Raw genomic sequence first — 140,686 nt, 5'->3', positions numbered from 1 at the left:
TTATTAAACACCACAATTCACATACCAAATGCAAAAATAAATCTTTAAAGAAAAACAGTAATTAGAGATGTAAACATGTTTATACATGGGGGTATTTAAACACAGAGTATAAAATATGTCAATAATTCCAAAGCTACGAGTACAGAAGTCTCTAGGATGTATAAATATTTTACTTTGTTTGTTTTTGCTTCTGACATCATCCCTGCGCCACTCTTTGTGCTATAGCAATGTAAATGCCTTTTATGTGTTCTGATTCACCTGAATATCTCTACATTATTATTATAATCTATAAGTCACTTGTTTATTGGTATGATAATATTATTGTTCTAATCTCAGTTGTTTATTGTGTCTCACAGATGTGGATTTAACGTAAACATGTTATCACGGGTCGCGTACAGGCAGGGGGTGGGCGAGATTTATTCCAGGCATACGTGACGCCCCATATACACACTGTTCTGTAAGTAAGCCACCTCACGCTGAGCATACATACCCTTGAGTCCTGTTAACCCACCCCTGGGTAACCGCAGATCAGTCGGGACACACACGCTCATGCACGCGCGCTCCGGAGAAGCCTCCATGCATTATTGAAATACAGAGAGAGAACACTAGCATTTCCACCCACTCTGATTAATTTAATGCTCTCCCTAAGTCCAAGATTAGGCTCTGGCATAGGTCGTTATTAAATATTGAAAATACGAAAGTGCAGGAATATTCAATTCTTTTTTTTTTAATCTGAGTTTTAATTTACCTCATGTGGCAGCAGCCTCGGTCACCTGCCGAGAGAGAATCCACACCACATCACCACATGCATGAAGCCGGGTTTGGCGAGGCCGTTCCAATTTATGGAAAGGGAGTCAAATATTTGTCCAGTTGATGAGGCAAACGCAGCATGCCGCACTGACAATAATTAAAATCCGGCCCAGACAAAGGTGAACACCTGATAATTTCTAATAGTGTGTATTCGTGTGGTCAGGCCTGGCACTACTTATTTCAGTAGCTGCCTACAAGTGTGAAGGAGTCTGAAGTGTATTTACAATACGGTAAACATAGCATGTTGGGCCTGACGTTTGTCAGAGCGAATGTTTCTGTGTGGTTCGCCATTATTAAACTGTTTAAATCACATCGTACAGGCTATTTTAAATACTCAAGTCACCCACTTCAGAGCAGAGCTCTATAGCAACTCTGAGTAAGAAGAGGACAGCTCTTTCATTTTATTGCTCTTTTAATTTCCTCTCCTCCTCTACAGAATGTGAAGAACAGCTTTGACTTCAGGTGGACTGGTGCTATATGTGTGAAGAGAGAAAACCTGTAGGACATTAGGCAAGGTTTTGTAGCTTTGTAACTTCATAATCTGCCAACTGTCTCACAAAATAGAAGAGGATAATACGTAAGCTAATTTCTCTACTCATGTTTTGTTCACTACGTGCCCTTAAAAAGAAATCAATCAATCAATCAATCAATCAATCAATCAATCAATCAATCAATCAATCAATCAATCAATCAATCAATCAATCAATCAATCAATCAAGTCTCTTGAAAGACAGACAGACCGACACATATGTCTGTTCTGCATGTGTGTGGTACTTACCTAAGTCCTGCTGAGAGACCCTGCTTTCTTTGACCGAGAATCACAGTCTGACGCTTGTGTCTGCTACTCAAACCCTCTGAGAACAAAAAAATAAAAAAATCAATGAGACACCACATTGCTGTCACTCATATCATATACATCATATATGATACTGTATTGTTCTTCGAATTTCAGTGATGAGAATTAGATTTATTATGTTATTTTATTTTAATAATGGAAAATCTTAATAGGTTCTAAAATAGATATGAAATTAGAATTGACTTTGATTTCTGAAATATTCCTCAATCTGGATGGATAATTGTGAGTGTTTCCTCTTCACATAAACATTTGAAGCATCAGGCTGTGTGTCTTAAATATATTTCTGAACTTTTTGGTGTCATACAGTTAAACATGTCCTTCTAAATGTCATATCTAAGCCAGGGACTAGCCGCATCATGGCATGGAACGAGAGATGCGTGTTAAAATGAGGATACAACAAATCACAGATCAAAGTTGTCTAATTATGTAAATCATGAATTCTCCAAATGTCAGCATTAGGAAAGAGGATTAGGATTTGCAATGGTAAATGATAAATTACCTATCAAGCAGACGAATCAACAAAAAATGCAGCTATTTGGTCTCCACAGTTGAGTGAGGTTGGTAACTTATCAAATAAACACAATGAAATATATTTAATCACAGTTTAATGGTGGAAAAGCAAATACCATCAGTCAGATTAAAGGGGTTCTGTTAGCATATGAGAAATATACCAACAAAACACTGAGAAAAGCTGTGAAACCTTAACCACAAAAAGATCCCAGAAATAAATGCTGTATACCTTCAAATAGAAACTACACATGACAGTACAGCTGTTGAGATTTTATCAGATTGTGCGCGGTCATGATGATAGCGGGATGTAGGAGACACATTCACCACAGATGGGATCAGTAGCCAAGAATCTGACTCATTTTCCCAGTTTCTCTGAGAGACACGCGAGCCTGCTGCAGACACGGAGAGCTGGGCTTATGAGACCATACTCCATGTTCATTGAGTTCTTGTATTGATGTCCAGCCAACAACAAATAAAACACAATCACATAACACAATCATGACTGCTTACCATGACACTAAGGGTCTGTCAAATTTATAAGGGCATAATACCACTCTTTTAGAATGTGTGTGTGTGTGTGTGTGTGTGTGTGTGTGTGTGTGTGTGTGTGTGTGTGTGTGTGTGTGTGTGTGTGTGTGTGTGTGTGTGTGTGTGTGTGTGTGTGTGTGTTATGGTTTTAGAGTCAATTAATCATGTTTATGAAATCTATTAAGAAAAATACTGATGTCAATGATGTTGTTTCGGTTACTAATGTAACCTTGGTTACCTGAGAGTAGGGAACGAGTATTGCATAAGATAGCTTAAGCTATGGGAAAACTCCTTTTCTCGAGAATATTGAAAGCAAATTGTTAAAACACAAGGCAGATGCACAGCAGACATATAGCTGAGCGTCTAGCGCGCTCATTGGCTGTGCAGTGGTAACTGCACGAACTGATGGCGAGTTGGCTTGGATATCTTGTATAAGCCCCCATTTTAGCTATAGTATTCAGGTTAAATCGACTGAAGCGATCCTCTGATCGAAGCACAGTAGCACGCCCGAGGCTCATAGAAGAGTAAAGTTATGAGTCCTAATATAGGCCAGATCAGTAATGAGCCTCATATAGGGAAAATATAGGAATGGGCCTTATAAAGGGCCAGGCTCCTTCTTATATGGTATATAGAACTGTAGTTCATCCAGGACCAGACGGACGTCGGGCCTTATAGTTGTGGAAAATGTGCGTAAACACTTTATTCATACGGAAAGAACCCTCGCTTGTAAATCGGGAACTTCCATGTTATAAAACCTCATAAATATGGACGGTGAGGCCCAGCCGGCCGCCGCACAAATATCTTCAATTGGAATTCACTGACCATTTTAGAGCATAAAGACGCCTGGTTGAAGGCGCTCTTGCTTCAGTAATGGTATTTAGCATATCCCGGAAGGTTCCCGGATACCCATTGAGGGGCCATACATGGAGGGCCCACAAGTCGGGAAGGGGATGCCAAATCGTCTCGTTCGCCTGCCTGCATGAGGAGGTCTCTCCTCAGCTGTATCGGTCATGGCGCTGATTTCAGCAGCCAAGTCAACTCGGAGAACCATAGCTGGTTCCTCCAGAGCGGGGCTATCAAGAGCACTGCACAGTTGCTCTCCCTGATCCGTTTGATGATCTGAGGAAGCATTGTGACTGGCGGGAATGCATTCAACGGGACCAGCGCGTCCCTGTCTTTGGAGAAAAATGCTTGGCAACGAGCGTTGTCTTCTGAGGTGAAGAGATCGCCTTCTGCCTTGCCGAAGATGCTCCATATCAGCTGAACCGTTTGCAGGTGAAGAGACCATTCCCCGGGAGGACATTGTCTCTGGATAGCATATCCGCACATATCCGCAGCCAATGGTCGAGGTAGTTCAACACTCGCACTCCCTGTTGTCTCAGGGAGGTGAGAGCTGTGTCCATGCATTTCGTAAACGTAGGGGGTGCTAGGGATAGACCGAATGGTAGGACTGTGTACTGATAAGTCTGCCCCTCGAAGGCGAATCTCAAGAATGGTCTGTGATGGGGTGTTATCTGAATGTGAAAATAAGCATCTTTCAGATTCACCATCTTTCAGAAAAACCAATCCCCTGGACGAATCTGCGCGAGGATTTGTTTGGTTGTCAGCATTCTGATAGGGCGCGACATAAGTGCTTTGTTCAGGTGTCTGAGATCTAAGATGGGCCTGAGGCCGTCATCTTTCTTTGGAACGAGGAAATAGCGACTGTAACAACCTGACTTGCTTAGTGCGAAAGGGCCCCTTTCATCACTGCCTCTACAGCCCCTTTCACTAACAGTTTTGACACTTTGGTGTCTCGACCACAGCTAGAAAGTGCGGGGCTCTGCGAGCAAACTGTAGCGAGTACCTCGTTTTATTATGTTCAACACCCATTCTGATATTTCGGGGATGGCTTCCCAGGCCTTGGCCTGCATAGGGGTTGAATGAAGTCTGGGGACGGGCCGCTTTGTGATAGGGACCCGGCCGCCCAGCTGTTTTGTGTTTGTGATACTGTGTGAACAGTGCTTATGTGCAGGGGTGCGTACTTCATAGTGGGCACACAACCTACATTCATTAAACCTTCAGCGCAAGTCGGAGGAAGAACAGACAGAAAAGTGCTCTTTTCGTGCTTTATTTTGGTCACCGTAAAAACGGCATTTGTTTGCAGGTGTGCATGTTTCAAAACAGACTTGTTTACTGCAATATTACCATTCCTAGCCGCCTGACCTAAAAAGGGGACTGGGAGAAGAGTAAAAGGCTTTTTGGAGGTTGGTCCATTCTCGGTGGAACTCAAACACTCTCTTTTCCTTCCTGTCACCGTGGCTAGGAAGGCTTCCGAGGCTCTGGGTCCAACACAATATTGGGTCGGGTTCCCAGTCGCTCCAGAAACTGCTTCACTTCGTTGAGCGGTGACGGACTTCAGCTGCTGGGCGGGGCTGAGAGACCGGCAGCGCAGGCTTTGCAATAGCAGGCTAACTGAGGAAGCGGCGCCTTCTTGTGGTGGCCCAAAGCAGAGCTGGATCGTTTAGGGAGGAAGTGACGCATAGCCTGCGACGCCGCCGACGGTCAAGAGCGTTGAGCAGATGGAAGGCTTTAGACGAGCTGAATGTGGCGTACTTCGGGAAAGAAGGGAGCAGGTCTCTGCTGAGAAGCCTGCCTGCGCCCCTACAGGAACCATTTGTCTAGCCTGCTGCGCGTGGGCTCTTCAACGGCCTTAGTCAACACACGGAGAAGCTCTGCGTCAAGGCTGGTTCTCATGTCGTTCACGCTGGTTTGTGTTGAGGGTGCGGGGTCGGCCACGGAGCCCGCCCACTCCTCGCATTCGGATGCAGCGAGAGAAATGCTGTCATCCTTCTTGTCTTCCTCGTCTGATCCCCCAAAAGAGACGAGACCGGCCGCTCGCTGAGAGGTGCGCTGGTCTGCCTGTGTGAACAGGACCGGCGAGGGGGTTTCTCTGGGAGAGAGTGAGGCACGCGGGGACTGGGTCAGCGTGTGCTCGCTCGTATTCATCCGCTCTGGCATCCTCTGTGCGCGGTAATATCATATACCGCGGGGTCTTAAAACAGCAAATGTATCAGTTTCATTACCATCATTACCGGCACTTATATATAATATATAAATATAATTTATTCAATGCCTAAAAATGCTTATGTAGTTGTCATCATGTGACAGTGTGGAGGAGAAAGAGAGAGAGAGAAGGGAGAGGCGGTAAATACTGACGAGGCAATTTGTAAATGTTGCAATAAAAAAGGTGACCACGAGAGATGGAAACACCTCTAACCTAATGTTGCATCCCCGAAACAACCACCCACTCACTGCTGCGAGGATGCATTTTGCCCCGAGTTGATTAAATAAGCGCATTATTTTATATTTGTTAAAATATTATAATGTTTTTTTTTTTTACGTTGATAATGAAAACTGAACAGCACGAGTAAGATGGGATGCATCGGGAGTCAGACATTGACCACTTAATTAAGTTTCATTTTGTAAAAGGGCTTTCTTTAAAGTGAATTTCGTTTTGTATACTTTTAATAATTAATTTTTTTATAAACCAATTACCTAAACCAATAAATTAATTAATTAATTTTAATAATTTTTTTATCAACCAATTGCCTGGATTTAATAAATAAGAATCAAATATAGCAGACAACATAATCATGACATGATCGTGCGCTGGCGCGCCGCGGTCACTTGCATTGAAATCTCATCATAAATTAACCGAAACTCAGTGTATGTCTCACAGACATGACAGATAGGCCTATATCTAAATAAAGCTTGAAATTTCATTAAACGAAACAATTCAAAACGAAAAGAAATAGGCCACACGCTGATTATTTAATCCATGATGTGCATTTCTGTCTATGCGCGTTCATACGGAAATGGCGATCATCAAATTCATTAAACGAAACTATTCAAAACGAAAAGAAATAGGCTAGCCTACTCTCTGATTATGTAATCCGTGATGTGCATTTCTCTCTATCGTTCACTATGGAGATGGCGATTCGTCAATTTCTTTAAACGAAACAATTCAAAAGGAAAAGAAAAAGGCTAGCATATACCTTCTGATTATGTAATCCATGATTTGCATTTCTCTCTATATATGCGCGTTCACTAGGAGATGGCGATCGTCAACTTAATCTTTGCAGCACTGACAGAAAAGTTGTAGGCCTATTAATAAAAATCAATGGACGCGTGTCACCGGATTTACAAATGCACTTGTTGCTTGTTGCTTGTTAATTTAATTTAAATTAATTAATAAAATGAATACTTTAATTGTCATAATTAAAATAATTAAATATTATTAAGTGTCCCATTTATAAATAGTATTTATATCTACCACCCCCTCAGCACCTGGGTTAAAAAATTATTTGGCACCACCATATTATAACGGCCAACGTATTAAAAATAGCCGAGTCTAAATAGGGCTCCGGCTCATAATTACATTTAATGCCGTCACCCGGGATCAGACACAACGTGCACGGGTTGGCCTTGATTTTTTTTTGTTTTTTTTTTGCCCGATCTGGTATTCAGTTTCTGAACGGTGTAGGCACAAGCCAACAGTTTGGTGACGCTGCCTGAGCCTTATGTCATAATTTTTAATTAGTCACGGTAATACTGTATACCCCGGTAAAATAGGGAGGAGGTTTGACGGTATAAATATTTGGATACCGCCCAAGCCTAGTGCGGGGCGCTTTTTCTTTCACGCCCCGAGCAAAGGAAAAGGGGGAGCGGGAGGTGAGGGGTCGTCGTCGGCGAAGGTAGCCAGTTGAGCCCGCAGTGTGGAGAGCGCCATCTCATCACACTCCGGGCAGCCGCCATTAGAGAGTGCAGTTTCCGCGTGGTCATGGCCCAAACAGGAAGCGCAAAGGATGTGACGATCTCCACCGAAGAGAGGGCCTCTGCATGAGGCGCAGGTGACCCCAGGCATTTGAAACAATGCCTAGAATTTGCTCTCTTAGAAAGTGAGTCGCAGCGGCAAACACACTAGCTTTAAAAGGATATAATGCGCTGGATGGCACAGAAGAACAGCGGGCTGAAGGTGGCGTCCAGTTGAAAATCAGGAAGCCGGCGTTCTCAGAGCTACTTAGCAGGTGGCTTGTTCCACTGAAGGCTTTTTGACGCCGGCGAAGAAGGCTTCTCAATCCGGAGGTCGGCGAAGTGAAACTTGCTGAAGGGGCTTAAAATGGGGGTGGGGCTCTGACGGGCTCTGGCGTGAAGCGACCTGATTGGTTCGCGCATCCTAGCAAACTCGCCATACGTCGTGCATTTGCCGCAGCACAGCCAATGAGCGCGCTAGCCGCTCAGCTATATGTCTGCTGTGCAGCTGCACTGCGTTTTAAAAATTTGGCTTCAATATTCTCGAGATAAGCAGTTTTCCCATAGCGTAAGCTAACTTAAGCAATACAGGAGACCTCTCGAAAGAGAATTACTTTACTGATGTCAGCTACTGTTTTGAAAGCAAGTTACTTCAGGGGTCAATAGGCATAAATAAATGTAATTATCAAATGTTATACTGTCTGTATTTTGGCACAAACACGTGAGTTTTGGATGAATGAATAAATGAGGTTACAATATCAAACTTGAACAGGTAAATTAATACAAAACACAACAACTAATTAATGAATAAAAAACAGTGGACACCGTCTGAATGAGCTGATTTGGAATGAATTTGACTTTTCAATGCCACATAAAGGATATATTGTCCAATATCTCTACAGAAGTCTGTACTTTAGTGTTAGCAAACCCGGGCCTGTGTGATTGCACCTGGTCCGTCTGTTGTAAAATTCTTGAGATCCACTGTAGCATCATAAAAAAACATCCCTGTTGCCTGCAGGTCTGTGGTGTTACTCACCTCCATGCAAAACACACCGGAATAAACTTGAGACAGAACAAAACATTTGATATTACACCCCATTTGCATATCATTAGCAGAGCAGGGACCACCACCCCCTATGGGTTACTCGCTTATAAATATATTTAAATATATAAATATCATGAATACATTAATTGATATTGCCCCCACATCCTAGAAAATGTATTGCCATCATTGTATAGCTATTTCTCCCGGGAATAAAATGACATATTTGCAGAATCTCAGTCAGTCAGACACACACACACACACACACACACACACACACACACACACACACACACACACACACACACACACACACACACACACACACACACACACACACACACACACACACACACACACACAAAAAGCACTGAAAAAGATGTTGTTGGTGTGTTTTTCTACTTTTATCATCCTCATGTTGGAGTCGGACTTAAAGCACACTACTTTTTCTATTTTTGCGGTTCGTAGGACAGAGCGATTACATCAGCGTCTTCAAGCCTGAAGACGTGAGCATGGCTCGGGGCGAACACCTGGCTGTGGTTACAGCGGTGTTTGAAGGGCAAAGCCTGTATGTGTGTGTAGCGGAGAGATACACAGCCACTCTGATGAACTCCCTCACAACCTCAGAGAAGCCCTCAGAAACTCTTATCACATTCGATTAATATTACAACCCTTCAGTTATGAGACAAGAGGCCACCCAAGTTTCCCATAAGGCCTCTGGTTTAGCGCTGCTGGCCTGTGTCTCACTTTGTGTGTGTCTGAGAAGGAGAGTGTGATGTGTTAGTTACCCTTCCTGTTTCAGATTCAACCGCTTGCTGCACAATATTGTGGAGATTTAACAACGTCAACAGTGACCTTTATAAATAAAAATTAATAAAATACTTTTTCTTTTAAGTACAGGATTCGTCGGTGAACATTATTATTGCAAAACATTTTTAAATAATAATATTAATCAATATTGTACAATATTTTCATAAAATATGATTGCTTAAAGATTTAACGAAACACAATGGTTTTATGTTCATGTTTTCATGTCTTTTATTTTTAAGTTCTCAAAGTCATGTTTCCCGTCATGTGATTCCCTTGGCCCTCATGTGATCTAGTCATGTGCTCCCTTTTTTGCTGATTGGTTCATTGTTTGATTACTCACAGTTGCATCTTATTAATCATTATTAGTCCGTGTGTATTTAGCTCTCTTGCTTCCTTCGTCTTTTGTCCAGCTTTGTTTATTGTAAACCACTTATGCTGAGTCGTGGACTGTTTATGGTGGCTTTTTTTTTTTTTTTTTTAAAGACATTTTTGGATGTGAGCTGCCCCTGGTTGCTATATGCATTTATTGTATGAAAAATAGCATTGTTACTTGCATTTGGAAGTAAACAAGTTTCAATTTTTGGGCAAACTTCTCCTTTAAGGACAGGGGTGCCCAATCCTGCTCCTGCCGATGGACTGTCCTGCTCAGTTAATCTCCAACTTTAATCAAACACACATGAAGCAACCAATTAAGGTCTTTAGGATCACTTGAAAATGAAAGGCAGGTGTGCTTGATTAGGGTTGGAGATTCACTGTGCAGGACAGTCGATAACAACCCTTTTTCGTTGTTACTTGTTGCTAGCGCATTGCTGCCGTGCTCCACTTAGCCAATTAACAGTAAAATAAAGCCAAACAGATTTGAGCTGATAAATCTTTAATGCTACGAGAGATTTTACACAAATGCACACTTGACAGTGCTAATTTAAAATAAATACTGAGCTTGATTAAAAATTCCCCCGGCTGATGGAAGATAAATGTTTAAATAATTTATCAGATTTAATTGAGATGACTGTGATGATGTAAACAGAAATGTTTTGATGTTCTTAATGTATTTTGACACCATGGCTTCTTGGGCTGAATCCAAGAGAGAGAAACAGCTAAAAAAGTGAGAAAGCCAGGAAAATGGTGAGGGGACGTTTGTGTATGTATGCATGCAAATGTGTGTGTGTGTGTCTAGCTGTCTGTTCATAAGATGGCTATGCACTGTGTAAATTAACTTTTTCTCATCAGTATTTACATATGACAGAGTTTGAGTATAAGCTGTACCGTTGGGCATTTTATAATGAGTAATTATGAGAAAAAAGATGAAAGGATAGGGAGAAGATAAACGAGGAAAGGAGGGTAAATGAGATGAAATGAGAAGAGAAGAGAATTGCATTCCTGTAGCTCAAAGAGTAAAGCATGGTGCTTGCAATGCCAAGGTTATAGGTTCGATTTCCAGGGAACATGTAAGCTGATCAAATTTAAACCTTAAATGCACTATAAGTTTCTTTCGATAAAAGTGCCTGCTAAATGCATAAATGTAAAAAATGATGATGATGTCACTCAGATGATATCGAAACCATTCATAATAAGGTTCTCATGCTGTTCTATACAGGCCCAAGGCAGTCTGGGCCGGATCTGGGCCGACACTATGTTGCTGTCTGGGGCATGATCATTTTATTAGCAAAATATTTCACCACTCACTGGTGCATCCAAGATTCACTCAAAATAAATCTAAAACACAATTGCCCTCATGTTTTGATGCAGGACAGAAATTTTCTCTCATCTTTACATTAATGTAAAATGAAGATTGTACAAAACACAACACTAAGAACACTAATATGAAAATGAATAGTATACGCGCAAAAATGGCGGTATTGCCATTGATATCTATGGATACTATGTGTGTCATGACTAAGCATGAATCATTCATTTCGAATGCCTTCATTTTCTCAGTTCACACAACAGCGTGAAAATTGTATTTTCAAATTTACCAAATTAGGAGAACTTCAAAAAGCATAAAACCACCATCTCAGAATGGGCTGAAGGCCGAGGCATAGAGAAAAAGATGCATTTTCAAAAGTATTAATGTTGATGTAGCCTTAAACACCCAAATTAACAAAAATATGTTCTAAGAATGTTCTGCTTATGAAGTTATGAAAACGTTCTGAATGTTCTCTGAATGATCAAAACGTCCAGTGTTTTAAATGGGTTTTTTTTCTTGGTTATGCGAACGTTCTGCAAACATTATGGGAACGTAATTTTTGAATGTTCATTGAACATTTTGAAACAAGTTTTAACATTTAAAATGTTAGACGAACATACAATTAAAACATTTCAGAAAGAAAAATGTTTCACACAGTAAAAAATTATTTACATGTTTTGTTAGATAATTAATGTGGTCCAGATAACAATTTGAGTTTCTATTTATCAAACCAATCTCCATTGTATTTTAATTTCATTGAACTTAAAATTAAGGCAACTAGGTAACTTACTTTTTTAAGTTAAACCAACATTAACTTTTAACAGTGCAAGAACATGATTAAAGACCAGATAACTTTTATTAATGCAAGAACGTTTATTCGTAACTTTGAGAGAACGTTCTGAGAAGGTTCCCTGTTAGCTGGGACAACACAAACTCTGAGTGTGCTTCATGCAGGCAAACGGTCTTCAGATTGAACCCTGGACAACCGACACTAAACAAACATGTAAATACAGTGAGATGTTCATTGTCAGCATGAGCACATCTACTCACAGTCATCAGCAGGGCAGGCCACGGGGGACACGAAACTTCCTGAGACGCTGTGGCATGTCAACTAGCTTCCATCCCAGATAAGACTCATCAGAATGCCGGTGGAATGGCTGCCGATATCCGCCAAGCAAACATCTCATCTATAAACAAACACTCTCACTCACCACTATAAATGAATACATCAAAATTTGATGGAGCGGCCATGTTGCAGATCCACGACCCACAGCGAGACATGCCATGATACTATGTATACCAGCATACATGAATAGCAAACAAGAGAGTTGCGTTCGCCAGACTCTGTTGACTGAATTTTTAAAGATGTTTTTTGGGATTTAACACATGCAGGTGTGACAGGGAAGCACGAAAGCATACATACCAACCCAAGCGTTCTGACCTGGTAAACAGAGAAGATTTGAGGGGTGGAGCACAAAATCTCACTTTCAAAGCCATGCGAATCACACTGAGTTTACTGAAAACGCAGCGTTTTCGTACACAGTACCTGCGCAAAACAGGGCCTGCTTTGTGCTGACATTACAACGCGAGATAGTTTATTGTGCCCCGTCGTCCCACACATCAAAGGCAGACGATGCCTTTAAATGAAGTCGCCCAAGTGGTGGAGCGTTTTATTAACTTCCAATCAATAAACATGCAGTCGGGGCGAGAGGTAATCAGGAAACACTGCCAAATAAGATGACAATGAATCAAAGCCTCCGCTCGCAGGCAACAGCTAAATCCTAACAAGCAGTTTATTACCGGTAGCTGTTACTGACATTAGTCAAAACCAAGAAAGATAAAATAGAATAAGGAATGTGATGCTGGGAAAGTGCCCACGGGCTGCGGGCTCCTCGCATGCTTTTGATAACTGCACGCATCCTCTTTGATATGATAACAAATATAAATTGTTTAAAAACATCAAATGCGTGGGGAGTCGAGGCCCTGAAACTCAAGGTGCTGAAACTGCTATATGGGTCTATTAGCTGCTTATCTGCTAAAGTTTCCTTTTGTTTACCAATGCAACTGCAATCTCTCTCTCTCTCTTAAACCATGTTGCAGCTAAAGAGAGTTGTATGGTATTCTGGTCAATTGCTAGGGCAGGTGGTTTAATGCTTAAGTTTCAGGGGTCCAGAGTGTCTCTGTACTGGTGCGTCAGACAGTGTGAAGAGCTGGTAAAACTCACTCCAGCTTTAACCTCAGGCGAAGGGCAGCGTGAAATACAGCCTGCTCTTGTTCAGAGGTGTGTTGTTTCAATCCTGGGATCAACTCAAGCAGGAGTTATTAAAGGCTTGTATGGCGTGTGTGTGTGTGTGTGTGTGTGAGTGAGAGAGAGAGATAGAGAGAGAGAGAGAGAGAGAGAGAGATCCATATGCCTCTGGTACACTAAGAGGATGCTACTGAGAAGAAGAAAAATCTCATCCAAATAATTTTCTTGCCCCACAGGCAGTTACATGCAAATAAGAGATCAAAAGCGTGTTGGATGAAAAAAGGTACATTGGTGTGAATATCATCAGGCAGTGGACTACATGAACTGGAGAAAAATGATGCTGATGCTCACTGACCAGGTACAGACAGACAGACAGAGAGAGAGAGAGAGAGAGAGAGAGAGAGAGAGAGAGAGAGAGAGAGAGAGAGAGAGAGAGAGAGAGAGAGAGAGAGAGAGAGAGAGAGAGAGAGAGAGAGAGAGAGAGAGAGAGAGAGAGAGAGAGAGAGAGAGAGAGAGAGAGAGAGAGAGAGACACACACACTCATACGCGGGCAACACATTTCCTCTTTCCTCCATGGTTCAGCATTCCAAAGTAAGGATGTGAGACTGTAAAGGATAGATGTACAGTTCTTTGCTGTTGATGGGTTATAGCACTTACCATCTTACCTATACTTAGGATATATATATATATATATATATATATATATATATATATATATATAGGCCTATACTTGGTTTCATTACACTTTCCAAAATTTGCTTGGATATTTGAACATCATCATGCTGAAGGGAGTTAAGTTAAAAAGAATTTTCACATTATTACATACAAGACAATACATATCGTCCAGTCAGAATGGAAAAAAGGTGCAAGTATTTGTAATTTCATTCTCTAGTTATAGTGACTATTAAAATGTCAGTAATCTCTCACAGCATCCGTTTCAATCACAAAATAAAGTGAAAATGGAGTCAGCAGTGACTGAGGTCTTATAACATCTAAAGACAAACCTAAATAAATATTTTGGATCTTTTAGAATAAAAAAATATATTATGAATTATTTTTACAATTAAGATACATTCAGAGAACATAATTTATTATATGATTTTTTAAATTATCACCACTTTAAATGTTTGCAGTGATGACTGCTGACAGTCCATAATACATGACCTTGACCAGAGGTCACTATAAACTCATTACAGCATCTTTAAAGAAGACGTGGAGCTGAGTTCCTAATATTTGCATATTTAACACCCGTTAAATATTTACACATTTAAATGGCCAAATATATATGAAAACTACAAATGATAAAAAACTATTTTATTCAGCTCCAAAAGAAATGTGATTAATTGTGCTCTAAGAGTATTTTTAATTGAAAGATTTCTGCATGTATAATTTAATAAGATGTACATTTGAAATCTTATTAATGTGATGTTCCAGGGCACAGGCAAACCCTGTGTATGCATTGAGACACCCGGAAAAAAGCGAGTTAATTTCGCTGGAGAAAAGATATTTGCTTTAATCTCTAAGGAGTCATGCCATTTAAATCCTGCAGTCATGGCGCGTGAATGCCAGCTATCCTGAGCAGCGCGAGAGGGTTCATCTGGCCGGATTACACACACACACACACACACACACACACACACACAGCCTACAAACACACCGTGGCGTTTTAACACTGGTCAGCAGAAGCATTGGACAAAAAAGGAAGCTTTTCCATTCAACATAAACCTTTAATCCATCTCCTCCTGTCTAATTGACCCTCTCTTCCCGTGCCTCATTATTGCCAATCATCTGAACGCGAGTGCCCACTGTCACCTGGTCTGTAATCTGATTACTACATGCAAGAATTAGTATGTATATTTAATGCAGGATTTTCTTCTTATACCCCTCTCTTCTCAATCTTGATGAATGCAGTGACGAGGAGCGCGCGCGCCCGCCAGCGCCATGCTAATACATGACAGCTGATTTATGCATCTGTATTCTTTTATTTATAAAAAATAGCAAGCCGTCCGATATTCCGATATTAATAATACAAGTGGATCCACTTTGATTAGGCCAGCGCGGCGAGCTGTGCATATTCAGCATTACAATTAAATCTTCTGATGTGAAATAGGAATGACACGCTAATGAAGCGAGCCAGCGAGCCTGAACCAAGACTGTCCAACATCATTATGGGATATCTTAGATGAAGAGTAATTACGCGCGGAACACTGAAATGTCATTAAAAATCTTCAGTAAGTGATTTAACCCACTATTCCTCACTAATGCCAGACTGTTTTCTCTCCTATTCCCCCCTCCACTCCAGGCCGAGGCCGAAAAGAAAGTTCATCTTCAGAAGTTGATGAAAAGGAAAAAAATACAAATGCATGGGCTTAAGAGAGTGATACAATCGAGTGTCCTAATTTAATTTTAATTCGGTGCGTCAGTAGGCTACTCTATACTGGTGGCACGTAATTGAAATCATTCTTTAATAAATTCTGATGAATTGGCAATTAGGTCGTGATCTGTTTCCCGAGGTCGGCCTGAAATTGACAGAGCTGCAGGTCCGAGAGCAATATCACTCAGGCATTTTTACATAGGCTATCAAATATCATATTTTGATTTGGGCAAGTGTTTAATAAATGTTCATTTAGCATTTGATTAGACAGTTCATCTGATTTCATTTTGATTTGACAGCAGGGTCTATGAATTATACCTAATCTAGCCTATATCTGTCAAATAAAAAATATTATTTAGAATTTTTAAAACATAATAATCCAGGGGGATTATCTGTTATCATTTGAATGAAAAAAGAACATAATTTATGATCCAGGAAATTATATATATATATATATATATATATATATATATATATATATATATATTTATTGTTTATATATTTATGTATATGTGTGTGTACAGTATATATGTCTATATATATATATGCGTGTGTGTGTGTGTGTGTATATATATATATATATATATATATATATATGTGTGTGTGTGTAATCTGTAGGCCTTTATATAAAAAATATAAATTATAAAAAATATAAATTATAATTTTGATTTGATGTCAATAATACTAATATCAAACAATAATAATAGTTGTATTAATAGTAATTTACAATAACAATTTTAATTTATTTGATAATACAAAATAAAAATAAAATAATTACAAAAGTATTTTATGTAAAATAACTTAATTTAAAGGATTCACTAACAATAGTGTATAGAATATATCTGATAGAATCCCCAATATGTAAAAATATAGAAAAATGCATCCATGTCAGCAAGTATTTATGACTTTAAAAAACAATCTTTACTTGGAAGTCTAAAAAATGTACCTTACCAATTCACCTGCTTATAAATCACTTTGCATTATAAATAAACTTCTCTCTTTGATGTTATACGATTATACAGCTGAGCTCTCCTAATTTCATCAATGCTTGTTGTTAACCCCTTACATAAAAATACATTTCATCATGCATAAATTAAACACCCATCACACAAACAATTTTTTATCCGATTTATACCATAAACATCCACAATAATTCTTCCATCTTAATTCAAATGGTCGTCTGCATCTTTAAGTGGCTCAGTGATCTGTGATATAATGTGTCAGTGGTTTTTGTGGCGGTGCAGAAAAGCAAATCAGTAATGGGGACATCCAGGAGACGGGGTGTACACCAGCAACCCTGAGGAGGAGAGACAGAGGGAGACAGATAGACAGAGAGAGAGAGAGAGAGAGAGAGAGAGAGAGAGAGAGAGATAGAGAGGGAGCTGTCCAACCCAAACGTGCCTTGCAGCCATGCAATTATTTTTTGCAGTGTGTTCCAATATCAACTCGAGAGCAATGCAAATTATTTAAGACACACTTTTTTTAGGAGCTGCAATTATAATAATGATGATCTCAATTAGCGTTGCCATCGCCTCGGACTATTTAGCAGGCGATTCTGCAGCCGCAGGCGAGTCCCCAATGGAGATCAGGAACACAGTGTCAGGCCTGAGTGGAGAGGGACACTTTTGGCCTCTCAATCTCTAAACCCAATGTTTTTTTCCCTTCAAAATAGTACATCATTATTGACACCTTTTGCTGAGCGACAACAAACTTAGGCTGTTGTATGTACATACTGCCATATAAAAGATGCAGTCGACTATCATGCACAGTCATTTAAACAGGCCTCTCAGTTTGTAATGCATTTAAAATGGAAGTTAATTTGGCTTTGCACTGGGATATATGTTTAAATACACACTGTTTTGAAAGTACAGCTCTGCAAGAATCACAAATTTGTTAACATTATGATAAAATCCCTTACAGTTACATGTCGGTCTAATAGTACTAAAGGGAAGACCTGAACAGTTTAAAGCTTGTATAGGCTAATGCTTTTTTTGTACATAATAATTAGGCCAAATACAAAAAATAGGTGTAGAAGCAATTTTGCTCTCAAAAATACCTAGTAAATTTAAATCATTATAAGTAATTACAAAGAAACACTGACATTGAATTTTGAAGAAAGATAGATGCTTTTAAACCCTGCAGAATGTTTTGCCCCATAGACTTCCATTCTTAAATGCTTCACTGTAAACATGATTTTTGCTTGTTTATTTGGAATGAGGAACAATTTTTTTTATTTATTTTGTGACAATCCATATATTTTGACTTATAATAAATCCCGAAAACATTAAAGGGGCAATATTTCGCAAACCCCTTTTTTTATTAGCGACACCGGTGGCCGTTAATTGAACTGCAGGCAGGAACTGATTGCTCGTGTTCGCACTCCTGCACATGATGTAAAGAGCCTGATGTAATTATGGATTCGATATACTCACGGCTAATGTGTCACGCGCTTTCCCCTCAGTATGTAACAAAATAAACACAGCAAAAATGACAGCGGTGAGAAACCAGTCCTAGTAAAAAAATCATCAGATCATAGCGGTGTGGATATGTTTGCACCAGACTGAAATTCACCATCATCATGTCGACAGATGAGCTAATTAAAATTACACTGTTATGATAGTTTGATAAACATGTAAGACTATAGCCTATATATGGCTATGTGAGAGTGTAGTTTGAATTCCCCCCTTTTCTTTGCATGACACATTAATATTACACTTACAGTAGAATAGGCCTAGCTCTTTCGGCATTATCCTGAACAGCATTAATTCCATGTGTTATAGAACGGAAGAGAGGCTCTCGGGAGCCCGCGTAAACGTCACATCCTTTTGATTTTCCCGGCTAAAACGCCCCGAGTTCTTCACATAAAAATCAGTCTACAGGCTTTCATAGACAACCTAGGAAGAAGGGAAGATCTCGTTGTTTTAAGTTTTGGTAAGCTGTTCGCACATTAAAAAAAGCCATTAATAAGAATTCTTATATCTACACCCCCTTTAAAGAAAACATGCAATTGTCATTAGTAGACTATTGCACCAGTGGATGTTTATGACAAGACCTCTACTTAAAGAACAAAATTTATGCTGACCTATTTCAGCTCTTTCAATTCATGTGGAAAAGGCTTGCACCACTATCCCATTCTTTTATTCATTGCTCTGTAAATAACTCCGCTTTATGAAAAGCAGCGAATGTGACTCACGGATACCTCTAACCACAAGCCATTATTATTTCATGGCCTTTGAAAGAGGGGTCTGTAATGTGGCTCACACTTTAATGTCTGCGCTCGCTCTGATGTTGTGTGGTACACAGCGGCCCTTGTTGCACGTTGTGTGCTATCCCTCTCTTGAATTCACAAACACTTCCAAGTGCATAAAAAGCACAGTAGAATAGCGTCCTGAGAGGTTCTGCAACGTGGAAACAGCCGGAGTAACTGCAGTAAACTGGGCGCAGAGGGGCGTTTTGATTGGGCGAAGCCTAAACAAATCCAAATTCTTCTCAGTGACCAGTGGAGAACCTGCTAAAAGACATATTCTCTGGCTTCTGAAAGCTCAGTCTTTGTGGTAAAGTCGAATCCCTTCAGAGTAAAAAGCCAGTAACGGAAAGGCCCATCAGTCAGGTTAAAACTGTTATGCATGAGAATGAGCAGCGGGGTCACACCAGGGACTTGGGTTCAATCATGGCCCGCCTGAGCACCTGCCCCTGACTTTGACAAGTTTGCTTTTTAGAATTTTACAATTTCTTGCAAATTTGTGGTCAACGCATTTCAATTTCAAAGGCAGAAATGAGGTTAAGTCGCATCTGTCTGCGCTGACCTCAAATAAAACGTGCCGTTTCCTTGGGAAAAGGGTTCATTTGTTTGATCAGAGTAAAACCAGGAAAAGAAAAAAGATCATTTAACACCCACAAGCATGCTTTTCTTAAAGGTACAGTGGGTGATTTTTTACAATCTTCAGATTTTTTATCTTTAGCTAAATTAAAATGCAGAGACCATTGAAAGTTTGATATCTGTTGGATTAAACATCGATCTGTATGTATTAGTGTCCTGAAACAGCAAGATTGGCTCAACAAATAGCGTGAGTTTGGGGCGTGACTATCTGTTTTAAAACAATACACTTTTGTTTGCTTATAGAGTGCAGAAAAGTTAATAACAAAGAATCTCAGCGAATCGACTACATGCAGGCTACGCAGAAGGCCCGGCTCTATGCATTATTTCTTGCAAATAAACCGATCCTCTACATCGCGCTTTCAGTGTTCATGTAAACATATAACACACGCTGCAACTCAACTAGGGGCCTCAGATCGAAAGAAAGCAACAAAAATGCATGGAAGATGTGCCGTTTCCCCCACAGAGGCCCAACTGCGTCCCAAATAGCCTTTTCAAGTAAGCTGTGCCGGGCCAGGCTCTCTCTCCTCAGATCAAAGCCGGGGACGGAGAACACGGGCCGAGTCCATTACGAGCACCTTATCTAAACAACACTCGAGGTGCCGGGAGCCGGAACAAAGCCGTGTAAGTCCGCTATTAAAGTTTTATTGTTTTTCTTTTTCCCCGCCTCTCTTTTCAGAGATGTTTTTGAGTTCCTGCGACAAATTCCTCCACGTTGCATAAAAGCATAATGCAGCCCAATTTCCACAGGCTGCGTCTTTGTAGAATAAAAGATATATGTGTACAAAAAAGAAGAAAAAAGTAAGAACTCCCTGATGTTGGAGGTAGACAGTTGCTTTTCAAATCCTAGTTTTGGTCCTTTATTTTATTCAGCAGTGAAAAGCCATGAATACAGAAAATAATAACGGCCGTTACAGTTCTCAATCGTGACCTCTACTCTTGCAGAAATCCGTAACATATGGACACAGTACACGGTAATGAAAAGTATCAAAAAGAAGTCTCGATTCGAAGGAAACGAAACCAAACTGAAAGGCAAAAACAACCAAAAGGTATTCACCAATTACATAAACATGTTTTTTTTTTTTTTTTTTTTTGCTACAGTCCCAATTTACTGTATACATAGGGGATCATATTCCCGGAGAATGATAGTTATTAGAAAGGATACATGACTCAACTGCCAGACGTAATGCTTCAGAACGAATGCACAGAGGTACAAGCAATAAATACAGACATTAGGAAAAGCCTTACAGCTACGCAACGCAGATGCAGGAAAAGCAGGTTTGCTATTCTTAGCAAGCAATGAGAGAACAGTAAAAATTCATGAAATTCAGGAAAGAAAAAAAAAAACACTTAGCTTTTTAGCTTAGAAAAAAATGTCTGGCAAATTCATGGGTCCACCAACATTTTTTTTTTGTATCTTTTTACATAATATGCACAATTATCAAAATACAGACAAAATCATCCCAGAAAAAAAACCCAGACAATCCTAAAATCTATTGGAGGAGATTGCCGATCTGGAGGTTCTTCTGGTATTATGTGCAAGCAACTATTTTAGACATTTTTTTTAAATGTTTTTACAAAACCCATGCAAACTCTACAGGAAATATGCATTCTGTGGCTGAGAGTTTCTTTTGTCCGTCATCATCATCATCTTCATCATCATCATCATCATCATATCCCCCCGGAAACAGAATAGCTGAGGTATGCACACTTTATGCACTTAGTCCATCAACATCATCATCCTGACGCTTTATTATATGTGTTAATTAATTCTTATTTCCAGTCCACCAAATGAATTTAGACATGCATTTTTTAATAACACAATATCCCCTTACAGGTATTTTTACATATTCATTCTACAAATGTCTGAGGACAAACTAGTTCAATGCAAACCTTCCACATCTGCCTTTGGGAATGTAAACTGGCGCTTTTGGCGAAGTCCTGCGTGAATTAGGCGGAAAAATGTGTCGGTGGCGTTCTAACGACTCGTGCAATCTGCCATTTTTTCATGTTGTGAAGAGGTAGAAGCCTTTTTTGGATAAGTGGGAGAACCCTTTTTGTATCTTCTTATTCAAAGACGCTGCGTCCTTTTATTTGGTGCCATAAAATTATGAATGTCATCTTCAAGTCAATTTGCTGACTCCAGCAAAGGATAAGGGATATGCTTTGTTCCTGGATCCAGATCTGCTGTCTTATTATTAGTGTGTGTTTGTGTTTGTGTGTTTGTGTGTGTGTGTGTGTGCGCGCTAAACTAGCAGCCAACCCCTCGGTTTGGCACGAAACGGGAACAACTGCACAGTATGTTTCACACAGACAGATACAAACTTTGACATTATCGGTTACAACACAAAGCAGTTATCCGTTTCAAATGGGTTTTCTGCATTAGAGAACAATCAAAGAAAGTGAAAGAAGAAAAGGAAACAGGCTTTGCGTTATTTTCATCTCCATCTGCTGTATAAGAAGAGGCAGAAATCTGTATAACTTTGGTTTGACTGAAAAAGAAACTTTTAACTTTAAAGCAACAACCGCTTTTCCTCGATGACATCAGCAACGTTCGATTAAAAGCGAGCGATCACTTCTCGTTTCACCTCAAATAACTGGTTGCTACTTCCACACCACACATGGTCTAACCACAAACCTTCCCATGATCCAACACTAGGTGTGTCTGTATAGCCATGAATTATACAATGAGTCTGAATCAATGGAGCAAAGCAAACGTCCTCTTCCTGTCATGGCTCTGTTATTTGCTTTTACAATATAACCAAGCCACATCATTTCATATTGACTTGAAATCATGACTTTTTTGGCTTCACTAGATATCTTAAAGTTTGGTTATTATATTTTCGGTTTCGGCTCTGAAGAAATTGACGGATATAAGACATGACACGCTGGACAGTCACAATGAACAGTACATTTCACTAGTAAAAACGATGACAAGATGGCTTACACAAATAATAATAATAATAATAAAGGAATACAAAAGTAAATAAAAAAACAACCTTTTTTTCTGCACTTCCACATAGTTATTTTGGTCATAATCCATTTATAGCTGCTCTCTGGACCTCATGACGGTAGTTGAACGGTCTTCCCGTTTCATTGGCAAACAGGTTCGAGCGACATCACGAGGCCAGGGCGAGAGCTCCGTCTGTCGATCAAATTACATCTTTATCTTTGTACAGGGCTAAAGGAGACAATCCCAGAGGTTATTCGAAGGTAGTTAGTGGAAAAAAAACAAAAAAACTTCTCTTTGTACTAGTTAAAGTCACAGAAGACTGACCAAAGAGTCTGGCGGCTTCTGTCTAAGCTATTGGCCGTTGATAGTGTTGGCTTTGGTTTCTAGCTGTTGCCTGTGACTCTTTGCAGGTAGACAAAGCTTTAGAACAAGGAGGTAAAGAGACTAGAAGAATATGCAGAAACGCATCTTTTTCTTGCGTGTTTTTCCTCTCGAGTTGCACCTGAATCACATTTCACGTTTTCAGCAGAAACAGAGCTAGTGAGACTCGAGACCTACTTTTTTGTGTACTTGTTTTTGGACAGCTGCAACAGTCTTGAGACCACGGTTGTGTTATTGACGTGACTTTAGGAAATGCCATTTACAGTTGGTGGTGCCGCAAAAATGACTTGAAATAAACATAAGCTTAGTCGCAGGAGGAACAAAATGACAACAATGAAAAAAAAAATAACAACAACAAAAAAACTGCTTTTTTTCTTTCTTTTTTTTTCTTTTCTTTTTTTACATTTTGTCGACATACAGGCAGTGACACTAATTTTTGATACTACTCATGTGCAAAAAATAACAGAGCAACAACTTGAATTGAACCAGCAATTGCATCTAACACCGACGACTACTGTGGCTTGGATATTCACAAACTTAAAACTTATTTTTTTTGGCAGTATATGTGGCCGTTGGCTTTCTACAGAACGGACTTGCTCCAGTTTCGCTTTTATCTTTTTCGGTCCATGAGCCTCGTGTTCGTTGTGTGAGGTGGCCAAGCTGATTTGAATGAAGTCTTGTCCTTTTATTCTTCCTTTTAGGTTTGTTTTTAAAAAGCAGACGTCTCATGTCTGTCCATCTGTGGTCCCTAAAGATCTGCGGTATAGATTTTCTTCGGTCCAGTCTCCAGATGCATGCTAAATAAATACTCCCGCCTGCTGCGTCCAGTCTTTTTGCTTTTGCGGTGGTTGTGTATTAGTTGAGGGGCGGGGCCTGAAAGGGGCAGAACCACTGCAGAGGGGTGGGGCAAAATAGTCATTCCAGGTCCTCCGATAGGTTGCCCTCCTCAAGCTCCCGGTCATCATCCAGCTCAGGACTGTGATTGGCTGTGGTCACCAATGACATCGGACAGTCCTCGTCGTCCATGTTTAGTGGCTCCTCCTTGACGTGAATTGGATGCCTGCGTAAAAGACAGATGATCAAAATTTAGAGGAAGTTCTTGTCAAATATTCATTCAAAAGATTTTTTTTTAAGGAGTCTCTTACGCTAACCAAGGCTGCAGTTATTTTAACAAAACTACAGTAAAAACAGTAATACTGTAAAATATTATTACAATTTAAAATGTTTCTATTTTTATATTTTAACAAGTAATTTATTCCTGTGATGCAAAGCTGAATGTTTTTCAGCAGTCAATACTTCAGTCTTCAGTGTAACATGATTATTCACAAATCATTATAAAATATGCTGATTTAGTGCTGAAAAAACTTTTCAGTTTTTTAAAATGTTTTTGATGAATCGTCAGATCAAAAGAAAAGCATTTATTTGAAAAATATATATGTATGTATGTATGTATATATATATATATATATATATATATATATATATATATATATATATATATTGTAACATTCTGAATAAATGTTTTTAGGTGAAAAACATTCTTACAGATCCCAAATTTTTAAACAATAGTCCATATAATAATCATGATCTTATATGACCATTTAAGAGATTTATTTTGCGAAAATGATCATCTAACTGCACATAATACTACTATTTACTTACTAAATAGATAAAGAAATGTACATTACATATGATTAGAGTTTGAATGACTTTGTTATACGAGAAGGAAAGAGACAACTTGCGCAGCTACATAGAAAATTGGTCCTTCAAAATGCAGTGACTGACCAATCACACTGAAGTATTCCAGGAAGCTGTCAAAGTACTCCCTGAAATGCAACTCTAAGATCTAATTACAAAACTGTAATGAATTAAAAGTTCAAACTCATCATCAACACAAAAAAGTAGGCACGCATTCAACATGGCATTGGAGACAAACTTAACTCAAGATGTCTGTTTTCAAAGTTGCAAAAAAAGCGTTAACAGCAATTAAACCCCGATTAATGAAGCATGTGTGGAAACGCGAAAGTGTTGACAGTAAAATATGCTCGCCGCTGAAAAGTTTACTGATGGCACCTGCTATTTAAAAGGGGAAAAAGAGGTAGCTGCAGCCCCATTATAAATAATGGAGAATTTCTCATCCTCTCGCCCCTGGAGCAAGGGGGGGTTTGTTGGGTTGGTGGGATAGAGTGGAGCTTTTCTTTTTTTTTATCTTGTTAATAGAAAGTGCAGGCCTTCGTTAATATGCAGGGGCCGTGGTGGCACTTCTCGAGTGAGGAGACAACCTGCAGCTAGACTCCACCATTAATCAACTTCAGACTGCCAGTTGCCTCGGACACCATGATCCATGTTTTTAACTCCAAATGGATGAATATCTTTACCGACTGTCAATAAATGTAGGGTGGAAAGGAAAAAAAAAAAAAAACCAAGCGGTTTGGCGAGGAGCGGCGAGATGCCGAAGAGAGGGCGGAAGTTAGGTTACTAACAAGAATAATAACTCTGTCATACACAAACAAGGCTTAACATGATCGTGGGCACTTGGCAGGGAGAGAGGTTTGTGCTACCATGATAAATCTGACAAAACCTAATTATTTCTGACACGTCGGATGCATCAGGAAATCCCGCTGGACTGGAGAGAGAGAGAGAGAGAGAGAATCCTTATCAACTAGTCTCTGTATTAGGCCGTGTCTGGCTGCTCTCTCCTGGGTCGCGCTCATCAATGGCACGGGGAACTTTGAATATGAAAAGAATTTTAAAAGGTACAGATTACTTTAATATTTATAGCAAAATAGATTAATATTCAGATGTGGAAGCGGCAGGATGTTTCTGTCTCCTGTACTCGGCTACGTGAGCTGGAGAGAAATGGGGCGACTCTGTCGGACCACCACAGTGATGTATTTCACACCCTCAAGAAATACCTGCGAATTAAAAACTTCTCCCTCCTTTATTAAAGCAATTAATTCAAGCACAATAGGGTCTGGTTGTCACACAGTGTAATCTTGGGTAGATACAGAACCATCGGCCTTTAATATAGTTCTTTTTCGTTTGACTAATTTAACAGTTTTATATGATTTTAATAATTTTATGGAATTCATTATCGTAATTCCCATTATTGTTTGTAAACATCTAGTCATAGTCGTCAATGTCTTTTATAGCACTGTTTTGTTACAGTCACTGCTTATTACTGAAGTTCTTTCCCGTATTTTTTTAATGCAATTGTGTGTAATCTCCGCTGCATTTATCGTACAATAACAAACTGATATACACTTGAGAAAATAATGCAGCAACAAATGGCAAAGCTTTAGTCTTCAAACTATGGCATTTTGGGTGGGAATATCCCATCATGTCTTGCTCTCATTGGTATATTCATCTGCAATTTTGTTATTTTAATTTGTCATCAATTTCATTAGTTTTCATCATTTAACAGGCATTACAGCCATACCAATGAATCTATAATGTTAACATCTATTTTGTCAGTTTTACTGTGTGAAACTTTTTTCCCGTCATTTCTCTGTCATCATAGTCATAATAATGATGCTACAATGTTAAGAAACGTCTATTTGGGACCCCAAAAAATAGGGTAATGTTTTGTCCGCCGCGTTTATTGTTCAATAACAAACTGATACAAACTTATATTTACACAAATGGTCTTCAAAAAGTGTTGATTTAGGCAAGAAAATATCCCATCATGACATTCTCTCAGTTATCTTCACCTGCAATGACATTTTTTAATGTTGTAATTTGCCATTTAAATTTTTTTTTTTTTTTACTGCTCTTACAGCCGTAATAATGAAGCTATAACGTTAGTAAACATCAACTTTGTCATAATGTTTGATGGGGCTACAAAAAACACCGTTGATCATCAGCGCTCACCTAATGTTCCGCTGTCCAAATTTATCGTACAATAACAAACAGATATACTTAAAGATATTACGGCGAGACAAATGATCCCGGTCGGTCCGACGTTCCACTGGCCATTAAGCTCGACACAGGCCTTTACTCCTAATGTGAAGAAGCATGACTTACAGCTTTCATTTGCATTAATTATAAATCAGCAGCATGCCAGTGAGGTTGGAGGAGGAAGGAGAGAGGAAGAGAGAAATGATTAGTCCTCGCCGTCCCTTCTCCACTGTATTAAGATGTCAGGATGAGACATTTAGTGTTTAATGAGAGGCTGGCATGAGAAAATCTGGAGCCGGAGTCTGGCACAGCACTCAAGTAAGACACTTCCCTAAACCAAAATGATCAGAGATGACTATTACGGCAAACACCACTATTTTCAAGTGTGTTTGTGTGAACGTGCACGTTTTATTACATGGTTCTCTGGAATGCTTGATTTTGATTGGTCAGTCACAGCAAATAGTGATTAAATATGTATATTTATTTTTATTCTGAATTATTACGGCAAAAAAAGTTTTTGGCACAAGGCATGCTTTTTTTAAATGACTGCACATCATCCCTTAAAAACGAGGGTAAATGAGCAGTTTGCAACCCATTTTACTTCCATGAAGTGAGTGAAACTGGATAAACAATGAGCAAAAATGCAGGACCTGATTTTATCCATCGAAAATTCACTGGATAAAATGTGCATTAATAAATACATTTTTATTTTACATTGAAGAGACTGTTAGATTATCATATTGTATTTTGCTTTTATAGAAGCAAGCTTAAATTGTTCTCCTCTACAGAGATATGGCAAAAATCAAATATGTGTGCACGCGTGGTTTTCTGGTCTGATGCCATTAATGCAACGTGTTCAGAGAAAAGTTAGTCTAATTGTTCTGTTTCTCAAGAGACAAAATGTGAATGTGTTGTCCTCTATAGCCTCTTCATTATTAAATGCAGCCCTGAAAAAGCCACTCGCAAAACATACTTCTTCCATTTTGGGCATGTACAGGTCATGTAAGAGAGATTTCACCTTTATTGAGCATTTATATCTTAACGCTTCAACCAGAAAGAGAGAAAATATGGAAGACGGCGAGGCAGAAGGAGCAAAAGAGAGAGAGAGAGAGAGAGAGAGAGAGGGGTCTAAAAACATCAGACTTAACTGTCCATTATTAAAAGTTAAATAACCTGAGGGAGTGAATACACAGGGATTCTGTCTGGATCTCAGATTTGGCCCACTTCACACTACTGTCCCACTTCTGAATCAAACACACTCCCATTAACACACATTTCTGGAGCGTGCGGTGTGTTTTTTAGCTAATAGTGTCTTTGGGTTAGCATTAGCAACTGAAAACGCATGAAACTCAAATGTGTGTGTACGCGAGTCTGACACACTTCCCGCTGCCCTTGTGCTACTATCTTTGCCTCGGTAAACACAGCCATCCAGCATGAGTGACATCACTGATTAGGGCGAGCACATGTTCTATATCACCATTCCTCCGACCGGCACCGCATTAATCTTTCATCAGCCTGTACTCTCTCTCTCTCTCTCTCTCTCTCTCTGAGCCATTAAAAAAGATGGAAAGGCAAAGATTTTAAAGTAATTAATGATATAGTTAGCTTCTAAATATTAATAGGAACGGTCCTGCATAAAATATAACATCTAAACCTCTGCGATGTGGACAGTGGGGTAATTACAAGGGAATCTATAATTATGGCAGCCTTTCACTTCTTACCTATTTATAGGTAAGAGCTGTAATCCAAGAACCAAATGTACACTTAACCTCAGGTCTAGATGATTTTGTGTGTTTCTTTTTTTTAACATATGAAATTTAAATGTAATTTACTGTAGGAACCTTGCAAATATACATACCACTGCAAGTTCAGTGCTAAAACTCCTGATCTGAAAGAACAAAATATTTAAATATTTTATTATAAATAATAAATTTTATTTTTATAATAATGAATAATTTTGGGATCTTAAATACAAAACATAATTGACCCCATATACTTAAAAAAATGCACTGGCCTTTTTTTTTGCACAATTCATCTTTATAAGTTTACATCATCTTTTCAGCTGGTGTAATTGCTGATTAAAAAACAAGCAATATTAGCCAAAAAAAGATCATAGTATACTTTTCATGATCCAAGCAAATTTTGTTGGATAAAATCTAGCCCTGCCCATTACATCCCACTGAACATTTTCTAAATAACTTGATATGCGTCTAAATGCACGGGTGAACTTACAGTTGGGTCTGTGGGGAGTATCCAGGACTGCTGTGTCCGTTAGTGTCCAGGTGATCTAGTGTGCCGTTGAGATCTTCATGCGTGGTGCCCTGCAATAGGCCGGTCGGGCTGCCGCTCATCAGTCCATGAGGACTCGCCCCCATCATACCTGACGCGCTATTCATCAAGCCTGGATTACCCAGCAACGGCAAAGAGGTCTCCGCCAACGCAGCCTATGAGAGAAAGAGAGAGAGGGAATCGTTACACTCAAGCATTTTCAGCAGACGGCATGTCATAGCGTACGGCCTCCATCTCGTTCAAGATTATCTCCTCTTTTTTATTGAGTAACTTCCGAATTACTGCTGAAGAATCAGTCTATCCATATGATAAAAACAGAAGAGAACTGCCAGGAAAAAAAACAGCGGGAGAGTTTTGAAGTTGCAAAAACAATCTCTTTCCTTACAAGACAGGCCTCAAATGAACAGCGCATAAAGAAAGCACAAGCATCCACATGATAATGAAACCATCCAAAACTTTACCTCAAAACAGTTGAAGAAAAAAAAAAAAGACTCCTGACATTTTTGCCTCTTGCACATTAAAGTTAGATACAGTAATTAAATTTTAAAGTTTTTGCCACGAGCACCTCGCTGGCCGACACTGCAAAGCCAAATCATTTATGACAGTTTGGATAAATATTAATGATTATGCCCTCGCATTTGCACAGGCTGCTATCAATCTGAGGCCAGGCTGGGGGAGAAGGTACCTGCCTCTACCACACGGTGTCCTTCTAGACTCTCACTGCCTGTGCCAACCTCACTCACTCACTCACTCACTCACTCACTCACTCACACACACACACACACACACACACACACACTCACACACACACACACACACACACACACACACACACACACACACACACACACACACACACACACACACACACACACACACACACACACACACACACACACACACACACACACACACACACACACACACACACACACACACACACACACACACACACACACACACACACACACACACACACACACACACACACACACACACACACACACACACACACACACACACACAAACACACACACAGGTTACCTGTAAGCTGGCATTGAGAGCCGCCCCATAACCCAGACTGGATGGCAGGTTCTTGACCAGCGTCGGGCTCCTGAACACAACAACACAAATGCTGAACAATAACTTTTATTCTGACTGTAACAACATCTGAAAGACATTTATACTGTATTTGTGTGTGTGTCTGTGTGTGTGTGTGTGTGTGTGTGTACGTACCCTGTTATCTTCTGAGATCTGCGTTTCTGATATTCCATTTCATCCACGGTCCACACGGCACCCTTCACGTTCTCCACCCGGACAAAACACTTGTGAAGGCTGAGGTTGTGTCGCACTGCGTTCTGTTAAACATACAAATGTGGAATTAAAGTTGGGCATATTTACTCCAACAGATGTCTCAGTGTGCATAATTTATCAGTGCAAATGCATATTATTCTAAAGAATAAAACATTTTTATATATATATTTTTTAAAGCTTTCTGTTGTCATAACCAAGGCCACATAGGTGGAGAAAATCTTAACCAATAATATCACAGCCACATTTTCACTATCCTAAAATCATTTTATGCCCCATTATCATCTACAGCAGAACACTATTTTTGTTGTAACATTTTATGGCAGATTAAACTAAATATGGGATATGGGATAAATATGGCAGATTAAACTAAATATGGGATATGGGATAAATATGGCAGATAAAACTAAATTATGGGACATTATTCAGCAGTTAGTTTTTTTTTTAAGCAGAAGTAAATTATCTTACAATAATTAAGAACACAAAAATACATTTATTCAGTTTTTTCAAAATGACCCATAAACACTCTTTCATAATCATGAAGCATTGTAAAAATAATAATAAAATAAAGAAATATGGCAAGTCTTGTATGTCGCCATAATAGAATCTAATTAAAACATGCAGCAAAGAAGCCAAATAATAACCTTTGCTCATATTACATTTTTTCATGTTTTATTTGAGGGGTGGGTGTTTTTTGCTCTAAGAAAAGGGAGAGAGAGGAATATAAAAAAAACCTCATAAGCAGATCTCGCATCTGACCTGAAAATCCCAGGATTTGATTGATCTTAATGCCCATGGCTCTGAATATGATAATTTTAATATTAATGAGCAAATGAGCAGTTTTATTATGCATGCTATATAGTTATAACTAATAAGCTGGCGGGGCTGAGAGCTCGATCCCCAAGCTGAGCTGATGAGACCAAGCACAGATATTAAATCACCTTTCATTCCTTTTTAAAAATTCTCTCTGTTAATCAAATGACAAGCCCGTCACCAGCCGGCCCTGCCTGGGCCCTCACAAAAGAGCAGGGAGGATCCAAATGGAAATTCCTGCTCCGCTATTGTAGAAGGAGAGACCCGAATATGCTGAAAGCCCCTGCTTTGCCTCTTTGTTCCAGTTGGGACTAGATTAAAATATTTCGGTTGATAAGGACAGAGGCAAAGAGAGCTGGAAACAGGGATGCATTTGCGGCTACAAGGCCATATAAAGCCTAAAAACGCTCATTCAAGCGTCTTCGAACAGGCGCTCCAGCAGTAAATGAGTCGTGGCCCAGCATGCATCTGTACGGGGAGCTATTGCACACCCTTGTGGAGCTGTAATCATACACCAGCATCATTAGCAATCCAAATCCAAATTAATTCACTTTGCTAAATCTAGTGCTGGGAAATGCTTCGCATGCTGATGAGAGCCGGAGAAACCTTTGAGAGGTTAAGAGAGAGAAAAAAAGGAAGTGTACTGTATCTTATCGACACGCACTGCTACCCTGTCTAAAAATAGAGGATGGTTTTTATTGTATCCTCCTTTTCTTTTTATCCCCGTCTGACAATGTATTTGTTGGGACAGAGATACAAATGAGGCCTTTTGTCCTGGGAAATAAAGTGTGTTTCCTGGATGACAGAGGCATTAGCGCTTTAGAGCCAGGCAGGTCTTAACCTCTCTCTCCATTTGTCTTGCTCTCCTTGGCTTTTTGTCTGGCCGCATGAGTTATAGTGTGTACAAAGCCTCGGCTGACATCAACAACAACAAGAAAAGGGATGTAGTGGTGTGCGTCTACAAGGCAAACAGCCATCCTTCAACGTAATTAGCCAATAATATGCAGGGTGGGGAAGGAGAAAAAATGAAAAGGAGACACTGAGAAAGCAGTAATACGCCACGTCTAACAAAAGGTGCTGATGATTGAGTGGCTGGTTAGTAATTAGCGCGTCAGAGCACACACCTCCCCGTCAAGACTAGGCTATTAATTGCACCAAATTAGAAAATGATATCAGAGGCTGAATTATTCTTTCACTTGTCACAGAGTGAGCGTGCGAGCGAGATAAAGAGAGAATTCGCCCTTTTCAGGAGGCAGGTTAAAAAGAGGCGCAATCGCTTCTAATCGTCCCTCATAGGCCACCGTAAAACGTTACCTTCCAGGTGGCAGCGTTGCGTCTGAAGTAGGCGAAGGTGCGTGTGAACCAGCTGTAGATTTCATTGAGCGTTAGCTGCATGTCACCTGACTCCATGATAGCCTGCAATGAGATGCCGTTAAGCGGTGCGTTAGAGACTGGAGAGCGCCAAGGCTCTTTCACCCAGACTTAATTCAAGCAGCAATTAATTACAATCTAATCAGGCTAAAGCTAATTTATTTCCCACTCACCTGCCTGATGAGGGTTGCATAAGTAAATGGTGGCCTGACGTCAGCGTTCTTGTAAAACTCGTAGTTTGGGGCGATCTCTGCGGAGAAAAAGAAATAAAGAAACAGTAAGAAGCAGCAGATAAATAAAAAAATAAACCACAGTGTCGCCACCTGGGATAATTGCTAAACGCGCCTCCGCCAGGAATTCATTCAGGATTTTATCAAATTAAAACGGCAGAGGCGGAAGGAGTTGGGGGGTGGGGGGACACCTCAAATCAGCATTTTACATGTCCAACTAAATACATTTTTAATTAATCTCTCTCTGGAGAAATCTTAAACATTAACACGCTCATGAAATTAGAGCCCACGTCGATATTTTGTATGTGTTTGAATAATTCATGCCTTCCCGCTGCTCCGAACACTTGCACAAGACCAGTAAATATAAACATCAAACAAGAAGATGTTTTTACATGCATCGCCTTCTTGAATATTACATTATTTTATATTTGCCTGTAATTAAAATTCATTGAATATTGATGGTTTGATTTGAGCCCGATTTGCGTAAAAAGCTCACTGGAACAAACAAGCACAAAAAAAAACTTCTACAAACCCGAGGACAAGGGCATGGAGTATTTGTCGGTGTGGCGTCTGCGCATGGCGCCCATGCTGGGCACGTTGGCTGGACTGAGAACGTTGGGCACCTGGGGCATCTGGGAAAGGGGCGTGACTGGAGCGGTGGGCGTGGTGGGCGTCTGAGGTAAGTTGGGGGGTGAGACAGATGGGAGGTTCTTTGACATTGTGACGCTGGAAACGAGATTCAGCTGTAGAAGAGAGAGAGAGAGAGAGAGAGAGAGAGAGAGATAGAGAGAGCACATTTTAAACGAGTGCTGGCTCATTCCTACAGCTGTGTTTCCCCTAATAAGCATAGGAGGAAGCAGCCAATCTGCACTAATTACAGGATGAAATTGTATCATAAGAATTCTAATTAGAGCACGCTGTTAAAGATTATCTAATGATCAGGCTGTGAGTTATCCCGGCCCATCTCTATCCCATAAGAGCTCCCTGGATGCAAAGCACACACACAGTGAGGAGATCACCTGGCTTTCTGCCATAGCCTGGTACCTCGCTAGTGATCCGTCTCGCTTTCTTCCTGTCGTACCAACCAAACACAGTGGCAGGTTTTTAATCGATACGCACTTATACGGATTTTCCTCCTCCACTTTTTTGTGTCCCAACTTCACCCGAGTGGAAAATTCCATCCTGACCTTTAGTCTCACTGGTAATTCCTTTGAATGGTAATGACATCATTACATATTCAAACCAAATTGCCTTAATTGCGAATTGGCAGGCGGAATTCCGGTGCTTTTGGAATTGAAAACGATCGCCGGTTGAACATCAACAATCGCTTGTGGCACGAGTTGATAAATACAATGAAATGTCAAGCTGGCTATTCTCAGGCGACCGCGTGGCTGCTCTATAGACAATTACAGCTCCACTTATAATGATAATGAGATAATGCCAACACAGAGAGTGGCATGCGCCGCTATACCACTGTGAGAAAATCAATGACTCCTCTAGGGGAATGTTGTATTCTGGCTAACGACTGGAACTAAGACCTTGAAAGGAAATTAATGACAGAGACGTGATGTCTACCAGAGGGATGTCTTAGCAAAAGGGTAAACGGTTATGTTTTTGACATCAGAACATCACATGCTGTGTAAATACTTTTACTCAATATGAAATTAAAAAGGACCTTATTTACTTATAAAACGTGTTCCTGGTCTTACTGTTAAAAATGTATTGGAGCACATTATTTAAAAAAATTAAATCAACTAATGAGTGAATAAATAATAAACAAATACTGTGATTTCCCCACATTGAATATACGGTTACATTTTAAAATTCACCACAGATGTTGAAAACAAAAGCTCTTTTTTTCTCACCGTTACAAAAAAGCAACACTACAGTTAGCAATAATTGTGTGCATTATACTAATAAATTTAGCTTTCTAATATGAGACACAAATACAGTTTTTATACAAAATTTATTGCCATTTGTACTCGGCTTGCAAAAACACAGTTTAATGTGTAAAATACATTGTATAATTCGTCAGGGCCTGGGTCACGGCACCAGATTTAAGGATTGTCCTTCTGAATGTCTTTCTCATTGCAGCCAAACCACTGCATCAGCCCGTAATTACACAGTAGTCATCTAAAAAGGTTTTGATACACTGTCAAACACTGCTAAAAAGCACTTCATAATAAATCCTATCAGTAGTGAGTGAGCGAGCGAGCGAGCAGGGAAACAGATAGAGAGTGTGCTGCATGTATATTTTAAATGTTAAGACAAGATTTTCCTTCCTTCTCCTCACCTGGTTACGGCAACAAGCGTAACATGTTTGCAGGCATACAATCCGGTGTTTGCAAAATGGAATTTATTAAAGCTTAACTGAGCAGGAGTGAATGAGACATAGGGATCAGCCCTTTACTACTGCTGCTCATCTGAATATATATTCAAGGTTGGCTGAGAGGAAGGAAAGGGGTTGGGAAAAAAAAGAGCCCCTCATTATTCAGGACTAGCAGCCTTGGTAACTTTGATTTTCAGCCATCCATGGCATGGCCAAAAGGTAACATTTAATGAAGTGCCATTCAGAGTTTAAATGGGGTCGTATAACAGTGTACCCGCACCCTGTGTTGGGCTACTGATAGCTGTTGAGCGTTTGTCGGTGCTCATTTTGTCGTGCTAATAAATTCGCACTATTAATATTTATCAAATGTGTGGGATGGTTCTCTGATGGCCCTGTGCGTACGAGGGTGTGAAAGTACCGCCATATTATCTCTAACATCCCTTTTTTGCGGGGAGGATACACATGTTCTCTTTTGTACCTGTGAAACTGATAACTCTGAAGCGTTCGCGTGAGCCCAACACTTGCACTTAAAGACAAAAAGGAGCGTGCCGAAAAAAATCGCAGACCCTCGCTGATTATTTAAGAACTCGCCATTAATTGCTCATCATCAAATGCAATTAGCAGTCCTTTCATGTGCGGTTTATGTAATGTAATACTTCATTAATATTATTCATTCGTATGCGGTTGTGGATTATAGGCTGAACGTTTTTTATTAGAGTCGATTTCACCGTGCTGCTGGAGTTCTGAGAATGAAAAGGAGAAGAAAAAAAAAACCTGAATAATAAATCGACAGAGGTGAGCAGTCGATTCCTGATGGATTTACAGGATAATTATTCTGTCTTGTGATTATCTGCTTTATACGGTGGGAGGTGATGAGAAAAATTATACTGGTGAAATTAGCTACTTGCTAAGCGGCGGAAACACATTAACAATGTTTTCCCTCGCAAAATATTGAATATCTAATAAATAATTCTGATAAATAATATTTATCACAGCCTACTCTCTTTTGTAAACACTTTCATTTCTAGCACAACACTCTGTGTCTTTTGTATTTTGCTTTTGATTAATGGTTAAGAACATATTTGGGTGAAAATGTGATGTTTTCTTGAACAGGGATCAAGACAGATGGGCCGTTTTCAAATATTGCTCCATTTCTTTCTTCAAATACACCGCAATATCTCTGAATGTTTACAGATTACGGGTTATTTCTTTACAGATCATCTTATCCCAGTTTCGATCTATCATTTCAAACTGTTTGTTTTCTAAAACAAAACATCTTCCCTCTACTTTAAGTGTGCCTCCGGTCGCGGTGCTAAATAGCTTTTACCCGCCAATAGGTTGTTTGCCGTGCTAAAGCCATCAGAGTGTAATGGCTCTGTGTTTTTGGTTGAGATCGGGTGTATGATTTAATGCTCTCTCCTTCCTGATAGGGTCCCAAGAAAGCAGGCATTACAAATCCCATTCTCCTCTCATCCTCCAGCCGTGTTTAGAGAGCTCATTTACCATCCGAGTCCTGTTTACTGTACGCGTACCAATATGCACTCACCGGTTTTGGTGATGGTTTGGGCTCTGAAGGCCTCATGTGCAAGTGTGCCATCATCGCCTGAAGACGCTCACGTTCTTTAGAAAGCTGTTAGTGGAAAGAGGGAGGAAGAGAGAGAGAGAGCGAGAAAAAAAGAAAACAGACCAGTTTTAGAAATGAGTGATTTTCCCCAGACTACCACAGTAATACATCTTGTTATTGAGCTTGTCTGCTTGTAATAAATCCTGCATACGGCCGAACAGGTTTCCTTAAGCTTGCCTCAAAGAAACAGACACAAAGCAGCGGTTCTCGACCGGTGGGTTGCAACCAAAAAAAATATTTTCTGATGGGTTCATGGACAGCTGCAAAACAACAATGTTAAATGCAAATAAAAATGCAATTAACCATAAACTTGAGAATAGTTCAGATAGAATAGCTTTGAGAAGAGAAAACATCACATATCTTGTCAAAAGCATTTTCCAACTATTTTAGAGCAAATTCACTTGGAAATCGGTAATATTGGCAATACTCGACCTTTTTATGTACTTAAATTGACAATATTTCTTTAGAGCATTTTTTTTTAAAATCTCTGTGACTGTTAAAGTTGAAACCATATTAGTATGTGCAGAAATACCCAAGATGAATAAATGCGTAAAAGTATACGTTTATGTAAAAAAACAAAACGTTATTTTTATGTATTCAACTTTGTTGCAATGTGTTTTCCTTTTGTTTGATTTTAAGGACATTTTTGTTACTTTAAGATGATAAAAATAGTTTTGTACTGTGTTGGACACCTGAAGCAAAACCAGTTGAGAACCACCGAGAGAGAGAGAGAGAGAGAGAGAGAGAGAGGCAGATTAAAGCAAAGATAAGAGAACCATTCCTCGTGGTGCGGTGATGGAGAGCTGAAGGTGGTGCTCGGAGGTCACAGAAAACAAATAGCACTTCATCTTTTTGTCAATAGCAGAATTTAGGTCAGCAAAGCTCTGACAGTAACAAGATACTCAGGCCATAAATTAGAGGGTCCTGGTCGTCGACTCAAAGTCCTGTGGACACTGTTAGGGCTGGACTGGATCTAGCAGCTGCCGAGAGGTGAAGGGGTCCCGCAAACAGAGTGCCAGTCGGTCCCGCCTCCCTGCCTCCTCCCGGGTCCTCTGAGGTCCAGTTAGTGCCCCGGCGATCTGTTATCATCAATCTAACTCACGGAGAGTGACAGGGACCGGCCTGCACGGCGCACCGCCTTGAACTCCACCAGCGAGCCGGGAGCCGAGCTCTGAACCGGGCCTCATTACCACTGACGGAAGACAAAAAAGGAAAAAAGCCCGGAAAAAAGCCCAGAAGGACAGAAAACAGGAGCGCTGCTGTAATTGGTCACAGTGTAAGCACGCCGGCTTTGTAGTATCAGCGAACAAGAGAACAAGTCAAGGGAGAAATCGTGATGTCCGTCTGTTATTTTACATATAAACAAGAATTATTCATCGTTCTGTTTCAAGAGCCCAACAAATAAATAGGGAGGGTTTCGCCGAGCGTAAAAACCTTTAAAGGTTGAGGGGAACGCTTGGCTTGCATTCAGATGGGCATCACGGAGGCTTAGAGGGGCCACGATCAGAGAGCAATCCACACTACAAAGGCAAGGCGGCTTTTTGCGCAAGTAAACGTCAGGGAACGGCGAGATCTACATAAAAACAACTAAGCACGGGCCGCAAATACACAGCAAGAGAAACCGGTTATTTATTTGAAATTAACAGAAGAAGGATGGATTTTAACCCCAGCGCAACCCTTACGGCGTATCCCATGGTGCACCGGAAGGTGTGAGGCAAAGGACAGAGCGTTAACTGGCGGGAGAGATGGCCGCAGCGCTGAGTAATAGCATCCCTCAATCACTGCTCTCATTATCTCGCCAGCGTGACACCTTAATAAGGTCACGCTCCAGCTACTGAAAATAGTGGCTCTCTTTAGAGGTTCCTTCAGGTGCAAAGTGTATTTAATTAACACAGTCCAGCCCAGATGCGCGAATATTAATTGGACGGGATAGAAAATAAGCACAAACCGTGAATCAATTATAAAGGCCTGTGATGGTTTTCACCTTTGTTGGGATGGATTTGCTCAAGGTGTCCCTTGTGCATTTTTACCGTTTATTTGCGGCAAGTTTTTTATGGCAACAAGATAATTAATGAAATGCACTGGAAATGTTTGGTGTTATGCTGCAAAAAAGCGGTTAAAGTTTAACAAGTGTGTGTTAAAGACAACATGAAATTAAAAATTGACATGATTTACTTTTATTAAGCCCAACATGTTTGCACTGAGCGCCCACTTTTCACAATTCATTCAAGTCCTGATGACAAAATGAAGTCGCTTTAAATATTTCCTGCTTTTAATACATAGCAAATGCAAAAACAGGCTTTCTGAACACTCTGACTGTCTGTCATTGGTCAGATAAACAGATCAACAGCTCAGTGTTTACAGACGTTGTTTTCCAAATGACAAATACACATATAACATTTGCAATACACAATGCTAAGTTTCAAGCATAAGCTAGGGTCACACTTCATTTTAAAGTGACGTAGTTACATTGTACTTACTCAAATAAGTACTGAGTAATAATAATGAACTACATGTACTTATTATAGAGTTACGGTTAGGATTAATTATGCATAAAGTACATGTATTAACGTTTAACTATGTCACCCTAAAATAAAGTGTTACATAAGCTAGTATGCGAACTAGGTAAAGCTAAGCTGTCGGCAATTTTAGTTAAACGTTTGTGAAGAAATTAGCCAACAAATCAAACATGAATTGTAAATCCCGTATCATTCCATGTTGTCTTTAAAGTGAAAATTACAATTCTGTCATTTACTCTCCTTTGTGTTTAAAACCTGTTTGACTTGCTTTCTTCTGCTGAGAAACAATGGAAGTCAATGGGGTCCAAACCAATGCTAAACCAAATGGACTTGTATGGATTCACAACATTTTCTTTTGTGTTTCGCAGAAGGTTTGTATAACATAAGGGTGAGTATGTCAGAACTGTAATTTTTTGTCTGAACTGTTCTTTTCAGTGTGTATGTGTTTATATTCATGAGTCTACTGTACCTGAATCTCTAGCTGTTGTACCACCTGCATCTGTACTCGGCACTGGGCGGTACTCCTGTCGTCCAGAGCGTGCTCATTGTTAAGGTGCCTGTAGGCAAACAGGAGAAACTAATGAAAAACCAACCCCACACACACACACGGAAATAATAATAAGCGGTTGCTGTTGATCAACTACCATCGTTGTTGATGAATATGATTTCTGGATAACAGGACGTCCAGCCCATTAGCTTTTAACAAACCGCCGCTGTCTAACAAGTGTGTCTCTCGCTTGCTGAAAGCCGTTGTTTAACATTACAATAGAGCGACTGTCATGCGAATGAGAGGCACGCTCAGAACACAACAGCTTATGGAGGATGTTGACGTACAAAAGGCCTCGCGCAGAGGTTTTGTCTTCTACATTTATCAAGAAATAAATATAATAAATGCAATTTAACTCGAGTAACGTTTAAAAAGCGCCTCCTACGAAGAGTGCATTATTCCGTCGACATATTAAATGTATCTACTCATCCTTTCATTAGAATATTACGCAGGGAAAAAAAACCCACTTCAGACTGCAAGAGCAGTCAATGGCGGTTTTCCTTGATTGGATTTTGTCTGCAGGACACAAAAGAAGCCCACCATTAAAATAGACCTTTATTCCCGGCAAACGCACAGAGGCAAAAAGGTTTTTAAAAGTGTTGTGATGTTCGGTAATGAGCCTCTATCTAAATTATCATTGGTGACAAACCCACAAAGCGCTCTTTTAGAAGACATGCTTGTGAAATGCCAATGCTGCCAGTCTCTTTCCTGTAATTATAGGTTAGCTTGCAGACCCTTCAATGATCATTTACAGTACAACCTCCAGTGCATTAGTGTGAGCTTAAATTGCGCACACACACACGCGCGCACGCAAACACACACCCACCCACACTGAGCTAGTTTTAACACTACTAAGCATTTTCTCTATTCATTCTCTATTCATAGCATGAGCTATTGTTTATGTGCAAAACGCAAAATAACAACGTATTCATAATCCTCCTCAAACACGCCAATCAAAGCAGAGGACATTTGAGAACACAATGGCTACCTTTCAATTACGCCTGTGCCCGTTTAAAATTATTTCATTCCATCACGCCCGCTTTTGCTATTGTAACCGTTTCAGGTCTAATGCTCAGATATTCTCCATTATAAATCAAGAGTGAGATAGCATTGAAAAAAAAAAAATGGTGAGGATGACTGGAGAGCTGGTGCCTTTCTCCGGCCCCGTGCCTAATTGCTGTTTCAGAATGCGCATGCAAAGGGGCATTTCATTAATCATGTAATCAGGTCCCTCGCAGGGAACTAATGCTGCAAATACCCTTTTCATTTCAATGCTCATAATGCTATCTTGGGCACTTGATGTATGGTGGATGTCATAAATTACAGCTGCTTCAAAAGCCACGACTGGCTAGTTCCTCTGTCCCGACAGGTAGCTTGCTAAATAACACATCTTATCTTGCACGCCCCGTTTCTCATTAGCGACCATCTAGATCTTAATCTCGTTTCTTTTAGGAACGTGAGGTTTTCTTTTCTAATGGAAGCCCATTTCCACTTCCAAGAGTAAAAAAAATAAATAAAGCATTGGAAAGTTTAAAATATTAGGTAACTTAAGCATTTTTTGGAGATAGAAAGTGACAGTTGTTAAAATAGTCACAACTGTGAGATATAAAAGCACAGTTATGACAAAGTCGTTAGTGTGAGACATGAAGTCACAGCTGTGCAATATAAGGTTAAAATTGTAAAATATAATGTAAGTTGTATGAAAAAATACATTTTGAAAATAGATATAAAATTGCAATTGTAAGATATATAGCCACAATTAATTGACAAAAAATAAATAAATTGGGATAAAGTGACAATTACAAAGAAAGAATTGCAAGAAAAAATTGTGATACGTCTATAAGCAATTAAGTCGCAATTGTGAGAAATTAAATTGCAATTATGTGAAACATAAATAAATTGGGAAAATATAAAGTCACAGTTGTAGAATAGTCACAAATAAAATGTAACATATATAGTCATAATTGTCACACATAAACTACCAATTGTGAGATATAAAGTTAAATTAAATGGCAATGTAGTAGCCAGCAGAAAAACAGTCTTTTGCGAGTGCTGACGTTAGCGAGCGCCAGTTAACGTTGGTGATTACATCCAGATTACTGCATGGCTATGAAATATTCAGACTGTAGGTGTTTGACTATGCATTGATAAAAGCAGGGGGCTGGAGGGGGGTTAGGCGCAGTCACCAATATCTCTTAATGAGCCTGTGGCGCTGGGTTTAGTTCAAACAGAGAGGTGAGAGGAGAATGAGACGGGCCGCCCGCTCGCTCTGAGCAAACATCTCTGGAGCCGCCTGTAATTTATGGGTCACTTTATAGGCATATTGATTTTTGTTTTGAGATGGGGAATGAGGGCTCTGATGGTCTAAGAAACAGATGGACAGGTACGCAACGGACTGAAAAGTGCATTTGAAAACCACAGATGGAATAAAATCAGTTGAGTTAAAGCTAGCTGCAAAATATATGCTTTAAATCTCACGTTTGCCATTTCCAGTCAATGCGGACCAATCAAATCATTATGCTAATCTCAAAGGACACATCCCCCTCAACCGGACATGGACTTGAGTAATCAAACCAGGGACTTCCCTGTTGGCTTTCATGAGCTCCCAGTTTAAGTGGTGGAAGCTCGACAGGTTGCTTCACCAGTGTTAAATGTTAGGTAGGTGAAAAAGAAAGATATATTTCCCAGCAAAAGCCAGATTAAGACAGGCAAAGATTTGTTAACTGAGATGAAATAAGCCCTTATTACAAAATAAGCCCTTATTACAAGCCCTTATTGCATCAACATTGGAAAGACGCTACTGCAAAGGCTAGCATGCGATGACAGCGTGTCAATCTTTATTACAGGCCAGCAGGTATGTCTGTATTTTTCTCTCCACACTCGTCCTGACTCTTCTCAAGCATGTGAGAGGAAATCAATAAGAGAACTAGGGCAGCAATCTGGAGCTTAAACAATAACAAAATCGCCTGCGCGGCAGAACAACATTAGAACGCTATGAATTCATTAGCCCCCTCTTTTAGCTGCACATAACCCCCAAATAAGTTGCCCTGAATCAGACCCGCAAGACGTGTGCTTTGTTGCATTAATACACACGTCTCAAGGTGTACCCGCTTGCATGCACGCACACGTGCGTCTATTTGAACTTCAGAGCTAATATAATGTGCCAGGCACCTCTTGGCTACCCCTCTCCAGGTGCGCGGCGCATGAAAGAGTGCAGAGCTGCGCTTAAATGCTGATCTTGACAACTTTCTCAGCAACACAACAAAGATTACAAAACCGTGGCTGGTTTCTTCTCTGCGAGCTACAAGCTCACACAGCCTGGGTGAATCCCTCCGCCCTCTGCTTCCCCATCAAAGGTGCCATTTGAATCTGACACCTATTTTATGTAAACCATTTTAAGCGTGTGTACCTGGATGATACGCAGCAGTGACTGGCATCTCCGAACGACATTAAAAGCTTCTTTTTGACACCGACAATCGCTCCTCCAAGGCACGGCGCCACCCGGCATCTCGCCGGCTCAGATCACACTGTCTTTTGTGGGAGTGTTTTCATGTACGAGTTACAGTACGGGCGTCTCCGGCTCTGGGAGCGAACGAGGGTTTCTTGCCCCCATTTCGACAAAGATTTGGAGGCTGATTGCTGTAACGGCGTCCTACGGCACAGCTTGTCAGACACAGAGCAGTTTTATTAAGTTCTCTTCAACCATTGATTTGCACACAGCGGTGAGCTGAATTTGCCGGGAAAAGATCATATGATCTCTGATGCAGGCTATGCTGCAATGAACGTAATAAACGAGTGTCAATGGAGTAGATGGGGAGAGTTAACCCTGTACTTTGAGGTAAATATGGTATTTTAGTTCTAACTAGTTAAATGGTTAATTTTAAAACGCACTCAAAGACGTTACATTGTTTGATGTGGACTCTTTAGATTGGATCTGGGGCGTTTATAAAAGAAGAGAACGATGTCGCCACTCTCAAAAGCCATTTACAAGAATTGACGTGGACATTTACACCCTCCAAACGCACCAGATTATTATTTCACAGTTAATTACGGATCTAATTAGAATATTCAAATTAACCTTTTTCTCCATTCTTTTATGGCGAGGCTCTTTCCTCGGAGTGGCAACGTGATAACCTGCAATCTCCAGCACTGCAAACACCTTCTCCTTTGATGTTCCCCCACTCACATCCCGGCAACAAAGCCGACCAATTACAAATGAGCTAATTAACTAAATTGTTGATGGAGCATGAAGAGTTCATTTCACTCCGTTAGCCACGCCATGACAACACTGCACGGCTATGCGGGTTGCCATTAACTTCTGCCACTCGTCTCCAACCCATCATCCACTCACAAATCCTTGGAGACGCACGGTCATTCTGAGCACCGCCTCTGAGGGGCCGACAGGTGTACTGAGGAAAACTGTTGGGAGATTCGCTATCCGTTTTGTGGATTGACAGCTAAGTGTGAGCTAAACTCTGAAAACATCTGAGATTGAATAATTCGATTTTGTTAATGGAGAGATCAAATAAGCATCAAAATGTTTCTATATAGAGACATACAGAGCAAACAGACAAACTACTGCTTTAGTCCAACTGAGTGTGCATATAATTGAACTTATTCTCTCTTGATGGTCACTTACTTCAAAAACTGTCCAAAGTCATCACAAATACTTTCACATCCTGGCCACTTGCACACTCCATGACCATAGAGGGAGTGCGACGCTCCAGTCTCTTCATGCAGTGAACTGAAAGAGAAATAATGAGCATTAAAAATTAAGAAAAAAAACCATGGTGGCTGCAACTTGCCACTTTTTAGGACAATATGACCTAAAGTGGGGTTAGAACGGGTCAATTTAGTGCGCTTCTCTAGCATGAAAGCTTGTGAAGAGAAGGTGAATGTGGACTTGATGCTCAGAAAAGCTGGAAAAACACACTCTCTCTCTCGTCATCAGGCCACCTTTTGATTATTGATCCAGAGTATTACTGAGGAGACACATGTGTGTTAAAAAAAACATGGCCTGGCCAAGTAAAATCACCCATCAACATTTTTTTCCAGATACTTTCACCTTGTAAAGCTATTACGGACAACCTGTGAAAATATCGAAAAAACAGCAGCTGTGCATTCATTTTCACCAGGAGATTCATTTGTGGCGGAACTGGCGTTTTTAAGGACACAACCTGTTGTGAAAAGACATTGCGGTAAGTTACGACCGCCAGTTCTAATGGTGCTGAGGGGCTAATGTGCGAAAGTGAGGCTAAGCAGACCAGTATGCTGTGTTTGTGTGCGGCACACGCTCTCACATACAAACCTCACCGGCTGTTTTACCTTGCCGTTATCGATCCAGCACATCTTGGAAAGCAGCTGGCTCTGACAACAAAACACACTCTGTGATTACGAACGTCCGTGGACCCGAGAGACTCCGCCAACACACAAGAACAGAGGGTAACCTATTTCTTAAATTATTTCCCTGTCTCTCTATTGCTCTGTTTTTTCCTTTTTCTTCTCTGCCTCTAAAGATATCTCTCTCAAGAAAGGGCTTTCCTTTGAAGACGCTACATACTTGAAACCAATTACACAACACATCCACCCCCCAGTGAAGTCAACGGCTGTTGCTATGTACTAACATATGGCCGCTACAGACTGAATAATACATAGAGAAATATGCGAATCTATGTTTTACAGCAGGCACGGAGCATATAAAAGGGTCGTCGTGCGTATAAACGCTCAGGAAATGCCAACCCGGCATAGTGTATTCTGTTTACATGACAAGCCGTGCCGGCAAAGCAATTTCAAAAGAAAAGCGAGGTATTAAATACTTAATGTACAGTGAGGTGAGCTGTGTGTTCCTGCCACTGAAAGTTGCACCTCCATGCGTTTGATATACCGGAAGGCACTGCGTTCAATAGCGCGCTGTCTCAAGGGAGGTTTCGTCTCATTTCAACTGTTATCCAGACATTAATAAACTATTGATGAGCAAACAAACAAAAACCCACAGCCCTCTCCCTGCAGGAATGAGCATTTTCCTTTTGCAAATGGTGACAAACACATCAACTGTTCTTCTGTTTTTTTTTGTGTCGCACATGAAAAGTAGATTAAATGGCTGTTTGGTTTGTGTTTGTTAATGCATCTTTGTGTTCATGTGTAAACGAGACCCTTTATCGGGGGGTTTTGTGATCACGTATGTCTAAAAAGCGATTTAGAGTTTGCGTCAAGTGAAACGGAGAAGACGCTTTTATCCATGCTAATTTTACATGGCCAATGCAGCTGGATCTCAGGGGCCCAATGGTGATCTGGTAAGTGGAAGAATAAACCAGCACCTTTCGAATTAGCTTTAGCATGTGTGCGTGTTCAGGTACCTCTCTCTCCGGTTGTTGATGGCCGGGGACTGGCCGTTGGAAATGCTGTGATGGGTGATGGGCGGTGATGCTTTGGGGTTGCTGGTGGAGGTAGTGGACGAGTTGTTGGTGGTGCTCAAGTCCAAGCCGCTGTGTTTATGCCCATTGTCCTCCATGGCGTGGCTATTGGTGACGTCTTTCCATAGTTGCTGGAGTTCGGCGGGGCTCAGACCAGCTGCAAGAGAACCACAAACAGCTTTAGATAAACAATAATTCACAAAACTCTCATTATGAGCTACCGTCTGCCCTTTTCTAACAAGGTAGATAAACCTGTTCTGCTCTGCTGCGAAACCTGAGCATCGCACTTAAGCATCTGGAGGTAAACCGGTGCAAGATCAACCTGGACGCTCATCCCTCGCTTCGTTTCCGTGGTATCCGAAAGTACAAAGCAACCAGGAACTCATCTGCACATGATTATGCATTCATAAACGAGCCTCTGTGTGCAGAATCAAATCATCATATAATCCCTCAGATGATAAAATGACTATTCCGCTCTTTGTCGCCCCGAATATATTCCAATTAAGAGCCATTTTCAAGTTATTGTCATCCAGCGCCATTTCGATAAACACAGTATAGCACCAGGTGTTTGTTCCAGGAAAAAAGCAAATGGCAACAGCTCGTCTTCCTCACAGCTCTGAGCTTGCACTGCGAGTCCGTAAACAACAACAACAGGCAAGGAGGGGAGGGTGAGAGAGAGTGAGAGAGAGAGAGTGAGAGAGGGGGAGATAGGAAAACAACAAGAACACAGACACAGGCAAGAGAGAAAGAGAACTAGAAAAAAACTGAAATGGCAAGGAAACTGCAGCAGAAAAAAAAGGAGTTTAAAAGAGGACGCAGCCACACACGCAAACTCTCATATGGTCACGTGAGGACATTACCTGGCGGCAGAGTCTGTCCGGGGAGGGTGGGCTGTCCTGGGCCAGGGGGCATAGAGAGGAGGCCCTGCCTCTGCATGTTGAGCAGGTGCTGCTGCTGCTGCAGTTGCTGCATTTGCAAGAGCTGCTGCTGAAAGACCAGCTGCTGTGCTGCCAACTGCTGCTGTTGCTGCTGTTGCTATAGTGAAACAGAGAGAGAGAGAGAGAGAGAGAGAGAGAGTGAGCATACAAGACACTAGTCACACACATGGACGAGAAAGTGTGTTCGGTAATGCATGTGGCCCAAGTGAAACCTTGCCGTCTCGTTCTCTTCGCCTCGCCTGTATGCGTGTACAAAGAACTGTGTGTGAGATGTGGGTGGGGGGTGGAGCCCCCTCCTTCCGCCATTGATAGTTAATTGTCTTGCATTTCTAATGGTCCATTACAGCTTATGGGGCCACAAGGAGGGGGGGTGACGGAGGGAGGGAGGCTCAGAGAGATTTACAGCACCCACCCCCCTCCATCCCCTCCAAACCCTGTTTACCGCCAGTCGAGCCTCTTGCATAAGCTGGCGAAGACAACAACAAAAACAACAACAACAACAGCAGCAGCGGTGGAGGCAAACCTCAGAAAAACAATGCAGCGCTTCAGAGATCAAAGCACAGCTACTACACTTGAAATCTTTCCACGGACAAAAATAAACCTGTTAAATCACATGAACAGGATTAGCAAAACTAAATTCACATCATTCACAGCGAACAAAACATCTATGTAATGAAACACTTTTTGTGTAAAGTAACAAAATATGTATTAAACAGTGAAACTAAATAAAATAATTCGCAAAAAACAATTGCTAATAGCAAACACCATTTTGGCCTCGTTCATTAAAATATAGCAGAATGAATGTGTGTTAAATTGTTCGTAAAATCATTCTTACATAAATTGTAGCAGATATAGTTTACACTTTTATACAGAACTTCTTTCAGCACATTTCATGAAACAGGCCCAGCATAAAATTTCGTTGTACTAGTTCGTAACACCATTTTTACGTAAATTCTCATCTATGCAAATTCATTCTGTTAGTGAATCAAGAATGAGGCTCAAAGCTTTTTTGTATAATTTTGTATACAATGATACAATGTCTGTGATACAATGTCTTGATACAATGTCAAGTTCAAATGTTTATTTCAAACCTGCATTCAAGTTTTCTCACAAATCAACATAACAGGCTACATAACAGACAAATTATACAAGTGCATGGTTTGAAAAGGAGGTGGATGAAGCAAATGCTTATATGATTCCAAACCCCCTCACATTCAACACAAAATGCCATACAAAAACAATATACAAACAAAATAATTCAAGAGCAAAAGTATTCCTGTACAGTACATACAGAATAATAATTGTTACTATACAATTGGTATAAGACAAACAAAACAAAACAACGCAGACACACCACACACCCTTACAAAAGACACTGGCCCAAAGACTCTCTGCCTCTACACCCTCTCACCACTAGCTTCATGCTGAAGGCATCATTCTCTGTCCTCTACATATTTCCTTATAACATTGTTTTTAAACAAATATTTAAAATGAATTATATTAGGACAGGTTTTTAATTCATCCACCAAATCATTCCAGAGCTTCACTCCTCGCACTGAAATACACATAGATTTTAGAGTGGTTCTAAACTTGGGCAAATGTTTATTTTTATTGCCTCTTAATGTGTAACTATGATGAGCATCTCTATCACAAAATAAATTTTGAACATTGGGAGGCAAAGAATTTTGAGATGCCCTAAACATAATTTGAACAGTTTTAAGATTCACCACGTCCTGCAAGTTAAGCTCTTCCAGCTCTACAAACAATGGATTGGAATGATGTCTATAATGAACACCAGAGACAATCCTAATGGCCTTTTTCTGCAGAGTGATCAAGGGCTGTAAGTGAGTTTTGTAACAGTTCCCCCAAATTTCAACACAATAATATAAATAAGGCATAATAAATGAATGGTACAGTAGAAGTCGAGCTTTAGTGTTCAGTAAATGACATGATCTTTTCATCATTCCAACACATTTAGCCACTTTTGTCCTCAGGTAGCTGATATGGGGTTTCCAAGAGATCTTCTCATCTATTATAACGCCCAAAAATGTATTTTGTTGTACCTTTTCTATTAGTATATCGTCAATAACAATTTTAACAGGTATATTACATTTACGATTACTAAACAGCATAATTTTTGTCTTTTTCAAATTCAAAGACAGCTTATTAATATTAAACCAGGTTTTTAACTTTACCAATTCCACAGTTACCGAGGCCAAAAGTTGCTCCAAATTGTCATCAGCACAAATAATATTGGTATCATCAGCAAAAAGGATAAATTTCATTTTCGTTGTTATTTTACATAATTCATTAATATACATTAGAAATAGTGTAGGTCCCAGTATTGACCCCTGCGGCACTCCACACGTTATATCCAGAAACCCTGATTTATATTGATCAATCTCAACAATCTGTCTCCTCTCGCCTAGATAGCTCTCTAACCATTTTTTTGCTATTCCCCTTATGCCATAGTCCTCCATCTTTTTTATTAAAATCTGGTGATCAATGGTATCAAATGCCTTTTGGAGATCTATAAAGATCCCCAAAACAAATTTATTTCTTTCAATACCATCTGTAATTTCTTCCAATAAGTCAATTAATGCATGTGAAGTACTTCTATTTTCCCTAAACCCATATTGACAATCGGATAGTAATTGGTGTTTATCAATGAAGCTTCGAAGTCTTTTGTCAAATAATTTTTCTAAAATTTTGGAAAACTGTGGCAGGAGGGAAACAGGCCGATAGTTATTAAAGTAATGTTTATCCCCCAACTTTAAAATTGGTATGACTTTAGCAGTTTTCATTTGCGATGGAAAATGACCAAATTGAAAGGATAAGTTACAGATATATGTGAATGGATTTATAATTTCTTCTGCAACATTACGAACAATTCTCATATCGATATTATATATGTCTTGGGATATTTTATTCTTGCAGTCCCTGATTACTTTCATAACCTCCCTCTCATCGGTTGGAGTGAGGAACATGGTATTAGAATTTATATCAATTAGTCCCTTAATCTGTTCATTAGTGAATGGAATTTTATGCGCCAGATCAGGTCCAACATTGACAAAAAAATAATTAAATCTATCCGCGATCATTGTTTTGTCTCGTATGATTGTGTCATTTTCCACAAAATACTCCGGATAACATGAGCTGCTGGAACCACGGCCAATAACGGTGTTCAACACTTTCCAAATTGCTTTAATATCATATTTCTTATTGATCAATAAATTAGTATAATATTCTCTCCTACTTGCTCTCAATATGCTAGTTAATTTATTTTTATATGTTTTATACTTCTGTTCAGTTTCACTAGTTCTATACCTAAAAAATTGCCTATATAGAAAATTTTTCTTTTTACACGAGTTCGCAAGCCCTTTTGTTATCCAGGGTGTTTTTATATGTTTTCTTATTGTACATTTTTTGATGGGACAGTGTTTATTATAAAGTGTAATAAAAATATCAAGAAAAGTATTGAATGCTGCATTTACATCGGACAATTGATAAATGGATTCCCAGTTTTGGCTTGCCAACTCGTTTTTCAGTGCTGTAATTAATTGGTCAGTTATGACTCTACGGTAATATTCACTTTGTACAGTTTTAGATAATGTACAGTTAAGATCATATACCATGAACACTGGTAAGTGATCACTAACATCATTCACTAACAAACCACCTGTTATATTATTGTCCAAAATATTACAAAATATGTTATCTATCAGTGTGGCACTATGTGATGTTATTCTGGTGGGTCTGGTGATCAGTGGGTACAAGCCCAACGAAAACATGGTATCAAGAAACTCATCTGTACTTTTGTGTATATGGGTGTTTAACAAATTAATATTAAAATCCCCACATATAATATGTTTTTTATTATTAGTAGTAAATATTTTTTCAATCCATTCCCTGAATATTGTCAAATCTGATCCCGGCCTCCTATAAATGCAGCTTACAATAATATTTCTATTCTTTGGAAGTACCAATTCTACAGTCACACATTCAAATAGATCATCCACCACTAAACACATATTGTCCACAATACTACAATGTATATTTTTATCTATATAGAGAGCCACGCCACGGTGTCTGTGACAAGACACCGTTCTTTAGTCTTGGCTTTTCGGAAATGTAAAGTGGTGTAGTAGTTGCATTTCCATGTCGTACAGACTCAATTTATTAGCTGTTTTTAAGGAGGTCTGGCTTAAAAATGACTGAAGTTTGCTTCTGTGGACAAAGTCTCCAGAGGTTCATTAGTAAACTGAGAGCTAGTTTTTGCTGAGACCCTGTTAGCTGGAGCTCTCTCTCTCTTTCTCTTTCTCTCTCCCGTCCCCTTTCCCTTTCCTCTTCTCCTGTCAGAATACATTACGACCTACTCAGTGACAAGAAAGCAAAGACCCCCATTACAGAAGGAAAGTTAAACTTCCAATTTTTGCTTGGAATTACACTAGCGGTAGGACTGAGCAGACTCCAGAGGAAGACCTTCAGTCAAGAACGGTGAGAAAGACCTCACTCTCTTAGTTTAGGGATGAGAGAGCGAGAGAAAGAGAGGCAAACTTGTGATGCGCTCACTGGAAAACAGACTGCATAATGGAGTGAGCCATGCGGATTGGCCCCGCTGTCTCGTGAGAAATAAGGGAGCAATTTCTATTCCATATTTGATGGCTGGGTCTGAAAAAAATCTATTCGCAAATCCAAACAGAAACAAAGCCTCCGGGAGGTCAGTCCTGCTTTCTGTAGGCCCTGCATAATGACTTGCTTGAAGACAGACAATGGTATAAGGTGCTAGTTGAAGAGACTGCTGGGGGCGGGGGACGTTTCCCGTCCACGATACCTAGCTGATCAATTTAACTGCTTCCACACGTTTTGTTTGGATTGCCGGCCCCCTCTCAGATGCGCCTCGCTTTTTGATGCCTGCGTGTCAGCAACCCTCTCTCTCAGTCTCCTTCTGTCTGTCTGTCAGACGGATCCGCAGTCTGACTGTCAGTTTGATTTATGAGCTCGCTGCGGTCGAACTTTTCTGCTCACCGGCCCAAACTCGCCGCGGTGGTTCATTAACGAACAAACCCTGTGTGGTACGCTAAAACAGGCATTTTTGTGTCAGCGTAACTCTGAATTGCCGTCAAGGACAGAGTTGAGATCACCTGACAACGCTGTCTACCTAATTTGAGCGCTTAATTCGGCAGCATGCAGAAGATGTTTCCTCTGTGGTAAAAGAGTATTCTCTCTTGTAAAGGCGGCCGTGACTGATTGACTTGTGGTTGATGAACGTGGAGGAAACCTTTACTTTGCATCATGCATATGTATATTGATGTGTGATTTGTACCTCTTTCGCTTGTTTGCCAGGGTGCTGTTGCTGCAAAAGCTGTAGATGGAGTTGTTCCTGTTGTTTCTTATAAAACTCCTGCAGGTGTTGCTGTGGAAAGACATAGACCATCATAATGTGTGGAAAGAAACAAACTGTACAAAAGAACATATGCTCACAGCAAATGTGCTAACCGCTAAGCTACATTTATGACCAAAAACATTTGCAGTATATGGATTAAAAATATTTCATGCTACTTTTTCTGTTTATTTCCTTTTGCCCAAGGAGGTCGTCATAAAATAAGAATGAAACAAATGCGGTTAGTGTAAAAGTTTATATAGCAAATGCGCCAAACCCTAGGCTAAAGTTGTGGTAAAAGAACCAGTTGTTGTACATGGCTTGAAAATGTATCTATTTATCAATTTATTTCCCTTTTCCATAAAGTTTATCACAAGAGTGCTTGCACTAACTGCTATACACAGAGCTAACCACAAGGCTACATCTGTGACAAAACAAAGCAGCTGTTGTTTATGGCTTGAAAATGTATCTATTACTTATTTCCCTTTTCCCACATAAGTGTGGCCATACCTCAAAGCAGAGCTAGAACAGGACAAACAGATTCGTAGCCAACTCCAGACTCCTGAGGCTGCACAACATGCCTGGATGTGCTTCTGCACGTCACATCATAAATAATGTCTCTGTCTGATCGAGACAAAGAGACCAGCACTTCCCCTCATCATGCATCTCCATACGGACTTTTATGCGGCTGCACATTACCGCTAGAGGAACAATTAATCTTACTGCCTATATATTTTTTTCCTCTCAGATGCCTTGACAGGCAGTGAAATTCTAAAATGAATGTGAAGCACTCAAAGGAGAGGATTCATCATTGTGAATTAATGCATTTAGCACACTTCTCCTCTTCTTCTCAGAGTGCTGTCCTCATCGCCAGAACACAGGAGCCGAGCTCTCCCATCTCGTTCAGCGGGAGACGTCTTCAGTACACTTGTCACCGTTTATACAGACCTAATTACAATCAAGGCTAACTGAGCTAATGGAGATGTTTTTAATGAAGAGCTCACTCTAAGACATTTTAAAATCACTTCTGAAGATATAATCTACTCTTGTAAGAGATGTGGCGTAGTTGTTAGCTTGCACGCTACGAGACAAAATGGCGCTCATGCGGACAATAAAATGTTCAGTCGGTTTTTGTTCTAAACTCCCCTTTTTCCTCATTATTGCATGTCTTCACTGTACTTCCACTGCTTAAAAGTTGTTTGCTGGTCTTAGCTGGTTAAAGATAGTCTCTCAGCCAGACCAAGCTGGTTTTTAGCTAGTTTGGCTGAGCTTGTCTATAACCAGCCTGGTAAGGCAGGGGAAACAGCTAAGACTAGCAAAGGCTGGCTTAAGTTGTTTTTCAGTAGGGATCTCTGCTGATTTAAATCACAAAAAGACTTTTGGTAAATACTTAAGAGGCATACAAAGCAGAGATAGAGTTCACATGTCTACTGTAACTACTTTACCTAACATGTTGACAATTGAACTAACTATGCTCAGCAAGACTGTCTTCAAACTGCTGCTTCATAATGATAAAGTAAAATCCTGTAGAAGAAGACTGTAGAAGAGCATGCTAGTTTACTCTAATGCTCATTATAGTAGCCGATGCCACTACACTAAAAATGCAATGCGTCTTGCAATGCTAATTATGCTCTGACACATTAAGAAACCAAACAACACGTGAAATCATGCTTGTGTTGTTCAAAGCATTCAAGTTCACATACAGCTAACTCTATTTTACTAGCTTGTTTCTGTGCTCCATTTGTCCCCAAAAGATGTCCCAGCTGAAAACAACTAATTACACGCTGGTCCATATTTGTTTCTCTGATCTAACTATGTCAAGGACAGATGAGAGCAAGAGAGGATCTGTATGTTAACACTTCAAAACGTGAGTGCATATGGGACAGTGAGTGTTTATGTGTGTTCACCTGCTGAAGCATGACTGCCTGTTGTTGTTGTAGGAGGGCTTGGAGCTGCTGGGGGGACAGGACCTGCTGTTGAAGGATTTGCTGCATCTGTTGGGGTGTGATCACCTGTGGACTCATCATTGCCACAGATACTGGCACCTGAGAGACAGAGACAGAGACGTAGAGAATGTCACATTAACCATGTCACATAAAAACTCTTCAACTGTAAAGTCAAGAGCTTCTTCTCGAACTCTCTGGAAATGGTGTGAGTGCAGTATATGTAATCATTTGGCAGATGCATGTGTACTTTCTTACTCTGTCAGCTATTCCCAGTGGGAAAAGCACTGTGCTTTAAATAGAGGAGGACCTTAATTAGCTGAACCCTTCAACTCCCTCAGGCGAGTTCTAGTGCTACAACACACAAGGCAAGCAGAAAGACACACATCCAGAGCCGACTGTGGGTCGTAAGCGGACACATGGCCTGTTGAGGAGTAGCCTAACTAAGCTAAGTAGCATGAATTCAGCCTGCCGTGGGTTTTAAGCTTTGAAAATTCTGCAAGAAACTCCTGATTGAAGCTGAGCTGCTGTGAAGTATTCTGTTTAACAGAGGTGAGGGGAATTACCAGTTGCCTCTCGCTGCGCATTGAAGTTTCCAAGTTGCATGCTTGGAAGAAAGCAGCCAGAGGCACAAGTCTTCCACGAGATGTCATTTTTAAAAATTCATGTCATTTTTTAAATAAGAATCATTAAAATGCCAGCTGTCAAACTGTGTGAGAGAACTTTTTGGGCTAAAAAACAAAACAAAGAAAATATTTTTGCAACCCGGCATTGAACTAAAGCGAGCAGGTTTTCTGGTAACATTTACATTATTTTGTGACTAATTTCTGCACTTGTATCTAAAACTGAACAATGAACAGAATAAAAAAATAATTGCCAGACAAATGTTATTTTTTAAGAACAATTTTCCCCTCCTTTTTTTCTTCCCTGGACATTGCACCTGTCTACAACTGACTCTACAGGGCATTCTTTGTATATTATGAAGCATGCTGCGTGTGCATCGTCCAACAGAGCAGCTTCGACAGATGCTGTCTATCATCAAGACAGCCGAGCCTTCGGGCGTCATGACAGGTAAACATCTCTATTGTTGTGGTTTTTGAGCTTGAGAAAAAGATGTGAGGCTCCATTAGACGTTGTGAGGAGTCCAAGCTGCTCCTCGCGCCTGCTAATCAAGGCCGCTTGATTGCTTTCCGTACGTCTGAGCTCTCAGGGCCTTGACACGTCCTTGTTTTAGTCTCCTGGCTCGGCCCAGCTCAGGTTCCCCTCTTTGATTAGCAGAGACATTTGCATGGTCACTACACATTTTTCATTTTAGAAGTCATTATGCATTAGCGCTCCTGAGCGCCAAGCTTGACTAATCCTGATGAACTGAGTAGCGGAGCTGAAGGTCACACTCCATCCCCACTCATATTCATATTCAAACAAATCCAAGCACCATTCTTCATTAGACTGGCCCCAAAACTCAATGAGCACCACCACGGAGGGAAGCGCACACACAAATACACTTTCTTTCTTTCTTTCTTTCTTTCTTTCTGTCTGTCTCTCTTTGGGGAGAAAAGGTGTGACGAGGGAGAAGGTGGCGGAAGAAAAAAAACAAAGGAACAGAGCAACAAAGTCGCAAATTAAACAGCTGCATGTAATTATGCAAATGTATGCTTACACCTTCAATGTTATTAAACCTTAAGACACATTTGTGATGTGTAATTACCCCCAGGTTCAGCCAGGGTTCTGCGCCGACCTAAATGACAATATAAAGACCAAAGCGTGAAAATACAAGAAGAGATGTTCTCATTACACCCATTATTTGTATATTTAAATGAGCTTTGGACTGAATAACCAACGATCACCTCATTTGCACCGCAGCGCTGCGAATACAATAAACATGTAAATTTCAGAACAATTCACTATGTTTATTTATCGACTACAGCTGACTGTGTGTAATCCGAAGTTGCATTTTAGCCTTGAACATGCCGAAGAGCGGCTCGAAATGACAAATGCGGCGAGAAAAAAAATGGAATTAGGATATGGCCCTCAGCCTCTCATTAGCTTTTTAGCAGATCGACAGATGATACACATCTTCATTTCATTGCTTTTCCAAACAAAAAAGACGAGACAAAGTTGAAGTTTCGGCCCACTCACTTCCGAGTCGCGCACAATGCTAATTCCAGCATTTAATGCCGGCGTTTTCTGCATGATATATCAGAGCTTGAAAGATGAAAGCAGATAAGTAATTGCTCTCCTGGTTCTTATTCTTCACTGACAACCCATAAATTTAATTTTACACACACGTTCATTTACATTTTCGAGTATATGACATGATAATTGGCGGAATATAACACCTCCATTCCGTGGGATACTGCGGGGGGCGATGATTGACAAGTCGGGTGAATTGAAAGGAACAGAGGCTGAATTGCTTCTCCCAGAAATGATTTCACCAAGACGGGGCATAATTAATGAGCGTTTGCCAAAGGGTCGAGCCGTAAACAGTCACAGACAATGGGTCTTTTCCCTTGCAGGATGCCAGATGAAGAATATGACTGCCAGAGGCAATGATGCAACCCAACGAGTGCTAGAAAACTTCACAGATAAATGGCATTCTTTACAAATCACAGCATCAACTTTAATCATCTGCACTTGAAGCACTCGTGCTGTGAGAAAATTTACTTAAAGACCAACAACTGATCTCTTTTTCTCATTCTCGTTCTAACAACAAGCACGTCCAAAAATGACGATCCATGAAGCTTTGATTACTATTGAAAAACTACAAATAAAAGCTGATCTCCATTGACCTGCACTTTAGATCCACGAAGCTCAGCACCTGAGAGAGAGTAGAACAAATAGCTTTAAATTGGTCAGTGATGAGAAAACATCAGTGGCCCTCCTGAAGAACGAGCAGATCATTACAGGACTCTCGCTATGCTGAAACAGGTCTCGACATGAGAAAGGTCAATTCCACATCATAAGAACGAAGAAACGCAAGACTTACGCCTTCCTGCATTACCTAAAAAGACATCAAATGTCGCATTGGTGTATTCTAAAACAACATATGAGATAACAGTGTTTAATAACCATAATCAATATAAGAGCAAACTAACTAAAACACCTAGTGAAAAGTGATTGGATTCTCTATATATGCAGCATTCATTGGCTCGATGAGGGAAGTTTCCAGATCAGATGTGTGCAGACACTGAGATACAACAGAGATACTGTTCAGATAAATAAAATGAGAATTGGGGGCGTGTGATGGCAATTACTTTAGCAGAAAGCGAAAACATAAAGTAAAAACTTGTTTAAGTTGGAAAAAGTGAGAGTTTGAATAGGGCTTTTCTTGAACTTTGTAAACGATCCTAACCTTTCCACTTTGGTAAAGATAGCATTTTTAATTCAGTCAATAAGTTATAGCTCCACAGTCAAGGGCTTTTTTGATAAGTTGTTTTACTAGGGGACCAAATGCACACACTCATGGATTCAAGAGCCATTGACAACATAAACAAACACAGTTTCACTAATCTAAACCTGAAACAAGCTAACATGTATACACACTTACACAGTGACCGTTTGGATTAGAAGATCAATGCGAACGCTCCTTGAGATCGGAGTTAAGTAGATTATAGGAACGTTTTCCTAAATCAATTTATTTTACAGTTCAGCAAAACAGTATGGGAAGTTTAATGCACTTCAAATGAAGATAGAGTGGATGTGGCCTCAATTCGAAGGGATACAATGAACAATTCGCACAATTATCACCATGTAGATAACCACACTTTCTGTCAATGAAGGAAGGCATCCAATGCTTCCCAAAGGGAATTATGAGAGGAATTAAAGAGACTTGCTGACTTTAGTACCCTTCTGCCTCGTAGCAAAAAAAAGTATACCAACCAAATGTGATCTTCAGGAGTGTGTGAGATAAGAATTAAGTCTACATGACTTTGTTTTCCTCTAATTTGTTTCTCACCATATCTGAAACAGAGCATCGTCTGGCATTTACAGGGAAATCTGTCTCTCTAGCTCCCTCTGTATCAAGCCCCCCCCCCTCTTCTCTCTCTTGAAAGCTTTGTGATGTCGCAGGTAATAGGGAGTCTGTTGGATCGCTCTCCTCGTCAAGTGACACACAGTAAATTACACAAGCTTCAAGCAGCTCTGTGAATTATAGTTCATCACTTGGAAAGACTTCCCACCACCGGGCTACACGTATCAGATCTGCCAGTTAGGATCCAATTAACACCCTGGCCAGAGTAATCAGACTGCATGTGCAAGGGCTGCTGGAACTGGTTTATTACTCCCATGCATCTTCTGTCAGAAGGTACAGTTGTTGCTTCTACATCAAAGCTGTGCCATGGCGCTATTTGTTACCCCTCACTCCCACCGTTCCACTGGTTCTTGCCTAAGGGTTAAGCTTCAACTTCCTTTGCATCACAATGCGAGTCCCTGCAAACCAAATCCCTTGCAATTTGCACATGTTGTCCACTATAAATGTAGGATTTTTTCCTGGTTACCAAAAAAATCAGAAAACTGCAAATGTTTTTTTCCCTCCCTCTTTTGTTTTGGAGCAGCCAAAGTTATTTTGTTTATGTTGTTTATGTTCCTTCAGTTTATGAATTGAAATTTGAACAGAATTGGCCACACCTCAAAGGAAGTTGATTTGGAATGCACAGGATGTGTGTTGTAAATGACAGGAAATGCAAATTTCTAAACTTTCAATCAAGACTTTGTCAAGTCAACATTCAAAGTTTTTCTTGCCAAACTTTGCAAAGTCAGGAAAACTTCTTTGAATTTCAATGTATTTGAATTCTACTTTTACATTCAAATTCAAACTGCAGTTCTGCATTAATTGCAATTCCAATTCAGCAACTGAACTGGAATTTAAAAGGCATTCCAAATTCTCTGTACTGTTGGGTGAACACTGTTAATAATCAATGTTGATATATATGAGTCCCCTTTCATAAATTCCGCTGGCTTTGTGCACGGTTCCAGTTGGCGGTGTGAGTAGATGAATTTTAAGGAACATGGCGCAGGAGTCGGACGCTCAGATGAGCTGTGCGTCGCTGACCTTTAAATCGGCGAGACTCAGAGGATGGCTCACTGCTCAGGAAGTGATTGGGTTGAGCTATCTCGCGCTTCTCTCTAGTCTTGGAATGCGGACGAGCAACGAGCCGCTCAGCCTTCCTTCCCAAACGCAGGATTGAGGAAGCCTCCGGAAGATTGTATGGTTGCGAATAAGTTACATTAACAGAGTGTGCTGGGTTTAAAACGAACAAAAAAGGTCAACATATTGGCCGGCTGTTTCTGTCGTGGAGGCAAACGTGACAGAAACAGAGAGTTTTTGTGCCATAGTCGCATGCTAGTGAGCTGAAATTGGTTTGTTTGGTTGTTTCACCTTGTTAATGCTGGTGCATCACTCTCTGAGCCCACACCGCTAACAGGTCAGAGGTCAACTCTACCTCTTTAAACACCTTTCTGACACCTTGATGGCTGTAATATGTCATCACAACAGCCCGATGTCACGCCTACATGCCTCTGTTTGTTCAGCATCCTCCTGTTTGCTTCTTACCGCTGTTTCGTCAGTATTCAGTATCGCTAACATGTGTTTTCACACTGTTAAATGCCCATTCTGCCATCAGGACTGGACGCCTGGGCGGCAATTGGAGCCAAACAAACAAACCGGTATGTAGCTTATAGTTGGAGAATGGCAGCTAGGCTGATTGGTAGGGCAGGAAACACAATTGCCAGTCGCGTAAGCTTTCTGTAATCCCCCTTCCCTTTCGTCCTCTCGCTTTTTATTTGTGTTTTAAATGTCAGTGTATAAAACGCACAGGAGATATTGCCACTCGGAGGGAGAGGCTCTACGACGCGAGAGGACTGTTGTGTGCCTTGGGAAATCCTTGTAAGCAGCATGAAGAAGGCACAAGGATTTACGGGGAAGAAATAGGTGTTTATTGACTTCTCCTCTGGGCTTACGGGGTAATAATAGACCTGTCACATTACGCAAATGTGGAAAAGCGGCTTCTGAGCGCGTCAAAATCGCGAGATGAGACGGTGGATCGAATTAGTCAGCCGACAGGCTTTAGACACTAATACAAGTAATTAAAACCATGAGCTCCAGCACTTAGATGCTTGTGCGGTAAATAATTTATACGCCTTGATCTATGGATCACTTTCCCTGCCTTTCCTGGACAGGGAAAGGGGTGGATTCATCAGTGTCAGGAAACGAGCAGGCGTTTACTCTTTAATGTAAATAAGTCATTCTTCAAAACGCTTGTTACTTGACATGTCTAAGTACATGCAACACAATCTGAATCGAGTTACCGTAAGCATAAAGAGGTCAAATAGAAAAGATATCTGAAGGTATATTCCATGTTTAGTACAAGGTAAGATCAATCAACAGCATTTGTGGCATAATGTAGATTGCCATAAAACCTAATTAAGACTCGTCACTCTTTTTCTTAAGAAAAAAAGCTAGACTCTGGGTTACAGAGTCTAACTACAGGTGCATGTGGCCAATCTGTAAACGTTTAAATAGTACAGTTCCGGACGTGAAAAGGATGTGTGTTAACATTATTTTAATGTGAAAAATAGCTTTCTAAACTGTGTAAACGCCCATCAATTTTGCAACTTTGTTGCTATGACAGTGTAAATCCACCCTAAAATGACTGTAAAAATGATGATTTAAACAACTTTACAGCTCAAATAATACACAAGTTTTAACTTAATGTAAATGCTTCATATTTCTGCTTTTAAATGCTTAAAAAAATTGGCCCCGTTGACTTCTATTGTACATACCTCACCTTAACCTTGATTTTTTTCTTTCAAAGAAAAGGAGTCTTAATAATTTTTTGTGGTAATCAACATGCTGTTGATTAAAACAGCTCTGAATAAGTTAATAAAGTAAAGGATCAACAGCATTGATTAACTACACCCGGAAGACAGCACTCAACAAGCCCTGATTCATATTGATTCATATGGCTAACATGAGGCAAGGATGGCATAAGCAAATGTAAATATTCAATATTTACCATCCTCTGGTGTTATTAGAGTCAGGGGCTCGGTCATGGGCCACCAGTTATCACAGACCTTCCTCATCCAATATCACTCGGCTTCCTCTGGAAGTATCGCACCGCAATTTGCAGTCACGCTGTGTGCCGGGAATCCATTCTCTGAGTATACAGACGGCAGCGAAACTACAATAGATACACGAAAGCGCATCCACCTAGGCTTTGTTTTACAACTAATATCTTTGCACAGAAGGGGAAAAATAATAAAACACAAAGAAAAACGTTGATTTCCCAAATACAAAGCTCATATTTGCATGGAATGGCCGGAATATATTAAAAGCAAAAGGCAACAAAACTTTTACTTTCGCATAACTAGATAAACAAGAGTGTGACTCTTGGAGAAGGTGTCGCCATTGTTATACTCTGTGAAAATATTAACGATGAGGGTTAGCGCCCATTTTCCCTTGCTTTAATTAAATGCCCGGGGTACTAATGAGGTAAACCACCACTGATAGAGCTTATTAGCAGTGAGGAGGGCAAGCTCTCTCTCGCACTTAATTTAAACCTAAAAATACGGAGCCTGGCAGATGTCAAGCGCTTACATAATTCGAGGTGGCGGATTTGTATTGTGGGGATGTGAGAGAAATAACACATCGGCAGTCAGCGGGTAAGTAAACAGGTCTGGTAATAGGGAATGCGACGTAAGCGATGTTGCTGTGACCTTTACCAAATCACTGACAATAGCGATGCGGCACAGCTGGAATCAATAATGGCAAATTATCTTGGAGGGGTACAAATGACAGCTAGTTAGGATATGCAATGCTACAGGAAGCTACAGAGTTGTACAAAAATTAACTTGCACTTAATGTACAATGCAAGTGAATGGGGTCAATCCATGAACGTTAAAATACTCACTGTTTAAATAATAGTATCGCCTCAAGAGGAGAACAATAAAAAGATTTAAACATGATACAATTGATAACAAATTTCTGTGTAGTTACATTCAATTTCACTTGTCTAAAATGATTTAAATAGCTCAAATAAAATGTAAGTTAAGCACTTTTACTAAATTAAATGCTACACAACTCTACCTTTAATTACTTCTATAGTAATGCCTCATCGTAACTTTAATATTTGCATTTTTAAAAGACAAGGCAAAAATTTTTTTTGTGGCAATCAACATTATGCCACAAAAGCTGTCAAATGTGCCTGCATTGAACCTGAATATTCTCTTAATTTGTCAAAATCTTTTGTCACAGCGTGATTTCAAGGTTGCCCAACAGAGGTGGTGAGGTAAAGTAGCTGTAGACAACAGAAAGGTTTCAGGTGTGAGATATTTTATGTGGTTTCTTTTGGAGAAGGGCAGGCCTGACAGGTTGAAATTTTACTGACAGCTCCAGAATTACATTGCCAAATCAAACAGAGTAGCTGGAACAGAGGAAATCTTTTCCAGAGCGCCATGTATTATGGATGGACTTAAGAGATTAGCGAGGAACTGCTCACCTGCAACGGACGCTGTTTGTCGTTGTTCTTTGGAGATTTCAGGCCACTGCCTGGTTGCTGTAGGAGTAATTGCCTTGCTGCTTGTAGGGCCTGCAAAGAAAAGAGAAGAGAAAGTGAGACGAAAAATTAGTTTTGTTCCCCCCCAACCTTTTTCCTCCACTTCAATTCCAGCACACTCAAATATCAAACACTATGAAAGGTGAAATCAACCCCGCACATCCCATCCACTACACTATTCATTGTTGTTGATGAGCCACGAAGCATCTCTAAGATATACATTTCTCATGATAATCCACAAAGCTGTGATGAAAGATAAATACAGTTTGTCTAGCACCTTTGAAGAGCATGAGGGGAAAAAACACACACAGAGAGTGTCAGTGGTATTGACCTGTCTAGTGTGTGCTCAGCTGAAATACCCACTTCTCTGCAAATTACCGTCCCATTTGCATATTCATAATATCAATTTGAAGTAGAGGCAGGCGATGTGAAGTGTTCCTAGAAGCTGTAATTAAAGTTGACAAAATCAACATCAGATTACCTCAGGAGTGAATTAACAAGGAGCTGAGCATTAGCAGGGCCCCTGAACACAGGGGTGACGCCGGCCCCTCTCTGCCAAATCACTCCAAATACCTACTTATCCAATGTCATATAACAATACAAGAATACTGGGTTGCTAAGGCAAGCATCCCTATTGTTCATTCTTCGTGTTAAGGGTTTGTTCAAATATTTTAACCATTAAGTATTCAACTCTGGGACGTAACGCGTTCCTCACAGTTTGTGCTACGGACATGAATGATAGCTCAAATTGTGCTATTACTTTTCTTTCCAAGAGACCAAACTAATGATTTACGCACTGATCTATATAGATGACTGGATTGCTCATTGCGTTCTAAACTGCCAGCAAGGAAGTGTTCGATCGGCCATATTGGTATTCCCTACCGACAAAGGGTATCAATGATTTACAGCCAAAATATTGACCTAAAATCACCCGATTTGCAGGGTATCATTCGCACATGAATAGTTTTTAAGATATACACATATGTATGCACATTAATAGATACTTTGAAAGTTATCTGTAATGTTTATGGTCTTTTCAGGCAGGATAAGCAATATCTGGAAATCGTTAAGATCGATGTGTCTAGGCTACTACACACTGCCGAAACAGGTAACTGAACTAACACAAAATAGATTTTTTTAGGTACGCATATATGCAGGAAATATTAAGCAAGAACATATATCTGGGATTATTAGCAGAAATTGATTTAAATATACAATAAATATTACAATACATACAATCCCCTATTTCTATTGCACTAGACTATATTAAAAATGTTTACCATGCATCTTGCTTGCTTGGATAAATACTTCAGCCAGCGTCATTTCTCTGACTAAGTTGTGAAGCATGTAGGATATTATTTACTGATGTCTTTTTGTTGACCAACATCCACTTCAGACTCTTGGAGATCTTGGAAACTATTAAAAAGCCACAAGTCAGCTCAAATGCCTTACAAAGCATTATTCTGTATTCATAAATCATTGTATCATTTGTAATATAAATGCTGAGGTGTCTCATTCGTTGGCTGATCTAATATCAGAACACCCTAGCAACCACTTAGAAATGTCCTAGCCATCCACATCATCATATTTCACTTTAGAAATGAACCGCCACTAAGAGAACAACCACCACATCCCCAAAGCACATAGTAAAACCCCAGCAATCACCCTCAACACCCTAGCAACTTTTACACGGGCAACCATTTCTCTTCAGAAAATGTAAAAATCTTTTGAAAAACATGTTACAGTAGTATGTGATTTCAGATAGGTTGAAATGATGTACCTTACAGTGTTCCTCATGTATCTACAGGAATACTGATACACACGTTCAAGGGTAAGCAACTCTTTCCAGACTTCCTGGAGTTGAACAACGGCTATGTGAACACAGTTGCAGACAGCCTCAGTGCCCCGACACGAGGAGAAAGCAACAAAATAAATAAAGCAATACAAACAACCCAATAACTTCACAGGTGTTTCCTCTGTCTGGGAAGAGGAGAGCGAAGGTCGAGGGGTGCGATGAAGAAAAAAAAATCCTTCAGATAAAGAGTGACACTTCTTCCAGCAGAATCAAGGGCTTGCTTTATTTCCTGGTGCTTGCCAGTATCCATGACAACAGCTGCCTTGACAGGATGTGCATATGGCACTTCTCTGCCAGCTGGTGAGAACAATGTTTGAACTAGTACATTGAGATGCTGAGCAAACAGGGGGAGAGAAGGAGAGAGAGAGAGAGAGAGAGAGAGAGATAGAGATGAGGGAGAAAGGAAGAGAGGGAGAGAGAGATAGGGGGGAAAGTTGCCACGTCTTAACCCGCTGGGAAGACAGCCATCCCCCTGATCAATTATGAAGAGACAGGGCGAGGAGCTGCCACTGTCTGTCTGGCTGTGCGGTGAGGAGCCAGGCTCTCCGAGCTCCAGGTAAACAAACACAACACAGTGGCGCTGGGTCCTAACAGCATCGATCTGTCTCCTCTGATGCACACACACTCACAGCCGTTGTCTGATACTTCAGGGGACACCAGGATGTGGAGAAGAGCTGGACTACTTCAGATCAGATCCCTGTCCTGTTCTGTCTTTGAAGGAACCAAACAGACAACAACAAATGCAACCAGATGACAACCAGAGTCTTGAGCTTTGAATGTGGGACAGGCTACTTGTTTAACTGGATACATTTTGGGAAAAACTCAATGTTTAGGTTCTCTGAACTAATCAAGTAACATCCGAAGTTGGGAAGTTTGCAACAAGCAAGTTTCCGTAATTCATTGTGCCTTATTTTTCCATTCTAAACGATGCATTTATCGATTAGTCATGGTGCTTTCAGATGCACGAGTGAGTTATAAGTACCCTCGCCAAGTCATTATCAGTTGGGCCGCGTGGATGAGATTGTAAATTGCGGGAGATTTCACGCCCATCCAAGCGGTGACTGTGATTGTGTGGCTTTAGTGGTCGGCTAATGGCTTTAGCACAACAATTAACAGGAGGAAATGTTTATCCGTGCTCCGATCGATACAGACTCACTGTCCTCTGATGAATAAAAGGACAAAGTCAAAGAAGTCATTCAATACAAGGTAGAGGTCAGGAGAGTGGCGCTTCCCACAGCACACGGATGGAGACGTTTAATGGCTTTTCCAATATGAACATGAACGCTGGGAAGGTGGGGGAATGTAATCAAGTCCACTTTGCATATTAGAGGGACACTTGTTTAGAACTGTTAAAGGGATAGCTCACTCAAAAATTTAAATCATGACATTATGTACTCACTCTCATGTCAGTCCAAATCCATTTGACATTCTTTTTTCAGTGAAACACAAAATCCTGGGCCTCTTTCCCCCCCCCAATATAATAAAGGTGAATGAGAACGGGTAATGTCAAGCTGCAAAAATGAATTCCAGAACCAGATAAATCTGACTTTAGACTGATTTCATCAATGAAATGGATTGTTAATCTTTTGTGTAAAGAACAGACAGACTTTGTGTAAAGAAAGGACTGAACAGACAGCCAATTCATGAACAACCAAATCAGATCCATTGAATCTATTCACAAAACCAGTCTAAAAAATGAATTTGAATCAGACTGATCTGGTTCTTGAATACAATGATCCGAACACAATGGCGAACAGTCTGCAAGTTGAATAACAACTTAGATTTTGCATCTGACTGCAGAAGACTAAAAAAGACATCTGGACTACTATAATGGTACTTTTTTTCATTCTGGAGCCTCAGTCCTCATTCACGTTCATTACATGGAAGACGGACCAGGAAAATTATCCTTTTGTGTTCTACGAATACGAAGAAAGTTATAAAGGATTGAAATAATGGGTGAGGGTGAGTAAATGATGACAGAACTTTCACTTTTTGTCTGAACTATTCCTTTTATGTTTCCTGCAGAAATTTTCATCTGCCCTGTAATAGTGCAAAAACATTCCTTATTATTGACAACACCGGACTATATTACTTATATTCGCTCTTGTGCGGAAAAAAACACACACACAAGAATGCAACACAAAGGCATATTAGGTGCTTTCCAGATTCAACAAAGCAAAGCAACCACTGAAGTTTTGCTGGAGGTCTGGAAGCTGCTTGCTTTGCTTTGCTTTTCTTCATCCTATAAGTTTTGTTGCTGTGCAGAAGAAATGCAGGCTGCCATCCATTAATGCACACATTGTATAAACAGCACAATACATCACATTCCACAGAGCTAGGAGCTCAAGGAGAACCTGGGCTGGAGCGTAAATAACAAGGCACTCAGGAACATATTTGATGTTGATATCTATCTCTAAGGACTGGGGGAGAACAGAAAGAAACAAACTTGCACATTCAGTACAATGAAGAGCACATGGAAGACACACACATAAACACATGATTGCGAGGGCTTCGCAATCCTTATGAAAATACGATTCGGCCCAAATGGATCAGCTGTAATTGGTTTCAGATAGCGTGGTCGAGGGGGAAAGGCGATACCAGTCACTATTATACGAAGCGGAGGGGAGAAACACGAATGTTTACACAGGCGTTCCTCAGCTAAGTTAATAGCCAAGCAGAGATCACCGGAGAGAAAAAGAGACAGGCGAAAGAAACATATGTCCGCTCTCTCACCCCTTTCACCAGGCAGTCTGTGTTGAGACTTAACACAGGGGTAATGAGGAATACATTGCAATGTTCCCAGCGCTAAAACAAGCATGAAAAGCATTAGCAGCCAGTCGCAGCTTGGCACATCATCACAAACGCATCCTCGTTTCCAAGGATCAGCCTTTAAACCAAGCTTTTAGAGTCGATGCGGCTTCAGCAACTGTGACCAAACGTATTACAAGACTACACAACAGTGTTACAGTGAGAAAACTAGCTTTTTGAGAACGGAAACAGTGGATTAATCTGGATTTCTGAGAATGCTAGGTACACAATACTTACGGATAAACAGGGTCGGGGTGTTTTTTTGTGCACTTCAAATGCCTGTGATTCAATTGAAATGTGTTTTTTTTTAGATACGTAAGACTTCTCTAGATTACAATGCCACACGCGTTCTGCAGGAAGTTTTATTCACCAGAAGATCTCCGGGCTTGTGGTCGCAGAGGGCACGTCAACCCTCGGCTTATGGAAAACACGCACAACAAGACAGAGATAGAACGAGAGCACAACCCTTATCAAGCCGACAGGATTCGGCTGCCACGAAAAACAAAGGACAAACAGTTTAAGCTGAACAAACAAACAGAGCTGATTGGCCGGTGGTCTGCGCAGCCTGTGCAAAGATAGGGCCCCACTCTTGACAGCAAAATATTGACACCATATCTGTTATGTAAGTGTGTTTAGGACATAGGGGTCTGATGAGGGGCCAGGCCACTCATGAATAGAAAACGTCGCTCCAGGCACGGATTTCATAAACAAGACGTGCGCTGAGGACATAACAGCCCCGCAGCGGCCCTGCGTTGGGTATGAATGACAGCTGAACACGTTAAAGGTCCATTTGGACACAAAACAGCAGTAGGTCAGTCTGTGGACAGTGTACCAACCTCTGTTGTGAGGAGGTTGACTGATACAATGGCGGAACAGACTGCCTTTTATCAAAGGTCATCCATAGCTGTGATCTGTGTTAGCGCACCAGTGAACCAGGGCTTATCGAGGTGGCTGGGCTGTCTTTTTGAGATCCAAATACTGAGGCTGCATTTGGCTCTATGGAGACAAATTGTCTTTAAATTAGTAACCGTGAAATTACACTCTGAATTTTGTTTTTATGTGAAAACTACAAAAAAAACTTTAAAGTGAACCAAACTCAGACTATATCAGATGGCACGTATTAGGGATTATTAGTATAGTGATGAATATATGATGTTATATATACAAAAAAAATACAACAAATGAATAAATTAATATAATTGAAGTGATTTACAAGCTATTTTTTTAGAACAATTATCATTAACAACAACAACAACAATAATAATAATGAACATGATCATCTAATTATTGATATAATTTTATTATTAATAAAATAATGTCCAGTTTACAAAAAAAGAGTATAAATGAAATTAAAAAAATGAAATGTGGAGACCCAGTAACAACTTAATGGACCAAAGTATGATCTAAATCAACTTTTTAGACTAGAGACTGTGAACGCAAAGAGAATTTATCTATTTTTCCACCTACTTTATTTTTTAGCCCACTAATTTGTAGAACTTTGACACTTTCACTTGGACTTATTTAGATTTAATTATAAATAAGATACACCTTCCTTTGTTCTGTTGCTTGTTTATTATTTAACTTTCTTCTTCCATTTCTGGTTTTAACTAAAAGGAAAAGTCTGCCTATCCACCATGTATGTAACAAATAAATAACTTTAACTTGTGAGGTCTGAGTTTAGTTCTTTAAAAAGGAATCAAGTGGGAAAACACCCCAAGACACAACATGTCCAGTAAGGATGAGCCGTGAACGCACAGCGTCCATTCCAGCAGCCGACACAAATAAAAAATGAGGAGAGGAGAGCGAGTGAGAGAGAGAGAGAGAGATCTCAGTTATTGTGGATACAGACACAGAGTGTTTTTCCTCAGCCAAACGCCATACTTCTCAGACAAGAGAAAAGGATGTGGGAATAATGAGTGTTTTTATGTATGACTCAATAAATCAGCGGTGTGTGCAGCTCGCGGGCCGGTCCGTGGAGACACTCCTCAGCTGCAGGGCCAAGCGCGAGCTAACCGGCAGAACAATGGGCTTCTGTGAGCTGCACTCTCTCTTTTTCTCCTTTCATTCCTTCTCCAGCTTTTTCCCCTCAATCTCTCATACGCTCTTTCCTCTTTCCTCGCTCCGCGCCTCACATCTCCGTCTCCCTCGCTCGCTTCTTGTTTATTGATTTTCTAGATTAAGGATCCCAGGGAGAGGGATTGTAACACACAACCATAAAATTATTGTGGGGTGTGCTTATTTGCCTTCCCCTTGCATCTATTTGGCCTGTGTCTGTAGACAATTATGCTTCCCCAGCCCAGTCTCAGGTGCTAATAATGAAGGACAAATAGAATCATATGTGTAAACTTCGCCTTCTGATGAAAATTTATATTAACTTTCTGCCACTGTAAACACAGAGGCATAGCCCAGCCCTCCCTGGTGAATTTGAGATGAATTCGCTCATTTCTACCCCAGAAAGCCGGGCATTTACGGGAGGGAGAGAGAGAAAACAGAGATCTGCTTCATTGTGTAACCTCACACTTATTTTTTCAAGTGCGAGGAGACAAAACACAAGTCTGTCCGGCCCATCAGGGTTAGTGTGTATGCGCAGACAACAGTGATGTGTGTGTTTGCCCGTGTTGTGTGTGTGTGAACGCACGGTCCTCGTTGGGGAAATGGAGCCAGCAATAACAGGCCAAACAGAGTCGGCTTCCACCGTTCACTGCAACCACAAACATGCATACGCTTCCCGCCTCCTGCAGACATCGTTATGGATGGTTCTCGCAAATCCACGCTGCACTTTAGCACTGGACCACGTATAATAGCTTACAGTATCGCCAGCAACCTGTGGAGGGAATTAGACGTCAGGGGCCCCGTATTGAAAACAACATCTGTATCCCATAGAAATCCAGCAACACGTACTGAGAAGAACGAGAGAATATTCCACTCAAATTAGTTGCTTTTGCTAAGTTGAACATCACTATTACTATTGATCAGAGTGATTTGAACAAATCATTAACCTTAGTTTTAAACTGTGGCATTTAACCCTTTGTGATTGATTATCCCAAATTATAATTATACAGGAAAATCCACAACAGCAATAAATTCATAAACACTTTTGTTTGGAAATAATGGCATAAATGGCAAAAAGGATTGATAACCAAGCTGACAAGTTGAAGCTGGCAAGCATAATTCATATCCAAACATCAGAGAAAACCAAATGTTTAAGTTTACAAATCCATATATACATGTTTACGTACATTATACATTGGCCAAGGGCCATTGAGGCACCCTTATTATAGAGCCATGCAATTTCTTGTAGTTCAGATTCAAATGTTTTACTGGTAGACAACACATTTTGTGGAAAACTAGTCATATCTAAGGATGAGAATATCCTCGAATAGGATCTTTCAATCTGAGCCACAAAGAAATCATCTAGCAACCACCTAGAACACCCTAGTATCATGGCAGTATGATTTGAGTAAAATTAGCTATCATGTAATCTCATGCAATTCATTTTAAAGATGCTTAAAACGTCATAAAGAGGTATCACAGATCAGTTTGAGAACCAAGTGCCTCTCCTCTATATCTCTCTGGGAGCTCAGACATTGTTTCTGCACATCTATGTGTGGTTTCTTTGCTTTATGAAATTCGATCTCTCCCTGCTTCTCAACGGCTGGCTTTGGTAAAACCCTTGCTTTCAACTGCTGTATATCATCTGGGTTTAGATAAGGTGACTCTACTGGGCCTTTTATCTGCCTTCTTTACAAAGCCTCGACCAAGAAAGAAGACTGCTTTTCACTTATACCATCAACACGTGCCAACTAGTGCAGGTTGGCAAATTAAATAAAGGAAGAGAGAGGCGGTGAACGAGTCCCCACTTCCTAGTATGTGCTTGATGCACTTGGCTTCTTTTTCAAGTGATTATGATCCATCTCTTTTTAGCAGTTCCACACCACTGAGCGTCACATGGTTGGAGGAATACCTCTTAATAAATGTTGCATTCAGGGCTGAGAGAGAGCACACTCCACACTTTATTTAGAGTGAGGCCGCAGGAAATAAGAAGGAAAAGAGTAGCACAGAGCTTTTGTCAGAGCGAACGAATGGACTTGTACTCCGTTTGGGCATAGCGTTTGTTGACAAGAACTTATTAAGAGGCTCAGACAGCAGAGTACACAGCTAGAGGCGAAGTGTAGACTCTCTGCAGAAGGGGAGAGAGACACCAATCTCTCAGTCCCATTGACAAAAGAAGTGTTTGTGCAGGGTGTCGATAGCAATACACAGATGCAATGAAAAACAAACTACAGGTCTCATGCAGACCTAGGTAGGAAATTATTGCAGTTGACTGAGCAGGTGGTAAACTTCAACACTACGAGTGAATGAGATCATGGTGTGCTTTTGTTTCTATTTAAAATAAACTAATGAATGAATGAATAAATAAAAAGACAAACTCAAAATGACTCAACTGGGGGAAAAAAAAGAAGTAAATGGCTAAATTAAGTAAATAATGTTGTCTCTTTTATTCTAAAAACGGGTTAAGTCTGTAATAATCATAACTAGTTTCACATAATATCCGAGCATGTGTGTGTGGTCCACGGTGAGCTCTTATATAAACTGTTACCCACAAGGTTGACTGACCACTTTGTGACCTTCAACGTAAAGCACAAACCTTTGATTTCCGTGCAATTAACCAGTAACCACAGATGAATATATATTGTAGAATATGCGGTTTCTACTCCAACTGAAAAATACATGCTAAAGGAAGCTCAAAAATGGTGTTCCGGCTAGTGCAGAAAAAATGATCACCGAAAAATGAAATCGGGTTACAAGAGCACGAGTCACTCCAGGTGAAGACAAACTATTGTTTTCAGTCCATTTACCTGAGCGCTCAACTGTCATTAGTTTGCGGTGGGCCGGTAGTCCATTCAGCCTGGGTGATGGATCTTCCCAGCCCATCTCAATGAGCGTTGAGCTGTGCCGGAGATCAGTGGAGTTAATAGCGTTACATCTAGCCGGTGGTGGGCCAATGCATCTCCGTCAATCCTTCCCGCTGATGGAGCACTGGGGCCCCGGGCCCTCCTGGCTATGTGTGCCAGCGATCTGCGGCGTTTGTCTTGTGAATATTCCAATTACAGTGCGTGCCTGACCTTTTGAGTGAGCTGAGCTGGGGTAGAGTTATCTTCCCTCCTGACACACAGCGCCTATCACTCAATGTTTCAGCGAGAGAGACAGAGAGAGAGAGAGACAGATCTGTTCTAAGGGTTTCAGGCTGATTACAAAGAGCTTTGGATTGTTACACATAGCCCTAGATGTGCGGTGATTAAGATGCATTCAATGCGCAGATAAACATTCGTGTTCACTCAAACACGCCCGCTCTGTGTATCCACATGCCATGTATCTGCTATAATCATCTGGCTAACTGCCTGACTACACTCGCTCCCGTAAACAAACCCTGTGACGGGCCTATACGCCTTTTTACGAGGTTTATTTCACAGACTTAGCGTGAACAAAGTCATACTTTTGTAGTTCCCTCACCCTCCCTACAGCTAATCTACATCTTTCATTGAATCAAGAATGGAAATGGCCAAGAAATGCTTCTTTTTCAATTTCATGCTGAGGTAGCTCAACTTAGTAGATGTAATTTCTCCTAACAAGAAAATTTATCACAATGTCGTTCACTTAGTTCGACCATGAGATAAATTCCCCTCCTTCTTTCGCTTTTTCCCCCTTATTCTACGCTTTGATGAACATCTCTAAAGCATCCCCACTTCCTCCATAACACTGCTGACCATAACTAGACAATTAAGTCAGCTGTTAAAAAGAAACAAGAGACTGTGATCTACATCGAAAAGAAATTAAATGGAAGAACATGCGTGCCTGGCAATGTAAACCACAAATTATATATAACTTGTGAACACAAGATGAATTATAAACCAAAAAAGTTTGATGTGGGATTTATGTTGAAACGATTTTCACTGAAATTGCTAGTAAAGTTCACCAGTATTAATTTAAACAAAAATTCTAAAGTAGAAAGACTGAAATAGTATATTCTTGTAAAAGGTTTATTTACAACTTTGATTTTTTTAAATTTTTTTTACAGTGTATCACATATAATTATATAAAATAGTTATGTTATGGCTATAAAATATGACTGGATGAAACAGACAACCACACTCAAACTGTGGTAAGCGCTCAATGTCACCACACAACTAAGGAAAAACCTAGCGGGCAAATTCATGCATCAAATAACTTCTGGTAAATACCTCTAGCAATAACAATCACATTTCATTTGAAATGAAGTAGCATTGGAAGATTTGAGCGTGAAAGCAATATCAGCTTAGCGCCAGATCAAGCATAAAGCCTCACACACAACCTTAATTCATGTTTTGCATACGACAACAGCATTTTCTTATCACGGCGTTCACTCAATCCCTCTCATGCACAATGTTGCGTACGCCGCTAGTTCCCACTCTTTGCACGTGCTAACATTCTCGACTGTTCTCTGGCTCGTGATGGAGATGTTCAGGCCAAAATGACAGCGATGGAGAGGGGATATAGCATCTATCCTACACTTTAAAGATAAAAAATTTACCCGTACGAGCCCCCAGAAATAGCACCCACTGAGAAAGCCTGCAAGCCCAGGCTAAGTGACAGATGCGTGCATTTGAAAAGCCTCTTGTGTATTTGCGAGCTGAGGCCGGGCTTATTTACAGCATTTGTTGAAAAGCCCTGAAGAGCTGCAAGCTGAGAGGGTCTCTTACATATGTATTCAGTCTGGGGGCAGTGAGCTATGAGCCAGGCCAGACGCCACTCATATGATCTCCCTCTCACTCGCTCTCTTCCAGCATTATGGAATTCAAATATTCAAGTGGAAGAGTGGCAACATCTGACTACCTTGTGCATAGTAAATAGAAAAAGGGAGAGAGAACAGCTCTGGCAATCGCAGCCCTCAACTCCTTAAACAGATTTACATCATTTTAATATTTGTTCCGGAAAACCATCACATACAAACATCCCCAGGCAGGCGTTTCACAGGCTGATTTGTTACTATTCATGGATAAACCGGAGAGAAACTGTAATACTAGACATGCTTGTTAAATTCACAAGGCTCCAAAGCTGCCTTCTAGAAAATCCTGCCTCTTGGTTGTCAGCTTAAGATGCCGGGCATCTGCATATGTGAGCTTTTTAAGCTCTGTTAAATGGTTTGTGGTGTCATAGGCTGTCAGAGATACTGGGAGGATGAGGTTCAGGATGCTCCAGTTTCCTCACCATGTTTTTATTGAGTTTGAGTTCAAGATGCCTCTAAAAGATTTCTCGCTCAGGGAACCTTTCTCTGAATTACCTGCCTCAAAAAATATAATTTTCAGTTCACTGCTCTGTTCGCCACACAAGGTTTGGGCAATGAACTACACTACCCATAAGCACCTGCTCCACATTCTTAAAACCGTTTTCTGATGGCATAACCCACAGTGAAAGTACGTCACTTTTGACTCTGGTGGAGGCTTCTGCCCCGAGGGCTGTTATAGATTTCAGTGCTATTAAATTCCACAGCCAGGGCTGTTAGGAAACATCAAAACAGTAGGAAATGAGATGTGAAGTGGTCATTGATCTTGACCGACCAACTGCTGGAGTTTTATTTACACACAGAGGTTAAACGTAATTGCTAAGCACAAGCGGCTGGTCAGAGTTGTGGCCTAATGGTTAGGCCCTGTGCTAACACATTGAGCAGTGGTGCCCGGTTGGGGTCAAGGGAGTTTGAATCCGGGAAATGTCATTTCTTAATAACCCACTAGCCTGCACCATTCTCCACTCTTGAATCAATAAAGAGGTATCAAATTAAATAAAAAATATAAATAGTATACCATAAAAGTATATGAGTATTTATAAATGTTAAAGTGGCCCTCCAGGGCCAGATTTGAGGAACCCTGATATAAAGTATAAAATAAAAAAATATATAAAAAGTATAAATACACAAAAGTATAAAATATAGTTTAAGGTTAATAATGTATAAAATAACATAAAACAATTTAAAGAATAAAATTAGCATATAAAAATAAGTATATTACAATTAAATAAAATATGGTTGCACTATATAAGCACTAGTAAGGTAAAGGGGCACCTTTGCAATATATAAACAATTGTTACATAAAACAATTCTCATTTGTTGCCTAAATGTGCAGACATGGCTTATTTAATTTATAACTCTAAGGCTGAAGAAGGTGTATGCGTTTCACCTGTGTTTCGCCCCCATGACGCTACAAGCTTGAGCAATGTTCACGAGTGTTTGTTTCCAGCAGATTTCACTCTGTTCCTTTCTCTCTCCATCCCTCCTCCTCATCCTGTCCCTCGCTCGATCTCTCTTTCAAAGCCACGGATTGACATTTCGCCCGGTCTCTAGAGATGCCGATGGGAAATGGAGTTACTACTGCAGGCGCACTGTAATTTCCATACAGCCACATGTTATGTGGCCTAAACACAAGTGACCACTCCAGGATCTGAGCTCTGTGGCGATAATAGAATAATGCCTGCTGTTGTCTGGGGAGGAACGGAGCAGGCACATCAGTCACGGCGAGGCTTATATCTTGCGGTGTCATCGCGAGAGGCAGCACGCCTCTATATGTCAAAGCTCGATGTCTACAATGTCCGCTGATAGTGAAACGGTAACCGTAAAATACAACAGCAAGCCATCGAGACTAGTGCATAAAACAAATGTTATTTTGTTTCTAGCGCTGATCTTTATGAGAGCTTTATGAAAGGTGGCTTTGGTGAAACAGTATGTGTGTGTGTGTGTGTGTTATTTACACACTGTAGTGGAGGAGTCTCAGGCCGGTGTGATAAAGCTAATGAGCTTCTTTGTGCTGGAGTGTAAATGAGACAGTCACCTCGCTTGCGCTATCTGCACGGTAGAGACTCCAGGGGTGATTACTGCTTTAAATTATGCTCAAGGGCAAAGCGCTATTTGCATCAGAGGGGCTTTTATTTGGCTGATGAGCGGCGAAAGCCGTCATCACCCTGCCTGAAGATGTTGCACTCGCAGCTCCCGGTGGACGGCGGGGGAGACAGGCTGTTTGTGTGGCGTCTCTGTGTTACTTTGTTACTTTCCCCTCCTGAATGACAGTCAATGGACCCCTAGAGACGCCTCCTCCCACCTCTTCTGAACGCATGCATGTGTGTTAATGTGTTTGTGGGGTGATGATGGAGTCAGACTCATTGAATATCAATTAGCACACTAGTTTTGCTTCCGTTCATGGTCTATTGTGGGATATTTTCCAAGTGTTTTCTAGCATTTGCGCAAAATCTTTGTGAAAATAAGTGCAAAATAAGTCCTATTTAGATCATTTGTTTTCCGTGGACACCACCCCCCCTCCTCCCCAAGTGGTTCCCTCAACTGCGATACTACCTCCAATTTCATTTGCTCTTACACCTGAAGACGGGAAAAATATGGCTGACACTGGCTGTCAGGCGTCTCATCTTAAATTCTCCTCAAGCTAAAATGTCGGGTTAATTGCTGTCATTTTTACACCAGGCCAGCGACTTACACACCGCTTCCTGTTACAATTGCTGTTAGCAGTGGAAAAATATATAAAATGAACAGTGTCCTGTGCATCTGGACACGACATTCATAAATGGAAGTGTGGCTAATAAAAAGCACAGAACTGATCTAAAAAAAATATTGAGAGTTACCACAACAGCAATATAGCAAGAGCCAATGAAAATATGACGTTTTATAAACTACTGTAGAATTTATAATTGAATTCTAATGGATGAAGGTGAAATAGATGGCGGGTGGATTTTAAAATGACACTTTTGTTTTACTTATCCTCTCCAGACAGGAAGTTAATTTTTTAGAGTATGGCTAACCACACTATAAATCCATACAATCACAGATTATTAAACCAGAACCATCATCTAGAGGCTCCATTATATCACATCACATTATCTACAGATCAATGCAAACCTTCTTGTATACATGTACTACTATTAATATAACAACATTAAAAGCTCATTTAACAACAGCCTTCAATCAATTAAGTCCATGTCCTTGGCAACCATTCTTGTCACAAACTAAAAAGCAAACACACACGCTGCTACACTAATTCCATAAAAAAGGTTCTTATAACAAAAAATAGCCAAAACACACCATAAAAGTTCATGCTTAAATGTGCAAATCCTGGATTCAGTGCCTTAATCAATGATGAAAATTGAAAGGAAAATTAAAATTAATAATATTAATAATTAAAATAATTCACCAGAAATTTCTAGGTGTTTTTTCGTTAGTAAGAAAGTTTGGCAATGCACAAAAACACTTATTTTTAATTGGACTCATTCATCTTTCTCTATCTAATAGACACACACACACACACTCACATTATTAGGCAGATGTGTAGGAATTCTCTGACTGTGCGGTGTGTGAGAGGAAAGTGTGTGAAGTTAACAGCACCTGGCCTCCCTTTAAAAAGCCTCCCGAGGCCTGTTAGCTGGCCCACTCATTTCAATGTGTCTGTCTGCGCTCTCTCGCTCGCTCTCTGTAAGTGAAACATTGTCACTCTTTCCACTGTCTCTATGGTACTTATCTCTCCTCTCTTCACTCTTTCTGCTTACACTGCCCTTTTCTTCCACTCTTAGTGCGGATTATCTACAGACAGATAACACTAAATTTATTCAAGTAATATCCAGCTATACAGGAATAATACTACTAACTTATATTACAAATTATTAACAATAACTTTCGTACAAATGAAATTTTACTATTCAATAATTTTTTAATAATGTTATTTGTTATTGTTATACTTTTTAAGACTATTAGCTATTGTTAAACTAACAATAAGTAGTAGAGCCCGACCGATATATCGGCGGGCCGATATTATCGGCCGATTTTAGGCATTTTCCTAACTATCGGTATCGGCATTTATAATGGCCGATAAATGAATATTTTTAAAAATGCGGGTACGGTGATTCATGTAAGGGTGGCGCTGCCAATAAAGCACCTAAAAGCTGTCACAAGAACTGGCAAAAATAATGATTATGAATACAACAAATATAGCAAGGAGACATTTTAATTGTTTATTAATAAACAAGTGTTTTCAGTCAGTGTCAGCCAAAGATGAAGTTGACCATGCTGACTCGCGATCTTCAGTGAGCGCGCGCCAGAGAGAAATGCACATTTCATACGATTACATGAGTCTGTCTGTCTTTCGTTTTGAATTGTTCTGTTTAAAAGTAGACATTTCAATATAGATATATTTCAATTCTCAGGTCTATACGCTGAGTTTCGGTTCATGAGACGAGCTCCAGTTCACCCGCAGGCGCTTCCGTGTCGAGATTATCTATCGTCTGCTAAATTTATTTCTTATAAATTAAATCCAGGCAAATGGCTGATGAAACATTGATTAAAATTAAGATACAATTAATACAAAACGAAATTCACTTTGAAACGAAAGGTTTTGTGCTTTCTGTTTGATGTCTATGTGAAAGTTTCAAAGCATTAGTGCCGCTTTCAGAGCGCTCACGTCCGTAGTGCTGAACTGTCGCGTCTGTAACATTGTTTTTTCCTCATAAATGCAAACACGAAAAATAAAATAAAATAAAATAAAGTGAATATTTTATGTAGCCTGTGGAGACTGAGAGCCAACCCTTCTTCATCCGGTGGGTAGTAGCCTACTTGTGATTTGCGCAGTGTAATTCACAGAATTGATTTCTCTGCTACAAGCCTCTGTCACGTATTGTGTGAGCTTGTGACTATTGCAAGCGCGCAGCTGAGAAGTCCTGATTATATTGTCTGCTATATTTAGGCCTTCTTATTATTTATTAAGGCAATTGGTTGATGAAACATTGATTAAAATGCGTGGCGCGAGCGATCTCCGACAGTAAACGTATTCTGCTTTGTCTCGGGTAAACAGCTGTTGCGACGCGAGCAGTAACGGACGCGTCCGGTGTAGACACAGTGTTAAAGCTCATTCTGCCTGATAACGCTACGTTACAACATCAAGCAATATTCCAAAAATGTATATAATTATAACACTTTATATAGGGCCATTTTGCATTAAGAGTAGCCTAGTTTCACGTTTAGTACATTTTGCTTACTAATTATTTAAAATAGTATAAAAGTACTGTACATATGTAATTAAAAACGTTTTCATTATGATATTATTCATTTTACTTTAGTAAAAAGATCTGAGTTCTTCCTCCACTGGTAGAGATTAGAGGAATTAAGAGTAAAAATAGAAGATAATAAGGTTTTGTCAGTGACACTTTTTATATATTTATTGATACAAGTTATGACTAAATTAAAAGACAAAGTCGTCGTTAGTGAAGATTATGCAACAGTATTTAGAATATAATATAATATAATATAACATCCAATGCAAACTAGTTTGGTTACAGCTCAGCTGTATAATTCTCATTCTATCATTCCCCCTGCCTCCATTACATATCTGTGTCACACAAGTGTTTGATTACCACATTTGAGTGATCATTGCAAAACGTGTTTATAAAATATATTTATTCTGTTTATAGCTACTGTGTAAAGTACCCATCAAAAGTTACACACCAATAGGAAAGTGTCCAAACTTTTGACTGGTATACTGTACTATAATACACATAAATAATATTGCTACTGTATTATAATATACACATAAATAATATCGGCCGATATATCGGTATCGGGCTTTTTTTACTCCCTAATATCGGTATCGGCATCGGCCCCCAAAAATCCATATCGGTCGGGCTCTAATAAGTAGTAATATTAATAATAAACAACTTTAATACTTATGGTTAGATGCTTTCGTATTGTAATGCTGAATCTAATCTAATGTTGCGATATAGAAGTTATTTAAAAATACGATTTTTTTGTTTTAGTTATACATATATTTAGATTAATATTATATACATTTAGATTTGTTATAATAATAATAATACTTTATTTTTAACAATTTCTAATTCTGTTTGTTTACTTAATACAATAAAACCTAACAATAGTAAATACTGTTAAAAAGTAATAATAATAATAATAACAATGATGATGATGATTGATAAACTACTACTACTACTACTACTAATAATAATACTTCTGATTAGATGCTTCTGTATTTTATTGGCTTTGTACAGTAGCCAGCACAAGACAAATTTAAATCTACAAATTAATTTATATTAAATAATTTATATTTATTTACATTTTTGCAATTTATTTTGTAATAAATAATTTATTGTTATATAACTGTTATTTAACTGTTATATAAATATATATTAACATTACTATTTTTTACATTTCTAATTGTTTATGTTTACAGTATTATAAAAATGTTATATAAAACATCTATTTTACATTCATTTTAAATTACAATAAGTAATTCAAAATTACTTTATTTTTTAATATTTCAGTCTGTTTATAATATATTTATTATAACAAATAAATGAATATGTATTTATTTGTAATATATGTATTATAATATACACAATTAAATTAATATAAAACTACAGCCAAAACTACCTATATTTCAATAGGTGTATAATAATAATAAAAATAAACAATCATCATCATCATCATCAACTACTAACAATTCACAAATATGAACTATAATCAATAATGTCTTTATAATACAAGTTTGCAAAAACACGTTTGAAGAGCACACTGTTAACCACAAAACACGGATCATCTCTATCTCGCACACAGTGAAGTGTTCAGGTTAAAACAGAAGTCAGTAATGAGAAAGCGGGGGGATTGACCCCAATCAGACACGTGTGTGAGACACACCGAGAGAGAGAGAGACGGCCAGTGTGATGATGAATGGGAGATGGGGGTGCTGTTGTAATCACCAGCTGGAGAGGGTGGCTAGGAGGGGTGGGGGGTGGGGGGTGGGGGGGGGGGTTGTAGGGGTGTTCCAGGGGCCCACAAAGAGCCGCGGGACACACTTCACTCTGCTACACTGATCCTGTCTTACCCACAGGCTCATGGGCTGCTTTCAGCTGCTGTCAACAGGACTGAGACACACACACACACACACACACACACACACACACACACACACACACACACACACACACACACACACACACACACACACACACACACACACACAATAAATAGAGCTGTAATTTAATAGCTATAAACGTCAAGATGAAACAAATACAAGCTTATTTAGAACAATTAAATCTAAATATTTTTTTTCAAAAATATGTATAATAAACTAAAATTCTAAATATAAATAAGAAATCTAAAAAAACTTTTTATTTGTGTCCTTCTAAGCATTTTATGAATATAAACATTCACATGATGACAAGTGTTCAAAAGTATTTAAATCCTTGAAAATGATACAAATAATGACTGAGGAATCACAAATTCTGTTTTCACAGACACATACTCACATCCAGTGACACACTCGTCAGTGAATAAGTGAACACACACACACACACACACACACACACACACACACACACACACACACACACACACACACACACACACACACACACACACACTCCACACCGCCCGCAGACTCTCCCTGAGCTCAGCCTGACCTCACGCTGCTCTTTTGGTGAGCTGTCAAACCCATCATTCACTGCACCGAGACGCACGCATATACATCAACACACAACACTTCTGCTTTTACAAGTCAAAATAATCAAGCACACAGCCCCTATGCATATATATGCTGACATAAATACAACATTGAGGTTTCTGGAGTGAACAAGATGCCTGGCAGCCCATAAAGTGTGCTGATGTCAAAGGAGGAGGCCCTCTAGTGGCCACAAAACAAAGACACACAAGCAAAGCTTCGTACTTCACACCAGTCACACACTCGAACACACTCACCAGAAAACCTCAAAAACTGCACAGATTTCTGCACAAAACCCTTAAAAGTCTACAAATTATATCCGAAAACTAACCTCAAATAAACACCACAATAAATAATAAATAAAAGTCCAGTTCCTGTCTAAATGCACACAACTGAAGGGTGTCAGTCAAATAGATGCCTGCTGAGTCTTGTGTGAAGCCAGCGAGAGAGAGAGAGAGAGAGAGAGAGAGAGAGAGAGAGAGAGAGAGAGAGAGAGAGAGAGAGAGAGCGCGGCGGATGACAACGGACGGGGGTGGGGGGGGAGAGACGTAACTTACCTGCTGTTGTTGCAGATGCAGCAGCTCGACTGCGCTTACTTCACTGCTCGTCTCCCCACTTGATCTTCCATCTCTACTGCCAGCATCTAATTGGCTGCTTAGGCTGCTCATTCCATTTTGACTCATTGAACTGTTGCTTATTGTCTCATTGGCCGACTCCTGCATCATGACTTAATACCTAGAAGTGATTAAGAGGCACCGGTTTAGGCTCTTGTTACAATCCCCTTTAGTTGCCTCCTAAAAAAAAGGGGGGGGGGGGGAGGGGGGGTAAAAAAGAAAAAGGAAAAATGGGGGCGAGAAAAAAAAAAACCTTTCCATTATCAACCCCTGCTCCCTTTGCAAATTAAAGCATTTAACGGGGGGAGGGGGTTGAATTATGCATTCACTGTGTAAATGAAGCAATACAAAGAGATGCACGATTGCACGTTTCTTTCTGCCTTTTATTGTTTTTATTTTATTTGTTATATTTCACTTAATGTATGCTCTTTTTAATTGTATTTATTTTTTGCATGTCGACCATCCCACACAGATAAACATCGCAAATGGTATTTCAAAATAAATTCAAGTGACTTCAATGCTGTGTGAACAATTTCAAAAGGAACATGTTTGAAATATACCATGTAAGAAACGTCCTTTTTTTCCCCCGTTCGAATGTCTTAAAATATCCCCGTTGCGTCTCGACTGAGCGGAGTTGCTTAATGACGCACAGCTAATCATGCAAAATTAAAATTTGGTACAGGAGGTGAGGGGAGAAGAGGGGGAATTACAAATCACATGCTTCTGTACTGTGATGAACGATATAATGGTCTTTTCTTTTAGCTTAAACAAAATAAAATTTGCCTGCTAGTCAAATGAGGAGAGAAAAAAAAATCTTATGTCACATATAGGGTAGTTCTTTCCCTCCCTTTTATTTTAATCACATACTCAAATATTCATTACTTCCGTATATTTAGTGGCGTCCGCCGAGTACAATTAAAATTCATACAGAACAAAAATCGCACAAGTAAATTTTTACCCTGGCAAATAAATGAAAAGATATTAAATTAATTTTCACTGGCATCTATTGGAAATCAAAACAGAGGAGAGTGGTGGATGCAAAAAAAATAAATAAAAATCTTTCACGAATATCACTAATGATTGTGCTAAAAACAGCATAAATTATGCATATTACCTCTTCTCTGGTAATAAATGTTTTATCATTTTCCCTGCATAAATGTTGTGTACGTTCACAGGAACCCCGTTGCAAGATCTGTGGAGATCCCTGCAATAAATAAAAGAATCGTCCGACCCAACAAACCCAATTCAAGGTGTGTTCTGCATAGCTAATATACCCACAAGAGCCTTAATACACACACAGAGACACACGATCTCCTCTGTCATTCACATATTCATCGAACACCCTCCTCTCTTCCCCTTACGCATTTTGTTTCTCTCAGAAAATGATGACAGGCCGTCTCATATTTCAGCGCATTCAAACATAAACAATATTAATTACGCTAATGGCAAGCATGCACAATAAAATATCCCTAATCTCGTGTAATGTTTAGAGGGTATTCGTTTTTCCTGCAACACTTTCATTTATTTCCCTGACAGCTCCGCCATCCTTCTTTCCACAGATTAAACACATCAATTTTGTCACCTGCTACGTACGGACAATTAGCAGCGATCTTTGAACGAGAGCGTACAGTAACTCGACAGCCGAGCCACGGGGAAAAAAAAGAAAGAAAGAAGAACGCCGCTAATCAAACGCACGACACAACAAAGACACAGTCTTCTAATCCACAGCTGCTTTTCAGATCAGCAAATTACATTTTAACGGCTCAGCTTGTGTTTTATGAGAAACACAAGAAGCAAAAAGAATTTTTTTTGTACAAAAAATTACATTTACTTAGAAAGTACACCACTGGTCAAAAAACAACTACAAAAGTGCAGAAGATTAACAGACAAGGAGAAAGAGAGAGAAAGAAGCAGAGAGACACACACACACACACACACACACACACACAGTGTGAGGGCTGACGAATCTCTCCTGAAGAAACACAAAGCTACCGTAGAGATTAGGCGACTAATAAGTATTCAAATTAGGCATAAATTTTACATGCCCAATGTTTAAAATATTCAGAGAAGGGCCTCTTGATTGCCTTTACGCGAATTTTATGAACAACGTAATGGAGTGTTTTTTAATGCCACAATGAAGGAGACTAAAAAGTAAGGTATGAATTTAGGACACTGTTCCTACTCCAAAGTGGGGGGAAAAAAATGCTAATTAAAATTACATCTCGGATCACTGTAATCCCAGTTTGCACTCTAGAAATTCAAATATGACAAACTGATTATTCCCAGAATTAAACACACATGTTTTTAAATAACTAAAGAACAGATTACATTTTGATGTAATATAAAAAAGAAAAGATTTTTTTTCACTTCAAATTTGGTTTTGGGTTTAATGATGCAGAATACTGATCCTGTCATTATAGAAACACACATTATTAACACTGTATCCTCTAAATCCACATGATCCACAACTGGTGTGTAGGTGTCTAACTGAACGTAATGCTCATGCAGATGTATGCAAAGTGTATTCAGAGAGATCAGGTGCTGCTTTAACCTTAATGACAGCGGTGAGATAAATTAATTAGCCATCTGAAGGCAGCATCCAAATCTGCCAATTACAATGTCAATTAGAAACACATCCTCGCTCACGATCGTTTCCACGCGATGGAGCGGACGCGAGGAGGGTGGGTGGTTTACGCGTCTGAATGACACTGAGTGAAGGAGAGAGTCTAGTACGGGACTGTACCGCCTGAGAGAGATGGACAGAGCGAGAGAGAAAGAGAGAGAGAGGGAAGAAAGCCAGCACCCAAAGTCTGTCTTCATTCTATTGCATGACCCTCGTTTCTCCGTCTCTGACCCTTGAGACCGACCGCCTGTCACTCTAACACACTGATTTTCCCTAAAAACCCACTGGGGTCGAGGGTTCGTGCTATTGGAACAATATTTACAGCCCGCGCTGTACTCCTAGTGTGGAAAAGCTCCGGTCCATTTGAAACCGGAAAAATTGGACGAGTGTTAAAACACATTTCAGTGAGTCGCTGTGATAAACACAGAGCTTATCTTGATAACAGTCATAATCTAAAGGAAAATCTGTGCTCGTGTGTATTCAGGAAGGTTGATAAAAACCAAAATCGCTCCATTTCTGGAATAAAAGATGTTATTTGGATCTGTTTCTTTTCTCGCTGTGTGTTTTTTTGTGTGCTTTATACGCTGTAACAGTACCAGGCGTGCGATTCCTTTCTGGCTGTGCAAATGTTTGCTCTCGAATCGTAGGCTGTGCAAATCTGTCCTTTCCATCAGGTGAAAAATCCCAGACAGGATTCTGACAACGCATTCAAGGGCTACGCCTGTGATTTCGAGTGGGTGGGTTAGCAAAGAAAGGTGTGGGTAGGGAAAGCCACAAATATAGCCCAGATGTTTCTCATATACACACACACACACTCCTCGTCATGAAGGAGTAAAGTTACTCATGCTTGTTTGAGCTGATCTGATTTTACAACTGCAAATGTTGCCTCATTATCAAACGCAGCACCCTTCTTATCGGTGCTCGGATATCAATTCTAAGTTCTCCATCATCTAAGGTGCTCGGAAACCGCGGGACGTTTTATACAAGTCGCTGAAAAGGGGCACCAGAGGCTGCAACTGTGACATTAACACAGTCACACACACACAGAAATCATCCACTTCATTTTTCCCCTCCCGTGGAAACCAGCAGCCCTCTCCACTGATAGGACGAGCAGAACAGACCTGAAAAAGAGCTTGATGATTATTTCAGGGAGGCATAGGAAAGGCAGACTCTGTGATCCAAGAAGACTAGTCATTATCAGTGCATTGCTCAGGTGCCCGGAATCCTAACACTGCGAGGAAGGGTGAAAAAAGACGAGGGAAAAAAATACAAAAAATTACATTTCACAGTCTGCTAGCTTCCCTCGCTCTGATTCAGTTAAGATATGGATACCATTTAAAATAATCACAAATTCTGTGCTCCACTGAAATTAATTCATCATTGCCATAAGTTATAATGCATATAAAATAAAGCAGCGCGGCGCTCCACTATTCTCCAATATTAAACAGTCGGGAATGCTTAATAAATCAAAATGCCAGATTTCAAAAACGATGATGCAAAGTTGGAATTTCATCCCGTGCATCTGTACTACACGTGAAATGGAGAATATGATAATTAAAAATGCCACTGAACACCTAAAAAATGCAGTCTTAAAGTTAAACAACGCATGCCAGGAGTCCTTTTTGGCTCTTAGGGGTCACCGTACACCGTTAATGACTCTCCTCTAAACCTGAATGTAATATTACAGACCCCCTCTTCTCAGACAGAGGGATTTCACAGTGATTCACAATGGACGAGATTACAGAGTAAAAAGAGCATGAGGGAAATCATATTTATACCACGAGTTCAAAAATGAAAAGGGAGGATGAATACATCGCTTTTGAGGATTAATAGTATGCAAAGTAACCGAATCAAGTGTTGTTATCAGTGGTAAAATGAGAACACATTCAAGAAAAAATTTCAATTCATCGTTTCACTCATGATAAATAGACCGTCTGTGATTCGATTCATTCAGCGCTGAATGTTCAGAACTTAATTCTGGGCTATTTACATTAAAAGAAGGAGAAAAGCAAGAGGGGGAAAAAAGCACCGAGACTGAGGGGACAAAAGAACACTGCAATAAATCCTGGAGAAGCTCTGAAACAAAACCAAATCCTTGAGAAATAATAATAAAAAAAGAAAAACATACACAATTCATAAATGCTAAACAAGGTGTGACCTACAAAGCCAGAGATTCGGTTCAGATTTTCCAGAGAAAAGTGAGTGAGTGTTTCAAGTCTTTCCATTTGATTCAAATTTTACCCAGCAAGCACCTCCCTCTCGGACGAAAGCAGCTCCAACCGTGGGTGACAAGACAGTGACGCTGGTATCTCATCAAGCAGTCCCTGTGCCTGCATTTTGGGTAATTTCTTTAATTAACTCAACCCACCTAATCACCAGTAATTGACCTATAAAAGTAGGAGGCCCCATTGTCTGCTCCAATCATCTTTGGCAGGAGGAGACAAGTCTCTCCCTCGCTCTCTTTCTCACTATTTATCCATCTTCCTTGACTATTTACCTGCCTCAAAACGCATATTTCATTTCATTTCGTTTGTGACACCGGCTGCGTGTGGGGCGAGATTAAAAGGCTTTGGGTGGAGGGGGCAAGCGTGCCCGGGACATGCGACCGCGCTAACGACCGGGACGGCCCTGCTGCCGCCACACAGACATGAAGCTCAGAGAGACATAGCTCATGGTGACGTTTCCACTTATTTGAGGCTGATTAGGGTCATTATGTCCCACCGCTCTGATTTATGTTGTCATTCTTTCGGCCCGGTCCTGCATCGATAGATCTTAATGAATTGGTAAATAAGGGTGAAGATTACACTTGACAACACCGCAACATTTCTCATTCATACCCGACAAGATTTATGTAACCAATTAGGGCGGTAACAGGCAAGATTGGTCGAGAGAAAAATAATCTTTCCCGAGGAAAATTACCCAGAGTCTAAAACCTTGACAAAATAGATAATGGGCAGTCTTTAAGGGAGACTTAGTCACAGAGCGAGAGCCTGGGCTGAAGGGTTCTCAGAAGTGCATTTAAAGAGGGAAGCGGCTCTTGTAGGACTTTCAAATTGATTTTTTTTTTCCTTAAAAATTCAACCACACGACTGCAGGAACACGAGCACACTGCACACACGCACACACACACACTAACTAATCAGCAACCATCTGCAAGTCCAAACCAGAGGCCATGAAATCAATGGATTAAAAATTAACCTCTCACCAACAAAGAAGCACTTTGATGTGCAAATGTGAACTCAAGGAGGTAGATTGCAAACTAGTACGATGCACATAAGAGAAAAAAATATACAAGTCAATCGTTTCTCCATGACTTCACTGTGTGATGATGGCTCGACTGAAGAAATAATTTGCATTTTTTAATAGTCTGGTATTTCAATTATTTAATTTACATCTGTGCGGTGTGAGTAACCAGTCGACTCATTTCGCATTAAAATATCAGATAAAAAAGGCTGATCATCAATGAGCGCAGACAGGCCGAGGAGGACCCGGAGGGACGTGGGAGAACAGAGGGAGGAAAACGAGAGTGATGCTGGCATCGTCTCATCCAGCTTCTCCCTTCAAGCACATGCAAATAAGGCTGTGATGCTTAACTGCATCATTTATGGGGATAATAGCGGCATCATCATTACGGGACTCAAATTAAATTACATCACAATTAGCATAACAAAGTGATTGGTTAAACTTTCAAAACAAATAACCGCCTCGGCTAATGAGAGATGTTAATTGGCATGGGCTCTTTCTAAAAAAAACAAACCTAGGTAAACATGTTTTGATTAAACAATTTTTGAAATTCATATTTTTCTTGTTTATGGTTTTCTTTTTATTTATTTTTTGGAGGCATGAAAAAAAAGTTCAGCGAGGGGATTTGCATAATAATAATAAAACACCAAATATGCAGCATTTAATTTGATCACACTAAACAAGCTATTACAATTAGACTCAGGAGAACAATGTAAATTATCCATATGATTCTCCATATGTATTAATCACCCAGCTCATTATGCATCAGAGTATTCAATCATAAAGAAGACAACGTCCACATTCCAGCACAAAGCCATATAAAAACTTAATAATATGCTCACAATAGCCCAATAGTGAGCGTCGCTCACCCTTATGAATATTTAAGTAAACAAATTGTCTGCCCGCCTTTGCTAGGGATAATTAGTACTCGAGGGCTAATCATTTGGCTGACCCCACCTCCAAAATGGGACAGGCTTGTTGAAGTTTTAGGTGACTGAAATCTTAACTCTTTCAAATTAAAAAAGAAAAAAGGAAAAAAGAAATACACATGTAAAACAAATTACTATTTTACAATTATAAGCCTGCTAAAAATTCCAATAGCTGCTCACAAAAATATTTAATTGCTAATATACAGAAAATAAAACCATAAAAAGCACTCAAATGATTTAATTTCCCATCAGCACACTATAAACTCCACCAACACTTCACTTCAAATAAAATCACCCACTAGGCAAAGTCAAATCACACAAGAAACACACACACTCACACACACTTAACGGCACGCGCACACACACCCGCACAAAACCACATTCATTATCGTCATTGCCATTATCACCAGCAATTAACCCACAGATGAAAGCAGCCCACAAACCAAGCCGGAGAATGCCTTAAGCCTTGAGGAATGACAGCGGGACTGAAAAGTCCCGATGGAAGGGTGAAAGTAGGTAAGCAAGGACGGATGGATGGATGGATGGATAGAGTAAAAGGTGGTTTTATTACCTGCAGGTGAGCAGTGTGGTACGGCAAGCTGGACAGGGTGTTTCGCGGAGAGTCGTGCATCACGCGGAAGAGCGTGCGATTATCAGTGTCATCACTCCAACTGTGTTTATACAGACTCGCATCATAAACAAGCGCCTCTTTGGCCCCGTCCCTCACGCGTCGCTCATGCATACTTAAATCGGCAGTGCACCCATTAAAAAAAACGACCCCTATCTCCTGACAATTATTCCTTCATCTCCACTTGTCACCAAGCAATTACGACAGCGTGCAGACAGGGCCCAATAGGAGACGCGGGGCTTTGGGAAGCCGAGCGACCGGCCGGGAACGAAGGGAGGTGATGAAAAAAGTGCCTAAAATGGAAATGTGTCGCCCTGACCCGGAGCTTTTCTGCCTTTTGTGACGCACTGGAAATACTGGCATCATTAGCATTAAATCTCTCAAAATTCTCCAAAAATGCAACTAATCATTGCAAATTTTCCTGCATCTGTGCTTCCTCTTAAAATGCTCTTCAAAAATGTGTTACTCTCCCTCTTTTTCTTTCTTTCTTTCTTTAAAAAAAAAGGAAGTCTTTCGTCTTGCTGACTGAGTTGCTGAGTGAATGAAGCGAGTGTGTGTGCGAGAGAGTGTGTGTGTGTGTGTGTGTGTGTGTGTGACCATGCGCACCAGCATCTGAGCGCTCCCTCACAGCCTGCGCGCGGAGCCGGGGACTCGGATCGCTCTCCGCCAGACGCCTCTCGCTGCTCTCATTTGAGCGCGCGGCTCACCACACACACACACACGCTTTCTTTCTCTCCTTCTCCTCTTTTTCTCCTGCATTCGGACTCCAACCGAGAGGGGATTTAACACACGCGGCCAGCTGTGGAGGACGTCCAGAGCCCCTAAAATCGGGAGGTACGTGTGCCTGCCTTTTTAAAAAATTAATTCTAGCTTGAATGAGATTAGCAAGCATGTGACCTTCTCAAAGACGGGGAGCGACACAAGTCTGCAAACAAACTAGTGAGCTTAGCGTTTTCTAAAGTAAAAACCACAACACTCTCAGCCAGAAAAAAAGTGAACCTACCTTTTGAGAAACGACACACAATCCCACTCCCCGAAGGTAGAGGCATTTGAAGATATTCTTAGAAGCCTTGAAGCATTAACTTGTATCAAATATGAGGAATAGGATGCCACTGGTAGGCAACAGCATCAGAGCAAGAAAAAAAACAGGAGGGGGGGGGGGAGTGGGGGGTACGAAGAACGAAAGAAAGAAAAAACTAGCTGACGTTTACTGTCAAAGCCATCATTAGAGAACTATTTACAGCGGTATTTACGTGAGCATTGCAAAGCGCCTCTTGCCCGATCACGTCCGAGAAACCCGTGGCATTCTTACGCCTGTAATTAAAACAAATCAAGCAGACCTCTGATTGTTTTGGCACCCGAGGACTAATCGTATACAAAAATCAGCGGTTTGATTGTCAGGGTGGGGAGGTGTGGGGGGTGGCACTTCTTTTCACTGCGTTTCCCTTTTTTTCCTTTCGAGATGGATGATAGGGATACTTTAGCAAGTTGAGTGATAGTGTGGTGGAAATAATAAATAAATACGCCTGAGGCGTACTTTCCTTATTAGGTCAAACTAACCCCAAAAAAGTCCTTACGAGGGAAATATTTGAGCGAGGAGGGAGAAAAAAAAGAAGCTTGGAAACCACTTTAGGAGGTTTGCAAATTTGCCTTTACAGATGTTAATCGTGATTATTTGCACTATTTACTGACTGTTGTCAAACGCACAAAATGTTTCGCTCTCGTATCTGTGGTAGTGTCAACGACTGAACTAATGGTGTTTGTCAACCCCTTTTCTCGTTCTCTCACCCCGCATGCCACAGATGTTTCTCCTAGCAGTTCCCGCAGACAGGAATCCGCTCACAGAGACGAGAGCCACGCTCTCTCCCAGGAGAGGAGCACAAAGGCCAGTCTGCACGCGGCAGATGCAAAATCGAGTCCATCTGCTGCAGGCTTCCCATCGCCACATGGAGATTGAAAAGTGAGAGTCGTTGGGAAGCGTTCGCGTTGACGTCGCCGGAACGCGAACGAGGAACCAGCTGTTGGTAAGTGGGGGAGACATGAACGAGCAGATTTTAAATACCAAAGACTGACGTTGATGCTTTTTGCACGTGGTTTATATGAAAACGGACGACTAAACAATTCCATATTTCAAGCTGCTAGTAAAATCAATTACCTCATATACAAGTGTAGAAGGTCTAAAAAACCGAAAAAAACACCCATCATTTTTATGTTGTGAACAATCCACCCAAGCCAAGCATGACAAATTTATTTAGTTTAAAAAAAAAAACTAGCTGTAAGACGACCTGAAATCCCCGCTCTGAGCATGATATAACAAGCTCCAAGTAGCACATTATCTAGCAGCTCTACTGGAACATATTTTAACTATATGATATCATTAGAAACTATTGAGCTCGAGCCAAAAGGTTTCTAGGCCTGCGCCACTCCAGACCAGGGCAAACGCTCAATGAGGAAGTGTAAAAGGTTTCTCTGGTAGGCATGGAAGGCCTCCAGATCTTGGCGTCACCACATGAATCACGTCTAATGCATCATATTTATATTTCGTCTCAATCCCTAAGGGCTACATCGAGCCCTAACCTTCACTTCGAGAGACAAACAGGCCGATTTAGCTTTTAGCGCTTGATAGCCGTTCTCAGTTCTCGCTCCTATCAGGTTTTATTCTGTCTGTCTCTCACTTGACTCTCTCTCTCTCTTTACTCCCCTCCTCATTTCACAGGGCTTTGGACTGCAAGGTCAATGAGGACAAACAATTCCAGCAGCGTCTCTCGAGCGCATGCAGAAGAAAGTGTCGGTTGAGGGGGGATGGACTCGTGTGACGGCAGCGCTGGCAGAGTTGGTGTCTCTGAGTGCTGGCATCATTTCCATAGCAACCCCTCTAACTATTAATTTTCAATTAAAGCAGACACAAAACGTCCTGCCCCGAGACTAGGGAAAGTGTCAAGAGCACACCAGGGCTTTTTGGAGCAAATGACACTACTGGGCCTGTTCATAGTGACAAAAATCACACCACTGAGCATCTAAGCACTGTTTTTTATTTCACAATCACACCAGTTACAACACCAAAATCACAACTGAAACTCATGCATGCAAAATATTAGCAATTGATAAGATAATAATTGAATATGTTAGCATTATCATCTCTATTATGTCCCTTGGTTGTTTAACAGAGGTGTTACCTCCCCCTTGTGTCAGTTTTAAAATCTGACAGGATTGTCAATTGCATTAAAATCTTACAATTTTGGTGAATTTAAAGTAAATATTGTGTAAAATAAGGTACACAAATCTAATTTGTGGCCATTCAATTGTACTATATATAAAGTTGGGATCACTAGAAATATATTTTTTTGTACAAATTATATAAATCGAGATAACATGCATGAACTCCACTATAATACTTGATTATGTTTGTCCACGTATGGAGATGATCCAAATTAATCCTGAAATATGACCGTCTGTACAATCACATGATCACGGTCACAAATTTGCATATTTAATTAGTGACCTATATATATATATATATATATATATATATTTTTTTTTTTTTTTTTTTTTCAAAATGCAAAACTTAGATTCGATTTTCAATTCAATTCATTTTCAAAGTGAACTTATAAACCTCACAGTATATGGGTATTATATCAGCCACCCTGCTCTCTAGATATCAGCATCAGCCCATGAAAGACTCCTACCGGTTGACCACCACTAAAGACTGAGCTAACAGCAGATTACGCTGAGCTAGTGTGCACTCACTGAGAGTCTGATGTGTGTTTCAGGCCTCACAGAAAGGCCGGCAGCATTAAAGCTGTTCTCTGGCTGGAGAGTTATCCACTTGAGCTCATCTCCGCCTCTGATCCATTGGGCTGATGACTGAGCCTGTGGAACGCACTTGACGCTTGTAAACAGCCCTAATAAACTCTCAGCTGTGGGTCTGCATGTATACAGAAAATATACATGCACCGGATTTAAACAAAAAGAACAAATTCAAATTCAACAATACCAGTCCCTAATGAGTCAATAACCACCTGCTTGGTCAACTAACAGAAGTTTTAGTTTCCCCTTGTGTCAAAATCTACAAACAGCATGACCAACAATAATAATAATAAATATATAGCATTCATGTAATTACAATCTTTTTTATCATTTAATTATGACATATGGCATATTATATACCCCTATTTGACAATACACCTATATGACACCTAGCATGTACAAAACAGAAATAAATCATCCACTAATATTTATTGGTTACACTTTATTTTAAGGTGACGTACTTACATTGTACTTTCTCAAATAATTACTTGTAATTATGCATAATTTACTGTTATTACTATAGTAAGTACATGTAGTAACGTGTAACTGCGTCACCTTAATGTGTGGTCAAAAAAAGCTTATTCTAGTTTTTAGCTCAAGATTGTTGCATCTGTGGTTTTTCTTTTAATTTCTCAAGACAAGAAAATCACGGTTCGATTACCATGACTTGATCTATCCATACCCCTAAAAAAAGAGAGTTTAATGGCAAACTCATAAGACGGGCCTCTCTTCATCTTAATGATGCTCTTCATCGCTGATCGATATGACCAGAAATGGACCATTAGAGCACAATGATTATATAACAGGCAGCTAAACATTATAATATACTGTACTTAAGCGCCGCTGTATCCATGGCAACCTCCTTTTGCCTTGCATCGCGGAACCTTAATGAAGTCCTATTAAGTAGCCTATAATGATAGTGTCCAAATGTATTTGCATATATACTTCAGTAGGCAAGGGAGGGGGATGCAGCAAAGCTCAACAATCACAAGAGCGCAAGATAAGATGTGCGTTTAATCCACAGCATTACTCTGAAAATAACAACCCCGAGTCTCAAAGAGCTCAGAGTCGTAACGCACATCAAAATAAGCCGCTATCTGCGCCGGTAAATAAGCTACGTTTGGTGGCACCTCCATTAAAAAGCTAATTAAGCTCAGGGGCCAGGAGCGAGGCGGGGGCCGGCTTCAGCTCAGAGGATCCCTGTGCAGGATTCCTCACATGTGACTTTCATTTGCGACCCTGGCCGGACGCCCGACAGGACATCCCAGAGAGAGTGTTTGCTCGATTCAATATCAACATGCACAGCGAGCGGCCCCAGGAAAAGGGCCCTGCCTTCAGTTCCTATTGAAAACAAACCAGTCCGCACTCATCAACGCACAGCACCAGCAGCCGAGGCGAACACTCGCCGATGTTCTCGCTTTCTCCGTTTAATGATACCTGCTCCACTCTCGCATCTGTAGGGAGGATTGAAGTATACATTTCAGTGGAGAAATAAAAGAGATCGAAATGACAGAAGTCAGACAGTTCAAGCTGACCGGCCACTTCAAACAGAAAGCCCCGCAGAACGAGACAGACACTCCAGGTTAAATTGGCTCTTCTGTGTCTACCCTTAAAATGTGGGCTCCTTCAAAAGCGCATTTGAATTAGATGAGTTGATGAAATCAAAGACTTGACTGTGTGGGTAAATTTATACAAGCAAGTGCAGCTCACAGCAGTTTACCTGTTATGCGGCAGGTTGGCGGCAGATGAAAGCAAACTGAATGGCAGCCGACTTCCTCTCTCGCTCAAGAGATATTATCATACTGTAAAGGCTGTAATTTGTATTAGCGAGGCATTGTTGGAGATACGCAGGTAATGGGTATTTGATGTGCTCGGAGCTGCCAAACTTGTAATAAGATGAAAGGCAACATGACAAGCACTCAACGATGACCACGTTTGTCAACATGACAAAAAAAAAAAATCTAAAAACAATCATACATTTGGTTTTTTAGACTCTTAAACAACTCAAAAGATTAAAGACGGGAGAAAAAATGACATTGATTATTGACACGCAAAATAAAGAAAACTGGGTCTTTTGTACATTTCGTGTTTATCATCATGACAGAAAACCCCCTCTAAAAACAGTCATATTTTTGAATCTTAGACTTCTAAACAACTCGAAAGATAAAAAGAAAGAGGGTTAAAAACATAGATTATTGTGACGAAAAATGAAGAAAACAGTTTTGGTAATAAATTAAACATGTTTGTCAACAAGACAAAGATAAACAAACAATCCCTCTAAAACCGGTTATGACTTTGATTTTTGCTTTTGTTTAAGACTCTTAAACAACCTGAAAGATAAAATACATCTTTGTCTCAAACAAAAAAATAACGAAAACAATATGTTTAATAAATGGTTTTACACAAATACATTTAACACAACACGATAATCAAAATGACCACAAAAAACATCTATTTTTATAACACTCAACAACTTTGCTCTGTCTGCGTAAATCATTATTCTTCAAATTAAAATACATCAAGTTAGCTAAGAATTTACTACTAAAATACAAAGTATCACGCCTAGCTTTCTTCATTTTCCATTTCCGTTGTTGCCAGGGTGTTGCTATGTGGTTTTTAAGATGTTGCTTAGCAGCACAAATCAATAGGCCAAAAACCATCCCAAGTGCATTTACTTAGAAACACAACACTTTGCGTACTTCTGCTTAAGAAGACTGAAGTTTAATACTTAGGGTTAAAGGTTTGTTCAAATCACTAACCCTAATTTTAATATAAATGGTCTTAGTCTGTTAAATTTGCTACTTGAAGGCAGGGTAGTTTTTTTGTTTTGTTATGCTGGTTGAAAGCCTTTTCGCATCCTGATAGTAATCACTAAGTTTAGTGGTCTAAATGTATTTATATGTATATACTGTATTTCGTCTGTGGAAAGATAGTGTAGGACCATAAAATGTTCGTCCAATCATTGAATTGAGTCCAAATGTGTGGCTTTGGAGGCGCTCTGAAGGGAGGGTGTGGGATCTTATGCTTTCAAAGCTAGCTTGCTATTGCTAGCCTCTTGGAAAACACAACCTTTGAAATGTACAATTTCAAACAATCACACATACACCAAACATTTAAATTTGATGAAATCACAAAAGATGGGTAAAAAAGAAAAACATTGATAAAAAGCAGCAGGAAAGTTGAACATATCTTAGCTATTCTCACATTACACCAGAACCCAAAAAGTAGCATGAGCTACATCCAATCCAGAGGTTTGATTCTATTCAATCAGACAGAAAATTACTTAAAAAATAAAAAGAGAGAGAGAGAGAGAATTAATTCAGGAAAATGGAATCCCACCAAAGAATAATAAACTCATTATAAGGACATTTTAAACTTAACCGTTCTCCATGCCACAGCTAATTTAAACCTAATTTTTACTAGCCACTAATTCAGTGGGGGCGGGGATAGGAATTACATCTGGAGGTAATTCCCTGAATGGAGGCTAGCCAAATAAAAAAAATAAAAAATATGAGAGAAAGAGGGGCAGGTTTGGCTGAGGAGGGTTTTTTGTCTCTGAAATTGCTGAATGTCTTCATAGTGCTGTCATCAGACAGGTCAGAGAGGTGTTTCTTCCGGGAGAATCAGACAGAGCCACAAAAGTCCTGATAAAGGCACCCGGTCCCAGATGATCTGACTCTAGAGAGGTGGCAGCCCTGTTTGGACTAGACGGTCTCACCCCACCACTGATATTTAAAACATCTCATGCTGGATCACACGCCTGAACATCTGTGTCAACACATGACAAAATCTGAAGCAGTGAAAAGTTGTTTGGGTGCATCAGACAGCCTGAGAACGCAACTCCCAACCCCAAATCTGAGACAAATGGCTGTTTCTTCAACTATAAGCAGTTTTATGGCCAAAAGTTTGATCTTTATTAAAACAGATTTCTTTGTTTCATGAAGGTCACATTAAAACTGTCATAAGCAGGCAACATTTTATTGTTTTATCAATGTCATAGACCCAAACTTAAAAAAAACACATCAAATTGTAAAATAAAAAGTAAAAATTAACCATTCAATTCAATCCATTGAGTACAAATATTTATATTATTTTTCAGTCAAATTACGACTGCATCACTAGCATCATTTCCATCACAATTAATAATTTTGCCACTAATAAAGTAAAAAAAAAAAAAAACGTATACTTATGTACTTGGTGTCATTTTCAATCAATCAATCTGCAACTGTCAAATTATGCAAAAAGTGTGAAAATTTTATTTACACTGTAAACCCGAAATTAACCAGTCAAAATTAACCAAATGAAAGAGTTTATTTCACTCAAATACTACTGAAAGTCATTGTAATTAATAGAAAAAAGTTAAGTGAACTCAATAACTGATTATGTGAAGCTGAACTTAAACTAAATGAGTGCCACAGAGTTCTAGTTCCCAGCATGCTTTGCATTAGACTGCATACTGTTAAACTTAAGTGTGTTTTTATACAAGATTAATAGGTTAACCTAAAAATATTGATTAATTGGTTAGGTCGACGATGGACAACAACATTTTAAGATTATTGCTGAACCGCATACTCTCAAACTACTCTTACTATTCCTGCCATAGAAAGATATAGTAAAAATAGTATGGGGTTCCGTATTTAGAATATGTTTATGGCATGCTGCGTGCATGCAAATGTATAGTGATATAGTTTCTTTGCAATATTAAGACATGCAAGTATGATATTGTTAGCTAGCAGTTAAATGTAAAATATTTGACTCAATTTGATGTTTATGCAATCAAACTGTATGAGTTGGCTAAGTCAACATTTAATTAGCAATTAACATGTCTGTGTAGTACAAAATCAAAATTTTAAGTTCTACTAACTTAATCATGGAGTTTGTTAACTTAAATGAGGCAACTGAATACCCATTTTTTTTTTAGTTCTGCCAACTTTCTAGGGTTTAGGGTGTAATTGTGTGCATTTGGGATACATAAAATGCTGGATGAATTAAATTAAACTAAACGAGATGGATTTAAAAAAAATAAAAAAAATATATATATACATTCACCACAAAAAGCTAAGTTAATTGCCATTTGTTGCTCAAGAAAAAAAAAACTATATTGAGAGTCTGCAAAGTTGAAGAAATACCCACATATTGAACATTAGCCACCTGTGAACAAGCAGACAGGCTCCTTGAATAGTTCAGAAACCCTACAACGACTCAGTGTGAAAGACTAAGATTCAATGGTCTCGTTTGTAGGCACGGCAGATACACGTCGGATCTGCTAGAGGTGGGAGAAAATGAAAAGATGGACTCCAATAATCTATAGTGAAAAGTGACTAAAAGAAGACATTTACATTCGTCACAGACCCTGACAGCCCCCCACCCCAATCCCAACTACCCCCGTGTCCTCTTGAACAGAAAATGTGTTTTCCAAATGAAAATAAACTGAGGCCGGCCAGTTTGAAGCAGTTAAATTCAGGAATATGAGATCAAATAAAGACTCCTGTGGCGGCTGAAAAGAGAAATGAAATCGCTTCTGAGGAGAGATGTACCGGGTAATAAAATCACTCCTTTATATCTTCCTAAACGGCACATGTTCCTGTGGAGTGGTGAAGCTTTGGCGCGGTCGGTCAAAGACAGTATGCAAGTGGCAATTTTTACTTCCTGAAGATCTCCGTACCGATATCCTTCTTCAGTCTTGCGCTCTGCAATTTGGTAGAAATGGCAAACTCTTTTAACGTCGAGTTTGAGGAAAACTTTTGGCCAGAATTGCTTTAACAACATACGGTGAGCGAGAACTCCATATTCCATTAGCCGAGCATAACTGGAGGTCGTAATCAGGTGCCTCCGACGACCTGTTTCCATTATGGTGGGAATGGAGGATGAATACTTGCTCTTGATTGGATGCAGTCAATAGTGCAGAGTGCAAACAAAAAACATCACAGGAACAACCACTTCTCTCTGAATCGCTTCAATTCATTCGCCAGTCCATTGACGGCAGAATTACGGTGCATTACCAAAAACATGTAATTGATTTGCCTTTGAAAAGGTAGCCACAGTAACTTCAGACCACGTTTTAGGCGGCTATATTGAAGGGCATTAGCAAACGGAGGAATACATTATAATTTATAATACAGTGGTTATTAAAGTCCCAATAAAAAGGGTTTAGAGAGTGGAATGATTCACTTATCAGTTTGCTTGTGCGGTACTTAAAAGCAGCCGTCTTCTGTCATTTTAGCCACAAAAAAGTAGCCTGTGATGACATTGAAAACAGCACTGCATGTACAAATTTTCGCACGAATGCAAATGGTTTCCATTAATTCCTGGAATAGAACAAAATTATAATTGTTTATGCATAAGGAAAGAAAAAATAAATGAAATGTAATAAGAGTTCAAAATGGAAGCATTTGCTATGAAACACGCACCAGTCCCAATTTGATTTTGAAATACAGGCCAATCAAAAAAAGTGCAACAAACGTATTAAATGGCAACTTCTATTCAAAGTACAAATTGCTCTGTACGGTAAAAAGCTTAGACAAATTTTACCAGTAGTCAAAGCTCAGGAAAAGGGCTTTTCAAGCCTCAATAAGTGTTTTCAAATAAACCAAATAAAATGAGATGCGAAGTCACAAATTAAAACAAAAGTACAGTTGTACAGACATACATATATATATATATATTTTAAAAATCAGTCAAAATATAACGTACAACTTCCTGCTACCAGTTTTTCAGTTGGAGTGGTGTTTATTCTCTTTAGCACCCAGTAGGAAGTAATTCAGTTCCCTGATCATTCAGATTCAACTTCAGCGAGTATTTCCTAGCCGGCAAGTATTCAGTGAAGTGATTGATTCCCATCATGTGTTATGTTGATGTTTTTAGTTCTAATACTCCAACGTATTTAATGGACGTGATAACGTGCGTGAGAGGTGAGCCATGTTTGATTTTTGGGTAACTATAAAAAGTGCTTGAGACGTGCTTTTTGCTCAGTTTATTATACTTTTTTACGTAATAAAGTAATTTTTTTGGCTTTAATTCTCAGAGACTAAAATGTTTGGCTTGTCAAAAATGCTATATTCAGCTGTTGCAAATGACTCTTATAACAAAAATATTTTATTTAAACCCATGAGAATAACGATCCTGTTGTAAACAATAATGAAAAATCACTTTTTTAAACTGTATTCCATTATTATCCCTTAGCAGATTTCAACTAAATATTTTTTCCCTCTTCTCCTTTTCATTGTAGAATATCATTGTAGAAGAGTTGATCAATCAAATTGCATTTCACACGCAATTACAATGTTTACACATGTTGATGTCATTCTGCTGTGCTTTAATTAATTTCTCAGCAGATAGTGAACATTTATTTATGAATTAATTGATTAACTGCTGTGCTACTCTTAAAATGAGTGTTTTAAGCCACGCATTACAGACACAAACACACACGGTCAACACATTCTGTATAATCTTAGAGGAAACTGTGTGTGCACGTTACAACCATGACCTATTTGAATTCACACATCGAGCCGCAAATTTGGAGTACAGCATACATTTAACACTTACAAGACTCTCTACCTTTTATTGGATGAAAGGCAGGAAGGGAGTAAATAAATGGAAGGATTTTCTGACAGTTTAAAAGTGCCCAACAGCTGCCGTCGGGTCATCTAAACGCACATTCACCTCCCCAAACAAACTCAGACACGACTTCAAATACTGCACATAGCTGGACTGTTAGCTAATCCTACTATTGTTCAGGCTCACAAGTTTCGGCCCCTACTGCTCAGACTACACCCTTGGACTAACAACCCATCCCTCCATGCAAGCAAGCTGCAACAGTAATAAATATCTACAAAAACATGCATGATGCAAATTTTCCCCAGAGGACATTTAATACTGTGCAGAAGTAGCGAACGGTGGCTCCAGTAGTCTAATGTGCAGACATACACAGACGTTCGGGATTGTGTTATGAAGTGGTTCGTATTGAATGCCACACAGTCAATTAAAAAATGATTTCCTCCAGAAAAATAAATATATTGGGGTGGATGGTTGCCACTGATGTATGTGCCAGAGAGAACCTGAACCTCTCAAGTGTATTTTAATTACTTAATGCAGCGTCAATGCATTAAGGCTGATTTACACTCAACGCTTCCTAGGTTCGCTTGGGTGCGCATGGCAAAAATTACGCCATAACGCCGTTGCTGGAAGTGAACATTATGAGCATGCGACCCCATTTCAGCATTTTTTTGTAAACGCATCTTCCGCGCGTTTCCGCTTCCGAAGATGCACGACTTCGAAGTGAATCTGGCCGAGCATGCATGTACGTCTGTACCGGCACGCAGTTTGCGTGTCTAAATTAACTGCTTACATTTACAAAATGAGCCAACAATAGCAGAAATAAGCTCTTTTAATGAAAATAAAGGTGCATGTTTAATAAAAAATGTTCACAAAATTAAATGAAAATGTTTATTGAAATTCGTTTAGTGAAGATCGTCGGTTAATTTCAATGTATAATATATGTTCTCGTATCCATATATTTTGTTCTAATGTCACAAGTAATAATCTCAAGGTTTACTGGGTTTTACTAGCCTGGCAAGCCAGACCTATCCAGATGTTAGGTCTGGGAACTCACAATTGGCATACCTGAATCCGAGGGGCGGGATAAACAGTTGTCTTTCAAATATCCTCTGCACGCAATAGGACAGCGCTACAACCAACCAGAGCAACGGACGACTGTGGCTGAGTGAGTCCCATGCGTTTTCCCACCAGCGGAGCTAGTTGATAGGCCTATATTAAACTTTTGCCGTATCCGGTCGCCAAAACTCCGAACACATCTTCCATTTTTTAAAAGTGACTTAAGTGACGTTCTCTTAACTCCAAGTCATCCAGAGTCGCGGCCAAAGCCGATTCGAAAGACCGCTGTTCGCCAGCAGCATCTTCTTTGTTTTCAAGTAGCAGATCACCTATGGAAATCACTGGGAACCGTCACAACTCTGCCGTCATTATGTTAAGCCCGCCCACCAACTCTATACACAATGTGATTGGCCTGACCAGAGTTTGGTTTTTCCAGCTCGAATGCCAGAGAGTTGCTAGACCACACTTTGCTGCAAAATATTTTTTGCTGCCGCTAGCACTCGTTTTACAAGATTCTTTTGTGGTATTGGTGAAGTGTACTAAAACACACATCGTCTGATTCCTGTTGGTTTAGAGGACAATTACTCCTGAGCCGCCCCCTGTAGTTTCAAAGAGTTGTACAACGATAAGCGCGTCAAGTATAAACGCCTCGTCCGTTTGGGAAGATGCGCGCGCAGTCAGCGGAAGATCCATGCAAAAGTATAAATCAGGCTTTATGTTGGCAAACTAGAAGGAGCTGACGTCCAAAGTCACCTGACTAGCTGCGTACACGTCTTCGGCAGTTCCGATCACACACACAAACATCCATGAACGAAGAGAAATTTACACATGCAAATTATAAATGCAAGGCTCTTGCAATGGGGACTTGAACTTTTCACACCTTTCAAAGCCACAGAATTGGCTGTGTTCAGCCTCTCTGCAGCTGCTGCTCTGCACTAATGCAAGACGGTGTCATATGAAAACTATTCCTCGACCCAAACCACAGAGCTGGTCATTAATGAAACACAGCCTGCAGTGAGGTCATGAAAAGTCTACGTTTCAGCAGCCACATATACAGGAAAAAAAAAAAGAATAATTCCCAAAGAATAGAGTAACAGGAATAAAAAATAAAATCTGATTCCAGTCCCAAGGACAGGGAAAAATAAATAAATGGCAGGGAACGGTGGCCTCTCACATTTTCCCCCCGCGCTTTACAAACAACCGTCAACTGCTGCTCAGAAACAGCGCTGCTTCACAAAGAGAGCAGACTAAACAATCCCATCCCAGCCAAGGCAAACGCTCTGCAACTCTCTGCACACAGTCGCATTTCAGGATGTCTCAGCTTAATTGCTAACTATCAAATCTCACAATGGAATCTGTCCATTTGGCAGGGACCCCAGCGGCGGACCTGATAAAATGTTGTTTAAAAAGTGTCAGCTTCGTCCCGTGATAAGAAAAAAATCATTCTGATTCGAGTTTCGGTTGGCGCTTTTCTTTATTTATTTTTTGTCCAAAAGGGGTGGACCAACTCTACATAGTTACATTCGCAAAATCATAATGCAGTGAGGGAGATAAAGACACCTTGAAAAGCACCAGCCGACATAAGTTGTTCTATGTCTAATTATGAAGTAATCAATTTAAATTTGAAAGTAATATTTTATTAAAACAAAGTGCACACATTCACTCTTATTTGTAAGTCTTATATGTCAAAACGCAAATCTTTCATTTATGAATTACATGAATCATGATAGCATATTTTCAATTCAAAACCATGAAACTTTAGAAATTGTTGAATAGTTTGCATCACTAAATAGTCTATTACTGTCGGTCGCTGAACATTTCTATCATAAAACAGTTGTCTAATTCTTTCATCTACACTTACATCTTTCCACGAACTCTCGTTGTGTTGTGACAGTGACAGTAAGCCCCGCCTTCTTTGATTTAATTGGCCATCTCGATCCTTTTGACATTGACAAGCGCTGTTGTAGACCGCTGATGTAGAGCAGCCTATACAAACTTTTTGTCATCCTAACAACAAACAGCTTTACACTGAAATAAGATAAGACAAATAAGATGAGAAAATGTGAGTTCTATCATTTATTTTTATTCATAGCTGAGACAACTTTAATGGCTCTAGTCTATTTTCTTTTCCAGGAAAACAGAGAAAAAAATATTGATGACTCATTCTGCACAGTTGTTTTTTGTCCAATCAAATTCTCTCTAGAATAATGATGTCCCTCTCCCCGTGAATTAAATGAATTCCATAGCCTTTTTTTATGTATGCATGTATGTATATATATATGTTTTTTTATAGTATTTATATATACATTCTAGAGAGCTTTTGATTGGATAAAAACCACTGCAGTGCTGCATGATTTCCCTGGAAGAGACTGCAAATATGAATGAATAATAAATATATGATAATTTCATAGGGGACTTTAAAAAAACACCACACCTCAATCAATGTCTGCACAGCAAAAATGCTACTGGTACATGAAGAGCTTGTGATGCTGAGGCTAACCCAAACCGGGGCGGGCGAGCCACTAACCGCTTAAACAGGCAGAGGGGACGAGCGCTATCAGGACTACGAGGGCAGGATAATCGGTTTGTCACTCATTGCGTCTTGTGGCATTCTGTTTTTCTGAGTCTGACTTTCAAACTCCCGGATCCCAAAAACTTCAAACAACCAAAATACCAGCACATTCATAAAACAGAACAGAACCACTGGGAATATAAGACGGGGAGAGAGAGAGAGTGAGCGCGCGCACTCACACACACACACACTGACACACACACTGACACACACACACACACTGACACACACACACACACACACACACACACACACACACACACACACACACACACACACACACACACACACACACACACACACACACACACACACACAAGCTCGCTCGCACAAAGGTAGCAGGCCTCGACAGCAGATGGTAAAATTAACATTTCAACAGTTCTCTTCTTTCATGTAGGTCTCGGCAGAACCGCCTTTTTTTTCTGGAAAAAGTGTAAAGGCTAGGGTTTGGAAAGATGCAAGGCAGGAGAAAGATTCTGGAAAAGGGAAGGAGAATATTGGCTTATTGCTCCTGATGGTCCTCCTCAATGAAAAATTAAATAGGTCTGTTTTGCAGGTTTGGCTCTCCGGAGTGCCCTCCGCCCTGTTATGGAAACATCATCTCAGTAATTTATATGTGCTAGAACACCTGGTGATGAAGGAAAATAAAAATTTTTGGGCTTCTTTAAAATCTAAACCTTTGACTTTTTCACCCTCGTTTAATCTTATCCGTCTTCTCCCGTTAACGTCCATGCGATTCAGGAGAAATAACCTGGAAATAATGGTGCTTTTCATAAATTAACACGCACTCCGAAAAAGACACGCACAGCTTCGCTGAGATATATTCAGAAGCTGTCTAATGCATTTCAAATAAATAAAAATCTAAGTGGGTTGGGGGGGGGGGGATCAAAATACAAAAGGTGACAGACTCATTTGAGTCCACTGAATGGAACGCCTGAGTAGAGGCCATTAATTTGGACACAGTTATGGCTAAATTACATGTGTTTCACCTCTGTGACATTTTAAATGCAATTAAAAGCTGGTTATGAAAGAGCGCGGACTTCTTCATGATGCGGGAAATCGCTGCGGTGATTAACATGCAAACGAGCTCACGCTGGCGGAGTAGATTGAGGTTTGAAAACCCCATTTACTTTTGTGTGATTATCTATTTACCAGTACACAGCCTTCAATCTCTCGCCGTTCCCCCACCGCACATCACTCAATTACACTCCCACCTTTATTTACGAAGGTGCGACTGCATGGCAGACTCAAAACGTCCATTCCGCAGAGCTATCTTTTGTCTAGAAATCGTGAGGCTGATCTGCAGCGGCCCTCCTCGGAGGGAATTCACAGCTGGAGCATGTCAAATATCAGCCCTACCATTTGGCTACGAGGATTCTGTAAACGGTTCATTAACAAAACGTCTCCGACCGCAGTTTTACAAGTTGGCCCCTGATAAATTGTTAAGTTGGAGGAGATGTTCCAAATGAAGATGAGGGGGTCTTCTGACGGTCTTGCCAGAGGAGCTCTAGATTTAGATTGAAATGAACTGCACTGGAAACACTCAGAGTGCTATTATGTTTCGGCGTGTTGATGCAATTATCATCTGAACGCCTGGCAGCATCAGAGGAATCTAATTTAATTAATTTAAACGGATGAATAACCACGAAATTCCTGTTGTAAAAATGTGCGAAGGGATGAATGCTGGAAATACAAAAATAATTCAAATCTTGCTTTAAAATAAAACGAAAACAAATCATGATGCATAAGATGTTTTTTCCAGCAAAATTAAGATTTTATTTTAAGTCATTTTAAAAGTCATATGAATACATAAGGGAACGTGTACCATAACTAGTCACTAGCTCATTGATAAATGATTTTTAAATGCACAGATATTTAAAGCAGTCTATTAATTAATATGAGCTCATAAAAGCTGCATGCATAATGATAAAAATGTCACACTGCAGGACAAATCAAATTTTCCTCTCTTTTCAAACTACTTCAACTTAAATATAGTGAAAATTAGTTTTTATACCAAAATGTATTTAAACATTTATTTCATATTAAGTATACTACAAATCAATTAACATATTTACTGGCATACCGCTTAAGACTTACCTTTATGAATATGATAATTCAACTTTATTTGGAGTACTTCTTTATTGCACAATGCACATTTCTTAATATTAGCCCTAAAATGTGTTTAAATATCACTATTAGTAAGGATAGTATGATCTCTGTATAATATCAGTCTTTAAATGCAAGATATTTAAATTGTACCTTAAGTATACTAGCAATAGTTCCACTTTATCATAATCACATCTACTTAAGTATATCTTTAGTTGGACCTCAGTACTATTTCCAGATAACTAAAGTGCATTAAGTACATAATTAGTTCTTACAATTAGTAGACTTAACTTATATCAATTTTATTAGGCCTATACCAGCAGTACAATTGCAGGGTATTTATAAAAAGTACATAATGTATTTGTTGTATACTTAGCATAAAATAAATGTATTTCAAATACATTTTAGTACATTTATTTTTCACTAGGGTATGATCCTACTAAAAAAATGATATCCTCTTAAATATGCACATTTAAATAAAATAATCAGACCAACTAGACAGCATTATCCTGTTAAATTAAAAATTTAGCCCTGGATTCTTTGAGGGAAGCATCACTATAGTTTCCTATCTCTCACTTTGGGCCTCAGTTTTTACCACCCACTCCAGGCAGAGGAGACTAGGATCTAGGATCTTTGCTTGCCACGATGGGACAGAGTTTTGAGAAGCCCTCGGCTCTCTTAAAACTCCTGCTTTTTCAAGTGCTCTCAGCCTGCTTAAAACAAACCCTGTTGATCCAGCTGAGGGGGTTCAGGAGAGCAAAAAATGGAAACAGTGCCATCCAGTGATGTGTCTGGGCATTCCTCAAGTGCTGGGATTGCACTATCCTGACCCAAGGAAGCCCACAGACTGATATGTACTCTGGCAAAAGCCTGTAATCCGTCATTTCTTCTTTGTGGTGACTAAAGACAGAGAAACGTCTCGGCGGAGCAGTGGGCAAAACACATCAGAGTGAATAACGGTAAGACCCTTCCAAGCAGCGGTTCAGAAAGTCTGTGGAGACTTACATCAGAAAAACCTGAACAAAACTCACCTGTCGTAACCTAATCTGTAGCTCTGCTGTGCAAAATAAGCGGATAGTTTTAGTCTTGAACACGTTTGACAAGCACGCCACACTGCTATTTACTACTGATCATATCCAAAAAGCACGACATGGAAACATCTAATGAAAAGCATTTGGATTGCATTTATTGTATGAAAAAAAAGCTTTGTAATGCAGACAACAGGGATTTGCCATCATTTAAACCTCGTAACATACACTACAGAGTTGCTTTGTGTGTGTGAACTAGCATGAAACCACCAAAGATAGGGTTAGTATGCAATACAATTGACCATTTTTACTTTCTTAATGGACATTCTTGGTCTCATTGTGCATACATTGTTATTATTATTATTTATGAAGAAGATATTCAATTTGTATAATCTTTGGTCAAAATGTTAAACCTGCTCCACCTCTGAAACAACTTTTCTTTGAGGATGACATGAAGCTCTCAATTAAACTACATAAAAACAATTCATAATCCAATTAATTCCCCCTTTTTTTTTAAAGAAAAAAGTATTATCTCATAAATACACTAGATCACCAAAGTAAAATAAACTTTGAACACTTTCAATGGTGTTTTTCAGATTTAACAGCATTAAATAGTTGACTGTGTGGTTCACACTGAAAAATTTGCTTTGAAATGCTGTATTAAATATTTATTTATTGCATACTCTGTCCTTAAACACTATATTAAATATTGCATGCAATATAAAGTGTGTAGCGTAGTCTGCAGTATGCTGTACGATTAAATGTGCATTTAATTAAGGGTATATGAAAGCTAATTATATAAATAAATGAGAGATTGGTCTGCTAAAAAAACATCAGAGGGATATTTTGTTCAATTATTCCAGCTCTAAATCTATTGATCTAATGAAACACAGAACTCAAGGCAGGAGATTCACTTAATATTATACCACTAATCATGAGATGAATAATGATTATACCATCCGGTAATTAAACGTCTTACAAAACATTTAACTCACTGTATGTTGGAAAGGGCCACCGGAGGTTGAATCGATTGTTTTGTTTTTCATTTTTAGTTGCAGTGTGAATCAAGGGAGGGAAAGGGAAGGGGAAAAAACATGCTATGTGACACAACGGTGAAAACACGTTGATGGTTGTTAGCAGTTATGCTGCTAATCCTCTATGCTGTCAAGGCAATGAAAGGAAACAATTTGAGGAGGGAAAAAAGCCACACAAACACCTCGTTCTCATGGTGAAGTGGGTAAATTATATATTTTGGAAGCTCATTAGTTGACATGCGTGGTTTCATAAAGAGAGAGAAACAGCAAATATATGCACAAACTCGTAAGTGTGTGTGTATATGTTGTGAGAGTGTTCCTGGCACAAAGACCTCTGTGTATCACGGTCTCTGATCAACACGCAGGTGCACAAGACGCATGCTAAAAGCCAATTTGCTGTCAACAAATCCTTTCTTATCCCTACTTAAAGGTAATAATTACCCTGCATTAGAGCTGTCAGTTTGTTGTCGAGCATGATGGGCGGTCCTGCGTACGTACAGTGTGTTTGTACATGCAGGGTCCAAAATTAACACTTCCTAAGTGCCAAACACAACTGAAGTTGGATTTGCATGCCATTTGGCTGACAACTTCAAAGAAAATGCAACATTATATGGTTTTAATCAAACTGTAAGAATGAAAGTCTTGATTTAATGATGTGTTCAATGTCAGAAAGATTGTTCACTGTTATTTAAAAAAAAAAAAAAAACATTTAAGTTTTTTCATTAACTCATCAAAATAATTACATTTTCAAAGTCGCTTAACGGCTGACACTTGCCTACAATGGATGTGAGCGTCGTATTGTGTCCATTATTTTTAATGGTGTCCCAGATCGCTTGGGAGGATTATATGTTTGTTCAGAGCATTTGACTGCAGACTGTTTTGTAAACGAGAGATTGCAAAGAAAAGTTGAAGCGGCAAACTGTATTGAATCCGGCAGCAGCTGTATCGCAAACCGTAAGTAAACGATTTCATAATGCTTTGTCTGTAAATGAAGGTTTCACATGAATGATAATTTCAAAACATTTACACACATGCAATAGTAGTGAGCGTTGATACAGTTTCCTATGCAACTGTTAGCCAATCGTTACAGTTGCCGTTTACCTACACGTCTTAAAGGAGACACCACTTAAAAACAGATCATTTAAGACAGAGGGTCAAGAATTTTTCTGCATATATATTTGTTTTTTGTGTGCAAAAAAACATTATTGACATTATAAGTTAACCTCAAGGAACAATAATATAATAACAAACAAAAAAATCCATGTCATGACTTGTTGATGTTGAGGTTTTAAGTTGAATTAGGGTGATTTTTTTACAGTGTATTTGTGTGTTGAACAAACATGAACACCAAAAAACCACAAAAACACACCTGATACAAAATCTTCATCATTTTGTAGAAGTAGAGCTAAAAAAATTAGACTGTTAGATTTTTTTTTTTTGAAAATGTTCATCGCCATCTTGCCCCGACCAAAGTTACTTGAACACGCCTGCCATTATAACTGCACGATTAATCGTTAAAAGATTGCGATCTCAAATCAAACACCCACGCAATCTCATTCCTAAATGACAACGATTCTCCTGTGTGATTGATTCACAAAATCAATCAAATTACACTTCAAATACTTTTTTTTCAAAGATGTTTTTGAGAGAGCAGTTGTCATGTATAGGTATGAAACAGCTTTACAAACAGTCCTTTCATCCACACTGTATTAATATTATTTCTGTGTAACAAATATCCATATCACAGAAGTACTGGGATAAAAGCTTATAGCTTTGATATAAACACTGATTTAGTCCACGGAAGCGATCAAAATAGAGTAAATTAAAAACCTATTGAAAATAACATGATGCTTCAAATAACGATTGTATCAATTACATCATTAAGCCATCAGGTGGCGAAAAGTGACTGGTAAAATGTATTTGTTATTGAATCATTCATTCAATTGATTTGTTCAAAAAAATGCTGATTCACCCAGTAAATAAAACAAATAAAGTGTTTTTAAGTGAGTCATTGAATCAATTATCATTAAACTGATTTTTTTAAAATAATTCATTCAGATTATTAAACATTTTAAATAGAATGCAGCAATTAAAATTTTATTAGAAACTCTATTAAATTACATGTTATTTTGTTTAGTTGTCTATACAGAATCATGATTCCTATTTATCCCATAGACTGTAACATAAAATATGTAAAATACGCCCCTTCACTCTCTTCCATTTGCTGAAAACTGAAGCCGCCAAAGTCCCTAATATGGCGCTGACATCTAGCGCAGATTTGGGACCTGCTTCTGCGCAGTAGTGAGCAGGAAGTAAAGCTGCGATATCAAGGTCCCGCCCTCACTCCCGCAGAAATGGTGTGAAATAAACAGTTATGGACATGTAGAAATTAAAGTTGAAGCTCCAATCTCCTCCCGAAAATCCCCAAAAAAGTCTGTTGGTGTCTCAGTGACTACTTCATTTCGAGAAGCTGTCAATCACAGCTGTCAATCCTGATGTCGCATTCCCGTTTTATAGCATCAAATAACTAAATAAGACCAAACTTATTTAAATAAAACCAAACACTTAAACTTAAATCAGCGTGATAAGAACTACATAAAACGACAAAAAACATCTGTGAAAAAAAAGTATTTGAAGTGTAATTTGATTTTTTAGTTTCCATCGCGTCCATTAGACTTTATGGGGAGGTGGTGCTTTACAACCTATACCGGGACCAGCCACCGGGGGGGCGATCGAGACACTTTTCAGCACTTGTGCGGGACACTTGATGTATCCAGAATCGGGCAGCTCTACCTGACATTTTGATTACGACTTCCCAACTCATAAATACAAACTTCCCAGGAGGACGTATAATCAGTGATGTGATTGTATTGAATAAAAGACAAAGCATGCATTAAAAACAAAATCTGTACTTGTCACGAATTAAGTTTATCTAAGACGCCTGATGGTTTTTGTTTCGCCAATACTTAACGTAGTGACATATTTCTCGCATTGAGCCACCATAAATGAAGACATGAGAAATAAAATCGTGATGCCTCTTCATGTTTATTTGACAGGCAGCATATGATGATGAAAGAAAATGCCAAGTTTCTTATTTTATATAAACATTAATGCAAAATACAGTTTCACAGCCAGTGGATAACGGGTGGTAAACTTTCTGAATTCATCCACTACCCAGTAAAACGTGAATTTTGGAGTGCATTAGTGCATTATACAATGCAAGCACACACAGACACACTCATTACCGCTCTCATGTTCTTGTATCATTTATAATACTTCATGCTTTTTCCTGAGACCAGTCAAAGGAAACATTGAGGTACTTGAGGTTTTATTGAATGGTGGCTTGTAAACGCTGTTGCGAGGAAAGGCGCGTGTATTAAAATCCTCTAAAAGGCATTGAGCCGGGCAGGAAAGGGGCTAGAAATCCCAACAATGGTTTCCAGGAGGGCAGTATCACGAAATGCAAACGTCTGCCGTGATGAGCGTGCGAGAGATTAGAGACAAACTCCCCCCTCCACCATTTACATAATGTAAAAACTCTATTCTTTCATTCTCTTCTTCTTTCTTCCTCTCCAACTATTCACTAAATAAATGAGGAAACTATCAAAGCTTTGGGATGTTTGATAAAAGACAGAGAGTGGATTCAGAACGGCCCGGCGCTCTCCACAATGCACGCGGCGAGTGGCAGCATTCAGAGGCAGCCGACTGAGGAAGGCCTGGCAGAATATTTATAACGGAGGACAATGCTAATGTATTAGGGTGACACCTATACCTCCTCTAAGCCAAAGGGAATCACATTCTGACGCTGGCTTTATCTTCTGAGAAAGAATGCTGTGCTCAGAGGGGTTTTTATAGAAATTTGGACAAATGTAAATGTATAGAGAACGTGGATGATTCTTCACTTGGTTCAATAGGAACAAGGATCTTATTGAATGTGACCTGTTTTGTTCGGCTTCAGTGTTTAAACCTGCTGTTCATTCAGATCAAGATGCAGCCAATAGACTGACAAACCTCTTTGGATTGGGTCCAAGACAAAACCTGTGATTTCTGTTAAATACAAACCGCTGTTAGGATGTCTTCTCGTTTTCTAATCCAATTCAGAATTAAACTCTGTACAGTTAAAGATTTAAAAGAATCGAAACGGCATTTGCAACAGACATATCTTCTGCATTGTGATGTATTGTCGAGTAACAATTCTGAACAGGACTTTTTTTTTTTAACTCATCTGGATTTGATTGGACCGTAAAGAATGTAGGCTAAGATGGTAGATTTTATTTTTTTTAAAGAAAGATATTTAATTTTGAGACTGATTAACAGACTTTTCAAATATTATCATATTTATTATAATTAACATTTATTAAAGTAAAGAGTACATTTTTAAAGTCATGTCTTTGAAGTCAACATGTAACAGCTTTCACGATATTTTTTCTTACGCAATGTGATGTATTTCTTTACTTTATGTTATGCAGTATATCGGCAAGTGATTGGATTATGAAAAGTGGGAGTGTCATACCAAATTCAATACCTTAAAAAGGTAAACAGGGTCATTTTTATACGCTATAGTACAGTATAAAACAGCAGTATGTGGTGAAGATCCTTCTGTGGACAGCCAAAAATATCAAATGTCTCTGTGCCTTTCATGCAATGACTTGTGTAGCACTAAAACAACTTAAAACTAAGTAAACAAAAAAAACTAGATTACATCACCTGACAGCAATGACTAAGCTCTGTGCTATACCTGAAGAACTTATGAAAGTCATTCCTTAAAAACGGATTTAAATTGAGCCGTTTGCTTTCTCTCAGCCCTCTCAAAAAACATTGAACTTGTGAAATTCCTAGCTCTCCCATACATCTAGAAAACAGCTCATCCCAGCCATTCGCCTGGAATCTATGAACCAATCAGAGAAGCGTGTGTGCAAGTGTGTTTTCTAGATCATTCTGGTCTATTTCAGTGAATTCTCATAAAGAAACCTATTTTATTTACTTTATCTTCAATAAAATGGTTCAGTGAGCATTAGCAACTTTGAGACATGAGTTTCAATCAGTGCTCTGCCAGCACTGTCAGTCTGCATCCAGATCTGTGTGTGTGTGTGTGTGTGTGTGTGTGGTGCAACATGCCGCAGACAGGTGAGACAGAGGGAGAAAGTAGTCTAATAACAGAGAGCGAAGCTATGAATGAAAGAAAGAAGGAATTAAATGATGAAAATAGGTCTGGAGAAAGCAGCAGATAGAAATATTATGGATTAAACAAATGGAAAAGCTGCGTCGAATGGGTCGAGAAATGGGACGAGAAAAAAGTAAAAATAAAGTCTAAACAAAACTAATTTCACTTATATAAAACTTAAAAGCTTGATTAACAACAGCCCCTTTCACACATACAGTCTTTACTGCTAAATTACCGTTATAAGATCATGTGTGATGAGGGCCTTTTCAAAAATACTGTGAAATAAATTTCCAGGTAAGAGATGTTGCAACATTAACAGTAAGTTACCGGCATGATGCACAAAGAATGAAAATTACCAGTACGAACACGTACGAGTTCACAATGCGCTGACATAAAAAGTTTGCTTTGGGCCAATCATAAAGCTCTGTCGGATAGGATTACAGTAAGTTCCACTGCTTTTAACTGTTTCTATGTAAACATGCGCTAGACGAACATCTGATCGATGCGCCGCGTCTTGCGCTCGAGACCCTGCGTTCTTTTCCATTCATCAGCACTACGCCACTGCAGTTTCGATTGTAACTGCAGTACTATATGCGTTCTGTGTTTTTAAGAGCAAAACCACGTTCTGTGTGATCATCCCCTTACGTCTGTCACTCAGAAGTAAAAAAAAGAAAACAAAAAAAAAAAAGGTACCTAAAATGAAACTAAAGCACCTCCATGTGGATGAAGCAAGCGGCTCAGCATTTAAAGGTCATTTCTGATGAGTGACAGATCACAGAGTTTTCCGGTATTTTGGTAATGATGTGTGAATGGTATCTTACCGGTAAAAAGATGGAACGCCATCACTTGTGTGAACAGCACATTTACCGGAAAAAATGTTCTGGTAATTTTACGGTAATTTACCAGAATTTCTCTGTGAATGGTGCTAATGTCTGTGGTACAAATGTTAATTACACAACTCAACTCAAATTGTCCCCAGTTCATAAAATCAAAATCACAATTACAGTAATGCTCTATCTATCTCTCTATCTATCTCTCTATCTATCTCTCTATCTTTCTGTCTATCTATCTATCTATCTATCTATCTATCTATCTATCTATCTATCTATCTATCTATCTATCTATCTATCTATCTATCCCTCCATCCATCCATCCATCCATCCATCCATCCACAAAACTTTCAAACAAGCCAAGGCTGTCAAACCAACATTCCAAGTTTCATCTTGGCTTTTCAAGTAAAAAAAAAAAAAAAAAAAAATCACAGTTATGTCGATTTATGTTTTTTTCAGTCAAAAAAATCATTTGAATTGCAATTATGGATCTTGTTTGCTACCTCAATAAAAATAAAAATGTCCTGCAACAAATACAGAAACTGAGCTACTGGATTTATTCTCGAATTTTTCAAAAAAAAATTAAGCCTATTGCTTTGCACCACGCTCGAAAAAAATGTTTTTAGAATGATGCAAAACGTAGGTATGTAAGTATTTAACAGGACTTGAAGGAAACAGCTTGAGAAGTACGAGAGAAAAGGAAAAGGGAGACAGACAGGAAAGGATTTGAAAAGGTTTCACAGTTGAGGTGGGCTGGGGGACACCCTGTCTGTTTGGTCTCTCGTAGAAGAAGAAGGGCATGTTTATGCAGACGGAATCTCTCTCACATGACTCCCTCTGGCTTCAGCTCTCAACATCACTCCACGAGCCTCAGAATCAGGTAGTGTGACCACAGAATTGGCCCAGAGGCACAGCTTTCATGAGAGTGGGTTACAAAAGTGAAGCGCACGCCATGGAAAGAAATCAGAGACTCTTGGATTTGGCAGCAAGGTCGCTCCGACAAACACATTACAGTCTGAGACGGACATGTGACCCGAATCGGGTTGCTCTCGTCCCAACAACAAACAGTTTCACCATCTATCAAGGCAGGTAACCGTGACGCAGTTTGATTGTACGGGCTTGCGGCGGGGAAGCCAAATTCCAGGCTCTAGTACCTCTCCTTCCGCAAGATCACTTTTCAAACCATGATCAAAATATCGTGAAGAACAAAGCGGTGGGCTTGTACCTTTTGTAGTAAAGCTTTTCCTGTGAATGAGGCCAGACAAAGCGTTCAAATGGAGAAAGCATTTTAAAACAGCGTTGCGGGGGAGAACTCTGTTAACGTATAATATTTCTTTCTTCTGACGAAAATAACATTAGCTGTTTATATAAAATATCAAATGTGAGAAACTCATTGAAATCCTGGAATTCTTGTGAGAAGAATCATATTTCATAAAACACACTAACACACACAAAATAAGACTAAGCTAATTGAATCTAATTTACATTTAAATGAATCCTTTTTGTGGCCAATTATTCACATAATCTAGGAGTCTTACAACTCCACAGGAGGCCAAAATCCTTCATACTCAGTTGGTTCAAAGCCTCTAAATAAATTGGCTGCAAGAAACCAATAGCAGCTTCCATCACATGTTCTGTGTTGTAATCCTAGTCAACTCAATTGGAGTTGATGTGACAATTGTCCGAACATATGTTTCTAATTTAACTCAGGTATGTTTAATACATATTCTTAATGATGAAATTGGCAGAAATTGGTCATTGGACTCACATTCTCATATATTCAATCTGCACCCATTTATTCCTAATCCACCTATCGGACATAATCACCTGCAAGCAAAGTGTCTGCCTAATTACCACCATCTGGACCGGCGGGGTCAGACCTATGTCAGACCGCCATGATGTCAAAAAGATGGTCTCGTTTCAATTGTCCCGCCACTTGGAAACATTCCAGCGCTCGTGACTTCTCCACAATAAACCATGTAGATTTCTGCTCATCAAACTTGCTGTTTACGTATTGAAAGACAAAAAAGACTAGCAGCCAAAGGATAAGTCTCAGTGAAGGACACTGACTCTCGCCCCATTCAGACGGCTGATTAGCATAGCACTCCTGCCGGATCAATAACCTCATTGACTCTGTCTGTCTCCTCTATCAGGAATGATGGTAGACTCTCCTTTGTAACTCTATTCTCGGGGCAACTGTCCATTCTCCATGAACTCTTGCTCTATTTTTCAAACAGGCCTCGATTTGTTTCCTTCTGTCTCGCTGTCTTTGAGAATGTGAGTAAATAAAGCTGTCTAGATGCCACTGAGAAAGATTAGCATGTAGCTTTTCGCTTTATCTAGTTCTGAATGCCTGGAGAAGAGAGAACAAAGGTGCCATCATCATTCCCAGAGTTTACTTTACAAACGTCTTATCACTTCAAGAAAAATATGTCCAATAAAAGGAGGCCATGCAAGCTCCAATTTGCTCACAGAAAGCTTTTTCCCAAACCTAGCTTAACAGGAATATGGAAAGTTGGACCACCAAAAAAAAATCAAAAAAAATCCTTCTTTCTAATTTGGAGTCAAAACAATGAAGCGAAGAGAGTTTAAGAAGACCAGAACTATGAAGTGAACCACTGATGGCTTGAACTTTTTTACCCCATTCATCATAAAAAGACTTAAGTTAAAATATTCGATCAAAATGGGGGGATTGACCAGTGACCTGATCCCAAGAGCGGTTCTGGGGGTTAATGGGGGATAAAGATTAGGAGGAACCGGGCTTCGCTTCATCTCCGTCCCAAACCACCTTCCCTTTCCAATCCCAAATCAGCCACACAATGAGACCTGCCAATGGAGACAGAGCTCAGTTTCCTTTGATATCCTTCCAAGCTTTCGGCTCTGAGTGTCCAGAGAAAAGCTCCATGGAGGTCACTCTCTCACCTCCGGGGAGTAGAAGAGCTCTCTCTGAGCCATTTTAGATGGAAATGACAGGCACTCTACTAGAACAAAAAATCAATTTTCAAAGCGAAGAACGCACTAGGCCGTCCATCCGAAGAGTGAGCAAAGCCATCCCTCGTCTTTAAACTCGGGTGAGATATGCTTAATTGCTGTAGATTTTATAATGTGTGCATTGGCGGTGTGAAGTTGGGCGGCAATACTTTCTTTTTTTTAAGCACTGATCAGAGGACTTCTGTTCCAGAACAGATATGCTTTAAGAGTTCATCTTTGAAGATTTAAGTGGATACTCGTCAAATTAAAAACTAACATTCAAATCTCTTTAAGGTGGCGAGAGAGAAGCTGGGTTTTGCTTAGCCTTGTGATCCAGTGACTTCTGGGGATTTCAGCCCCTGCCTTAAGCCAAGCCTCCCAACCTCTTCAACATATGCAAACTTTAATCAGTGCCGCACCTCAAAGGCAGAGTAATGGCTTGGAATAGCCTCACTGATGGATGCTTCTCTACAGAGTTGAGCTTGGATGCTGGACTCCGCTGAGTTTAGCAATTCAGCAGCAAAGTGTGGGCTGTTACTGCTAGCTGAATGTGAAACTTTCTTAACTTGATATATTAATGCAAGAGTATTGACAGAATCCCATATTAACCATACATAAGGTGCTTACCCAAGTTTTTTTTCTTCATTTTAAAGCACAATAGAATTTTTTTTCCCTCAATCATGATCTGTAGACTAATTATTAAAGGGGCAGTTCATTCGAAAATTAAAATTGTCATCATTTACTCACCCTCAAGTCGTTCCAAACTATTTTCCATATAATGAAAGTGAATGGGGATACATCATTACATTTTCATGGGAACAGTCAAAAAAATTTAACTGTTATTCACTTAAAATCATCTTCTATTCCTTCAGCTCTCATTCGCACTTCTACAGTACATATTTAAACAAAGTTATTTTAATTACAAAAGTACAAAGTACAATCTTTTTGTGTTACATGGAAAAAAGAAAGTCATACGGGTTAGGAATGGCATGAGGTTGAGTAAATGATTAATTTACTGAATGATTAATTTATTGAAATAAAACAAAATCAAACTTGATCTTTATTTTTATTTCAAAGATCACTTTATCAGTTTATTTTAAGGTGTCCGTGTTACAGTCATTATACAGTACATTTAATGACTAAGTAATAATAATTAAATACATGTACTTACTATAGTGTTAGGGATAGGATTAGGTTTTGGTTTAAGGTTAGTTGCATGTAATTATGCCTAATTTATAGTTACTTCTACAGTAATTACATGCAGCATGTGTAAAAAGGACACTAAAATAAAATGTTACCCAAATCTCTTGCTCATATCATCAAACTTGACCTAAACTCTGCATGAACTTGAATAGGTGCGAGTTTCTCTAATTTACCCTTCGCAACTGTAGCCGCTCGTCTGGCAATGTCTACATCGCTAATGACGACGACCACAATCACCGTCACATAATCAGCAGTCACATTCTCGCAGATGGTGAGATTCTTTATGCGGATTTTTCACTTACTTGGTGACAAAACCATCATCAGAGCTTCAAGGGAGGGCCGGAGGGAGCCGGACAACATGCTTCAAACCTTTACCTGCTGTTTATACACCACAATTGATTTATCTTGACTTCAACTGCCTTTAACATGAAACCCCACAACCGTCAAGAAACTAAGTGGACTCTCGACTATCATGATGCATCAAGAATCTTTAAGAGATCCCCGGACTCCTCATTATTAACGCTCCTCTCAGGATGTGGTTGATGGAATATATAATGGAAGTGATTTTTGAGAGGACATATCAATTATGGCTGAGACAGACAGACCGAACATGCAAATTAGCACTTTAAAGATTGCTTTTACTCACCACTTTCGCCTTGGTTTTCAGAGTACTCCTGCTGCGCTATAAGCAACGGCCATACCAAGTCTCATCCTGACCGACACAGAATAGGAAACATGTAAACATACATACATTTTTCTTCGAAGCATGCATTTTTTTTTATATTACCTTTTTTGAATGCTATAAAAGGTGTCAAAACCACAAAAAATGACAGTGTAATAAGCATGTTGTCAGTTATATTTAGGATTATTGCAATGACATACAAGGTTTACTGTTTGTGTCATGCGAGAGTTTTTCATCTCAACTGCAAAATAATTACAACAAAGTCTGTCACAGTCCATCAATACGACAGGTCAATCAAATAACTGGATGTGGGCTCGTTTCACGTCAACGTGCCGCAGTTGCGTACCATCACAAACTCGTTTTTTTATCTCGTTTTCAAAGAGTGCATCGGCCAAAAAGATGAAAGTGTTGACAGAAGTACAAGAGAAGCTGTGTTTTTCGATCTTACCCTGAGGGGAAACTTTCAGTTGATGTCCGTGTTTGTTTGGAAGAGGAGAGTCCAAGTATGAGAGAATCTGTCAAAAAACAACAAAAGAAAAGGTATTACTAGGTACATTTTTCAATTGTAAATTTTTGAGAGCACTTCATCTGAAATTTCAGACTGACGCATATCACACTCAGAATAATAATATCAGAAATGAGGGGAAATGTTTTGCCCTCGAAACAGCTTGCCATGCCTGGCAGGTTAAAACTAACAGAGCATAAATCAAACTTTCCATTGAGGCTTCTGCCGCTTTTTTGCTGACACACAGATATGTTCGACTAAATGAGCGTGTGCAGCTCAGTTCACCTCATTAAAAAAAAACAAAAAAAACCTGCAAGTTGTAACATATTTCTTTTTTTTGAAGAGTACAGTTCACTTGTGAAGCTACAGTATGTTACACACACACACTCACACAAATCAGCCGAATGGCTTCAGATTCTCTCTGTCCCAAAATTCCAAAGACCCCTGTAGGCAACTAACAACTTCAGGATCCCGTGGAATGTGCTCCCTTAACTGTATGAAAAGAGGAGGGGGTTTGCTTAGGAGAGCATTTCTGCAAACACAAACCCGCCGCTGCTTTAACCGCTTGTGTTTGAGGAGGTGTTACAAACTGAGATGGAGTGTTTGGAGGAAATAGCACAAACTGTCTATTAGCCCAAGTATTAAGATACACATCTTCTGCACTCATTACATGTGCACATATATGGTGTTCGTAATCCTGGAAGTACGCTTGGTTTACGAGCACAAGTAGTGTATATTTAAGCTCACTAGCTCAGTCAACATTTGAATTAGAGATTTATTATCAAAATTAGATTTAAGACTGTTCTGTCAGTGCTTTTTGCATGTGTAAATGTACACAAACTCTAGAAATGAAAAGCCATATAAAAAGCTCAGAATAATCATCCTGGAAAAGCGTTAATATCCCGTATAATTCAGACTTTGTGTTAATACCTAGGGCTGCAAGATATAATGTTTTAGTATTGATATCACGATATGCGCATCAGTCACATCGCAGGATGTACGATGTCAATTATAGGGATCGTAGTTGATCCGTACGGACCAGGCACCACATTTTGAAATGCATGTGATTCTCAGATTATTTGAAGTTTAACCATCATAGAGCAAAAGTTTATCGTTTGCACATGTTTTAGGTACTGTCAGTCTAAACATTCAAGTGATTTTAAAAATTAGAGTACAAGAGGACGCACAAAAGAAAACTCAATTCGGACACGGATTACATTCTCTTCCGCATCTATCTTGTGCTTGAATGACACATACACACAAAATAAATGCCTGTCTTGGTGAGTATCTTCAAAAACGCTTATGACTTACATGAACGTAAACAGTTCAGAAAGAAAACGGATGCATATCACTATATTGGATCCTTGCATTCGGTCTTAAAGTGACAGCAGCCTAATATTCCTGCTCTCTGTGTCATTAATGTTAATCAAACAATAAAGTACACACAGAAAATCCCTTTTGTGGCTTTAACAATGATTAATTATATTTAACTTATAAAGTAAAGACTATGCAGTGTTATTTTGCATTTGATCATTTAATTTCTATAAAATACTGTTAGACTTTATTTCATGTGTATCTTTGTTCTATTGTTATTATCTGTGCATGTAATTTGTTTCTTATTTATTTTCCATGCAGATTCACTCCCCTACAAAATCATCCAATCATTCTAGAATGATTCATTCTTTCTAAATAGAACTATTCAAGTCATCTGGTGAAACTGTTTTCATATCGCAATATATATTGCGGCAAAACAAAATATCGCAATGCCAGTTTTTCCCAATATTGTGCAACCATACTTTGGACTGATAAAACTCACCTTTAAATCGACTTACCGATGTTATTAGTTTGCACAACCTCATTGTGACAAGTTTTCACAATACCGGACCCGTTTCAATTCGAGATCTCTAAATACGTATACACACACACACACACTGCATTAGCGCAGGTCGTCCTAATGTCACTGTCTGATATTTACATGAAGCCTGGCGTTTAAGTCGAGATAAACTATTTCAAATCAAGGCCAAGAATACCTCTCCGGCCCCTCTGCTGGGTGTGCGGATGAAAGAAGACATTATGCAAACAAGTCAGATTACAGTACACAATAAATTTTTACCTTTTCAAGTAAATACCATTCCCGTGTTAGGAGGTGGAAGCCAAACGCTATACGTTTTGACTGAGGGCCGAAAGGCCCTTATCAGCTCTAGTCAAGCAATTCAGGCCCCCCGAACAAAGATGAGTCTTCAAACTCCCTCCATTCATCAGTGGACGTGTAATTACCCCCGGTTCACAGTCTAGACGTTACCGCTTTCAGGGTATTTAAGATCCCCTTTGCAACATGCAGGATGCTTGCACCCGGCCCAACGTTAAATCTGCGGCAGATAAATTAGCAAAGAATGCAAGTAAAAAAAAAAAGAAAAGCGCGGCCACAATGAAAAGAACTTTATCCTCCCTGCTGCTAAATGAGATTTCTTTGAAATGCAGATCAGTGGCGCAAGATTAGTGAATTTTAGCTGCTGTCAACATCATAACAAAATACAAATGCGATTGTTCGCCAGGGCCTTATCTCCTTGCTTCCATCTGCTTCTTCCCGTATTTACTCGGGTCGATTTACTATGCAGATCTAAATAAGACGCGCTCGCGGCACAATGGCTTCTTAAGCTTCTACATCAAGGTATTTGAGAGCGCCGTCACATGAAAAGCTGCCCCATCAAAGGCACATCCCTAATGAACTTCCCTATCACAGAGGGATGGCGCGGCTCTCCGGAGAGGCTCGTGGAGAGGCGCTAAATCACAGGAAGGATACCTCAGCGGCCCGTGGAGATTAACACACGACGGGGACCCTCAAACAGGGGGCCGTCCGAGCCAAAGCCAGGGTAGCTTGCGGTTCGTTCAACGGCAGATCAACGGCCAAATTAAAACACCCAGGTAGGGGAATAACAGCTTGCACTTCAAGGTAAGATGGACGTTTGTAACTAATACAACAAACGGCGACGCATACAAGGCGAAGTTCACCACAACGATGACAGAAATCTTCAAAGCCGAGGAATAACCTCTAATTTCACGCCATATTTGTTGCATCCTGCGTACACAGATGGGATTACAACTCAAATCCCACAACTTACTCACAAAAAGCACGGTGGGCAAGAGAGAGGGAACATATATATGGGTGCAAAGAGACATTTCAGGTTAAAATCGTCATGCACCAGTGGTTTATGGAGGGGGGGCTGGAGCAATTAGCCCCAGAGGCAGTGCACACACGAGACCGGCACATGTGGCTCGGAGTACAGCTCTGACATCACGGCATGATGAGAGGGCAATGGGAATATGGTGGTGGGGGTTGAACGAGAGCGTGTGCCAGCCACGCGTGTGCCAGGTTCCAACTTCCGCTTCACACCAAGGAGGAAAAAAAAAAAAAAAGAGCGGGGGGTGTTAGCACTGGATTCTCCACAGAGGTCCTTTCGGAAAACATCCTCACAAGGAAGCGGCATCCAACGGCCGCGGTTGTCTTTTGCTCATCTTTCCCTCCTCCCCTCGCTGTCTTCACCCTGCCAAGTGGGCTCGGTGCCAGTCGCATTTGCAACCACGAGGGACCATTGCCTTTTTTTTCTTGTTTAATGAAATGACAAAACAACAGATTTACATATGCAGAAACAGGTGTTGTAACAGGTTTGACTCCTCTTGACCTAAAACGTGTTGCGTGGGGGAAAACAGGGAGGGGAAAGTTTATTAGCAACAGCTGCCTGGAGGGTGTTTAGGCTCTGATGGGCATTCAAATCTACACCATCTGCCCCGCTGGTTGCCAGAAGTGACAATCTAAATTAAAAACCACTCATCAAAAATCATAAAAATAAACTATTGTATTGCTGTGGCCATATGCTGTAAGTGGCCCTATGAAAGATAAAAAGGGAATCAGACGGTGTATATTAATTAACCCTCTGCAGTCTAAAAGACATTCCTGAGCACCAAACACAACAATGGCTTGCTTGCCATCCACAAACACATACCAATAGTCTTATTTACACTTCACAAAGGATGCTTGTGTTTCAATATTCAATTGGTGAACTATATTAAATTGGGCTACATTGTTAGATACAATTATAGTCTAGAGTATAATTATAAAATCTGATTATTTACAAACCTCACGAAAAGCACAGTGATGGGATCAGAAGGAAATATCATTTGATGTATACCATGGTACTGAATAATTAAAATATTTGTGATTCACAAACAGGCGATAAATGTAAAATAAATGAGAAAATAATATCAATATTAATAATAAAATCTATTCCATCTCCACTAACCCTAATATTAAAAAAAGTACTGTGCAATGATGTATCATACTTTAATATGTACTATGACACAGCATGATTACCAGGTTTATGATGCATATATAGGCTTAAAAACTAAGATTAAAAAAATAAATTAACATCAATATTAATAAAAAAATTGGAATGTTTTGCAAAAACCCTTACAATAAATGTGGTAACATGGTAAAGTTGTGGTATTATCCCATGCTATTTTGATGTATACCATTTTACTGAATGATTACCATAATCATGTTCCAATAGTGTAGCTAAATTTGTAAAATCAATAATAAAATATCATCAATATTAGTAAAAGTTATTGTTCTGCACTACTGGGTTTACATGCCACTCAAAGTTACCTTGAAGAATACTATGGTAAATGTCGACACGCCAATATTACGGGTCCAAAAACATTGTTTACCGTGGTACCATGTCCAAAAAAGCATACTTTTGTGCACATACAAGATAATTTGCCATACGAATTAAAACACAGCAATCAGGCATTCCTTTAAAACAATAGAGAAACATGAGGGTCAAACTCAAACACGACAGCTCAGCAACTCAACAACAACATGAAGAGAAACATAGAAAACAACAATTCGGGCCAAGGAGTCAATCTAAAAATATTCGCTCTGCCCTTGTCAAAGACAAAGGGAGCATTAATTTGCCCTGTTATTATTTAGAGAGGGCAGGAGGAACAAACCTGAGCCCGTCGTGACCCTGCCACAGTGTTGCAACTTGTTCTAGAGCGATGCCAGCAGAAGGCAGTACCATATGCCCACAGCCTCGGGCCCGATGCTCTTTCTGCAGCCTAATACGCCTGTCAGGAGATGTTACTGTCACAAACCCTCTGTTTTTCCATAACATGTTTCAAATAAACAGATTTTTTTTCTCTTACTAACAAAATTGTCCTCAGAGATTCCAGTTAGAAGGTCAGAGTTTGATTCTACTGTAATGACAGCATCTAAAAAATGCTGGGTTGTTTCAACCCATGTATGGGTTAAATACAAACAAACTAAACCGTTGGTTTACATTTTAATTAAAAAAAAAAAAATGTTAAGTGACCAAATAATTAGTGGAAAAGCACTGAAAGTAGGCTGCATTTCAACAATGATGCTGAAACTAAGCCCGGCGTAAATAGTATCACATAGACTAGCATTAAGTCTAACTCCACACTTCCTCTCGTCACAGGCCACAGGCAAGTTTGGTCCGAGCGGGGCTGACCTTGCCGTTTACTACAAATGACGCCCTCTTGCATCTACAACGACTGGGGTTTGAAGTCAACCAGAGACTAAAACGCTCAGTAAATCATTGCCTTTAGCCAACAAGACCCTGTCATGCCTTCCAATTGCACAAAAAAGAGATGACAAAACATATCAGCACTGATATTATCAGCTATACGCACAATTAATAATTTCAAGGGCATTTGTACTCTAAGATAAGATGCTTGTGGGTGATTTTATTTTTAATACCTCTCTCCATAAAGGTCATGTGATATCGTTGGTGTGAAAGAGCGCCGTCACAGTCAAAAGACTAGAGTTAGCGATTATATGCCATGTTTAAGGGACAGAAAAAATGCAGTTCTCAGCGATCAAACATACTGTGGAAAGGTCTAGAGCGTCGCGACCTCAGTTACTGATGAAACAGTTCTCTTTAGTCAATACATTAAACATTTTAATCCATAAAATAAGCATCATAAAATCCATTGTAATACAAAAAAAAAGCATTCCTCGTGACCTCAGAGGAAGCCCGTGCTCTCAGCGTCTTAGTTACTGAATCACACCAACCGTCATTAGGATGATGTGGATAATTATGGCGCATAAGACCTCTTAAGCATGTAATACAGTCTTTTATCTGGAGAAGTCAATCTCTGCGAGGCTGACAGCTAGAAGCATATGATCACGGTAAACAAATACTTTCACGCCGCACCAAAGTGCCATTAAAGGCCAGAACTGTCAACACAAATTCCACTCTTGCGAGGGAAAGGAAAGGGAGGGAGGAGGAGAAAAAAGGAGTTGATCACCTCTGCCTTAACATGCATGGGGGTTGTCATGGAAACATTTCTGTGAAGTTAACATGGATACAAACAGAAGGCTTTCCGGCTTAATTGCCATTACAGTTTTATGACCCTGTTTAGGGATGTATATTAAAACACACATGGGGTAAGACGTCGCTTATCGCATAAACGTAAACGAAAACTAGCCTTTAACTTTCTATAGTTGTTGTTTTTTTAACACCAACCAAAAAAAAACAGTAGACTATAGGAAGAGGGAGTTTTGATGGGCATTTTCTGTCAGTTGTGACTGCAGGATGCAATATGAAATAATTGAAAGAACTAGTGATTTTATTTTACTCAAAGGCCATGCATTAATTTTTCACATGCACTTCCTTTTAAACCCACAACCCCATACACCCCCCCCCCCCACTTCTCCCTTCACATGTCATACGTGAAACATCACGCTCCAAACACTGCTCACTGAAACAGTGCTAATTAAAATCACCTGGGAAGAACTGCGTGGGGCTAACAAAGAGCCGGGCTTCACATTACAGGAGCTGCCGAGGTGTGTGTGTGTGTGTTTGCTAGAAATTTTACTACTGCTATACAGCCTTTTTGAAGAAACACAGCGTTGAGTGACGAAACACCATGATGCACACCTGCACTTCACCTGCACATCTGCCGGAGCCAAACAGAGGTGCTTCTGCAACCCAAAACTCTGTTGATCACAGCCATGATACAAGCTGTAATTCTACACACCTTGTTAAAAAAAAAAAAAAATTCCCAGATCCCTTGAACCCACTGAAACTGCACTGGCTGTAGATGTGACTGTGTCTTAAGAGAGGAGTGCTGTCCATTAACACTCCAATACATCAGCCTTACTGTCCTGACACTCACTGCTCCTGTGAGCAGCTCCAAGGCTGTGAAGAATTCACTCTGGATCATGGAAATGGAGCAAGCAAACGGTAAGATTAACCTTGATGATGATGATGATGATAATAATAATAATATAAATGATCTTTCAATACATAACGTATATATATGAAATCTATATATATATATATATACATAACGTATATATATGACATTTACTAATATATATATTAGTAAATGTCACTTTTAGAAAATCTAAAATTGTATCATGCAAAATCAAAAAGCTTAGACACAGACTAAAACAAAATAATCGCACAGACAACCTAATCAGTGTATTAAAAAAATTACCTGATTTCATCTTAAAAATTATAAACCAATTAAACAGTCTTAATCACTTGAAAATAATTGTGCAAACAGTAAATGTAGTGACACGAGTGCAATAATAGATCATGTAGCCTACATTTCTGCATATTTACATTTTATGCCTGAATGCATTAACTAAAATCCTTTATTTTCAAACGGACAGGAATTATGCTGTTGTTATTATTATTATTATTTTCAAAATAAACTAATGTGCGTTTACATTTCACTCAGGTTGTTTTGAAAAACTAAAACGCACAAATACAAACAGCAATAAAAACAGCGAAAGTTCATGAGCATTAAAAGGCGATGCAATAATCGAAAATACCACAAAACTGTCACTGGACGTTTATTGATTATGAGGATAGAATCACAGTACGGACTTCTCACAAACTCACTAACAACACAAACACTTTATAAACCATCCAACAAGCACTAAACAACCCATCTGCAACTTCTAAGTGAAGTCAAACTGAGACGGTCAGTGTATGAAAGGCATAAGCATGAAAACTCACCAAAATAAGTGAATGTTTCTCCTTCGCGGATGCAAAGTTTCGTTTGTTTATAAGTCAGTGGTTTGAAAAAGCGCTACAAACAAACGCACAGCACGCGCTGTTGATATTCCTCCGCTCGGAGTCGCGAGACGCTGCTGTCTTCAGTGAGTGTGCTGCTGTTATTGCCGACGCAACAGTATAAAAAAACGCACGAGAAACACCGAGTCCTGTTTGAATGCGCTCGCATGACGCGCAACGCGAAGCGGCAGCTTGTTTTTTTGTATCTCGATTCAATGCATCGCAATGTTTCGGCCGAGTTTTTTGAGGGGGGGACTAGCTTATTAGAATGCGAGGAGGCACTTAAGCGGACGTGCATGTTGTTATTTTTTGGCGTACTGCGACCCCACGTGACGCATGTCCACCTGCCGCGTAAACAATACAGTCATTAGAAGTTTGTTTTGTTTTCTAATCTAGTCACTAATCACTGATCAGAAGAAACCAAGATCAGTTGTTTCATTTGGTAAAGAGATTAATATAGTCTGAGGAGTAGGAATGTGAAGTGCTGTCATTTAGTTTATTTACTAATTTTGTTATTACTTTGTTTAGGCTATATTATTATTATTATTATTATTGCCACAAGATTAAAGTCCAATTTTTAATTTTAACTAAATATTAACTACTTTTTTTTGCCTCAAACTCCTAATTACTGCTTATTAATAGTTAGTAAGGTAGTTGTTAAGTTTAGGTATTGGGTTTAAGGGATGTAAACATGGTCATGCAGAATAAGGCATTAATTTGTGCATAATAAGTACTAATAAACAGCCAATATCCTAGTAATATGCATGATAATAAGCAACTAGTTCATAGTGTGAATTGGACCCTAAACTATTGTTATTATTATCATCATCCAAATATGTAATCCATATTAATTTATGTTTGTGATTAAATAAAATTAATACATATTTATTGTATTATTATTTATTGCACATAAATAAAAATAAGCAAACAAACAAACAAAGTCTTCAAAATTGCAATTTATGGAGATTAAGTAGTCTATGAAATTATGAGCAACGAGCAGTGTGTTCAGAACAAAAGAACAGAGCATTACTGTGTTTTGTTGTAAAATGTTTTGTGTGATTTCATTTTTATATTATAAAAAAAAATGTATATCATTGCACATGAAATGTATCAACACATGTTAAACAGTGAGATGCTCTATGAGATATTGGTTATATGAGTGATGAACTGCTGGTTTTCAAATAATTTTTGCTTTTGACCATTTATGTGCTCGAATTACTGAAGCTGAGAATGATGCACATACTGTAATGCTGAGTTCTGCATCACATGTGTACTGTAACTGTGTGCCACTGCCTTGACATTTTCATATGAATAAAACTGGATAAAAAATAAAAGATTTTCAGATTAAAAATTGATAATATCAGAAATCTCTCTTTGTGAATTAATTATGTCTCTGCCTGAATTGAATATCTTCATTCTATATTTTGGTTGCAAATACTGGCTGTTTTTAAAAAAGGGATATTAGTATATATTAGATGGCTGGTGATATCTGCATAACATCAAAATAATTTTAATCAAATGCATATTTAAATAAGGAGGCGATGCAGCAGATTTTGACCTGGTTTTATGAGAACATTTTAACACTCCAAAGTCCGATAACAAATATCTGTCAGATGTCTGCAAAGGTGTTAAGGATTTTTTTGTTCATTGATCAGAGAATTTTTGATGCCTTCTTTTCACCACGTGCATGCAATTTAAAGAAAAACGTTTAATCAAGAAAATGCAAATATTTCATGGCTTTTATCACAAAGAAAGCAAAAACACAAATGTATTTTCTATATCAAATAGGGGGGGGGGGGGGATGTTCATTTAGAAAAAACTCTGGGATCCTAGCACAAAAATAAGAGTCTGGTCCCACCTACTGGAATGGTTTGGAATCCACATTTGATTGTCAATGAAACGCGAGTGTGCACAGAACTTTGATTAGACACTGCCACCTAGTGGTCAATTGAGATCATGCACTAAAACACTGAATACAAATGGACTGCAGAACATTTTTTTGGAATTCACAACACACAAGGATTTAATCATTGATTAAATAATTATACAATTAAAGGAAAAATCCATTTAAATAAAATCCACCCAAAAAGTAAGCATGATTTTATATATAAAAAAAGAATATTATGAAGTTAATTCTGGTTCTTGAAGCCTTGTACATAAAAATATATAGTTGACTAATCATGCACTGATTAAGTGTGACAACATGCCCCAAAACAAAGCATACAGTCACAATCTAGGTTAAGCTGTCACAATGGGAACCTGCTGTTCACTGATTTAAGAAAAAATATATTTGTTCAAATTATGAAAAAAATATTTAAATGTAATAAAGCCAGCACACACACACACACACACACACACACACACACACACACACACACACACACACACACACACACACACACACACACACACACACAAACACACACACACACACACACCCACACACATATTATTTAAATAAAATAATTATAATTAAATAACAGAGTGGTTTTATTGATTTCACTTGTTTATCTAACGGATATAAATAAAATATCACCATTGCACTAGTTTGTTTAGATGACAGAATTCACAAAAATGTCTTTATCTAGGTGTTTGAAACCAATATAAAAAAAAAAAACACAAGCATTTGAAACTCATAGTTACTGTAATATTTCTCCCGATGTGACAACTAGCCCCGTTCTCAAACAGAAGCATTGTGTTGTTTCGGTATAAATTCACAGATCTAATTCATGAGCATTTACCGAAGCTATCTCCAGTTTCAGGAGAGTTCGACAGATGACATGGACACATCAAAGTGTCCTACGTCAACCAGACTAGTGACCAGGAAGACCAGCATAGTTCGCTGCTATTTTTAAGCCTGGCAACCACACAATGTTCAGCTGCTCTGTGCCAAGTCACGTCTTTACTCAGGCAGTTAGTGCTGTTACAAACAGCATTACCCAGGCATGTCTGTGGAAGAGCTCGCTCCCTCCATGGTCTCCCACAACATGGAGCCTGAGATCTGCAGGGACTGGATGATGAAAAACAAAGAGGAAATCATAAAATTAGAGAAAACCATAGAGCGGATATCAGATGGAAGCTCTGCAGATGAATCGGAGGAGGAGGAACCCGAGCCCCCACCGGTAGTCGTACGAAGAAAGGTGTCGTTTGCGGATGCCTTTGGTCTAGACCTGGTTTCCGTGAAGGAGTACGATAGCCGGGATACATCAAAGACGGAGGCGGACAGTAGAGAGGGTGAGGAATACTACATCTCATGCCTCTTCAACGTCCCAGTCTTAAACCAGGACATGGAGGTGAGACTTCAGCAGCAGAAGCTGGAGCTGGAGCGCATCGAGCTTCTCCCTGGATCCACCACGATCCGGGGCATCGTCCGCGTTCTTAACCTCTGCTTCCACAAGGCCGTCTACATCCGCGTCTCGCTGGACGGCTGGCAGAGCCACTCCGAGCTGCAGGCCGAGTACGTGCCCGGGTCTAGCGATGGAGAGACGGACTGCTTCTCTTTCCTTCTCGTGTTGACGCCTCCATTCCAGGTCGAAGGGGTTCGGATGGAGTTCTGTCTGCGCTACGAGAGCGACGTCGGGACCTTCTGGGACAACAATGGAGGGACGAACTACATCGTCTTCTGCCACCAAAGACGAAGGAGTGATCAGAGAGAAAAAGAGAAAGAAAGTGAAAGGGAGAAGTTAGTAGAGGAGAGTAACCAGAAAAGCTTCAGGAGCTGCCTTAAAACAATCAGGTAGGGAACACTGTCACTAGAATCATCACTTTTACTCATACTTACTGTCAGGATTTGAACACAGTGCTTTTTGAAAGAATTAAACTTTGGTGTGAGACTCACCCCGGATATGAATGATACCTAAAATCATGCAGATTACTGAAGAGCTCAAGAGACTATTTTGGTCATGTAGATGGTGAATCTGTCCAAGAAAAAACCCCAGACGTATTTCTCTGGGTGTCCAATCAAGCGCAAAACTTTGTTTTGACTGGAGTTGGTTTAAACATGGCTGGTGTGTGTAAATGAAAACCTGCCGTATATTTACAGTAAAAGGATCTACACGGAGGCGACACCCGCAGAGGCGAGCGGGGAGATCTCAGGTGGGCTTATATGTGGAAATCTGGAAATAGGGTGCTTTGATTCTTCATGAGACTGAGTTTGAGTTTGTTTTCTTTTCCAGAGCAAGTCACACCCAAAACAGAGGAAGAAGCAGGAATCACTCACTGCAAATCCCTTAAGGACTGCTGCACAACTCTGGTATGGTCAATGAGTGTCCTGTCAAGGTTTAGAGACAAAGAAGTGAAGTGAAGTGAAGGCCAAGTATGGTAACCCAAGTTAGTTACACACACACTGCAAACCGTGGACACACACACACACAGAGAAATGAGGCAGCTATTCGCTGAGGCGCCTGGGGATTGATTGGGGGTGCGGTGCCTTGCTCAGGGGCAACTCAGTCGTGGGTATTGAGGGTGCAGGAGAGCGCTGTCCATTCACTCTCCCCCCACCAACCTTTTCTGTACTGTTAATCAAACCTGCGACCTACAGGTTACAAGTCTGACTCTCTAACCATTAGGCCCGAAAAATAATCGACTCAACTTTGTCATTTTACCTGAATGTTTTTTCCCATCGTGGAACACAAACAAAAGGGAATCATTACTTTCATTGAATAAAAAAAAGAGGAGTATTCTGTTTTTTGTTCTGAAAAAAAAAAAAACAGTGGAAAGATGGGAAAGAAGGGAGTTGGAACAATGTTTTGAGTGAACTATCCTTTTAACTCGTTCCCCACCATTGACAGAAAATTTCTGGCTTTCCATGTTTTCTCTGTTATACGGTAAGGGCCGCTATAAGGCATCTTCTGAAAGAGTCCTGAATCTTCTGATCAAAACACAGGCAAAGAAGAAGCAGAAACAAGCAATATCATATGTAATGCAAAATAACGTGATCATCAGCATTAAATCTCTCTGCTGGAGCGCGGAATATAATGTGCCGCGCTCTCAGATACACGCTGCTCTTGTTAAAATAGGTCTATTTTCTCTGGGCTCGCTCTGAGTATCCTGCACTTAAAACGTGTTCAGTGCAATCGCGAATCTCTCCTCTTCCCCATCTAACCATTTTAGGTTATAAGAACGTTTTCATCATGTTCCGATTAAGTTATAAAAACGTTATTTCTGAATGTTCCAGGAACATTCAAAACGTCCAGTTTTTAGACGTTGTATTTACGTTATTTCTTGGTTATAAGAACTGTATTCAAAATGTTATAAGAACGTTCAATTCTCCCATTATATAAATGTTGTATTAACGTTATTTCCTGGTTATAAGAACGTTATTAAAACGTTAAGAAATAACAATTTTAGGTTATACTGGGCGCTATTCTATTCTACAATATTCACTAATGACAGTAAAATAGACCATCCTAAGTCAATTTACTGCAGTAATTCCTCTTAAAAAGTAAATTTGTGAACAACAAATTATTAGTCAGGATAAATTTAAATAAATTAACGCCATTTTGCAAAAATAAAATACCTCTCATTACAAACAAGTCATGATAAAGTCAGCAGAAAACCAAAACATTTTCTCCATATTGTCTCTTTTTTGACAGGTGGATCGTCGCAGGAAACGTCAAGCTGCTCGTTTGGCACACGTTCAAGACTACTTCGCTCAGAAAGCAATGGAAACCCAGAATAGATGTAATTCCAACACAAATGAAAGTACCACGTCCATCCCAAGTAGAACTGACTTGCCGGTTGTCCACAGCCGACAAGGATACGGTATGGACGCGACACCTATACTAATGTACCACCAGTTCCCTTTACTTTCTCTGGAATGGGGAACAACAACAACAACAACAACAACAACAACAACCCCTCCCCATGCAAACCCTCCCGATGCCTACAGTGAAACAGGCTGGCAAGTTGAAGACCACCTAGCAAAATCGACTTCTGACATCTGGAAAGCTTTTCTTAACAGCACTGACACAACACACACTCACAATGATATACAGGAACAAATGTGTTCCCCCAGAGAGACACTTTGCCAATCAGAAGTTTTACATTCAAGGGACAAAGTCGTAATTCCATTGGAGGACAAGGGAGCTGAGAAAGACAGCAAGAATGGGTCTGGTGACATGACAGCAATGGAAATTGTAATATGTGATCCAACAGAGCAATCAAAAGGTCCTTCAAGAGATCAGGTTTTAGGTTACAAGCTAGTGAAAGAGCCAAGGCTCGCTACCGTACTATGTTCTGCTTCGGGATCGGAGCCAGAGAGTTTGGGAAGAGAGTTTGAGGAATCTCGTGACCGCCAAGCCCCACATCATGAGCACACAACGGGATCTTTGAGTCAAGACACGACCAATGCAAGCCCAGGGGACGAAACACGAACCTTACATGACACTGAGACTCAGAATTCAGAAGCCGGAGATGAGATCTCACCTGAAGAATGCACAGGCAGCTTCGACACCTCAAAGGTTAAAGAAAACACACACAGAGCGGTCAAAGACACCCTGACATTTACGGGTATCAGGGACGTGTCGCTCACAAATAGACAGGCCGAGGGATCTTCTTCAGAAAGGAAAGATATAAATAAAGATGATAGCGAGGAGCAGGTGGAAATGAGAGTGTTTTATAGAGAAGTACATGAAGAGGAGACGGAAAGCAGTAGAAAAGGACGAGATGAAACAACTACGGATCACAGCGCAGAAATACAGAGCATTTCATCGTGCGCGAGCGGGGCGTTTAATGAGAGCGAATTATGCATGTCGAACAAGAATCTTAACAAAGACAATTCAGAGCTACAGAAAATCGAAGAGAGAAGGTTTGAGGCAAACGAAGGACTTAAAATGAAGGAGCAACTGAATGAGACGACTGCTAAAGAAGGCGAAAGAGCTGAAAAACGTTCGGAAACCAAACGAGAGCTTGTAGAGGACTCAAGAGCGGTGGGTGATAATTGCACAGATGGAGAAGAGAAAGAGTTGGAGTTACTCAAGGCGACCCATCCAACAGTTAGCACTGGCCCATCCAAGCGCCTCCTTCAGACAACATCTGCAAAGAAAAGTGAGGTCACTTCTACAGAAGAGGACTTTGAGCTTGAGAAGACTCTCAGTAACTTTCAAGAACCCCAGCGACTGAACCGAGAGGGTGAACACCACATGCCATTACCCAGCATGCACCTGTCCTGGGTGGACGGCAGCGGCGGCAGGATGCTGTCATGGTGGAGGGAGTTCTGCTCCATGGGTCACATGACCAAGGCTTTTGTGTATGCTATTCTGTTTGTGGTCTTCATAACGGCGTATCTGTACGACCTGCCGACCTGGCTTGGACTATCTGTTTTCTCTGTGCTGGTTGTGCAGCCAGGGCATGAAACAGCGTCTGGATGGGGCTGTTGATGTGGACTGAGGTCAGGCAGGAAGTTCTTGTCAAATGTATCTTGTGTAAGTGTAAAAAAAAATCGTTTCTTAAACGAGAAAGTGACACGAAATGATGCTACGGGCCAAGCTTTGATTTTCATTGAAAATCTCTAAAGGTCCTTAAAAGAAAATATATTTAAGCTACTTGACAAGTAACAGCACACAAGATATGAAGACTTATTTTGATTTTCATATATTGTATCTTGTGTAAGTGTAAAAAAGATCTTCCAAAGACAAAAAAAACCCCACTCATATAATGTCTTTGGACAAAGGATAGTATGATCTCTGTATAATATCAGTCTTTAAATGCACGATATCTAAAGTGTACCTGAAGTATACTAGCAATAGTTGCACTTTAGCATAATCAAATTTACTTAAGTATATCTTTAGTTGGACCTCAGCATTATTTCTGGACAACTAAAGAGCATTAAGCACAAAATTAGTTCCAATTTAGCAGACTTTTTTTTTTGTACAATTTAGTATACCGAAAGTACAATTGCAGGGTATTTATATTAAGTACATACATATGTAAATGTATTTGTAGTATACATAGCATAAAATAAACGTATTTCAAATACATTTTGGTATATGTATTTTTCACTAGGGTAAGCAGAGTTTATAATTGAATACAAAATGTCAACAATTTCAAGTGTCTGGATCAAAAAGTTTTGAAGATCATGAGGAACATATATTTAGTCTTGTGAGTCCAAAATTTTGACTGGTACTGTACCTTTATGAAATGTTTCACTGGGGTTATACAAAGGCGTATCAAATGTGCTATGTAGCCTGTGAGGACACAGAGGGCATTTCATGTCTCTTTAGGGATGTGTGTGACAGACGTGACATTTCCTACAAATCCCACAATGTCTCTGTTCCCATAAGACAGGAGAGAGTATGAGACAGAGGCTGGAAAAAGGACAGGGTTTCTAGACCCTCTGATCTGTGGACATAGCTTTATGTAATGCGTTAAAGGCATAATTATGGACAAGTGAAAATCCCCATCATTTACACACCCTTATGTCAGAACACAAAATTAGCTTCCCATGCAATTACTGTGAATGGATACTCAATCTTTAAAGGTGCAGTGTGTGATTTTAGCGACATCTAGTGGTGAGGTTACGAATTGCAACCAACAAAAGTTACGGTGGCCGACAGGAAAATATGTCATTGTCTGAGACAGCAGAGAGTAGCAGTTCATCAATGAGGTTTCTTTACAAGGATAAATTAAGAAATTATGTTTACTTAATTATTCAGTAAAACTATATCTTATTGCGAATATTATTGTTACTTGTTCATCATTGGGTCAGTGTTTTATTCGCTGAACTAAGCTTGCTTCCTTGCACGAAGAGTAACATAGTAACGAAACGCGTTTGTCCGTTTAGGGCCACCGTAGAAACATGTCGGCGCATTTCAATGTAAGGGGATCCGCGGTGTGTGTAGATAGAAACTGCTCATCCTAAGGTAATACAAATATAACGGTTTATTAAGTAAGGTCTTTATACACCACTGAAAACTTCTTTTTCAAGGTAGTGAGGAAACACGCTCTGTAGCGCTGTGTGTTCACTGTCGGCTATGGTAGAAACATGACGACACAATGTGTCGACCTCCATAGAAGGGGGCGCCCGCGGTTAATGTCTCATTCTAATGTAATAAAAACATAACGGGGTTACACTTTATTTTAAGGTGTCATTGTTACAGTGTAATTATATATTTAAGTACTGAGTAATATTAATTAAATGCATGTACTTACTATAGGGTTAGGGTTTGGTTGAGGGTTAGTTGCATGTAATTATGCATCATTTACTGTTATTACTATGGTAAGTACATGTAACATATGTAACAAGGACACTGTAAAATAAAGTGTGTTACCCATAACGGTTCATTATGCAAGGTCTTTATACACCACTGAAAACATAGTTATGGATCTTATATTGCATTTCTGTCAATAGATCCTCAGAAATATTAAACATTGCACCTTTAAAACACCAGTATCATAAAAGTAGTCCATATGTGAAAAAGGCACAATAATAAGAGTAGTTTACATAGAAGCATGGTGTGTTGGGTCAAAAGTATGACATGATTTTTATGTCTTGTTGAACTGGATTATGGGTGTTTAGTCTAAGATGCATGACAGTGAGCTGAAATGCGACACAAAATGGTGCAACTTTTTATTGAATTTCCCAATGTGTGTGTGTGTGTGTGTGTGTGTGTGTGTGTCTCTGGTCATATGATCCAGTCATCATGACTCTGACCTTTCAGCGTCTGGCTGCTCACCTCAGATTCACTGGAGCTGTTCATCTGTACAGAAAGAGCACACATTCATAGTTTTACTGTTATTAATACCTGTATTCACAACAATATTTACACTATGTAACCATTCTCAGAGAAATTTAAATCCCAAAAAGTAGGAAGCTAAGAATTATCTTTTTATTTATTCACACATTAAGTGAAAAAGGTTGAAAATATTACACTGGAATATTTATTTTATGAAAGTTTACACTGCTAAACAAATATCAGCATAACTGTCCACATTGATTGGACCATGCTGGTTAGAACTGGTCTTGTGACTGGAAGACCAGAAAAATGATAATGTATTACATCTAAGGAAGTTTAAAGATCATCTAAATCTCTCAGATGTGTATTTAAACTTGTCTGCTAATTTCATAAAAGGCACTTTTACATGCTGGTCTTCTATGCAATATTATGTAGGCCTATTTGAATAGCATACAGTGTTTGCAGATGATCCAGGCATTCACATATGCTATTTTGTGTTGTTCTGCAGGAGAAATGCTGAAATTAAAATGAAAGCAAATGAAAAATACTGAGGTCCAATTCAAATAAAAACACTGCCATAAAAACAACTCAATGAATAAATAATAGACACCGAAAGCAAATATTCCAGGGCACTTACAGTTACTCTTAACAAAACCAAGTACCAATTTGCACCATCTGGTATTTGTGGTTATATTATGCAGTATGTGCTGAGCAACTTCATGACAAACAGAAATATTACAGCATGTATTTCCTGTGCATTTACATTGCGTTCAGCAGTTTGTAATTGAAGTGACTCAGGAGGAACGCGATATTCCCAAGCCCGCTTACAGACAGACACGAGGGCCAAGAGCTAAAATGTCACAACGATCACATGAGGGATTTTTTCGAAGGCGTGAATACTTCAGATGTTTCATGCATGCTTGCTTTGCCTCTAATTATGTGCTGCATGTTGGCACCCTTTCCTTTTTAAATTTCTTCTTAAATCTGATCAGTCTAAACATTTCTGGGTTTCAAAAAACACATACAGTATACTGGCAAATTTTGCATCTGCCCATATCAAAATTAGTTAAATGTAATTGTAAAATAATCAATTAATTGTAAAAATGTGTTTTTATTAATACTTCATTTTTATTTATATATCAATTGTATTTATATTCAAAGTTTTATTCATTTATATTTCAGTTTTATTTAAAAAAATTTTTTTTACTTTTTATTTTATTTTTATTTAATTTTAATTTATATTTAAAATTTAATTCTTATTCATTTATATATCAGTTTTAGGTGCTTTTTATTGTATTTTTGTTTTGTTTTGATTTGTTTTGGAATGGAGCCACTAGATGGAGCCACAACAGCAATTTTACTCCTTACAGCTCAAACAGGAATAAAGCAGTCTGGAGGGAACGCACTGACAGATTGTGCTGGGTCAAACACTCAAACAGCAATAGAAGCCAATGAAATATGTAGCTGCCATGCAGAAAATTGTAATACACACAAATATTGATTGAATATGTTTGTTTTGGGGACTGAAGGGCTAGCATTAGCAGCTAAAACTGAGCAGGGTACCAGACACACGATGGCAGCATGTACAGTACCATTGAGATCGGCCTCGCTTTCTCATACACCCACACATATAAAACACATAAAACACACAACACCGTCATCCGTCTTCTCGCATGTCCGAGCACAGAATCTGGGTTACATCCTGGGTATCCCAGGAGGCCAAGTGCTCATACATCATTATTGAAACATCCAAGCACACAAGGACAGATCACACATACCTCCAACACACACTAATCTTTCTCTCTCCCCCTCTGGGTTTCATGTGGGCTTGCCAAGTTACCTCATCCCTCTCTGTACACATTTATATAGTGTTGTGTATGTTACCAACAGAATGTAGAGCGCTGTTCTGCAAACTCTGCAGAAATTGCTATAACTGCAGAAGCAATCAAGTTAAATGACTGTTGTCCTTTCAAGCTAAATTAACATGCAGCCTAATAATCCATTTAATAATTTGAAAAATGGTGCAATCATACTGAAAAGCCTTCATGTAGTTTGAGCAGATCATAACTGCCCCAAAAAAAACCTCTAAAACCACCCAATCAGTCCAGTAAGATCAGCAAATCATCTTAG

The 140,686-nt window shown here is 39.6% G+C and overlaps 2 protein-coding genes and 2 long non-coding RNA genes across 9 annotated transcripts; 3 read left to right on the top strand and 1 right to left on the bottom strand.

Moving 5' to 3' along the window:
* Positions 1-20,075: 20,075 nt before the first annotated feature.
* Positions 20,076-29,985, top strand: LOC143742260 (uncharacterized). Of its 2 annotated transcripts, none has more exons than XR_013205409.1 (4): positions 20,076-20,160; positions 20,482-20,585; positions 21,137-21,237; positions 29,703-29,985. It is a non-coding gene; the product is annotated as an uncharacterized LOC143742260 (long non-coding RNA). The 2 variants fall into 2 exon arrangements; XR_013205408.1 differs by lacking the exon at positions 29,703-29,985 and adding an exon at positions 29,002-29,139.
* foxp2 (forkhead box P2) lies at positions 21,329-129,154 on the bottom strand. 5 transcript variants are annotated; one of them, XM_077235022.1, is made up of 20 exons: positions 128,826-128,976; positions 120,721-120,787; positions 120,237-120,302; positions 82,784-82,961; positions 62,973-63,062; positions 54,442-54,579; positions 52,478-52,567; positions 47,074-47,248; positions 46,157-46,370; positions 44,440-44,544; positions 39,723-39,810; positions 36,657-36,740; positions 33,314-33,524; positions 32,725-32,801; positions 32,495-32,596; positions 30,293-30,414; positions 30,101-30,170; positions 29,000-29,211; positions 28,626-28,655; positions 21,329-23,930 (listed from the first exon to the last, which is right to left on the bottom strand). In XM_077235022.1, exons 4-20 carry the CDS (start codon positions 82,949-82,951, stop codon positions 23,786-23,788), a joined length of 2,121 nt encoding a protein of 706 aa, XP_077091137.1. In that variant the 5' UTR covers positions 82,952-82,961; positions 120,237-120,302; positions 120,721-120,787; positions 128,826-128,976; the 3' UTR covers positions 21,329-23,785. The 5 variants fall into 5 exon arrangements, with proteins under 5 accessions (XP_077091137.1, XP_077091138.1, XP_077091139.1 ...); XM_077235023.1 differs by lacking the exon at positions 28,626-28,655 and having other exon boundaries at positions 128,826-129,119; XM_077235024.1 differs by lacking the exon at positions 82,784-82,961 and having other exon boundaries at positions 128,826-129,119.
* On the top strand, positions 90,840-93,640 carry LOC143742259 (uncharacterized). Its single transcript, XR_013205407.1, has 3 exons — positions 90,840-91,097; positions 92,066-92,287; positions 92,980-93,640. It is a non-coding gene; the product is annotated as an uncharacterized LOC143742259 (long non-coding RNA).
* Positions 129,155-131,729: 2,575 nt separating the features above from the next.
* On the top strand, positions 131,730-136,861 carry ppp1r3aa (protein phosphatase 1, regulatory subunit 3Aa). Its single transcript, XM_077235021.1, has 4 exons — positions 131,730-132,618; positions 132,925-132,977; positions 133,058-133,134; positions 134,477-136,861. The coding sequence occupies exons 1-4, from the start codon at positions 131,828-131,830 to the stop codon at positions 136,259-136,261; spliced, it is 2,706 nt and encodes a 901-aa protein (XP_077091136.1). The 5' UTR covers positions 131,730-131,827; the 3' UTR covers positions 136,262-136,861.
* Positions 136,862-140,686: the final 3,825 nt, after the last annotated feature.

The sequence above is a fragment of the Siphateles boraxobius genome, unplaced genomic scaffold, assembly GCF_051911475.1.
Source record: "Siphateles boraxobius isolate OS27281-9 unplaced genomic scaffold, OSU_SipBor_1 19, whole genome shotgun sequence".
NCBI lineage: Eukaryota > Metazoa > Chordata > Actinopteri > Cypriniformes > Leuciscidae > Siphateles > Siphateles boraxobius.
The sequence above is the reverse complement of the archived record's forward strand: the minus strand, read 5'-3'. Positions and strand labels throughout refer to the sequence as shown.

What these genes read in the sequence shown, in the direction of transcription:
- foxp2 (XM_077235022.1), bottom strand. Translation starts at nt 82,951, where the DNA reads ATGATGCAGGAGTCGGCCAATGAGACAATAAGCAACAGTTCAATGAGT. An exon ending in TACAACAGCTAGAGATTCAG is followed by an intron (nt 36,741 to 39,722) that starts GTACAGTAGACT and finishes TTCCACTAACAG; the next exon opens with CTTTCTAAAGAACGTGAGCG. An exon ending in CCAAACCATCACCAAAACCG is followed by an intron (nt 33,525 to 36,656) that starts GTGAGTGCATAT and finishes TCTCTTCTACAG; the next exon opens with CTGAATCTCGTTTCCAGCGT.
- ppp1r3aa (XM_077235021.1), top strand. Translation starts at nt 131,828, where the DNA reads ATGTCTGTGGAAGAGCTCGCTCCCTCCATGGTCTCCCACAACATGGAG. An exon ending in AGCTGCCTTAAAACAATCAG is followed by an intron (nt 132,619 to 132,924) that starts GTAGGGAACACT and finishes GTATATTTACAG; the next exon opens with TAAAAGGATCTACACGGAGG. An exon ending in AGGACTGCTGCACAACTCTG is followed by an intron (nt 133,135 to 134,476) that starts GTATGGTCAATG and finishes CTTTTTTGACAG; the next exon opens with GTGGATCGTCGCAGGAAACG.